This window comes from Thermobia domestica, chromosome 16 (assembly GCF_964235325.1).
Source record: "Thermobia domestica chromosome 16, izTheDome1.hap1.1, whole genome shotgun sequence".
Classification (NCBI taxonomy): Eukaryota; Metazoa; Arthropoda; class Insecta; order Zygentoma; family Lepismatidae; genus Thermobia; species Thermobia domestica.
In genome coordinates, this window is record NC_137469.1 from 88097248 (window position 1) to 88221742 (window position 124495).

At 35.7% G+C, this 124495-nt stretch overlaps 1 protein-coding gene across 2 annotated transcripts; it reads right to left on the reverse strand.

The window, feature by feature from the left end:
* Nucleotides 1-51758: 51758 nt before the first annotated feature.
* On the reverse strand, nt 51759-119659 carry LOC145673228 (tubulin delta chain-like). Of its 2 annotated transcripts, XM_081742722.1 has the most exons (6): nt 119525-119659; nt 74627-74687; nt 72233-72937; nt 66296-66406; nt 58128-58303; nt 51759-52320 (listed from the first exon to the last, which is right to left on the reverse strand). In XM_081742722.1, exons 2-6 carry the CDS (start codon nt 74627-74629, stop codon nt 52245-52247), a joined length of 1071 nt encoding a protein of 356 aa, XP_081598848.1. In that variant the 5' UTR covers nt 74630-74687; nt 119525-119659; the 3' UTR covers nt 51759-52244. The 2 variants fall into 2 exon arrangements, with proteins under 2 accessions (XP_081598848.1, XP_081598847.1); XM_081742721.1 differs by lacking the exons at nt 51759-52320; nt 58128-58303; nt 66296-66406; nt 72233-72937; nt 74627-74687 and adding an exon at nt 90901-92639.
* Between the last annotated feature and the right edge of the window lie 4836 nt (nt 119660-124495).

Here is a 124495-nt window from a genome sequence, read left to right on the forward strand (position 1 = left end):
TGATGAAATCACACTCCTTATACAGAGTGGCACGGTACCCGATTGGGAAGTTGTAAGAGGATTCCCTTGCCACACACAAGCTGTCGAGAGACATGTAAAACTGGTAACAGAAGCAGCTGGCAAAGTATGTGGTGCTCAGTCAAGAGATGGATATATCAAGGCAACTCTGCAATCCAGAGCTATTATGCCACACTTCAGCCAAAAATCTCATTTCGAAGGGAATCCTCATTGCTAAAACAAGTGAAAAAATCCACAAAAATCAAGGATTAATTAAAAATATGTAAAACACATCTGCATTGGATGGTTGGTTATGAAGAGTGTGGGTGGAACTCGAACTGCAGCCTCGTAGTGAGTTCTGGGTCATTCCTGTTTACGAATGGGCGAAGAGCTGCAGTTGAAATTATTTAAATTTTAAGTACAATTTTAAAAAATAAAAAAAGTTGCATGAACGGTTTTACAATGTTCATTTTGCTTTTTGAACCAGTGATTTAACTGAAATAATCCAAACTATGTTATACAAATGAAAAATGTTATTTTTTGGAAAATAATTTTCAGTTTTGTTGTGAATTTAAAAAATACAATAACTATTCTTTATAGTTTAATACAATTTATATTACAAAAATAAATCATGGAATCGATTAACTATTATTTATTTATAAAACAAAAGAAAATAAAAATCACAAGTTTTTCGTCTTTAAAAAACACAAACTTTAACTGCTATGCGCGAACGGAAGATGTTAACCGATTTCAGTTTTTTTCTTAATTTTTCTAATCAGTACCAAAGGCAACTTTTCCTCTCTATAGCGACTTAAAAAAATAAAAAGTTTTTTTCGTCCCACCCTAGTAGGCAACCCAAAAATCTTGGACATTGAGATGGTTGAGTATTAGAAAGGCGTTGAACCAAACCTCAATTTTGTTACAAATATATCAGTGTGGTAAATTGCAAATAAGAGAATAAAATAAATTGTTAAGAATGACGATTTTATTATTGTGAAGGCAATGGATGACATAAAAAGTTACAAAATAATCTTACTTAAGGAGTTCAAAGAAGATGAATGGTAAAAAATACATATCAGAGGAAAGAATTTCTCTCCTTTTTCCAAAAAAAAAATTTCGTTCAAAAAGAAAAAATTCATAAAGTACAGGTTTAATATAAAAGCCTAACCGCACAAAAACAAATATCCACACGAAAAGGAAAGAGAGACAAACACAGAATAAGAGACACGAGTGGCGTAGCAGACTTCCGGGCCTCTCATGCAACATAAAGCGAAAGAACCATAGTTTTAAACACAATTGTTATAATAATAATAATAATTATTATTATTATTATTATTATTATTATTATTATTATTATTATTATTATTATTATTATTATTATTATTCCGTCTCCTTTAGCCTAGCTGGCCTAAACGTGGGAAGTAAAACTTAAAGATTTTATTTATTATTATTGTTATAACAACTGAGTTTACAACTAGGGTTCCCTCTCTTTATCTTGCATGCGAGGCCCTCACTGGTGTCCCTTATTCTGTGTTTGTCTCTTTCCGTTTCGTGCGGATGTTTGTTTTTGTGCTGTTAGGCTTTTTTTAAATTAAACTTTTACATTACGTAGCCTTTTTCTGTTCTTGCGAAGTTATTTTTTGGGGGGAGGAGAGAAACTGCTTTCCTCTTATGTCTATTTCTTACCATTCACCTTGCTTAAACTACTTAAGTACGATCATTTGGTAACTTTTTATGTCATACATTGCACTCACGATAAGAAAACCGTTATTAACAATTTATTTTATTCTCTTATTTGCAGTTTGCCACACTGATATATTTGAACGGAATTCAGGTTTGGTCCGACGCCTTTCTAATTCTCAACCAACACAACGACCAAGTTGTTTGGGTTGCCTACTATTGCAGGAAAGGGAGAATTGCAAGTGGTAATGGACTTTTGGAGTTATCCATGTAATGAAAACTTTTACAATGTTTGTAAGTAAGAAGTCAGAAGGTGTAGTAACTCAAAATATTTTTGTTTCTTCCCTACAGGTTGTCATGTTTACCCATTTTCCCGCTAGAGGGCAGTAAATCCAAGATGGCACTCTCCAAACAGCAACGCAGCTGGTGTGTGTTAGAATTTCACGCAACGAAGAGTGTTGTGTCTGTTCAACGTGCGTTCAGGCACAAATTTGATGTGGAATCACCTTCAAACAAGTCAATTTTGAAGTGGTTCAAGGATTTCGTCCATGAAGATTCTGCAGGACAGAGTCACAGAAGCTGTAAACACAATCACGCCGGATATGCTTTCCAGAATATGGAATGAGCTCGATTATCGCCTAGATGTTTGTCGTATGACAGGTGGGACACATATTGGATCCCTCTAATGAACATACAGCACATGAAACTTTAGTAGTTGTTGCACGTCTACCTAAAAAATGAACACAATATTCCACAAGGTTTGCATTTTATAACCAAATAGCATCGAGGAGTGTTTTGTGGACACACTAAGTAACTTAACAGAATTAACGGGATTGGTTGAGACATGTCCCAACCATCTCTAATAAGTTTGTCCCAACCTACCCCAAACACGCTATATTGCAGATTTCTTTCTCTACAGAAACTACCGTTAACAGGAATCCTTTAATACAAGTAGATGAACATAAGATCATGAAAATTTACTTACGATCCCCAATAAACTATTTTTTATTCCTAGAAAAGTGTTGGATGGTCCAACCGATACGAAACTACACCAACTAGTAGTCTCGACAGCCCTTCTTTAATGGAAACGTTAGGGTTGCCAACATTAAGGAATATAGTTTATTAGCACTGTATCAACCAACCTGCGATTCAATTAGCCCCAGTCTGTCCTATACGTATGTTACTCGCACTAAACTCCACGTTACAATGAGAAACAGTCACAAGAGGGAATCGAAAGGCTGACATGGCAGTCAGGGTAGCTAACATATGCACAAAATATTACTTGTCAGCATACAGGGCTTTTAACCTTACTTTCCAGGTATGCCTTGGCCATCAAAATATTCCTCACTCTTTTGTAACATTAATAACAGAAAGACATATTCGTTTTCTTAAAATGTTAAATATATAGAAATTTTGTATTCTGATTTATATAAATATGATTCATACATGTTTTCTTTGCTATTACTTTATTTTCATTTTTATTATTTAGATAACAACTGTAAAGCTGAAATTCTTTCTACGACAAAAAAAAAGAAAGAAAGAAAGAAAAGAAAAAAGAAAGAAGGATATGACGTCAACATTATAGTTTTAACTGCCTTTTACGGATAACTGAAGACATAACATTTTTATATTGTATTAAATTGAAGTGAATAACGACTTCTATTAAATATTTATTTTTCTTTAACTCTCTTACGGAAGAAATTAAATAAAAGAAGTGTAAAGTTTTAATATTTACTGAAGGCAATGGCAAAGTATATATTATAAAGATTATTTTATTTCCTGTGAATACACTGGTATACGAGGTATGTATGCTAGTATCTAAGCCCATTCTTAAATTGAGAATACACAATTGAAGTGTCGATCAATACAATGTACAGTTTGTTCTATAGTATTGTACAAGGGCCGTTATAACTTAAGGGGTAATTGGCCTTGATACATATAATGGGGGTTATTATTATTTTTGCAAGAGATATTGGAGAATTTGATCTTACGAATAAAAAATATATAATTCATGCTCAACAGAGATTAAACATATAACAAAATTGTTGCATTATAATAATTGCATATATCGGTATATAAAACAAAAGTAAATCCACCGACTGAGTCAGTGGATTTATTCTCCGAAACTATCTGACGTAAGACTTTGAAGTTTTCAATAAATCTTCTCCTTGTTTTTCTAAGCTGTAAATAAGACAAAATGTATCGAAATGATGCTCCCTAAGAAGGGAGAAGAGACTTAAATGTTTTTTAAACCAATTACAAATCTCCAAATCTAGTAGGCGTGGAAACTTGACACCTACTTTTAAAGATAAAAGGACGTTGTCTGTAACATCATAACAAAGGGGAAAGCTAAATCATTTCAAATTGTTTTTCTTTTAATTTTGAATCTTCATTTTTTTTAATTTTTGAACATATCTTGAACTGGATTTTATAAATCATGCCCAGTGCCAGATTTAGATTTCATGGGGCCCTAATCTATTGAAAGGGGCCCTTTATACGTCAAGCTTTCTTTTTCAGCGACAAAATATCGCCTTTTTTAGGTTTGTTTGTATGCTATGTGCTAATTTATGGACCTAACGATATTTAAATGGAAGCAAAGGCCCATTACAAGCAGGACTGGAAAACAGAGGCTCCATTATAAGTAGGGCTGGATAACAGGGGTCTCATTACAAGTGGGCCTGAGAAATGGAGCACTATTATTTGCTTCATAAAAAATTAATACATGACAATACAAAACAGCATTGTTGTATGTGCGTTTTATCTTATTTGATTTTTCTCGTTATTTGGAAATTACATTACAATCAGTTTTTCTTTGATTTTTTGGGGCCCCCAAGCGAGTGGGGCCCTAAGTCATAGCTTGTTTAGCTTTCACGTAAATCCGGCACTGATCATGCCACTTTCATTAAAATGCGTACCTAAAGAGGAGAGGGGGTTTACAATGTACTATGCCAGAAAGACAGTATATCATGAGCCCCTTATGTTATACGCAGATGAAACTTGGTATATAAATTCCTTATTAAACACAGGTGCGAATCTGTCGTAGCTTTTTACAGAAATTCTGGTTTTAAGAGGGAGGGGGAAATTTGCATGATTGTTTTTTTTTTTTTTTTTAATAGTGACAGTTACATTCTGTTTCATCATCAGTTGAAAACTGGCGAACAGTTTGAAATGAATTTTTGAAAATACTCAGGTTGCGTTCTTATCATGCTATTTTAATTAAAACTTAGATGCTAAGAGAAGAAGGATTTAAAATCTACCACAAAAATGGAATATCTCATGAACTTTTTATCTTAGGAAGATAAAACTTGGTAGGGCCTATATAAGCCTCTGATTTAAAGTAAATGGCCACATCCCCTTCCCTCAGCATTTTCGAAAATTTCTCTTTTAGTATGGATGGGAGCTATTTCTATAATAATATAATTCCCACTACGTATTCTTAAAATGAGCAAACCGAGAAAACATTTCAACAATTTAACATGAACTTTTGAACGTAGTTAACATTTGGGTCGATTTGAGCTTTTTTATAACTCATCTTGATTGAAATGTTTAAATTCCTAAAGGGATAAAATGTTTAAATTCACACATTTTTTTGTGAATAATTGAAGACTTTGGGGCATAAAGGAGATAACTTCACAAGGGTTTCTCCTCATCCGATTTTCTACAAATTTGGCACATATATAGTACACCGAAAATAAATCGACACGTATTTTTTGTTTCTTTCGGAAAATAGATTAAGGGGGTAAAAGGCCCCATTTTCAAAAAAAGGGCCCCCTTAATTAAAAGGGCCAATTTAAAGAAACGAAACTCTGCAGATGCAAAGATGACTTCAAAGTAGGAAATACGGGTTTTGTGGTTGTTAAATTTTGTTGAACTTTGTATATACATTGTATGTTTTATTAATGTCAATCAATAGATGACACTATGCTGAACACAGTGGCGTACTTAAGGGAAAATTATCATGTATAGTTTCTGAGAAAATCGAAAAAAAATCATATTTATTGCTCTAAAATATTTGCCGTTCATTACCATTAATAATAATGCTCATTCTAGTTTTGAACCTTTTTTCGTGTAAATTAAAAAATAAGTTAAATAATTCAGTTTAACGTCTCCCATATATGCCCTTTAGGCTAAGGGAGACAGATGATTAAAGTAAGTGAATGATGATAGAAGAATCAGTGGAATCAAAATGTAGGAGGAAACGAGAGTACCCCCCGAGAAAGCCTACGAACACGATGTTCTCCATCACAAATTTACTTAGTCGGAGATTGAATCAGGGAGCCCAAGCATCAGAGGTAAACCTACGAATGAGTCACCGTGCCCTCTTAAAATAAAAATGAAACCTGCGCAGGCCAAAAACTGATGTTGCTAATTCGTGATGTATTTTCTGTAATATGAGGCGGTAACACAGATACATTATCAAGGTCAGATTACTCAGATTTCTATTACAATTTCATTCTGCTGGAATAAATTGTTTGTTTGTTTGTTTGTTTGTTTGTTTGTTTATGGGCTATATATGAAGAGTCACTGTCAAACCATCAGATTGTTTACTTTTACTTAACGATGACTTCCACATACTGCTTGCAATGAAATCTTTCAGTTTAACGTCCAACGATTATGCCCTTTACGATACTCCTTGCAGTGACCCACGTAGTCCAAATAGTGATATACACTCATGTCCAAAATTATTGTCGCGTGTAGGAATATAATTTGATAACGAAACTGCCCGGCATTTCTTATAATGTTAGTATGTGTATAATCGGCACAGACATGTATGTGGCAAATTTCATGTCAAAAGAGCAGTAAATAAAAACAATAAAACGAAAATAGAACTTTCTTGTCCATTTAGCAACATTTTGTTTTATTGATTCTAATTTTCGTATTTATAGTTCTTTTCCTATGAAATTTGCCGCAAATCTACATTTTCCGATTATACAATAGTATCAGTATTAAAAATACCCTGCAAAATCATTATCAAATTATATTCTTACAAGACGACTGTTATAGATATGCAACAGTCATTTTGGACATGAGTGTACGTGTAAAAACAGTCATAACTCTGAGGCATCGAAAATAATTGAAAGTAGCATAAGCGACCTTCTACCATTTAACGGAACATTAATAACTAATAGCATTTCATACTTTTAATAGTTTTACTCAAGCTTTATTCTTAAAACGCTAAATCGATTACAGGAGACCATTCCCCGCTATTTACTATCGTTTTTGTTCTCTATGTAGAGCAATATTGAAATCTGAAGTTCTAGTGAATTTCTATCACTTCCAATTTTATTGTAGAACTAGCATATATTACCCGCTTCGCTGGGTGTAAATGAAACTTTAAATACACAACGCCGTATCTCATGTGTTTAGTACCCGTGAAATATGCTGTTTTCGTTTTCAATGGCATCGATTTAAACAGCAGCGGAAAGATCATTGATCATCTCAATGACCCTGAAAACCATGGATTCGACTCTAATAGTGGCCATTTTTGATCATTTATATATATCCCTCTCCTCCAAGTGGCGAGGCTGATTTGGATTTAAACTGGATCGTAAATGTCACTGTTCATCTGAATGATCCCGAAAATAATGGATTAGACACTAATATTGGCCATTTTCGATTATTATTATTATATATAGCTCACCCTCACCCTCCTTCGTGCTGCGGCACACAGCATCAGAATTTGGGGGCGGGGTGGCTCAGTGGTAGAGCGTTCAGTGGCTCAGTGGTAGAGGGATCCCTGGTTCCATCCCTGCTCGCGCCGTATGGACTTTGTGGTGGACAAACACCGTGCTCGTAGTTTTTCCCGGGGTTCTCCCGCTTCCTTCCACTCTCTTCATTCCATCATTTCTTCATCTCTCATCATCACCGTCTCCTTTAGCCTAACCGGCATAACAGTGGGACGTAAAACTTAAGGATTTCATTTCATTTCATTTCAAGGCATCAAAATTACCACTGTTAATCTCAGCCACTCCTAAAACTATGGATTTGACACTAATATCAGTCACTTTCGATCATTTTTAAATGTTTATCCCCCTCTCCTAAGTTACACCCTCCCCCTCCCCAACAATCAGGGCTGAACTTGGATTGAAACAGCATCAGAGGAGTCACTGTTTCTCTCATCGACCCCGAAAACTATGGATTCAACACTAATAGCGATCATTTTTAATCATTTTTAAATTTCTCTCCCCTCCCCTACGTTGCATCGTCGAAGCTAATAGCCTAAAGTAACCCCTGCCTCCAAACTCATATATGTTGAACATTTGATTGAGATCGGTTGGGTGATTCAGGACTGATGAAGTCACAAAGCAGCCATTTTAATTATTTTTTTTACATATATATCTCCCTCCTCCTCCTTCCCTAGGTTGACTCATCAAAGTGAAACGATAAAAAACACTTAAGGCCCGATCCTCATATATGTTGAAAATTTGATCGAGATTGGTTGAGTGATTCAAAAGTTATTAAGTTTTATTAGTTTTTATTTATACGTCCCCCTCTCCTAGAATCTACCGTTAGAGTGAAACTACAGAAATGTTTCCAGAATCCGAACCTCATGTATATTGAAAATTTGATTGAAATTGGTCGGATAGTTCAAGACTTATTAAGTTATAAAAATAGTTACTTTCCGTCTTATATAAATTGATTTTTATATATCTCCCCCTTCTTCTCTCCCATACGTTGCTCCGTCAAAATTAAATCACAAAAACGATTCCAGGCCTGAACCTCATCTATGTTGAAAATTTGATCAAGATCGATTGAGTGGTTCAGGAGTTATTAAGTTTTATTTATATTTTATACCCCCTCCCCTTCCCCCAAACTCTCAGTTCTACCATCAAAGTGAATAGCCTAAAACCAGCCCAGCCTTGAACCTCATCCATGTTACAAAGTTGATCAAGATCGGTGGGGCGGTTCAGGAGATTTAGGAGTAGCAGCGAAGGGAGAACGGAGTAATGAATTATGAATTGGTCAAACGTGGTCAAACGAAGCTAAAAACAGAAAGCCACATCAGCTGTACCGAATAAAGAAGTATTTGTTCTAAAAATGTTTTATGAAATGAATATAATCTTATTTATTTACTTCTTGTAATAAAAATACCAGCATTTTTCTGGTGGATCATCTGGGCAATTGGGGATGGCAGCTTGCCACTGGAAAATTTGTAGTAATTTCTTTGTTAAAAGAAAACAAAGAAAAGTATACCCATTTAAACTGGCTCGATTTCTTTATATGCAATTTAGTATGGTTTGGTATTTGGATTTCATTTGTTATGTCTGCAGGCATTGTCTACAATAACTAGATGTAAAACTAAAAATGTTTAATAAATCGTCATGTTGTTTTACGATAATCCAGAAGAAATAATAGAGAGTATTTTTAAAAGTTATTTTCTTTGGTATAACTTAAAATCCACCCAATTAGTAGAAATATGTTAACAAGTTCGAACAACTGATAGCAGTATTTGCCAAATGTTGGATACATTGTTCTACAGTACTGAAATTTCACCTGAAATATCCGTTGTGTTAAAAGATTTATAGGTTACAGGAATTTTTCGGCGAAATCACCCGAAATTTTAATAGTGTACATACGGAAATGTTTAGAAGGCATATAGTTACATATGCATATAGCGCAAAAATGCTTAGCTACAGTTACTGAATTATTTTGTTTACTATCCTGTAAGGTCATAGATTTCCTACAAGAGAAATATTGAACAATTTACGAGATAACTTATTCCAAAAGATTTTCACAATATAGGTAGCTATTTAATGTGGAAACTTTTAAAATTCAGTATTATGGCAATAGTTGATAGAAACATACCATTTCTAAGTTTCTCCAATACATACATTTTTCTACTTTCTAATATGTCCTAATGTGCAAAATGAATATAATAGAACATTTCCAGATAGCGTGTCTGGTAATTCGTTATAATGCGAAAGCGTTTAGTGTACATTATCGCCTTTAACGCAAACTGACAACACCGCGCGACTACGAAAGCACAAAGTCCTCTCCAAGACCATATAATTTCTCATTTGAAAAGAGCTTGAGTTTGAAAATTAGGTTTCGACTCATTTGGCCTCCCTACTTAAAAAAGAATTTCAGTACAAATAATAATTTGCGACACTCATATACAAATTATTATGAAGAAATAAATAAAATCCTGTCCAAATGCACTTCATACTGTTAACTAAAGATCTTTCGCACGGGAGACACGGGTTCGATTCCTGACAGGAGCTCATGTGGTTCGGCTCCCACGTAAGCTTGAGATACACATCTCTTATAGCCTCGGTGTTGAAAAGAATGCTGTACTCAAATCCAACCAACCAATCGCCGTACACTGAACCCAAGATATCATTCACCGAAAACATGCGCTGCTTTTTTTTTTTTTTTTTTTTTTTTTTTTTTTTTTACTTTACAAGAGTGGAAAGAATTAATCATTGTTCCAATTCACAAGAAAGGCGACAAAACTGACTGTAATAATTATCGAGGCATTTCTCTTCTGTCAACATCCTATAAAATCCTTTCAAATATTCTATTAGCAAGACTGACCCCATACGCAGATGAAATTATTGGAGATTATCAGTGCGGATTTAGACGGAATCGATCAACTATCGACCAAATACTTACCATTCGCCAAATACTCGAAAAAAAAAAGTGGAAATACAATTCCCCGGTACATAAACGATTTATTGATTTTAGAAAGGCGTACGACTCGGTTAGGAGAGAAACATTATACAACGTTCTTACAGAACTTGGAATATCGAGAAAGCTAATTAATTAATATATGTTTAAATTAATCCCAAAGTAAAGTCCGAGGAGGAAAATTTTTGTCCACAAACTTTCACGTCGAAAATGACCTGAAACAAGGAGATGCGTTGTCGCCATTATTATTTAACTTCGTTCTGGAATACGCTATAAGGAAAATCAAAGATAGCAACCAGGGCTTAGAGTTGAACGGTATTCACCAGGTTATGGCATATGCTGATGATGTAAATTTAATAGGGAATGATAGGAGAACAATAGAAAGAAATGCAGAGATCTTATTAAACGCTTGCAGGGACATGGGTTTAGAAGTAAATGCAGAGAAAACTAAATACATGGAAGTGCGTCGGGACCGGAATACAACAAATTATGGATGCGTTAAAATATTAAATAATACTTTTGATAAAGTGGATAGTTTCAAATATCTAGGATCAATATTAACAGAGGAAAATCATATTCACGGAGAAATTAAATGTCGACTAAAACCAGGGAATTCGTGTTACTATTCGGTTCAAAATCTCTTGTCGTCGGGACTGTCGAGGAATTTGAAGCTTAAAATATACAAAACGATAATCATGCCTGTTGTTTTGTATGGCAGCGAAACATGGTCACTTACTCTGAGGGAAGAACATAGACTGAAAGTATTTGAGAACAAGATCCTCAGACGAATATTCGGACCTAAGACGAACGGGAATGCGGAATGGCGGAAACTTCATAACGAGGAACTACGAGGCTTAGGTGGGCGGGTCATGTAGCCAGAATGGAAGAAAGAAGAAACACTTTCAAAGTCTTGACTGGAAGACCAATCGGAAAACGACCATTAGGAAGACCTAGGCGCAGATGGGAGGACAATATTAAGATGGATCTCGCAGAGATTGGAATACAAAGTAGAAACTGGATGCAGTTAGCTAAGGATAGAAGTCCTTGCAGAGCTTTTGTGAACTCGGCATTGAACCTCCGGGTTCCATAGGCAATAGAGTTATATATATATATATATATATATATATATATATATATATATATATATATATTAACAATTTCCAATTGTTGTGTTTAATTTGCATGGGGATGATGTTATGATGTTAAGATAGTTATGATGATGTTATGATGACCATAACAAGATGGTTATTATACTAGGATCGCTACCAAAACCAGCAAATCTCCACCATAACAATTTCCAATTGTTGTGTTTAATTTGCATGGGGATGACGTTATGATTGATGCTTGGAGATTGTTATTATTTACCATTTAAAATGAGTAGGTTTGAAGTGGGAGCAGAGAAAAACCACATAAATTTTAATTTTTATTTAAATAACTGTATTATTTGAAATATTAAGTGTGAATGTATGTTAGTGTTGAGTGCGGATAACACGTTAGATTATATATTGATAGCATTTAAGAATTTAGTTATGAATAATTTGTATATAGTTGAGATACATATACTTTGTTGATTGATGATTGTTTGGATTGGATGTTGATGTTGTATGATACAGGATTTTTTTATTGCAGATAGTTGGCGAACTGTAGAGTCTGACTAGAACCCAACCATACTTTAAGTTAATGGTTGAATAGGAAATAATAGATTTTTTTAGATTTATATTGCTGAATTGGACTTGCAATTGATTACTTAACTGAGATGAGCTTTTAAGTGGTTTTTTTAAATGATTTTTTACTTTTGATTTAAATTTTTTTTGACTAGAGGTTTTTATTTTTTTTAGATATTTTGGAATTTTTTTGTTGATTTTTTGTTTATTTTAGCTATTGGTAAAACATTGGTTTTACCCGAACTACATTGTGATTAAATTTTTAGACTAATAATTTTTTGTAAGTTTGACGGTTATGTTACAGTTAAAGTGTGTTACTGTTATGTATAGAGTTTTATATTGATGACCTTTTATTATTTTTAAACATAACATTGCAAATTATAATAAACATGTAAACTGATGACTTAGCGTTTAGCTATAACACAATAATTACATTTAATGCATTTATAAATTATTGACATACGTTAACAAATAAACACAAGCACGTGTCTATACTATATAACAACATTTTATTATTATAATTTAGTATTTTGATACAATTTTTAATAATTGTGATTTTTTGTTACCAAAATAATATGACTTAAAACTATATATTTTTACAATATATATATATATTTCGGTGGAACGTCATGAGCAATATCAAGATGGATACTGTCAAAAAATACAGGATTATCGGAACTCATGCGCTTGGTGATATATTTAGTGCGTAAAGACTTTATGTGTTGTAGAATAATAGGAACGGTTATGCGGTGGTAGAGTAGAGCCGTAGGGTAAGGCAGGCGAATACGAAATGCAAGGCGGATGACGTGGCTTTCAATCATTTTGAGGCGTTGATAGAAGGAGACTGGTGCTGATATCCACGAATTGTGTCCAAGGGTGAGAAGGGAGCGTAAGAATATTTTGTACGTAGTAAGAATGGTATTAGAGTGCAATCCACAAGATGTGCCAATTAACTTTCGAATAAGTTTGAGTCTGTGTGTACTTTGTAATTGAAGTTTCCGCTCGTGTGGTTTCCAGGTAAGTTTGCTGTCAAACACTGAGCCTAGATAAGTAACCTGTTTCGAGGAAGGTACGGCAGTACCATCGATGGTAAGGTCGAGACGATTTGGGTTTCGTCTAATACGTGAGCGTCTTTGTGGAGACTGAAAGACAATTGCTTGTGTTTTGTCAGGCTTGACAGTGAGTTTCCGATAAGTGCACCAGTCAAGGAATTAATATATAGCAGGCTGTAGAGTTCGATTGATATGCTGTACGGTAGTTCCCAGGCAAAGAAACGCTGCAGCAAACTGGAAAACTTTTACGTTTGGTGGCAAAGAGGGTATATCTGCTATGTACAGAAGGAATAACAGAAGTGACAGAACGGAGCCCTGAGGTACACCAGAGTTTAGAAAGATTGGATATGATAGAGCACTATTGATAGTAATGTTGACAAGCCTAGAGGTATGAAACGACAGGATGAGTCCTATGTAGCACATTGGAAGACGGAAACGGTGAAGTTTATACAGAAGCCCAATATGCCATACCTTATCGAAAGCATTTTCCAAGTCAAAGAGTAAGAGACATTAGGGGCGAGATGAATTGTAATGATTGCTAATAGTAGTGATGAGCCGAAGAAGTTTATCGAAGAGGCTGATGGCAGGTCTGAAGCCGGCTGGTGAATTGACAATAGGTTATATGTAGTGAGATGGACATGAAGGCGGTTACTAAAGTAAGAAGTAAGTTGAATTGGACGATAGGACGAGAGCGTCTGAGGGGGTTTATTGGGCTTAGAAAACAAGGGTATTTTAGGGACTTTCCATTGAGGAGGGTAAAAGCCGGCACGAAGAATGAAATTACAAATGGAAGCAAGGAAAGTATGGAAGGAAGGAGGTGTAGCTTTGATGAGGCGATGCAGTATTTCGCTCAGATTGGAGTACAGTGACAATGTCGGAAGAAATGATTGGCTGAGTGAGAGGTTGTGCATAGTGATGTCAACCGGCTCGGCACGAGCCCTGAATCACCGGCTCAGCTCGAGCTCCAGCTCAACCTCGGCTCAGTTCAACTGAACCAACAGCTCGAGCCTGCTCGATTACAATGAGCCACCGGTTCGATTCGGCTCAGCTCAAGTGAGCCATCGGCTCAAACCGGTTCGATTGGGGTGAGCCATCGGCTCGGCTCGGTTGAGTGAGTTGTTGATTCTGTTAACTTCTCGGTTCGGCTCGGCTCGGTGGTGACTGTGTTGTGAGCCGAGCCGTTCCTTACCTGTATATATATATATATATATATATATATATATATATATATATATATATATAATGTATGTATGTGTGTGTGTTTCAGTATGAGTCTGGAATACTTGGAGCTATTTTAACCAAATGTCCTACACATATTACAATCTGGAAAAGAGTTCTGTTGAGAAAAATCCCCTTAGCTAGTGATGTCAAAAGGCTCTGCTCAGCTTGTGCTCCGGTTCGGCTCGGCTCGATTGGAATGAGCCATTGGCTCGGTTCGGCTCGGCTCAGGTGAATCATCGGTTCGAGCCGGCTCGCTTGTGCTGAGCCACCAATTCGGTTCGGCTCAGCTCAAGTGAACCATCGGTTCTAGCCCGCACGATTGCGATGAGCCACCGGCTCGGTTCGGTTCGGTTCATGTGATCCATCGGCTCAAGCCGGCTTGATTGAAATGAGCCATAGGCTTGGTTCGGCCCAACTGAGCCAAGGGCTCGAGCCGGCTCTGTTGGGTCAGCAGTTGGCTCGGCTCACTTCTCGGTTCGGCTCGGTGGTGACAGAGCCGTGACCCGAGCTACTCGAGCCGTTGACTACACTAGTTGTGCAGTATCAATGGTATGATCGCAATGAGGGCGTAATTGCTGATGTGTTGGATCTGTTAGGCGTTCAATATGTCGGTAAAGCTGAGTGGCAAAATGATGAGGAGAAGGTGTAAAGATATCCTGAAAATAGTTAGCGAAAGCATGTCCTTTCTCGACATCTGTTTGAAGGGCATGGCCATGCTCGACAATGGGGTAAGTAGTGCGAGCCTTAGTGCCAGTAAGTTGATAGAATTTTTGCTAATAAACGGAAGATTTGGATGTTTCTGCAAGGCTGTTGCACATATTGGCCCAGCGTCGCCGTTTATAGGCTGCTAGATAGTTTCGTACCATTCTATTCCATCGACGATGCTTACGTAGAGCTTCAGGATTTTGAGTGTGTAAATAGTCTAGAAACGCCTGTCGAGATGCACTAGTAATGGAGTGATATTGAGGTGGTACTGGAGGTTTATGGGGATACATGCTTTTTAGAGGGATATTGGCTTGTGCTGCTTGTGTAATGATATCTGAAAGATTATCGGCTACGTGGAGAAGGTCGTCATCCATGTTGGGAGGAGAAACTCCTCTTAGGACGTGCTCGATGTCAGATTGGTATGATTGCCAATTAGATCTCTCATAATCATAATAGCGAATGGGCTCTCGAGAAATTTTTGGTAGTGCCGCACAAGTAACATCGAGAAAAATCGGTGCATGATCGCTACCAAAACGAGGCAGAATTCGTATGTTTGATATAGTAAGACAAAAAGATGCTATGACGATATCTGGTGGTCTTACTAATTGGCCATGTTGCAGAAGGAAGATCTAAGATTTCTGCTGCAATGGATTGATTAATAAAATCTATGAAGCGTTGTTTTTCGCCCAACGATCGACTATGGAGATTGATATCAGCCATGATCAGGTAGTGACGAAAGTTGTTGACAAAAGATTGAAAAAAGTAGTGTGGTATTCTTTGGCCTGATCGTTCATAATTAGTGCAGAATGTGATAGTTCTATTGCGTAAGTAAATTGTAACAACGTTATGTTCAGGAAGACGCATGTGAGGAGGAAGCACATGTGTGCGAATTGGCAGATGGTTGTAAGTACCAATGGCAGTACCAGTGGAGTTGAAGATTGAAAAGAAGTTTTGTAGCAGCTGTAACTTGTGATAAAATGTGAGTGTGCAAGAAGGGACGAATATTTTGAAGAACAGCTGTTGTGAAGCGTAGAAAATCTTCCACCGTGAGAGGTGTACGTAAAGAATTGTTCGGAAGCGTTGAGGAATCTATTGTACGAATGGGAACTGTAAGCCCTGGATTTGCAGGCTGTGGTGCTGGTCTGGCGCGGCACTTATAGCTATAGGTGGGATGATCAACAGAACAGGTAAGGCAGCGTAGAGCTTGGTTGTGATTGCTGCAAGATGTGGAACGTGGTCCAGAACAATAGTCACACTTCGGAGTATTTGGACATTGAGATTTAGGGTGCTGGTTGTAAGTTTGACAGCGCTCACACCTGATGGGCAGAGGAGGAGGTGAGCGAGATGGTTCAACCCTGTGTCGGCAAAGATAGATGTGTATACTATGCTGTAACAGATCGCCAATCGTGTCCTTAGAATCTGTTAGAAGACGAATCATGTAGTTTGGTCTGTTATTGTTTTTAATACGGAGGCACTTCTTAAAGAGTATTCCTAGAGACGTAACTCTGCTTCTATCTCTTCGGTGTATTCTGGCGGAACACCTCGAATTACAACTGAGAGCATTGATGCTCAGCGTGGTGAAGGTTGCGTCTTTTTGGTACTACTGGGCAGCGATTGGAGCTTTGCATTTGGGCCTATTATGTCGTAGGAAGCTTTATTGCGCAAAGTAGTGCCAAACTGGGTATTAGAAGGTTTTATGATTACCCCGTATTTGATCTTGACAATTTGATGGATATTCACCCTTGGAAGATATTTGACTATTTGAAGATAAATATGCTTTTCTGTTTAGAAATGGGTGTCAAACCCAGTAAGCAGAAAGTTATATAACGGAGAACTGACAGTGGTGTGTGTAGTATCTGTACCAGAAGCAGCAGTAGCAGACGCGTTGTTTGTGCCTGGATGTGAAGTGGATGGATCGGCATCAGCAGGGTGGACAACGTCCATAGCACCTGTGTCTATAAGTAAAGCTTCAGCCCACTTAGATGGTGGTGATCGTGAACGGTTACTTTCAGTATCAGAATGATGATGTGCATTTTGGGTGGTAGGGCGTTTCCGCGAAGGAGTAGGAGCTGCAGAGTCTCTTCGTGGAGGTTTGAGATCACCCCCTTTGGCCGGTTGCGATTGCTCTCAGGGCATAGAAACCCTCACACTCTTGTGTACAGCCGATCAGGTAAAGTTAATAGGTAGAAAACACGCCGTCTGGATAGGTGCTTGAGTGAGTAAACACAGCAATACAGAAAGCTAGCATCGTAGGCGTTGTCCTAGCTCAGACCTGTTTACGTTGCGTCGATTCCTTCTCGCCGTGAAAGCAGGAAACCCGAACAAATCGGGGGATCAAGGTAGTTACAAAAGATAGCTGTTTTGACGTGTGGTACATCACAGCTGGTAAGAAAGATGCCGCAGCTGTCGTCGCCTTCCGAGCATATCAGAAGTAACTAGTAATTGTCAGTGAGAATTTTAATTGTATTTTATTGTTTGCAATAAGCAAATCTTTGAGCAGTATATTTGACATTCTTGCCAAGTATTAAATAACGTAACATGTTCTGATGTAATCTGTCACGAAAATAGTTTTGTTAGGCTATGAACTGTCTGACAACAGTTACATGAGTGGCTGTGCTGCTACCTGTTGTTCTTATATCTTAGCAGCGGACGTTACCAAGTTCTCACAATCATTCAGCGGTCATTCCTCGAAAAGTCCCTAAAACACCGCCTGACGAAAAAACGACAACTGTCGTCTAACTTTACGACGACGGCAGCCACTTCGCTTTCGCTTCGGTGGCTTTTCGTTTGGAACCGGACCGATGCCAACAGCCATTTTTCCTTCACGTCAGCGACTATCTGTCAAAAGGCGACAGCGGATCGATGAGAATTGGCGGCAATTTGCACAGGGGTCCGTGATAGAACACTCCCCTCTGGTACGAGGGGTTTCTGATTCTGATTGACTTTCTATGTCCGTGCCAGATATCGTTGGTGTAGCTTGAACTTTCCTCTTTTATTTGCAGCTTGTCCCGTTGTTCTGCGGTAGTTAGCACCAGCATAGGAGTTTTCCAAAATAGAGCCTGATATGGACGTGCGTATAAAACAACGATGTGTGATTGAATTCCCCACTGCTGAAGGAATTTCGCCTATTGAAATCCATCGATGCTTCGTAAAGGTTTATGGAGACCATACAATAGACGTGAGCAGTACATTCATTTTCAAAATGGTAAGAAGGGTGTTCATGACAAGCCACGACCCGGTCGACCCTCCACAGCTGCCATCCATCTCAGTGAGAGCATCTTGATTATCTGAGCGTCTTGATCAACTCATCTGTGCTGATCACCGGATAACGACCAGAGAATTGTGTGCAAAGCTTAATGTCGGCTGTAATGCCTCGGAAAAAAATGCTCGAACCTGAAATCAAAGCTGTAAGGAAGTGGTTAACCTCAGCTGGTTCCGATTTTTACAAGCGCGACATGCAGGCTCTGGTTCATCGTTGGCGAAAGTACATAACGAATGGTTTGAACTATGTGGAAAAATTACAGTCTGTAGCTGAAATAATGCTCTGTTGGCTGTGCTATTGTTATTTATGTACCTCCATTACCTGCCATGAAAAAATTAGAGTCATTACTTTCGGAAGACACTCGTATATGTTATTACCTTCGTAAAGGCATGAATTCTATATCACCCAGTAAACCAGATTTTGATTTAATTTCCCTTTTCCGTCATATTTTATGACTTTTCGTATATGGCAAACACATATTTACTCGGCCGCAGCGTCCAGATAGTCAATATCTCTGCTCCAAATAGTTGTTACTCTATAGCAAAATGAAGGGAAAATATATTTCCCTGTAAGCACAGATCTGAGGGACGTAAGGATCTAGGGTATTTTTTTAACTTAGTTTCTTTTGCCCTCTATGTTTCTATGACCAGAAGTCAGGGCCGTAACTTTTGGGGGGCAGGAAACAAATGCCCCCCTCCCCAAGGGAAGCTCCCCGCCGTTAGAGGCAGCCCACTTTAAGACAAAATTTTCTTACTCCATATACGATACGAACATGAAATTATAAATGAAGCATCATACAAAAGGTAAACAGGATAAGAATGAGTCGTAGGACCATTTCAGTAAAAAATGTCTACTATTAGGGGCCCTAGAAATAATAATTATTCGTATGGCTTTGAGATTTGTCAATATTGTCCCTTGATTAATTTGTCATGTATGGAACGTAACCAGGAGCGTAACTGACAGCTCCGCAGACCTTGCCGTGCGGGAGGGCCCACAGGCTTCGGGGGGCATAAAGAGTAAGAGAAAGATGGAAGAGGGGCCCAAGAATTTGAAAAACTACTTTTTCTAGGGGGCCAAATAGGCGTATTGATCCTTGTCCCTCCTGAAAAAAATTAATTTACGGCGCTGCCAGAAGTGTACAATAAAAGATATGGTTTTACTGCACTAAAATGTCTCACTTCGATTTCTCAATCTAAATTATATTATGCTGCAGTTATAACTGAAATATTAATTTGTGAAATACGAACTAAATTATAAAGTATTCCCACAAAACTTCGTTAGGAAAGAAGTCACCTTCACATGTAAACTACTCTTTGTGTATTTTTTATGAGAAAAGATGAGCCGTTCACATATTATGTAATGTTATTTTTGACCAATTTTTACCCCTTCCACCCGCTTATGTTTTGTAACGCAAGGCCGAACCCCTTTTAAAAACTAATTTTAATGGCAGATTTTTTTATTACAAAATGCTTGTATTCTGAATAAATTTGTCGTGTTTTTTCGCCAATCTATCAAAATAGGAATGGAATAGAAAATGGAAGTACCGTAAAATATTTGAACCCCATAATGTTGTTTAATTAACCAAGTCTTCATTCTTCGAAATTGTATACTGTCGTTTTCCCAATTAGACTGCATCCATTCTTTTAGGTCACCGATGATTGGCAAAAAAGAAAGTACTGTCGGAAGATCCAGGTGAAACAGGATCTAAAGAACTGACATCGACCACTTCTTCTGGGATCTAGGATGCTTCTTGTATTTGAAGTTTCGCCAGTGTCGTCAATGCAAAGAAGTTCTCTTCCTCGTTTACCACAGATTCGAAGTGGCTGCACACGTGGAGGAGCAGGGACATCTCTTTCGTGAACAAGCTTTCGAGCATCTCCTTAGGACTTTGGACTTCAGTTTATTCATTTTCAAATTCTTTCTGTCCTAAATCCCTATCAGAATGTAAATAAACTCGATCTCTCCAGAAAAATTCAAATCCAAAGAAAAAAAATGATTACAAAATGAATATCCGACGAATTCGGTTTTTTAAAATCTTATTTTGATATGTAAATCGTGGATCGTTTTGTCGCGCAAAATATTATTTCATGAAATAGAGTTTCTTCTGTTACACATGTGAAACTCTTTAGAAGAATAGGAGTAATGATTCAAATTAAAGGTTTTGAATCATATTCTTAGAAATAGTGTTAATATGAGTGGGAACGCGAGGGCATTTTTAAGCGGTGGTTACGATCGCTAACAACTAACTTCAGAAAAGCTTCGTGTGCCGTAAATGCAATGAGGCGATAGCCACAAAACGGGAGTTTAATTGTATTGTAATACATGCAGGGTTCGTTACCAGTCATCTTGGCGTCTAGCAGCGTCTTCGAATCCCTTCTGCATGGTTCATTTTATATAAGCTATATGTTCGTAATTTCTCAAATCAATAGAAATATTAGTTATTTATATAAAAAAGCAAGGAACTAAATAAAGTTATTTGTTTAAAAGATTGCATATAAATCTGAAAATAAAAATTAAATTGAATCGGTGAGTGGAAAACAGTACGAGTCCAAAGAGTTGATTTTGAGATATTTGCAAAAAACAGCTTTTGTTTACAAATGTCATATATACAATCGATATTATGATAATGGGAACTTTTTAAGACTGTTATTCTAACCCATAAGAATGTCCGTATTTGCCTGTAAAAGGTCACTGTAAAAGGTTTGGTTTTTACTAGCAGTGATCATGTCTGCATATTCCTGAAGGAAATACATTCAATCCTGTTTCCTTATGTTATTTTTGATAGTTCCAAAATCTCTATCACAAGGTAGGTAGGAATGTCCTCGATCAGGGAAATAATGATATGTATCGTTGAAGTGTTTGCTAGCCTGCAAAGCAGGGGCGATCGGACCGATTACCCCCCCCCCTTTGAAGAGGAAACTTTCTCTTTTTATGTGTAAATAAAACCCATCCCAGAGTTTGAAGCTCTTAAAAGTAGCTCTAAGCAGGAGTATCACAAGCCCCCCCCCCCCACCAGAAGTTCGTCCTGGATCCACTGCTGTTATAAAGCCATTAAAAATAGCACAAGGGTGTGATTTTGTTTTTATCCTGGGCTCGCATCTAAAAATAGTTGTAGTTCTTGGATGGAGTCAGTTGTTTTCGTTGTAAGCTGGATTATATATGAGAGGAACAGCAGTACTAGTCCAGGGCAGATACTGCTTTTCCACTCATTCAGCACCATGACTAGCAGTTATAACGTGCGAGGGCTTGCAAATTGTACTGCTCTTCATTTCAACTTGTAGTTCTGTGCTTTAATGTTACTTTTCGCAGTTATCTCCAAATTCCTGATTTTGGACTAGTACTGTTTTTCTACTCACCGATTCAATTATAGCGAAATAAAACCTGCCCTACGTAACGAACCCCTTCCTCCCTCTTGTCACATTTCGTAACGCAAGGCCGCCTGCCCATTACGTAATTTGTGGCGATCCTTATGCCAGCGTTCCCCAATCTTTCTAATATCGCTGACCTTTGTAACAACAGCTAATTCTCCGCGGGTCTCCATATCAAAAATGCTTTTAAAAATACATTTTACGTGTTATAAAAGTGAAGTAATAAATTACAATTTTACAACACTGAGTGTACAATTTTACACTCTAATGTGGTGAGTGATAATGTTTTCTAAACGTCAGGTCTCGCATGTCGGGATCAAAACTAAATTTCAGACGTAGATCTGACTCCACGTTAAGCATGTTTCTATATTTGTTTTTCATACGAGATAAGAGAGGTATTTAGGATTTGGATTTCTGGGCTTTCGGCATCTAAGGCAATTTAGCCCTTCACGGTTGAGAGATGACGTCCCTCGGCGAATACACTATCCAGGGAAAGGGAAGGAAGGAACCTATTAGTTAAGTACCATCCCGGCGTTTGCCTGGTGTGAATGAGGAAAACCTCATACAGGGTGGCTGGCGAGAGCGTTAGCGACTACGCTACGCGGGACCAATACGAGATAAGAAAATGTCTCACAAAGATATGTAGTGACAAATGGCAGTAAATGTCTTGCAGCCCTTAGGAAACTTTCAGGATAAACAGCTTTAATCTAGAATCAGGCAAAAGCATAATGAAGGAAACAATATTTTGCAATAGTGTTAAGTGCTATGAGACATTGAACCCTTTCAAAGTAAAAGAACATTACTTTTTAGTAAGAATCAATATGCATTTCATGTTGTAGAAAAATATAGAAATAATAGGGTAAGCGATAGCTTGTTTAATAGCAATAGTGGTAGAGCCAAATTTGTAAATAATTTTATTTTTCAAAACGGGGGAAAGAAAAGTTATGCTTTCGTGAAACAGGCTAATAAGTCTCAACGTGGCTGAAACAAATCGGTGAAGCTCGCACTTGGACGTGACGTGCACATATAGTAATATGGGCTTCTCACTCTCTGAAATAACCTGGTAAAGAGACATTTCGAAAAATATTTCAGCAGCAGTAATACATTTTGCGAAATGATACTATTTTAAACACCCATACTCTTCACTTTTCCTTTTATATATTCAATCATATTTCAAGGGTTATATGAATTATTACAAAATAGAAGAAAAACTAACTTCAGGTTTGCTAAAAGTGTTATGGATACTAAATCGTCCATAATCTAGGTTTGGCTTCTGTTTAACTACAATGCAAGAGTGTGTCAACGCTCCAAAAGGCAAAAGAGAATGCAGGAGGTTTTGTAGTCTGTTGTTTTGTTGTTGCTTTTAAAATCGTTTGATGTGTGTACTTGGATGTGTGTGTGTGTTAAGTATGTATTACGCAAATCAATATAGATTCATTGCATCATTTGTTATTAAATGTCATGTCTAAACAGTCATATATAAAAATTCATATCGTTTTAAAAATAGACAATTTATGAGCTTACTCTTTGAATCAAGGATCATGCAAATGCTTCCGATAAGGAATCGTTTATTTCAAATTACTTTTCAGAGGCAAAGCAAGTAGGGTGACTATACATAGGAAGTAAATTATTAATTCAATTTAATGTATTTAGTGTAATATACCAAGATTAGTCAGAATGAATTAATATCGATATATTGGTTTCTTTTAATCGTTAAGGCCTTCGTTGATCCATATGTTACATACAGTAGGGCATCATACACTTACAGTTTAATGTTGGCTCCGAGCAGAGGCATTCAAACTGGGACTAAACTCAGTGCTCCTGAATTGAATTGAGTTCAGCAGCAAGGCTATATGAGACGTGGACTTACAGCTTAACGTGGGATCCAAACCACATAAGCTCCATCCGGGAATTGAACCCGGATATCCCACGCTAAAGGTGCGCACGTTATCCAAATAGCCACAAGGGAGTTCCCCAGCGGTCCTGTACTAAAAGCAAAAATGCTGACATGATTATCCCTGTTGACTAACTGTCACGAAAGAACCCATGGAAATGAAATTATTGCCTTTAAGTCAAGTCTGCTATTGTTAGGACTATCTGTGGCTTACTTTTATGGCATAGGTCATCGACTATCGCATCAAACCTAAGAAGCATTAACACTCATGCCTGTAAAGTAATTTTATGAAATAATGAGTTACGATTTTCGATCTTAATGTGTGTTTTGGAAAGTCTACGTAAGTTCAAAGTCGTAAGTAATGTGCGACGTAAAGAAAGTAAATAGTTCCTGAGAAGAAAGATCGTAGCGTTGAGCAGATATATGTATATAGGATTGTAAACGCTCGCTCACTTCGGAAACGAACTTAGCTCAGCTCAAATTCAGAGTGTAAAAAGTGGGTTAACTCACGCTCAAACTCAAGTTTTTTGAAAGTAGCACGCTCAACTCACGCTCATTTTTTTGAGCTATTCTCAAGATACGAAAAATAGACTCTGATGAAACAATGATGCATATTGCGAACTATCTGGATTACAACTGGAAATATTGGAGTAAAATATATTACTTTACAAACAAAGAATATGTCTAAGGAATTCATTTATACAAACGTCAAATTTGTAACTATAGTAATAAGGTAGAACGGGACCTCCATATTTGTCGCTTTAAGAGAAGTATTCCAACATCTTACGTACTCCGATACCTAATAAGTCTGATGTATTGAAAATTTGTATAACTTTGAATAGTGCTCGTCCCTGCACATTTGACGCCTTTACATTATAGCACTCGCTTGCCTTCGTTCCCTCAGCCCTTACACCTCCCTGGGTGTTAAGTAAATATCCTTGCCCAGCATATTTAGCGAAATCGCAATATGCTAACATAATAAATGTATTTAAAGCATCAATTGATTTGTTTGGCCAAAAATAAACACTATTTTTCAGCCATTTTATGTATGCTGGGCAGTTCTTAATCTGTACGAAAATATTAAATCCATATACGTATAGTATGCAAGGCTTCAAGTACAGAATAAATGCTTTAAAATGGATCAATCTATATGAAGTTCCTTGGCGTCAATAAGGTTTGCTTCACCATTTTAATTTTTAAAGATTTTTTTTAAATACATACACTATTACCATGTACAGTATATTGGGAACACTAAATTCAAAAAAATTAAATTCCAACCACTTCGTGAGTGGTGGCCATTTTTGTTGAGTACTGCGTGACAATAAATGAATCTGTGGGCGTTAGCGTAAACTTGTATATCTTAGAATTGGGCATTTAAAAACGTAAAAAACAATTTTATTCAGCACTTTCACTTCTTTAATTTTGTCTCAGCCTGAAAATCAAGATTGAACTCTAATAGATGAAAATTACTTTAAGTTTAGTACCGAAATTTAACAAATTCTACTTTTTAGAGTTGAGGTTTGTAATGAAAGGGTGAAATATCAAAACTGACTTTTTAGCATAATTTCATATGGTACCAACACTGATACTATTTATGCCTCAATTTTTATGATTTTAAAACTTTGAAATTTTTTACACATCACTAGTTCACTGAAATCGATAAAATCACTCAATGTGTGAAAGGAATGCTATTTTTCTTTCTTTAAACAGTTACATCACAAATTTAACTTTTCCATTGTTGCTTCTATCTTATAGAGTTAGAGGATGTGCCCTAATATAAATGACAGTTTGTACTGTCTCGTCAAGAAATGATTTCATTTAGGAGGGCATATGGTGTGTGGCTAGTCTAGTTTAATAATCCAAATAAATGTTCGACGTATTAATAGCTGAAGTTCTTGATGTTAAGATGTGTTTTACATATATCCTTCAGTCTTGGCTGTTAAATTTATTGTGTCTTGTTTTATTTTATTTATTTATTTATTTATTTATTTATTTATTTTTCTATTATATTCTTCTCAATTGGTTGGAACCTAGATAATGCACATTACAAATAGCTCAGGGGTGAGCAACGTAATGAAATGAAGTATAATGGAAATAAAATGTCCCATGGGCCTTCTTTAAACCTATCACAACCCCCCCTGCCCCCGCCCTGAGGGTCCACGGACCAAAGATTGGGAAACAACGACTCATCTATTATATAAAAGAGAACGCACAAATCCTTTGTTAGCTCATCACGCTAATACGGCTGAACCAATTTCTTTCATTTTTGGGGGGTTATTAGGATTTGGACCCTAGATGGTTTTTATCATATCACTTTAATTTTTAATTACCAGTGTCTTGAGATAATTGACCATTCAAGTGTCCATAACGTACAAATCCTTTGTTAGTTCATCATAGGTATAAAAATAAACGTATTTATATGCAACCCGCATGACCGTGTCACTCGGCGGGTTAACATAAATGACAGGCGCTATAATGTTAACATTTACTGCAATTTGAAAGCGAAAAAGTAAAAATTATCTAAGTAACAAAGTTTATTGCGTTCCGGGGTGACCGCAGCGAAGCGGGGTGAACGCTGCTAGTTCCCTATATTAAAGTTATTAATGAAATGTTTATTTATGAAATAAGAACAAAATTGCCTAAGTAGGTTTTGAGAAATCATCCGACATAAACACTCTCGAGAGTAAATTACCCATTATATGTTTTTTTTTTTTTTTTTTTTTAGATCAATCACTTTTCTGATATTCTCAGGTTATTAATGAAATATTCAGAAAGGAATGAAATATTCAGAAATATTCAGAAAGATTTTTGAGTTGGAGTTAGGCTATAATATTATGCAAATGAATAGCCCTTGGAACATAGAAGCCGAGGAATAAAAGAAACTGAAAATAGGGGGGGGATTTGGGATATTTTTCAATTCAGGTCCTCAGCTGTAAATGGAAAATGAAATCTTTCAGTTTTACGTTTTGTGATTATGTCCTGTAGGCTAAAGAAAACGCAACGGATTTATTGTAAAAGTAATTCATGGATTGAGAATGTGGAAGACAGTGGCGTATTTAGGGGGGATAACGGGCTCAAGCCCCCCTCGAAATATATTAGTTAGTTTTTCACATTCCACGTACATCACCAATTCTTCTTACCATTTCTAAGAATTTCATTCACTTTTCATTTTCTTATGCTCTCCGTTCAGAAATAATGTATTTATCAAATTTCATTCCATGTAAGAACTACGTTTTTTTTTTCGTCCATTCTATTCTTCTGTTTCTTTTTCTTAGCTGTTACTTTCTTTCGTTTCTTCTATCATACTTTTGACCGTCGTTAGTTGTGTTTCAATTCGGCAGTCGTCAGTAACACCAAAACTAAGAGGAGCTGATGAGCGAAACTGGTGTTCCACGCCAACTTGCACGGATATCAACATAACGGGACTTTAGTTATTATAGCAAAAGAATCGTTTAGTTATAAAGAAAGGTAAATGTTTGAACTAAAGAAAATCAAGAAGGGGGAATAAGTAGCCCGAGAAATTAGGTAGACCAAGAGGGTGTTTTCTTTTTCTTCTATGAGTAGAATAAAAGGTTAGATTCACTGCTAAATGTTTATGTGTATCGTATCGCATAAGACTCACCAGTCTGCAATTCTTGTCATTAAAACTGCGATCAGTATATTTCAGCTTCAACTTGTCTCAACATTTTCTTTCAAGTAAAAACGTACACAGATAAAACTAAATATTTCCATTTTCTTTTTCTAAGATGAAATCAGTTAAGTTGAAATAGGGTTACAAATATTCAACGTGTATTTGCAGGACCATCATTTAAGATTTGTGGGAGATAAGATCCTCCAGCGACATACGAGTTTCACGTTTTTTTCTTAGTATATTAGTAGAATTCTCAAACTTAGATGGGCAATTGCCCCCTAGCTTCCCCATGTTGTCCATAGAACCCCCGAAACAAAATCCCTAAATACGCCACTGGTGGGAAGAAACGGGAGAATCTACGAATATGATGTCCACCACAAATTTACATAGTCTGGGATCGAACCAGGGACTTCTTACACTGAAGACGAATGGTCTACAATTAATCCACTAATCGTAGTTAATATCGTCGTATCACAAACCACACACAACTAGATATAGGGCATATACAATATTTTCATGTATGCGTACTTATGTGCAATTTACTGCTTTTATATAGTTATTAAATAAAATTAATTGGAAAACCTATTGTTAGTTCATAAGTATATGTAATAAGAAAAACTGAATTATGCAAGGTATTACTGCATTTTGCATAACACTTTTAAAAAAGAGTAAATACCGAACTATTTCACACAATTTAGTCTCACTTTTGTATTATATACGGTTTATAGAATATAATTGTGGTGCTACTTACCTATATAATGGACAAACCAAAATTGTATCATCCCTAACCTATTTTAGTCGTGTTAAGTGCGATTCTCCAAGTTAAAAACATAAAATATATTATATTGAGTTACACTGGTTCTATGCCGCCACATAACAAACGATTAATAAACGACCTGCTTCCACCTCTCTAGTGAAATGGACTGAGTCGATGTGTTTTTCAACTCAAAAGACGAGAATTCCATACACAGTCAATAAGAAATTTTACAACCTCATAATCAGAAAACAATAAGATTGTTACGCCTAAAAATATACATACATACATATTTATTTATTCTTTTTACATACCTTGAATTTCGAATCTGTGCATGATTTTTTTTAAGTTAGAAATTTCCTTTTTTATTGCTTAAAATCTTGTATTAAAACAAACAATAGTATAAAAGTATGCAAGTAGCTGCGGTAAACACTTAACACCCTAGCAGAGTAATTATAATGATTTCATGTGATGTGTATAGTTGTATACGTGAACACGACGTACACATTCGTTTCCTTATAGACGTTCCATGCCATTCTAGCGTCAAATTCATATGTATGTTTTTTTTTTTTTTTTTTAAGTGTTTAATAACTTTATAAATCACGACAGGCAGTTTAAGCTCTTTGTAAATATTAGATATATTATGTAAACGTTTGTTAGTTGTGCGAGGAAAAAGACATAAGCAACTGTGGTATTTCTGTAAAGAAATATTCTTACAATCCCCAATAATTTCCAATACACTTTTCCGGCAAAATATAGTATAGGTTTAAGAGTTACCATCACAGCGAAATTAAAATACCGCTTATTTTACAGTAATTATGCAATATATTCTAAAAGATGAAAGATAATCGAAAAGTGGAACAAGAGCTCCCTAGACAATATTATTTTACATGAGATATGCTTATCATGACTCACTTATCTGCTTTCGATTTCCAACCATTTAGAAAATCGGCATTTATTTTCGCGTTTCTAAATAACTACAACCGAAAAGCTACTAGATGACTCGTGATAACGGTACATCATGCAAAATAACATTGTCTAGGGAGCTCGTGTTGCACTTTTCGATTATATTTTATCTATTTGAAGAAATCACTTAGTTACTGTAAAAATAGCGGTATTTTAATTTCGCAGTGATTAGGCATCTTAAAGAGTAATATCGGAAATAAAACAAACCACCAGAATTACTAGTGGCACAAAACTATACAAGAAAAATTTGGGTTGATTTTGAGTTTAATGTCCCTTTCAGCAGCTAGGCTATACGAGACGGGACCTACTGATTAACGTGGAATCCGAACCACATGAGCTCCTGCCGGGTCTCTCACACCAAAGGTGCGTGCACTAACCGCTTAGCCACGAAGGATCTTGATACAAGAAAAGAATTTCACGTCTTATACAAAAGACAAATATAAGAATAGTGGACTATAATGTATATAAACAAATATATTTATACAGTAAAACCGCTGTAAACTACACTAAACTCGCTAATCCAGCCATTTCTTGCAAAGAGGGGTGCTGGATTAGCGAGACTGTCGGATTATTGAAAGTGTCTGAAATTGAATTTAACACATACTGTGCTATACTTTATTAAATATAAGGTTATATAGACTATCATACAAAAAAACAGAAACTTAGTACTTGAGATTGTTCACTAAGAAGATTGTACGTAGATTATCACTCACTAAGAAACATGTCCCAAATTTCCAGTTGAAGCACTGAACTCGACAGCTACATGCTTTATCACGCAACCGCTTCACAAGTACAATAAACGGAAGCCACAATAGTAGTGTATGCATTTTTCGGCAACTACAGTATAAACAAATGCAATCGTTGATAAGAGTGTAGCAACGTTATGCAGCAGATGCCAGATGTTGGAATCGGATTATTGAGAAAACGGACTACTGAAAGCTGGATTAGCAGAAGTCTACTATAGATAGAAAAGTTTCAGAATTTTCCAAACTCAGAAAGTGTACAACAAGTTTATCGAAAAGGGTACTTCTGATTTTACGGTTACACTCTAGAAACAATTTAAGAATCTTCATCAACCTAAATGTCGGTCAAGGTTTTTTTAATTATTTTTTAAAAAGAAGTTTCGAGTGACGATAGCAGACAAGAAAGTAATATGATGACCATGAAAACAAATATAGTTCGAAATTTCAACGGATTTACACGTTTCATGGTCCCTATGAGACGGTATATATATATATATATATATATATATATATATATATATATATATATATATATATATATATATATATATATATATATTAGTCCACCAGCGAACGAGTGCGGGCGGCCGATTTTGGAACTAAAATACAAACAACAGTGTTTCTAACCGGATCACTTGTAATTAATCTATCACAGTTGTTTTTTCCCTGTTCATAATAAACCACTTCACGCATATGTTCAAGTTAAGACAAACACAATTTCAGAAGTTATGGAAGTTATTTTCAGAACATTTTAAGGGACTGCAAAAAAAAAGTACATACACCCTCCATATTAATATGACAATAACTTGCGAATAAACTAACCTCAGTGTTGTACAAAGGAACACTGAGAACTTCGTAGCATTAGAGTGTAAGGAATTCCTAATTCATCTGTTAACGAAACCTCGAAGTTCATCTTTGTGAATCAAAGTTATACTTTGGCAACTGCGCTTTCATTGTTTAAAGCAAGTTCTATTGTGTAGTTTTGAGATAAGGCGTCTTCGAAATTGTTACCAATTTGGACCATGTGATCGATCGATTGACAGTACCTTCAGTAACAAATTTGCATTGAGATCATTTTCGGATGTGCTGCAAAAGACTGGTGAGAGAGAAACTGATAATCTAACCGCCTCCGAAGATTTGGATCCGCCCCTAATTAAGAAGGTAGATAAAGATAACTTTCTCTGATATCTAATCTGTCATTATTTATCATGGTTTGGTAATTTAAAAATCCAGTATTTCTACCATATTTTGAAAAAAAAAATATTAAAAAGAAATAAACCCAATGTTACATTGAGGCGGTAGGGGAGCGATTAAAATTTAAAGTGGGGAGCCTGACAATCGATTTCTTATAGCTCGTGAAATTCAGAAAAAATGAATTTCATATTAAAAAAGAAATACAAAATAAATTTTCAGGGTAACTCTTACATTCATTATGTTATTATAAAGTTAATGGTACTTTTGAAATTGATTAAAGTGAATAGATATGTATTTAAGTAACAAAACCTCTTGCGTAAGTTTTTCAAAATATCAAGTTAGAAGAACGAAGTTTGTCTTCCACTGCTATTTCATTGCTCAAAGATACCGGCGATGAAACAATTGGCCGGAAATCTACGTAGCACATTTTAGTACTTACACTTGAAATAAAAATACAGCTGTTTAAAGACGATTGATTACCTTTGTCTTTGAATTTTATATGTGCACACAGGATTTGTTAAACAAGACCGTACATCTGATATGTTTGAACTGTATGCAACTTATGCTCACGGGCTAAACTCAGTCTTCTGAAGTCAATCGACAAATGATTACGTATTACAGACACAAAGACAACACTAGGCTCCCAAGTTTCAAAATTATGTGTATGAAAACAGATAATAGAATTAATTCTTTGTCACAAGAGACCTAGGGTCTGAAAGAAATTCAGAGGGAGTTCAAAGGGAATTTCTATACTCATAAATAAAAGTTGTGAATTTATTGTGTATTGAACCAATGATATTTATGCTTACATTACCCATACGCTGATGTTTTATCGATACTTTTATTTCACATTTACCAAAAGGCTGGATTACGATTATAATCCTAAAAGAAAGATACTGTACATTGTAATCAGGTTTTACAAGGCAATCCCGAAAGACAAGCTATCCAATCCCGTAGCCCTTTAAAAAATTAAGGAAAATTTATTCTTCACTTCCTTTTCCCCCAAAGGGTTCACATTAATCGAAACAATGAAATGAAATTTCTTTAGTTTAACGTCCCATGATTATGCTCTTTATGCTAGAGGAGACAGATGATTAATGAAAATGAAACATTATAAAATTAATTGTTGGGCTCTCACAGAACCACGTACAACAATGACACATGCGCTAGCCAATAGACCAACGGAGAGTGGGAGAGAACTTCCACAGTTCTCGAGTGGAAACGTATCGGAATTATTTCTTGGCTACAACTCAAGAAAATAATTTAGTTGTCAATCAATAGACCTACATTAAAACAAATACAAGCATCGCGAGCCTTAACTTGATTTAACCTTTTCAGGACGAACGGCTCAACCCTTGAGCCAGCAATTCAAATCTCTCTAGCTCAGCTCCTAATTAACCTAGAGATATGATTTTGGTATGTATCTCTTCAGAAAGGATTGAACTTTCTAATCCTGTGTATATCATTCATGTAATGGGTCCCTCCGTGAAGGAGGAGGGGGGCAAAGTTGGGTGTTTATAGTGTTCCCTCTCTCCCTTCAGAATTTGGGGGGAGGTACTCCCCCTGATGGAGCTACAAGGATAAAAAATGGCATCCATAGAGACAAATGAACATACTAACTAGCCATACCCAGTCCATGACTTTTGGGTTTGAGAGGGGTGAATAGGAGGGGTATTGAATTTACCCTTTTTCTTATTGTATATTTTCTTATAAAGACAAAAAAATATATTTCAAATTTGAGGAACTCTGGCAACATTGTTATTCATCGTACGCAAGAAAAAAAAATCTCACATTTACGACAGATATTTGGGACAATGATACACAAAAGTCAAACCCATCGGTTCAATACAAATGGAAAAAGAAATTCAGAACCCCACACCTACGTGACACATCCTGTATATTATTCAATATCCACTGTAATGTACTCTAACGTTGACAGCCCTAGCGACATTCGTAATTATCACAGACACACAAACCATACCTCGTTGAAAACCTTATAGATTAGCCATTCCAACAATGTAACTTTTGTGTGTCTCGGGCCAAACCAGTAAAAGAAGAAGAAGACGAAAATCAAAATTTTGGGTGGAAAATCAAATTTTTCGAAATTTGTCGGACTATGGCAACTCTGTTATTTTTCGTACGCAAGGAAAAAAAATCTCACATTTAGGCCAGACATTGGGAACAACGATATAAAAAAAATGAATGGTGTAAGTGCAATAGGAGTGAAGAAAAAAATTCGGAACCTCGAACCTACGTGAATCATCCTCTATTTTTTTCGATAGATTGTGGTATACGCTAATATCGGCAGGCTTGGCCACGCTCCTAATTGTCACAAACATATCAGCTATACCTCGTTGGAAAGCTTATGGAACAAACATTTGAACAAGGTAACTTTTGTGTGTCTCGGGCCAAACCAGTAAAAGAAGAAGAAGACGAAAGTCAAAATTTTGGGTGAAAAATCAAATTTTTCGAAATTTGTCAGACTTTGGCAACGCTGTTATTTGTCGTACGCAAGGAAAAAAAATCTCACATTTACGCCAGACATTGGGAACAATGATATAAAAAAATGAATGGTGTAGGTGGAATAGGAGTGAAGAAAAAAATTCGGAACCTCGAACATACGTGAATCATCCTGTATTTTTTTCGATAGATTGTGGTATACGCTAATATCGGCAGGCTTGGCCACGCTCCTAATTGTCACAAGCATATCAGCTATACCTCGTTGGAAAGCTTATGGAACAAACATTCCAACAAGGTAACTTTTGTGTGTCTCGGGCCAAACCAGTAAAAGAAGAAGAAGACGAAAGTCAAAATTTTTGGGGGAAATTAAAATTTTTCGAAATTTGTCTTACTATGGCAACACTGTTATTTGTCGTACGCAAGGAAAATAATTCTCACATTTGCGCCAGACATTGGAAACAACGATGTAGAAAAATGAAGGGTTTAGGTGGAATAGGAGTGAAGAAAAAAATTCGGAACGCCGACCCTACGTGAATCATCCTGTATGTTTTCGAGAGATTGTGGTATAAGCTAACATTGGCAGACTTGGCCACGGTCCTAATTGTCAAAAACATATCAGCTATACCTCGTTGGAAAGCTTATAGAACAGCCATTCCAACAAGATAACTTATTGAACAGACATACACACAGAGAGAGAGAGAGAGAGCGAAAGGAAAACAGTTATCACCTCAGAACTAGTGCTCTCAAACGGGTCGGGTTGACCCGACCCGACCCGTGACCCGACCCGACCCGAGTCGGGTCGGGTCAGCTCGGGTCGGGTTACGGATCGGGTCGGGTCAGGTCAACTCGGGTCGGGTTATCGGGTCGGGTCAGTCGGGTCAGCTCGGGTCGGGTTGTCGGGTCAGGCTACTCGGGTCGGGTTATCGGGTCGGGTCAGTCGGGTCAGCTCGGGTCGGGTTGTCGGGTCGGGTTATTCGGGTCGGGTTGTCGGGTCGGGTCAATCGGGTCAGGTCGGGTCGGGTTGTCGGGTCGGGTTATTCGGGTCGGGTTGTCGGGTCGGGTCAATCGGGTCAGGTCGGGTCGGGTTGTCGGGTCGGGTTATTCGGGTCGGGTTGTCGGGTCGGGTCACTCGGGTCGGGTTATCGGGTCGGGTCAATCGGGCCGGGTTGTCGGGTCGGGTTATCGGGTCGGGTTATCGGGTCGGGTTATCGGGTCGGGTTGTCGGGTCGGGTTATCGGGTCGGGTTATCGGGTCGGGTTATTCGGGTCAGTTCACTTTGGTCAACTGAGTTTAGGTTGAGTTTAAACTCGGCTGGAGTCGAAAGCTGCTGTTTTTCACTAGCTGCCTAATTACAAATAGCAATTTTCAATTGATTTTATAGAAACCATAAATCTATTTTGAACACTTGCAGCTAGTGTTTTTATGATAAATGCTTATTTTTCTACTTGTGTGTACTTTAATTTTTAAATGTGGAAGATTGATTTTACCAATCGACTGTAGGCTCTAATATTAATATCTATGCCAATATGGAGTCTGGATTTAGAAGAAAACTAGAAGTTGTTTAAGCAACGCCAAAAGAGATATTGGATATGGACGACCAAGCCCAAGCAGGGCCGCGGTGGCTCAGTGGTAGAGAATTCATCTCTGGTGCATGGTGTTCAGTAGCGTAGCTAGAGTTTTTTCAGGGGGGGGGCAATGAAGGGCCCAAGAGGATTTTGAGAGGGACATCTCCAATATATATATATATATATATATATATATATATATATATGTGTGTGTGTGTGTGTGTGTGTATTCAAGGTGAATGTTTCCATCTTTATTGTTCATGATTTTACTCTTTGGAAATAGTGAAAATATAAGAATTTAGTACCTCAAACAACTAGGATTCATTAATGCAATTGATTTCTAATAGAAGTAAATAGTTATTTAATCATGGCGTTTAAAATATGTGTAGCTAGTTGACTTAAGTGGAAGCAAATACACTTTTACAGGTAAAGAAAATAACTTATAGGTTTATGCCTCTACTTGAAGAGGATCTTTCTATTCGTGTGGGCAGCAGCAAACATATCCACAACTTGTTAAAGATCTAACGATTTAGCAATTTTCTTCTCAAAATAATGTAACACTAAGTTTTTCAATCTATCATGAGTCATTGAATTGCGTATACAAGTCTTCAATCTTTTCAAAGAAGAGAATGACCTTTCACATGTAGCACTAGAAACTGATATAATCACAGAGATGATACCTAGCTTGTAGGTTTCTAGGAATGCGTTTTTGTAGACACAAAGAAGATCAACGAAATTCGTTAAGGAATCAGCTTTCGTTTTCTTCTCGTCTTCATACAACTTAATTGTTAGAGCAACCCACATTATGCTTTATTTCTTGTTTAATTATGCTTTTTTTTAAAATTATGCTTTATTGTTAATTTCAATGATTATTTTACATTAATCGTGTATAATGTATATTTATTATACATTAAATATTCTAAATATCTTGATCTATTTATTGATATTTTTTTTGCAACTAGTTTCTCTCATATTTAATGAACTTTCTACTTAATCCATTGTAAAGAGATGTGCTTTGCTCGAATAATTTTTTTCTATCATTTGTGTGCGCCTTACAGGTACATATATACAGAAAGGGAAAGTAAAAGATGCCACCAAAAAGTACAGAAAGTGCTTAAGTTCAAAAAGTAAACATAACAATACAGTGACGACGCCAGAGGGGGGCAAGAGGGGCGAGCGACTCCTAGTAGCTACTTCTGCCCCCCTGACTGCCACTTAGACTGCCCCTCCAGACTCGTACAATCTTTAAACATTCTTCACGTAGTATTTTATATCAGTATCATAACCAATCTCATTGACAAATTGTAGTCTACTTTCCATGAATTTACTATGTGGCAGATTAATCCTCAAGCTTTCTTCTTTGAGCGTCTGGGTATGCACGCATATTTCTGTTTTCTAATTTAGCCCCTTTTGAGGTAAATTTTAGTTATACTTCTTTCTTATGATTTTTAATAATTGTGCCTAGCGAACAATAGTAGATTTGGTCGACTTGTTTTCTTCTCATTGGATCAACTTCGATTGGAAACAAAAGAAAGGTAAAACCAGTTACGTAACTTGTTTGTATTTATCCAGGTTTGAAGTTTTCAGTTTCATATTTTGTTTTATTTAAAACTTCTTTTTTCTGAAACATTATTCTCGGCTTCCAATATTCAGAGGATGTGCTTATAACAGCTTAGTTTGCAACTACCAGGGCTTAATTTTTTGAAGGAGATAAAAAGAGTTGTGTTTTCCCTTCCTGCAAATGATAATAATAAAATTATGGAAGAAATTGATTCCCAATAAAATGTATTGTCAGAGTGCTGATCTTTAGTTAGTAATTGGTTTATACTAGTGCTCCTTTACTTATTTTGTTTCAAAGTACTGACGTGACGTCTACCATATTGACTAGGAACTGCTGAAAAATTCGTAGCCCAACCCAGAAGGAGTGCACGTGGATTGGTGAAGTTTTACTTCTTCTTCTCTTCCCCCGAGAGTCAATATACTACCTTGTACAGTGCTCCAGCTTTTGCAGAAAAGTTTAAAAAATCTAGATTTCCTCGCACCACTGTTCGTAGCACTACCCCTATCAGATCTAAAATGGCATCTTTCAAGTGTTATTTAAGTTTGGGAAATAAGTACACGTAATAGTTACACGGAGCTAAATCTGCGGAATAAGAATGATGATCTAGACATTGAAATCCTAGATTATGCAATGTCAGTTATGTTCGCAGGGGCTTGATGGACAGGTGTATTCTTCTGAAGGAACAGAATTCCTTTCTTTTCATTTTCCGCAGCGTTGAACTTTGAATTTTTCTTTCAGTTTTGAAAGTAATGTATAGATTCTGGATTAAATATCTGACCATTGAGGAGGTAGTCTACCACTCCATACTTATACCAGAAAAATGTTCCAAACAGTTTCTCAACCTACTTCTGTGTCTTGAACTTTTTGGGGCGATGGAGAAATGAGTGCTACTACTCCATTGACTGTTGTTCCGATTCAGGATCATAGTGGTACAACCATATTTCATCTATGGTTACTATTCGTCAGCGAAATTGATCAGCATTACAGTCAAATTGGAAGAAGACTTCTCTTAATGCCGTTACCCTTTTATTCTCCTGACATATATTTTGGGAACCCATTATGCCGAGAACTTGCACATACCCAAGCCATTCTGAATTATGCTACCGACGAGTACCAAAGAAATGCCCAGAATCTCTGACACAAGTTTTGCTGAAAAGGTAAAAACTGAGAAAGCGGGGTGCAGACCTCAGACTATAATAAATATATCGTGAGTTTACTATACACTTTAAAAACTATATAAATAATAGCTTAAATTATTTTTGTCACACAAAAACTGGGGGTGGCCTAGGATCTCCGGCCCCGGGCTATATCCACCACTGGGTGAAATGCTGCAATTTTCAAGAATAATGTCACAAATTGCATCCATGATTCCAGGAAGAGTCACTGCTTTTAATCATCCTGGATGTAAAGCATAATTTGTTGAGAAATTGCTACGTTTATACTAAGCCACTTACTTCTTCACCACTGTATATAACGGAGGAGAGTCCCGTGATGTTTCACTGATTTCCTAATTAATTTACTTCGGTGACTTTCCTTGGTGGAACAAAAATGTTATAACAGTAAGGATCTGGATGTTCGTGAAATTATCTGTTTGGGCACACATAATCACTTCAGAGGCCTGAGAAACAATAAGAATTTCATTATTAACCTTTTGTCACTCGCGCTGTTGGAAAAAAGCAAACAGGTGAATAGAAACTAATGCTTTTTACGAACGGTCGCATTAGCGGAGTCACCCCCACTGCTATTCCTCAAGTGGTTCCTCCCTCTCTTCTACCTCAAAGCTTGCTGACGTGTTACAATTGTAGCAGCTTCCAGCGTAGGTTGAGGAAATAGTTTCGTCTGTGTTTGCTTTTTTCAAACGCGCGAGTAGTTTCGTAATACAAGTAGCAACCATATATTTTTATGGAGTTTGAAATTTTCCAACGCGCGATCTTTAATGTGATAATTACTGTTTATGAGAGAAGTTTTGTGTTTCTAAGCAATGCCTTGCTTCTTGAATACCAGTGAGATACAGAAGTGTTTAGACAATATTGATGATGAGTCTGATGTTAACTATCGAAAATTATTGGCTGCTGAAAGTGATGCGGATTTAAGTAATGAAAAAGTAAATGAAGATGATATTGATCATGATAGTGTTAGTGAAGCAGATAAGAGCAGTGTAGATGCAGACTCAAATGCAAACGATGTGGATGTGAGTTACAGTTGCAGTGAAAGTAGTGAAGATTGTTACATTAGGAAAGAGAGAAATAAAATGGAACAAGTAACTGGTACCATCCGCAAAGACAAAGTGTAAAAACATTGTGGAAAAGATGCCAGGGCTGAAACTTAGTGCTAAGGGTATCTCTGAAGAAATTGATGCTTTTTTGAAATTTATCGATATAGCCCTGATTGATGAAATTGTAAAATGTACTAACAACAATTTCTACAAATCACCAACAAGTTTCGACAGAGAACGCGACTGTACAGCAACAACAAGAGTGGAATTAATGGCTTTATTTAAACTTCTTTATTTGATTGCCACAAAGAAAGGAGCACATGATGATGTAAGATCACTATGGGCATGTGAAGGAACAAAAATTCCAATCTTAAGAGCAGCCAATGAGTTACACGAGATTTTGATGCCCGACCTCATAGAAGAGAGATTGACAAGCTATAGATATACCACATTGTCTTGACAGCTTGTCAAGTTCTACTATCACCTAGTGGAATTCCACTCCCTTTCGTCAAGACTCTCTCGGATAGCAACAGCTAAACCCTTATTGGCTCAACGCGTGGGTCTGTCGATGGTGTGAGCTTTGGTTCGCATTTTTACCACGGAACAAGACATTTTGGCAGCACTGTAGCAGCAATACGAAATGCCTAAGTAATTTAGTCAACAATGGCATGCATTACTACAAATAAATATTACAAAAAATATATTGTTTGTATCCCAAAATATCAATGTTGGAAAAAAGCAAACGTGCGAGCACTTATGTTACTAAATCTGGCGCGAGTGACAAAAGGTTAATATGAAAATTTATATTTGTACATACAGAGATATGTTTCTCTAAACTACGGTTTCATTTTTCTACCTAGTACCTACACTCCTTCTGGATTGGACTACGACATTTTCAGCAGCTCCTCGTAAATTCTCTCTCTGGCTATATATATATATATATATATATATATATATATATATATATATATATATATAGAGAGAGAGAGAGAGAGAGAGAGAGAGAGAGAGACGTAGCATATAGACGAATGTGTTACTTCTAGCATACGCGAAAGTAATTCAATTTATGTTTAGGCTTCAAAAGTTTCATTGAAAAATATTTCATGTGTAGACGTTACTTATTTGTTAGTTACAAATTTTATTTGAAATAAGTTTAATTTATAATCATATAGATCTAACATAAAAACAGCAACGAAATACACAATGTAATGTAAAATAAGTCAAACGTAATAAATATGTCATTTTTGGTATGGCAAATAGCCCCCCCCCCCCCGAAAATGTATCTGCCTCTCCTTTGCCCACCTAAGAACTTAAAGCTGGCGTCGTCACTGTAACAATATAGTATGGAGTTCTTGCATACTATTCATTGTTGGCAGAAAAATTTCTTCTTTTACTTTTTTCTTTTCTCCACATCAAAGGATTTCACCGAAAAGTTTACAGAAATAAAATTAAGCTTTTCATTGTTTGCATTGTTATGTTCTCAATGATTTTGCATTGTAAATATTGGCTTTAAAGATATTAACACAGTATGTTAAACTTTCAGTTAAAGAGAATTTTCCAAGAATTGTGCTATATATTTTAAATTATGCTTTATGCTTTATTTTCTAAAATTATGCTTTTAAAACTAGTTCCCCAATGTGAGTGCATTTTGGTGTTCACCCAGTGTCGTAACCATAGTGCTCTCAAACGGGTCGGGTTGACCCGACCCGACCAGTGACCCGACCCGACCCGACTCGGATCGGGTCAGTTCGAGTCGGGTTATCGGGTCGGGTCGGGTCGGGTCAACTCGGGTCGGGTTGTCGGGTCGGGTCAGTCGGGTCAACTCGGGTCGGGTTGTCGGGTCGGGTTATTCGGGTCGGGTTGTCGGGTCGGGTCAATCGGGTCAGCTCGGGTCGGGTTGTCGGGTCGGGTTATTCGGGTCGGGTTGTCGGGTCGGGTCAATCGGGTCAGCTCGGATCGGGTTGTCGGGTCGGGTTATTCGGGTCGGGTTGTCGGGTCGGGTCAATCGGGTCAGGTCGGGTCGGGTTATCGGGTCGGGTTATTCGGGTCGGGTTGTCGGGTCGGGTCAACCGGGTCAGCTCGGGTCGGGTTATCGGGTCAGGTCAATCAGATCGGATCACGGTTCGGGTCAGTCGGGTCGGGTCGGGTCATCGGGTCGGGTCAGTCAATTCGGGTCACGGGTCGGGTCGGGTCGGTCTTCAACCCGACCCGACCCGACCCGTTGAGAGCACTACTCAGAACACACCGTTCTATTTTTAGCCTGGTCAGAGTCAGCTGTAGCTATCAGTTGAATCTAAGAGTCGTAAATATGCATTTCTTTCAACTCCCTCCTTTGACAAGTTATTTAGTTTTAGAAAAAAATCTTCCTGACGAAGCAAAAGGAAAGAAGAGCAATGATCTTGCGACGAACAATATTAGGTGAACCAATGCGTGTTTATTCTCTGCTGTTAGTAAGAGTGCATTCCTACTGCACTTACACGGTTTATTTTTTGCACAATTGTTCACAATAACGGGAGTAAATGTGAGAATTATTTTTCTTGCATACGACAAACAACAGTGTTGCCATAGTAAGACAAATTTCGAAAAACTTGATTTTCCACCCAAAATTTTCATTTTTGTCTTCTTTTTCCTTTACTAGTTTGGCCCAACAGACACGAAAGTTATCTTGTTGGAATGTTTGTTCCATAAGCTTTCCAACGAGGTACAGCTGATATGTTTGTGACAATTAGGAGCGTGGCCAAGCCTGCCGATATTAGCGTATACCACAATCTATCGAAAAAAAATATAGGATGATCCACGCAGATTCGGTGCTCCGAATTTTTTCCTCCATTTCTATTACACCTACACCATTCATTTTTTTATATCATTGTCCCCAATGTCTGGCGTAAATGTGAGATTTTTTTTCTTGCGTACGAGAAATAACAGCGTTGCCATAGTACGACAATTTTTTTAAAAATGGATTTTCCAACCAAAATTTTGATTTTCGTCTTCTTCTTCTTTTACTAATTTAGCCCAAGAGACACGAAACTTGCCTTGTTGGAATGTGTGTGTTATACGGATTCCAACGAGGTATAGCTGATATGTTTGTGACAATTAGGAGCGTGGCCAAGCCTGCCAATGTTAGCGTATACCACAATCTCTCGAACAAAATACAGGATGATTCACGTAGGTTCGGGGTTCCGAATTTTTCCCTCCATTCTTATTGTACCTAAACCCTTCATTTTTTAATATCATTGTTCCCAATGTCTGGCGTAAATGTAAGAATTTTTTTCCTTGCGTATGACAGATACCAGTGTTGCCATAGTCGGACAAATTTGGAAAAAATAGATTTTTTCGCAAAATTTTGACTTTCGTCTTCTTCTTCTTTTACTAGTTTGGTCCGAGAGACACGAAAGTTACCCTGTTGAAATGGGTGTCTCATAAGGTTTCCAACGAGGTATAGATGATATGCTTGTGACAATTAGGGGCATCACCAGACTTGCCAATGTTAGCGTATATCACAATCTATCGAAAAAATACAGGATGATTCACGTAGGCTCGGTGTTCAGAATTTTTCCCTCCATTCCTATTGAATCTAAACCCTTCATTTTTTGATATCATTGTTTCCAGTGTCTGGCGTAAATCTGAGATTTTTTTTTGCTTGCGTACGGTATATATCAGCGTTGCCACAGTCTGACAAAATCTGAAGAATTGTATTTTTGAAAAAAAAAATGATTTTCGTCTTCTTCTTCTTTTAGTAATTTGGTCCGAGAGACACGAAAGTTACTTTGCTGAAATGTCTGTTCTATAAGGTTTCCAACGAGGTATGGTTTGTTTATGTGTGACATTTAGGGGCGTCGCCAAGCCTGCCAACGTAAGGGTAGACGAAAATTTATCGGGAAAATAGGAACAGGATGATTCACCTAGATTCTATCTTCCGATTTTTTTTTACCTAGCTATTGTACCTTTGCCCTTCATTTTTTGGTATAATTATTATCAATGTCTGGCCTACAGGTCAGAATATTTTTTCTAGCGTACGACTAGAAACAGTGTTGCCAGACTCTCTCAAATTTCAAAAAAAATATTTTTTTCACTTTTTCTCTTTGTTTCTTCTTCTTCTTCTTCTACGGGTTGGGTACGGTAGCCTCAAAGGTTATCTTACTAGAATCTTTGTTTCATAAGCTTTCCAACAAGGTATAATTCATACCCATGGAAGAATTAGGAGGGGTGCTAGGGCCGCCAAAGTAAAGGTCTACGATTATCTTGAAATCCCTGCCCGTCCTGAAAAGGTTAAACTTACAGTTACAAATATTGCGCAAGTATCTAAGCTACCAACCCATAATTAATATTTTAGTCATTACATCTTATTACTGAGTTTTAGAGGTTTCTACTGTTTTATAATGAAATCAAATAAAACGTAATCATTTTTTATATATATAATCTGCTTAATACACGGTAGAAACTCACTTGTATGCTATCTTGTTCTTAAATTATTAATTTCCATGCATATGCCATTATCCACAATACATCTGCATTACTGCAGGAATAACCATTACTGCATTCAATAACAACTATATAATTTATGGAGTTCTTTATTAAGCGAAACAGATTAGGCTACTTATAACATGTAAACTGCAACTTTTGAAAATCGTTGGATACACTGCAGAGTGACGCTCTCCGTTCCCCTGTCCCACCGCGCTTACCTAGAAACTGATGTAAACACTACACTAGCGCCCTCCACGAAAAACCGCACTAATATCCTGGTCAGGTAATATATATATATATATATATATATATATATATATATATATATATATATATATATATATATATATATTTGGTCTAGGAATTAATTCGTGCGGTTGGTACGCACACATTGAAGCTGTAGTACAAACACAAAATACATAAATACCTTAAGAAAAATATTGTCCATCGCTAGCCACCACTTTCGCCCATCTGTCAGGCAATGTACGGATTCCGTGGCGAAAGAAGTCCTCATCCTTGGAAGCGATCCAGTCAGAGACCCATGTTTCGATATCTTCTGAAGAAGTAAACCGCTGTCCAATCAAATCGTTGTTCATGCAATCGAACAAGTAGTAGTCCGAAGGAGCAACGTCTGGTGAATACGGCGGGTGGGGTAAAACTTCCCATCCGACATTTTCTAAATAGGTTTTGACCGGTTTTGCGACATGTGGGCGAGCGTTATCATGTTGAACAATAAGTTTATCATGTCTGTTCTCCCATTCTGGTCGTGTTCTGGCCAGAGCTTGCTTCAAACGCATTAATTGTCGTCGATAACGTTCTTCATTCATAGTTTCACCCGGTTGCAGCAGCTCATAGTACACCACACCTTTCATATCCCACCATATCCACAGCATAACCTTTGCACAGTGAATATCTCGTTTTGGTTGTGATGGACCTGGTTTACCTGGTTTCACCCAGGCCTTTTTTCGTTTAGGGTTCTCGTAATGGATCCACTTCTCATCACCCGTAATAATTCGATGCAGAAACCCCTTTCTGCTCTGTCGTTGAAGCAGCAATTCGCAAATGGTTTTTCGTCTTTCAACGTCTCTGTCTTTCAATTCATGTGGAACCCAATGTGACATCTTTTGAATCATTCCCATGGCTTTCAAGCGTTTGGAGACTGTTGTTTGATCAACGCCTAATGCTGCTGCAAGTTGTTCCTGCGTTTGACACGAATCCTGCTCGAGCAATGCTGTCAATTCTTCGTCTTGAAATTTTTTTGGCTGTGCAGCTCGCTCTTGGTCTGCCAAGCCGAAATCACCACTTCTAAACCGTGCAAACCACTTCTGACACGTTCGCTCAGCTAGAGCATGGTCACCATACACTTCCACCAAAATACGATGACTTTCAGTCGCACTTTTCTGCATGTTAAAGTAATGCAGCAGGACACCCCGCAAAAACACTTTATCAGGCACAAATTGCGCCATGTTCACTTAACTACAAACTGGTGTTGTTGACGCTTTAATCCACTGCCCTATACTACGAACGATACGCGATGACAGGGGTTTGCATCACATGTGTGGATACACGGAACTGTGGGACGCTCCGTTCGTTGCGCCATCTCTTGTCCACCCGCACGAATTAATTCCTAGACCAAATATATATATATATATATATATATATATATATATATATATATATATATATATATATATATATATATATATATATATATATATGCCTGTTCGTCCGTCCGTCCCAATGCAAATGTGTTCACTTGCCTAGAGGTCGTACCACTTAACGTATCCACACCAAATTTCAAATTTAAGGTTGTTATAAGATTCTTCAGGAGGAAGTTTACGAATTTTCTTCCTATCCCCATAAACAAGGGTAGCTTACTGCAGTGTTTCTTTCAGAAAAAATGTTCCGGGGGCACACTTAGTATTCCGTGGAACACTGATGCTACTATTCTATTTATTATTATTCTATATTATGGACATATTATTTTGGCCTCCTCCGGGGAGGCACTCTTAGAGCTCCGGGGGTCAGTGCCCTCCCCCCAAGAAACATGTCTGGAGAAGCACTGGTTTACTGATGAATAAAATTTTTAAAATGCTATTTTCTCGAAAACGGCTCTAACGATTTTGTTTATGTGTACCGTATTTCCTAAATCAATATTTCATTAACAACCCTATAAGTCAAATCTCTTGAAAAAATCCTGAAAGAGTTGGTGGTGAGATATTTTCGGAAGGTTTTCTCAAAACTGGTTCAGACAATTTTGTTCATATTTCATAAATAAATCTTTAATTACATAATATAAGTTGTTTCTCATTAAACATATATACAAAGAGTAGTTTATCTTAGTGAAGTCACATTTTTTCTGGCGAAGTTTTTTTTTTAAAAAGTATATCTTAGGATTTAGTTCATATTTTACAGATTAATGTTTCAGTAAAAACTGTAGCGTACATATGATTTAGTTTGAGAAATTAGAGCGAGAAAGTTTAGTGCGGTAGCCCTGTACCTTTAATTGTAAATTTTAACTTGAAACAGGTCTAAGAAATTTCACATAATGTGGTAAGTCTAACGTTTGCGAATAATATTCATATTTGATTATTATCTCAGGTGAGATCAGTATTCCTTGAAGAATTTCCATTGAGGTTGGAAACACTGTACAAGTAAAGCAAACACTAACACCAACGAACAAAACAAAATACGAGTTTGCATTCCTTCTCGGCAGGACATGTATCGTGCGTTCCATAATTTGATATTTAAAATTCTCATCTATTGTCGAATAGAAGAGTAGATTATAGATCATTCTCTCAATTGTAGAGTGACAATAATAAGATCTTTATTCAAAAAATTAACTGACAGGTTGATACCAAACACGAAGCTTTCCAAAAAAAATTCTTTAAAAAAATTTTAAAAAGTGATCAATATTGACGTTTCAGTGTCTGACGAACACATGGTTATCAGAAATACATTCAGAATCTCTGATTAGCACGTAGTAGTTGACTAACATGGAACATCCGTAATGAAACTTTGCAGGTAGATACTAGACACAAAATAAAGTGACCCGTATTTTTTCGTTTCTGCGGAAAAACGGTTTGAAGGGGCCTAAGTCCCTCCCGAAGTATTTTCAAAAAAGCTTGAAATCTCCAAAAGAACATGAGCAATTTGCAGAAAAAGGCGTATACACATACTAGATAGAAAATTAAGGAATACGGGTTTTTGTTTTGTGTGAAAAAACGGTTGCAGGGGAAACAGCGACCCCCATTTAAATATCTCCAAAAATAATGACAAAGGCCAAATTCGACAAAAGGGTACAAGCAATTCCGAGGAAACTATGCATGCAGATACTAGACTTAAAAGTAAGAAATACGTATTTTTTCGTTTCTGCGGAGAAAAGGTTTGAAGGGACCTAGGCCCCTCCCGAAATATTTTCAAAAAGCTTGAAATCTCCAAAAGAACATGAGCAATTTGCAAAAAAAGGCGTATACACATACTAGATAGAAAATTAAGGAATACGGGTTTTTCCTTTTGTGTGAAAAAACGGTTGCAGGGGGAACAGCGACCCCCATTTAAATATCTCCAAAAATAATGACAAAGGCCAAATTCGACAAAAGGGCACAAGCGATTGAAGAAAACTACGCATGCAGGTACTAGACTTAAAGTAAGGAGCACGTATTGTTTCGTTTCTGCGGAAAAACGGTATGAAGGGGCCTAAGCCCCTCCCGGAATATTTTTTTTTTAAAAACTCGAAATCTCCAAAAGGACAGGAATAATTTGCAGAAAAATGCGTATGTACATACTAGATATACAAGTAAAATATACGTATTTGCTATTTCCTTCGGAAAAACTGTTGCAAGGAGAGCCACATCCCCACCAAATTCATCCAAATAGTTTACAAAGGTCACAATCCACAAATAATCACAAACAATTCGGATGAAAGTATATAGGCATTTGTCAGACGTGCAAATACATATGAAGAAATACATATTGCAAGTACTATCCACCACTTTATAACACAGACCAACAGTTTTTTTAAGCACAATATCTTACGCAACAAATATGTCACAGTAATGATATTCCACAAAAAAAAAAAATGCTTTAAACAAAGTGATCTCTTACACCAACCACAACGAATCACAGCAACCTGTCCACAAATGTCACATGTCGGGATGTGATTCGTGGAAAAGGATAACTCTGCTGGGGTCTGAAATTGTGCCGGTTTGTCTGTTGTATAGCCAATGTGATACCCGCGTATTTGATGACATCTTTGTATCTTGGAGAGGAGAATTGATTATGTGTCAGAGATTGTAGTTTGATCGTGTTATCCCGTAGATGCAAATTAATATCAGTCTGTTGTAAGATAACAGTGTCCGAAAAGCGGCGCACAAATGTCTTCCACAAGCGAAAAAAGTACACATCTAGTGGTTGCAGCTTCCAAGTTAAACCTTGAGATATTGTAGTATTTTTCTCTTCCGGTTCAATGGAGTGTAGGGTATTTTCACAATGTCCACTCCAAGCGTCCAATACAAGAACTGTTTGATGCTGTGTTGTAGGAAAATAGCCAACGACGATAAAGTTCCTTTGTGAGTTTTCCTGATTTTGAGGCGGCAAGATATACGTTACGGGGGCGAAACACAGTGTTGTGCACGCGTGGGCCGAACTCACCAGTTGGCTCCTTCAGAACAATGAGTAATGGTGCTAGCAAAGCACCATCGGCAGAGATGGTCGGTTGTATTGTATAACTGTGTGTTGTCGCACTCACGGATTGGACAACTGTTTCCACTTTCTTCATTCCCTGAGCAGCCAAGGTTCGACCGCCATGCATTTCTAGTTGAAAACCACTTTGATCGGAGTTGTACACATTACCTGGGCCGAATTGGATAATATGGTGTTTTACATTGTCAATAAAGGCATTTACGGTTCTCAATATGTCCTCTTTAGCTTCAGACGTATGTGTCGTAGATATAAATTTCGTCACCTTTCGCGATACGACTTTGTGTGTTGTTTTAAACTCCCACAGCCAGGTATTTGATGCCTTAAATGATGGAAGGAGAAATCTATTGCTGGCCTGCAGAGCCCATCGTCGTAGATCAACATCGTGTACTAGAAAGTGTGCCTCATGAGCGTCTTGGAATTGCCGAAGAACGTATTGAGATACCTGCGATATCTTATCCTTCCGTGTTCCTCCACCAATGACGCTTTTCCCAGCGTTCTAGTTGCTGCCTTGAGATTACCTTTCAAAATTTTGCTTGTACGGATCGAAGGGATCTTTTAATACCACTTCTCCAGTCGTTGAGTGCCTTTTGTTTGTATGCAAAGGTGATGTCTGCTTGATCATGTATGGTTATGCCGCCATCGCATTCTTCTATGTCGTCATCCACAGGAGAATATTGGGCGGTATTCTCTTCCCTGTCGTCCTTCTCAATTGCTAATGTTAATATTTCTTCTGTGTCCAACGTAACCATATCGTCCATCCAGTATTCCAGCAAGCATTGCAATATGCGTGCTGTATCCCTTTCCTGTGCTGTTATTGGCGACTCTGGCCGATGTATCACTTCAAAAGCAACAAACAGTAAATGCAGGATGTTAGCGGGATTCATGTTGGATTTCTCTTCTTTAACACGCTGATGGAACAACGAATTTATATCATACACATATGAGTATCTGACACAATGTACTTAACTTTTTGATTACTTATTATGTACACAAGGTAGATATTGATATCTCATTTTGCACGTGTGGCTCATTATCTTGAAGTGTTCTTTTGTGGCATTCATGTATCATTATCACAAGTAAACAAGTTATTGCACAAGCCAAGGGCCAGATAAGTATAATTGCACACCGCCTTGTCAATTATCGGTCATATATTTTGCAAACACAGATAAAATTACTATCGCTCGAACTTATCATATGCAGCGATGAGCATGACCACCTCGTAGGCTTGCTACTGCAAGATAACATTATACATATTTCATAATACAGTTTGATATCTTCTGCTGCCCAATTATATGCACTCAACCTTTGAAACCGTTCTTCAGAATACATATATCTCGCATTGTTTGTTCAGTAAATGACACTTTAACAGCTTCCTGTCTATGAGACTAACACGTAAGATATTCGTATGTCGTTTCAGAAGTTATTTCTTTTACGTGTAGTTTCTCCATGAGTGGAACATATACATTGGCTCGTAAGAGAAAAATATACGGACCCCAGAAATATATGTTGGGTATGTGAAATATATGTTGGAAATTTCGGCAAATTGTTTGTGAGGTTTTGGAGATTTAGAGCTTTTTTGGAAAATACTTCGGAAGGGGCTTACTCCCCTTCAAAGAGTTTTTTCCGCACAAAAGAAAAATAAGTATTTCTCACTTTTAAGTCTACTATCTGCATGCATAGTTTCCTCGGAATCGCTTGTACCCTTTTGTCGAATTTGGCCTTTGTCATTATTTTAGGAGATATTTGAATAGAGGCCGTTCCTCCCCCTGCAACCATTTCCTCACACAAAAGAAAAATCCCGTATTCCTTAATTTTCTATCTGGTATGTGTATACGCCTTTTTCTGCAAATTGCTCATGTTCTTTTGGAAATTTCAAGCTTTTTTGAAAATACTTCGGGAAGGGCTTAGGCCCCTTCAAAACGTTTTTTCCGCAGAAACGAAAAATACGGGACACTTTATTTTGTGTCTAGTATCTACCCGCAAAATTTCGTTGAAATCGGCGTGCAACACTTTACGGATGTTCCATGTAAGTTAATCACATGTAACTAATTAATTTAAAGCATATGTTGCCCCTGTTAACGACGGTTTAGCCACAATAAACTTATATTATGAGAATACAAAGGCAATTAATTGCATGTCTTTATTTAATTTCACATCGTCCAGTGAGTTACCTATGAATCAGCTATTAAGCTATGTCCCCTACAATACCACAACTGTTTCTTATGATGAATAGTGAGAGATCCGTAGAAAATTTCCAGTTTTCTAAGGGTTACATACAACTGATTGATAAATTATCTTACAACATAATATTTCTATTGTCGCTAAAATTATTTGGCTTCTGTTTATTCCTGCCATAAATACATCCCTCGGAAATGAATAAGTTAATTAGAATTTCATTTCGTAACTATTTATAAGTTATTGTGATGTAAAACCACAAAGAAAACATTTTCGTTCGTATTTCATATATTTTCATTTTTACAGATTACTCATGCACACATGTAGATTTCCGTAGTTACCAATTTTTCTCACCGATGTATAGGGATTATATTAGTAAATCATGCCCAAATCAACGTATTAGCTGATTCCAAGCAGATTCTGAATACCAAAAAATACATTGTATTTGGTACAGAACTAAGATGGCACTAACTAATCGCGTGACGAACACTTGATTAACACTTCTTTCTGAATACCTCCCTTGATGTTTCGAAAAACTGCTTTAAGGTGATGGAAGAAACCATGCAAGACGTTAAAATATATTGAGATAAGTCATAGTTAGTGCTCGCAGATGTTCTAGTTTAACCTGAAAGTTCCGAATTTAAAACATCCATCCCCCTGGAATTGTTTCGAATTCCAAATTTCCCGGTTTTCCTCTAAAAACATAAGTTAATATCATTCGTGCAATACTTATTAAAATCCTTCTTTTATTTGTCATCAAAACATTCAACTGATAGGAATAATCTACTCTTTTATTAGTCATCAATACTCGACTGATAGGAATAATCTACTCTTTCATTAGCCATCAAACTTAGCTGATAGGTATAATCTACTCTTTTATTAGTCATCAATACTCGACTGATAGGAATAATCTACTCTTTTATTAGTCATCAATAATCGACTGACAGGAATAATCTACTCTTTTATTAGTCATCTAACTCAGCTGATAGGAATAATCTACTCTTTTATTAAATCAATACTTGACTGATAGGAATAATCTACTCTTTTATTAATCAATACTCAACTGATATGAATAATCTACTCTTTTATTAGTCATCAATACTCGACTGATAGGAATAATCTACTCTTTTATTAGCCATCGATAGTCGACTGACAGGAATAATCTACTTTTTTATTAGTCATCCAACTCAGCTGATAGGAATAATCTACTCTTTTATTAAGTCATCAATACTTGACTGATAGAAATAATCTACTCTTTTATTAATCAATACTCAACTGATATGAATAATCTACTCTTTTATTAGTCATCAATACTCGACTGATAGGAATAATCTACTCTTTTATTAGCCATCGATACTCGACTGATAAGAATAATCTACTCTTTTATTAGTCATCGATACTCAACAGATAGGAATAATCTACTATTTTATTAGTCATCAATACTCGACTGATAAGAATAATCTATTCTTTTATTAGTCATCGAAACTCAACTGATTCGGAATAATGTACTCTTTTATTAGTCATCAATACTGGACTGATAGGAATAATCTAGTTTTATTAGTCATCAATACTGGACTCTTAGGAATAATCTACTTTTTATTAGTCATCGATACTCAATTCATAGGAATAATCTTCTCTCTTTTTTTCACTTTATGTGAGTTTTTGGCCAATTATTTACTTCATTCTGATATTTTGGCAAGAAACAAGCGCATAACAATGAACATATTGTAAATTTTCATAGGTTTTCCCAATTTTTTTAAGTCTAGAAATATAGAATCCGTAATAATATTTAATATATGGAAAATGTTTTATGACGAAAAGGTATGTAAAAATTAACGAAATAAATTAGCACATATATAAGCATCTATTTTATTTCTTGAAGAATATATTACGACAATGAACAAATAATATAAAATCATATACCAGGAGTATCCTGCTTTCGAAAATCCATCTATTTTTTTCATCGGCCTCAAAACAATGTGTGTGTGTATGCATATTTCTAAAGTTTGTGCTTTATAGGCCTTTCACAAAATTACAACTTATCAACATGAAAATTATAATTACATGCGCTCATACAATCAAGAAAGCAAAAATAACTCCATTCAAAATAAACAATCAATTTAACGTGTTTTCCTTACTTATTATTTGCTTAGCGTTTTAGTTTTTTTTTTTAATCACTTTTCGTCCTCTAAATATTAAACATGTAACAACTTACTGTTCAGTGAATAACAACTGTTCATCTATTTATAACTGTTTATACTGAACCTTGAATATAAAGAATCAATTATGTAAAAGAAACTGTATTATTATTCTATTTTTCTATTGTTCTAAGAACAATGAATCACATTAACAGCTCTTCTTGTGATTTATCGTTCTGTTTGTTGCCATTTTCATTTGAACCCTCAGCTTCTTGTTTCCTGAAATTAAAAGAGGAATGTTAAATCAGAAAATATAATAGTTTTAATAAAATATACTCTGTTTTTCTCTTAATTGAAAATTACAATAAACACCCAGCTACTTTCTTTTCTTCTTCACTTTCTTTGAAGTAATTGGATCCAGCCACAGACTAAGGATGGCCAATATTTTCCGGAATCCGGATTCCAGAAAGGAAATTTCGCTTTCCGGATTTCGGAAAAATTCCAGAATTTTGAAAAATTCTGGAATTTGAAAATAATCGAAACTTAGAAAATGTCGGAACTCACAAAAATTCCGGAATTTTTCCGAAATCGGAAGTTTTAAATTCCGGATTTTTCCGAATTCCGAATTTTCCAATTTTACTTTCCGGGCCGGATTCCGGAGAGTAAACATTCCGGAATTGGCTATCTCTACTACAGACCTAAATCTATGTCTGCTGTATCGTAATTGGGGCATTCAGAGCACAAGGGAATCAAGTCCAATTACGGAAGTTCTGAGAGAAAAATTCAAAAAGTTTCGGTGTGCTTAAGTACATGGAAAAGTTTTTCTTGACATTGTAAGAGTTATTAACAATATCTGGACACGCGTCTATTAAGCTCTAAAAGGAGTTTCATATAGAGATCTTAAAGATGAATGTGTCCACAATGACCTAAAGTAAGCTTGATTCCCATTGCTCTGAAGACGCCAACTGTTAATTACATTCTTAGTATTGTTCGATGTATCATAAGCTGCAACATAATAATTTGATGACTTTGTAAAATATACAAGATGTTTGAAAACAACAATAAAATAAATTTAGGATGATTTCTCACAAATAAGGTATATATGCAAGGTATACGTGGGTCGTAAGTCACGAAATGATTTCAAAACAGTATAACTCCTCGCGTATGTTAGCAATATGTATTGAAATGGTATATATTGTTTTTGTCATCTATGTGTGAAAAATAATTTCATGTAAATATCCACCATAATGCAAATCGCGCGTATAAGCTCTTGTCACAACATTCGTTATTACATTTCTCAAAGTTCCTGGAGTTATCGCTTTGAATTCCGCGCGAATGTTCTCCTGCAGTTTCTGTATTGTTTGAAATTTATTGGCATATACAGAAGGTTGTTCGTTTTATATCTGATCATTTTTCATGGGTACTCACCTTAAGAGATACCACGCCGCTAAAACCAATCATGTTCTAGTGAACCATCAGAATTATGGAATATCATACGGCATCGCAGTTTTCATTGCAGCAAACTCCGGCGCAAGACAGGCATGGGTATTCTGTCCCACTCCTCCCTGCACGCTTTCCATAGACCATCCAGAATACTCGGACGGCAATGTTGAAGACGTCGTTTCAACAGTTCGAATGAGCAAACATCCATTGGATTGGATCTGGGATTTTCACAGAAATGTCTTTAAATGGAATGACACGAATTTCTAATTCCTCTACCATTTCCTGGTAAAAAAAAACGTAGTGATGGTCTGGTGATATTCCTCGAAGCCTTGTCCAATTGAATCATCACCTGGTTTGCATACCGGTACATTCCATACAATTGTGAGATGTGTCTCCGATAGATAGATATCAGAATGGATTCTTGGAAGTATCTGGCATTCACTTTCACGTTTTTGTCCACCTTGCATATCACCAAATTATCCTCATATCTGAATCTCGTAACAACCAAAGAGCCACGAGGGAAACTATCCTGCACTGACGAACAAATTTGCTATGCCCTTGTCGTCAATGTTACGGTATGTGATCAACCGAATGTGACCACCAGCAGTGAGTTGGACTTATGATTCATCCATTGTAACAAATTTCTGCCATTTTGAACCCGCTAGATATTTTCATAAAGTTTATCTTACGTTCGGCAATGTGATGCGGTAGCAAGTGATGTTCACGGACCTTCCGCGCACACTTCAACCTGAGGCGCTTGTGAATTGTTTTGTTCACAGTTGACGGTACGAGTTGGAATGTGGCCTCTATCACCTTGCGCCGAGGGATTTTCTTGGCACGTTAATCGACAGATCCTCGTTAACACTATGGGTGTCACTTTGCTTTTAGCCCTTTCCCTGGTGGTTTTCGTGGGTGAATGTTTCGCAAGGGGAGCCTGTTGTGTGTAAGGGGGTACAATAGCTTTCGTAGTAACCACCCCGAGTGTTAATCCATTCTCTCGCCACTGTTTCACAATGCATACGTACGAAAACTTATATCATGGAAAAAACCATTACATAGCCATTAAAATACCAGTTGATTTTCGGCGTCATTTCATAACACTCAAGCACCTACAAGGTTAGACACGACACTGCTCCCGCCATCAAACCCATATTTCCAGCATGATACGCCAGGTGGCAACACCGAATCGAGAATGGTCGGATATACAGCGAACAACCTTCTTTACCTGCTCTTTGAGTTGGTCCAAAAGGTAGGAGTGTGGTGCCAACAAATTCTTAGATTTGCTGTGTATATATAAAATTGTACAAGAATATTTCATAAATAGGCGTATAAGAATATTTCATATATTTCATAAAAAATAATTCATCAAATATTTGAACATGAGGTTATGTCATGACATTATTATAATTTTTCTCCTAATTCGAAAAACATAAGTACTTTTTAATTTACTATTTATTACATGCTAATGCTAATACATAGTTTATACAATATAGAACAGACCAAGATATGGCAGTAGTAATTTTAACATTAATGTCTTTTTCTCATAACTTTAATGAAGTGTTATATATTCAGGTACAGATACCTAAGTCACATATTTTGATAATTATCTTGTAATAATATACATTGATATTTTTTATTTTTATTGATATTTATCCAATTTCTCACAGTGCTAACTTCAAAACTCCCACTTTCATAAATCTGAAGACTGTTCTAATATGAGATTTTTTTTCCATTGTATACTGGGTGTATCAAAAGCCCAGAATCATAGGCTCATGATTAAAGATAGAGGAAAACGTTGGAAACAGATGATTTTCAATCTAAAATGATGGAATTCTTCCAATCGCATCAGCCGTTTGGGCTCTACATTGATAAGTTGCCCTACATTAAATGAGAAATCAAGGTTGCCAGTTCAACAGGCTCTTCCCTTGGGCGCTCACCATAGCAATAATACAGCATTGCTGGGAAACGGATTCAAGATGTTCTACGTTCCCTCACAGAGGAATGTGTACGTTTACTGTGCCAGTTTTGCGTGCCTTTGCATTTTGTTGGCTTGGAACAACCTGTTAAACTCGAAATGTTGCCTTACCAGTGTGAATTCCAAGCGTCTGATGTGGTCGAAAAAAATAATCCAACATTTTACGAGATTGAAATCCAACTATTTCCAAGAAGTTTTTTCTCTTTTATTATTATTATTTATTTTATTTTATTTTATTTTATTTATTTTTTTACCCATAACGGAGTGGGCCTATGGCTTTTGACTTTTGAAATATACCTGTTCTATGCATATATATATTTCAGGGTGTTAATGAACTATACCGACAAACTGTAAGAGGTGATTCCTCACATCAAAATAAGAGAAAAAGTTCATATGAACCTACTGCGGGAAGTGCCTAGTTTCAGAGCTAGGGCTGTCTAAAGTCGGAAAAAAGCTAAATTCCAACAGGCCCTATTTCGAATTCCAGAAACTATGGATGGTGGTCCTTATTAGCGTAAAGGAAGTCACGCGTACACAATCCAAAAATGCATATTACATCAATTTTCAATGGGTGTGCAGGCTATTCTGTACAGGGTATAATTCTCAAATATGATCTCAATAGAGCTTTCATATATACCCTGATTTCAAGGAGGGTTCAAAGTAGGCAGGAGGTAAACCTTGACAACAATGGACATCCAGTGCTTCGAAGGGAAGTCGGAAGTGTTAGGTACAGGCAGCCCCATGTTTTTCTTTTTTTTTTTTTTTTTCGGAATAACGTATGATTCGATGTATTTCTTCACGGTATATTTCACGTTTGCTTCACTTATAAGCGTGAAAGAGAACATCGCAGCATGGTTTTTGCCGAGTACGAGAGACCATGCTGTTGACGATCCTTGACACTTCAGGCATAAGTATTCACTGCTGTCAAAGTTTATCGCTTGCCTCTTTGGACCAATCATAAAGTCAGATATCTCAAAATTCTGGGAATTTCATAATGTAGGAAATAGTCGGTACACCTATTGAACATTCATGAGATATGCAGTTTTGGATTATGTATACAAGATTTCCTTTACGCTGATAAGGATCACCACTCCATGCTTTCTCGAATTCGAAATAGTGCCCCTTGAAATTTGGCGCTTTTCTGCGATTTTGGACAGCCCTACCTATGAAACTATGCACTTTTTCCCATAGGTCGATAGGAACTTTTTGACTTATTTTGATGTGACGAATCACCTTTTACAGTTTGTCGGTATATACGGGGTGAAACTGAAAGATGTGCACAAACTCCGGGAGGTGATTCGTGACTCACAAGAAGACAAAAAGCCCTCTTGGATATTATCGAATTCCGTGTCGTGTAACAGTGACAAGGGTGCCAACTTGGAATCGAAAATCGAATCCAGACAATTGGAACGAAATAGAAACATGTGCACAGCGTACACGGCGCAGAATTCGACGACAAGCAAGAGGACTTTTTGTCTTTTTTTGATGTCATGAATCATCTCCTGGATTTTGTGCACATCTTTCAGGTTCACGTTGTGTATTCATTATTTCTTGTTGCAAGAGCCCTCGATAAGGTAAATAATGTTCTTCATACTTAAAATTTGTTTATATTGTGCTATTGTTAAACTTGTTATAGTAAGCATTGCTATAAGGATTACAGTAAAACTCCAGTCATCTCGATTGTCAATATCCGAATCGATATCAGAAATTCCTTTTTTCTAAAAACAAAGTACACTTTAAACTGTATTTATTCATTCATTAAAATATAATTTCCCTGAAATTCCTATTTTTTTAAAACGAACCTTAAAGAACTAATGATCATCCCAGTAATAAAAAATGCCCACGCTTGGATAAAGTTTTAATTACGCTTTTTATATTAACTTGAGGATGCTAAATCCAATAAAACTATTTTTAAGTATATCGCTTCACGAAGTTAAGAGAAAAATTACCTCGAATTTGGGAAATTAATATTTATTTATTTACTAGAAGAATACTCGTTCTTCGCAACGGGGAAAATGAGATTCATTCTGGACATAAATGACTGAATTTGGATTTAAACTGCATCGGAAGTATCACTGTTCATCTCAGCGAGCCCGAAACTTAAGGATTCGACACTAATATCGGTCATTTTCGATCATTTTTATATATCTCCTCCACCCCCTCCCCCAACTTGCGGCATGAATTTGAAGTCGGCATCGGAAGTGTCACTGTTCATCTCAGCGACCCCGAAAACTATTGATTCCGCACTAATATTCGTCATTTTCGATCATTTTAAAATATCTTCCCCCTCCTCCGCCCCTAAGACATACCGTCAAAGTGAAATGACAAAAAACATCCCAGGCCCGAACTTCATCTATGTGGCAAATTTGGTCGAGATCGGTGTCTGGCTCAGTAGTTAAGTTTTATTTATTTTTACATATCTCCCCCTCCCTTACATTGTACCGTCAAAGGAAATGATAAAAAACATTTTAGGCCCGAACCTCATCTATGTTGAAAATTTGATCGAGATCGGTCGGATGGTTCAACAGGTACGAAGTCACAAGATAGATAGATAGATATAGATAAGCTTATACCAAATTTGAGACTTTTCTAGACACCCCATGGACGAATTTGTTTAAAAAATACAGTAAATAACAATAATGATGATGAACATAGAAGTTCTACGTACACTTTTGGCCATCGTTTCTTATTATGATACTGCTTGATATGCTCCCTTTCATGATACGTGATTCTCTTACAGCTGTCTGGGAATTTTGGTTCTTCTTCTTCGTCAGAAAATGGATCGGAATCTTCACAACTCTCCTTCTCCTCCTCCATTGTTATTGTTGGGAACATCGTTAAGAACTATTTAAAATGTAAAGAGAAAAATAACAGAATACTACATATAATAAGTAGCAGAAAAATTAGGAAAAAGGCAGTTTCAGTTGAATAGCTTACTGATCTAGAGATTTTTTTTTTCTATTTTCACCATACAGAACTAACTACTGTACATTAGGGTGGAACGAAAAAACTCGAATATTTAAATTTTATTTCTTGTAATGCGAAAAAGTTACCTTTTGATGTTAAAAACAGAAAAATAAAATTTTAGGGTAAATGAAGTATGTTTTGAGGTGCCTCAAGGACGATAAAGTTTCACAAATATGGCATTTTTATTCCATTTCAACCTCTTTCACTTTTCCTTTATTTGCGCTATAAAACCATTGATTGCACTTGTTATTTCTCATTACTGAAGAAACAAACTTTTTGAGGAGAGAAGGAGGAATAATGAGTAATAATTATCTCTTTGAATACAGTAATTTTTCGTTTAAATAATATATTGCTGCTCGTTTTTGGCTTATGTTTTAACTTCTATAACTTCATCATAAATTTAAATCTCTTCACCTGCCCCACCCCAGAAGTTTGTTCCATCAATAAATAGATATAACAATTACAATAAAGGTTTTTATAGTCCAAATAAAAGAGCGAAAGAAGCTGAAATAGTACAGGAAATTTTAAATTTGTGGAACATTATAGTATTTGCGGCACCTCAAGGTATGCTCCGATTAATCTAAAATTTTATTTTTGTCTTTTCCGCATCAAATGTAACCTTTCAACACTATTAGAAATAAAATTTAAAAATTCGAGTTTTTTCGTTCCACCTTACTATACACCCATGTCCAAATCTAGTGTCGCATATTTGTAACTGTCTTCTTCTAAGAATATAATTTGATAATGACTTTACAGGGCACTTTTAATACTGATACTATGTGTATAATCGGGAAATGTATACTTGTGGTAAATTTCATAGCAAAAGAATTATAAATACGAAAATTCCCCATCAGGAAATCGCGGTCGGCAAGAGAGATTGCCGCCGTCGACGGTGGCAGGCAGCCGGTACCTGTCCGCGACGGCACAACAGTCTACTTGTTCAAAGTTGCCGACCTTTTGCCGAGGCGGCAAGCGGTCTAAAGTCGTAAAAAATGCCCTTTGCCGACTGTTGTCGACCGTCAGAGTCAGCAAAACAGTCGGATCGCACTCTTTCCGACCCTCTGCCGACCCCTTATGCCGGCCTCTTTTCGGCGGCGGCGCCGGCGTATTTATTGCGCCTTTACGGCTGTCTGCCGACTGCTCGGCAAGGCAACTATTCAACGGCGTCGCCGGCGCATTTTATGCACCTTTTCTGCTGTTTGCCGACTGCTCGGAAAGGCTATATTTTAATTGAATTAGATTACTTCGATTACGTTACATTAGGTTAGGGCCATAAAAACTACAGTGCAGAAAACACAAACCAAACTGTGCTAGGTGGCCACTAAAAAGCACGAATGCTATATAAATGAATCAGGGCAGGGCGACGCTGTTGGGCCCTCGCGGTATCGCGGGGGGTGTCCGAAGCGAGCAGGTGCGTCAGCGACGGTGGGTATATGCGTAAGCGAGGGTAGTGAAAACATGTGGGCTTTGGTAATCATACATATTTCAATATCACTTGTTATGGTTTCATAGTAGTAACGCTTCAATTCTAACATAAAATACAGCTTTCGCACACTGTGCAAAAATACATTGCTGTTGAGTTAGAAGCTACTTACCTTCAAAACTAAGGCTTGTAAACTTTCGCAATTTCTAGAAGAAAATCGTGTACTACAGTTTCTTAAATGTCGCTCGTTATTTTTTTTTAATAAAAATGAGATGAAATCTTTAAGTTTTACGTCCCACAGTTATACCGGTTAGGCTAAAGGAGACAGTGAGGATAAGAAATGAATGAAATGATGGAATGAAGAAAGTGGGAGGAAACGGGAGAACTCCCAGAAAACCCACGAGCACGGTGTTTGTCCACCACAAATCCCACATGGCGCAAGGTTGGATCGAACCAGAGATCCCAAGCACCGGAGGTGAACGCTTTACCACTGAGCCACCGCGCCCCCCTATTTTTTTAATAGTTCTATATACCTCACACATGATATGTCATTCCCTCGACATACACGCATCATTTCCACACTGCCTTTCGCGCCACTACATCGTAACAAGTTTACCTCACCGCGAAATAGTCTATCCACCTCCACATACAGTGAAGTTTACATCGAAAACAACCACTTTCTTCACTTTTATTATTCCCATGACCTGACTTTCACTCATTTTTCCTCACAAACTTAAACAAATTCTCCAATTCACCCGGTAAATTTCCTAAAATAGGTCCGTCGATACGGCAATTAACCCAAATTTAGTATCTTGAGTCGTAGTCTTACCAATTATTCTCATTGCCCGTCTTGTTCGGGCGTAGAATCAACAACACTCTTTGTTTGAGGCAGTCCACCCACACTGCATCACCATGTGACAAATGAAGAACGCAAACCGAACATGCTGGCAGCGCGACCAGACGACGATTTCTCCAATCAGGCCCTTCAGCCTCAAAGGTGTTATCATAGCTAGCGGGCCGCCATCGGGAAAGAGCTGCAAAACGACATAAGCAGAAAATGCCCACATCCCGCCTTGACACCGCCTGTGGTGGCGGCCTTGCCGCTAAAGTAGGAGGCGGTCCGCCATCGACGGCAGGAAATTGTCAATGAGGAACGCATATGCGAGCATTAACTGCAGCAATCCTTTCGTCCACTGTCTGCCGACCCTTTTCCGACTCCTTTTAAATGGATCATCAACTTACTGTATTAGCTGTGAAACTTACTTTCCATATACTGTTCCGCTTGCAGGTCATATAGTACAAGAGTTATCTTACTAGTCGGTGAACCGCCAGCGTTTCGGCGCCTGTCCGAGTATCTTTGTCGCGGTCGGTCCGTCCGCTGTTTGCCGACCTTCTTTCGGCTCCTTTACTTGTCGACACGCCGCCAGCGTTTCGGCGTCTTTCCTAGATCATTTTTCGCGGTCGGCCCGTCCGCTATTTGCCGTCTCCTTTCAAAATGTTTGCCAAAGATCCTCTCGTACTTGTAATTTAATTTTAAAAATTTACTTCTCATATACCCTTTGCGCGCAGTCCCTTTACTACATTTATTTTCATACATTTGCCTTTTTTATGGTCAGCACGTCGTCAGCGTTTCGACGTCTTTACAACCATCATTTGCCGAGGTTGTTCCATCCGCTGTATGTCGACTTTCTGCCGACTCCGTTTTCACAAAACATACTTAATGAAATTAGTGTCCATCCACAAGAAAAACCTTCGGACAGTTTGAATTTTTACTGCATCATTAAAGAAGATACAGGCTCTATTCATTTTCCAAAATTCGACTCGTTGCCGCTGGTACGTGATATTGAAATTTTCGCCGACGTCATTTTTCAAGAAATTGCGGGCAGTGTCTTTTTGCAGTCGTCCTCCGATTGTCTGCCGACTGTTTCGAGAAAGCTTTATACAAGAGAAATATAAGCCATAATTCGTATTTTAAAGCAACAAATTACCTTCCCACTCTCTTTGTTTTCTTTCGGTGAACGTCTCTGTTTTTGCTCGTCGCGGTCGAAAATCGCACGGAAAGACGCCGGTATCCGGCGCCGGCAATCCGACCGTGGCATCTGATTGGCTTGGACAAATTGTCCGACTGTAGGCGGCAGGATCCTGATGGGGTTAGAATGAGTAAAATAAAATGTTGCTAAATGGACGAGAAATTGTTTTATTGTTCTTATTTACTGCTCTTTTGACATGAAATTTGCAACATGAAATTTGCTCGTAAATGTCTTTGCCGATTATACACATACTAATATTATAAGAAATACCGGGCGAATTCGTTATCAAATTATATTCCTACAACAATATATTTATAGACATGCGACAATAATTTTGGACATGAGTGTACATAGCACCAAAGAAATGAGAAAAACGTAAAGTAATAAATATATAAATAAATAAATAAAGTTAAACAGATCTGAACCTTGGAACACAAGATGAATGTGCGCTTGTTAGCATTGAGACCAAAATAAATCAGTATGCTAATTATGTGAAGTACACATTTCCTATTAGTTTTCTTACCCTTCAAAACAATTCAACATGCTCTTGTATATACATTACAGTGTGTATGTATACAAGTGTTCTCGAACTATAAGAAGATGTTTCTATAAGATGGAACCAAGACAAAAAGGCCCTATTAGCCCATGCCCGACAATCAGTAGATCGAGAATGATGGGCTTCCGAAATTGGAAAATTAATTTTTTAGTTGAATATTGGCAAATATGTGCAAAATACTATAACAACAACTTCTATACTACTATTATTACTACTACTACTACAACTAATAATAATAATAATAATAATAATAATAATAATAATAATAATAATAATAATAATAATAATAATAATAATAATAATAATAATAGGAAATCAGAATAAACTTTGATAATGAGTTTTGACATATCTATCTTCTGTGTTCTTGCTTTCGTATCTTTGCTTGGAATTTAAGATGAAATATTGGAATATGAACCACACTGAATAGAACATGGACACCCTACACAGAAAATAAAACTAACCAATCATAGATTTAAAAACAAAGCAAATTTTCACATTTCCTTCATTATTATATTAATCTAAGATGTATTCATTAAATGAATTTTCCGTTACTTACAATATAGGGGAGAGAGGGGGACATTGACACGACTTTTACTTACCTGAGATTTTAGAAGATATCGTCACCTTGAGAAACATGATTTTTTTCCTACTTAAACTGTGATTCTTTAGCTACATTTACTATGTACAATATTGTTTCTACTAATGTCCTACCTGGAGTAAATTACATTTTACGAAAGGTCTCCAATCTGTACCAATCTTCCCCATGTGGGGGCAGATTGGTACTGGCTTGGGGCAGATTGGTACGAGAAAAGTCTAATGCTTGCTTGTGTTCTATTCAAAATTTAAAAGTTCCGCAAGCTATTTACAAAGATAAAAACGTAATATAAATGAGGTTCTGTCTCTATAAGGAAAAATAGAAGTAAATAATCCAACGGCTACCTACAGTTTACAAAATTTTGAAATCTTTCATACCACAACTACAAACTAGAAAAGATGTTATACTTTTCTTTCGAGCGTACCCCTTGCCTCCATAGGAAGCGGAGCTTTGTTATTATAAAGGTGACCAAGAAAGTTCTGTCGCTTTTTCACCCACAACCTTCGAACATCGATCTGTCACCTAAGACGTACCTGGAAGATTAAAAATAGCCCATCAGCATCGACGAACTTCTTCCAACGTTCTGGAAGCCCATAGATTCCATCGCGGTAGAACAGATGATAATCGGATGGTGCAATGTCCGGAGAATATGGTGAATGCAGTAGTGTTTCCTATCCAAGGTATAGAATGGTGTCCCTGGTTATCCTAGCCACGTGGGGCTTAGCGTTGTCCTATAACAGGAGGACCGCTTTGCGATTCAGATGTGCTGGCTCCAGAGTTTTGAGTAGTTCTTGAACACGGCTCAACTGCTGACAGTACACAGTTACGTTAATGCTCTGACAAGCTGGTAGCAGTTCCCGATGCACGATACCACGAGCATTCCACCAAATACACAGGAGGATCTTCTTTTGGTGCAGTGCTGGTTTTGGCTGTTTTGGATCCGGTTCACGGGATGTTAACCAATGATGACGGCGCTTGGAGCTTCGTACAGCATCCACTTCTCATTATATGGCAACATCCTGTCCAGAAATGACTCCTTCCTTAGATAAAACAGCAAAGAAACACAGGTATCTGCTCGCGTTGCCTTCTGGCCCGGATCCAATCATGTGGAACCCATCGACCCACTTGTAGTGCTTCCCAAGTTGATGGAGGTGCTGCCGAACGGTTTCTTCACTCACACTAAATTGTAGTCTCAGTTCCTTATATGTCTGGCCACTGTTCGCCTTAATTGCTGCCTGAAGATCATTTTGTACATGTGTTGGTCTTCCGGCACATGGTGCGTCTTCGAGTGTTTTGTCACCGTCTTTAAGCTTGTTAAACTGTCGTTGCACTGTCCGCGTATTCACGACACCCTCACCAAAGGTCTAGCATATCTTCTTTCTTGCTACAGCGGCGTTTGACCTCAGTTTGAACTCGTACACCATACTTGGCCTTAGGGCTCTGTGGAGATCCCATTTTTACTGTCATTAAGCAAGTTCACTGTGTAACTGAACTGCCACAATCAGGTAGTATGTTGTTGTATCCACACCAACAACTGACCTTCGTCTTATCTCCATTGACATTCAACTCACGATGTGAGGGCCAACTGAACACAGACCTCTACAAAAAGCGACAGAACTTTCTTGGTTACCTTTATAATATTCAAGTTTTAAGAACTTCACCTAATAACTTTCAAATAGGTTACTGAAATTCAAATAAATATGATGCTTACTATGCCCTGGCTTTTAGCGTCCATGTACAATCCGCGGCAAAAAACCTGCAACATGAGCATATAAATTTATTGTGAAGTAGCGAAGTCTTTTGCTCCAAAATAAGTGTGCACGGGAGGAGGCCGAGGTTTATACTGGCGTGATCCGTTCCACTTAGACATTATGTTCATTCCCTGTGCTGTTAGGCGTAGTTTCAAAATAAACTCACATCCTCATGTTGCAGGTTTTTTGCCGCGGATTGTACAAATATATATTTGAGGTTGATGTTGTTAGACATGTGCCTATTAAAATAATTCGCATGTTATGACCTGGGGAGAAGAATCTTCACATTTTTGCTATCACAGCTCATAAATGGTTAAACAATTTTCCATTCGAAAGTTTTTGTATATCGGCTATACCTATAGTTCCGGAAGGTCGAAAATATAATAATAGAAAAGTTTTCCGTATTATTTTGGTTAATTTATTTTTATGCTTTGATTATGGAATCAAGCGATCACACAAGAGATAGTCTATATTATTAGTAAGTTTTTCTACTTGATGTTAATCACATTGAAAACTGTGATACATTGGAAATGCACAAAGAGTAGTCTACTCTTACAATTACAAATGGAACGGGTAGGTTGGTACAGAGCAGTGGGGGCACATTGGTCCGTACCAATCCACCCCACATGCGTGTGTACTAATGCCCCAACCGAACTTCAGGATCATTAATTCCTATAACTGAAAAATTACTCCACGCGGGGCAATTGAACATAAATAAAATTATTTGTAAAGAATTACACTTTCATGCAACATACATAAGTTTTCAAAAACCCAGTGCTTATTACAAATATAAGCTTACAAAGACATAAGTGAATACTTACTTTTGGTCTAAGAAATCAAGTTTATTTTTCTGCACAGAGAAAAGAACACTGTGACCATCCATCAACTGTGCCTCACGATGTTCGTTTGTCACCAATGTTGTCAACACCAAACTGTTGTCCATTTACCTTTTTACAGTGGAAAAATCTCTACCTTCTACCTATGTGCCCCGTGTACCAATGTCCCCCCTCTCCCCTACAAGGAGTTATATTTACAAATCATTTACAAATAAATTGTTTATTTCGGAAAATAATGAATGGGTATGTTATCCTAATTTAGTGCAAAGCTTTTGACAGAAAAGCATTGGTCAACAAGTGGAAACAAGAGGAATCTATCAGAAACGTGTTTATTTACGTGTTTATTTCCCTATACATCATTGAAATCATGCATTTAAATGGTTGAAAATCTAAATGTGTGTGAAGAATTGAGGAACTGACTTTATCAAAGTCTTATAAAATATAAAACCAGTATAACGAAGAAAGAAAATTAATTAATAAAACTTTTAATAATAGGTTATTTTCTTTTACGTAATTTTAGATGAAATAGTAGTTAATCTACAAGAAATGTTTACTAAACTACAACACAAACTAAACGCACAAAAGTTACTTTAAAAATTAAATTTGCAAATGTCTACTGAATTAATACAAACTAGAATTTTTTTTTTTATATATTTCAAAATCAAATCGTATCAGTACCTTCTGCACTTCCGATTGTGGTTTCGATAGATACTCCGAGGAAAGATTCAAAGGATTTATTCCTCTTATTGAGAGAAACTCTTTCATTATTCTCATACCATTACTCTCGGTCTGTAAATAGAAACAAAAATACACTTTTACTAAAATTAAACCAAACTAACTCAAGCTTAATTTGATATAATCCAGATCTTCAAGCTTTAGTGAACACTCTTTGTACAAACTATTTCTCAACTGAAAAAAAAAATAGAAAAATTGGATTTTGAATTTATATGATTCCTTAGAATATTTCAGTTATGGTATGAAAGCTATTGAATAATGTATTTTTGTTATGGCTTCTTTCTGATATTCATGTAAAACTTTATTCATTATTACTTTATCTTTATATTCAATAAAGTTGTTTGTGTTCATAATAAATAAATAAACTATTTTCAGTGGAGGTTCTTGAGGGAAGTCACATCAGTAAAAATTAAAATGTTATCGCCACAAACTAAGGGAAAACTTAATTAATGTGACTTCCCTTAGAGCCGTCACTGACTATTTTGAACTTTACGTATATTAACTGTGTTTTGATATATAAAAAAAGTTATAACTAATATGTTTCAACTCACAAGTATAATGCTGATTCAAAGATATCAATGCCAATGGCAATTATCTGTAGGTGTCATGTTACAAAGTAGTTGTATTTAACATATTCTGTAATAAATAAAACCATGGTTCTCCTTTTCATTAGGGCATACCTTATAATATAATTACAAGTTATAGAAATAGTTTCCCTGATAATTCCCTTTCGTTTCTGATACTATATCGTCCCTCTCGAGACAAAAGGGCGTATCTCATTTTCTTAACTTTTCCAGGAGAGAAGTTTAAACCTTTTCTCAGTATTTATTCTGTTATCTTCTTTTAAAATTTCGTTGGCTATCATTCGTGTCAGATATGTAACTTACGAAATCAAAAAGTTAAATTTTGACAGAACAAGATAAAATTAACTTATGATAACATCTTTAAACTTGTATCCTGGAAAAGTTGAAAAAATGAGATACGCCCCTTTGTCTCGAGAGAGACGTTATGATATGTGAATCAGGAGTTTAACGAGAGATCCAAATCACATGATCTCTCGGGAACTTCTCACACTTAAAAGAGAAATGCAAACTAGTTGGCCACTAAGGTGTGCGTTTGGAAAGGAAAGTGTTCAAATTAAAATGTATTCCGTCTTTCCTAAAATAGATCAAGTTGTGATTGTATTTTTTAAAAAAAAAATTAAGAGAAAAAATCATAAAGACCAAACCCTAAGGTATATCTCCTAGAAACTGAACACAGCACTATTATTAATTCTATGTTAATATTCGGAGTTTTATTTCATACTAGCTGAATATACCCATTCTTCGCATGGGAGCTGTATTTGGAACGCCTGTGGAAGTGTCACCTTTCATTTCAGCGACCGCGAAACCTATGGATTTGACACTAATATCGGTCATTTTGGGCTATTTTTACCCCCCCCCCCCACTGACCCGCGGCCTGCATGCAATGGTAGCTGAATTTGCAAGTCATCTCTAATGAAAGTGTCACATTGATCTTAGCGACCGCGAAAACTATGGATTTTACACTAATATTGGTCATTTTGAATTACTTTTGCATGTCTCGGTATCCCCCTTCCCCGGTGACCCCCGGCCCAGAACCGAATAGGGTGAATTTGGAAGTTAATGCGATCGTAGTTTCACTATTGATCTCAGCGACCGCGAAAACTGTGAATTCGACACTACTATCGATCATTTTCTACTACTTTTAGTGTCCCGGTAAACCCCTCCTGAGACCCCCTTGCTTCGAATTTTGATAAAAACACTTCGTGTTGATCTGGGTCCTGGACCGAGGTATCCGTGACCAAAATTTGGTAACTCTCGGTCAACTTGTCTGGTCCCCAGGCCGGTCCCAGTAAACGCCCTTCCTGAGACCCCCTGGTTCGAAATTTTAAAAAAAAAAAAAAACGCTTCGTCTTGATCTGGGGTCTGGACCAAGGTACCCGTGACCAAATGTTGGTAGCTCTCGGTCCATTCGTCTGGTCCCCAGGCCGCACACAGATAGACAGACAAACACACAAACTCTTTATTTTATTTATACTAGATTAGATTCAAAACCATAGTCACATTCAATTTTCTTCTCGTTTTACCCTCGTACTAATACAGCTCAGAGTTTCTCATGATTCTTTAAAGCAGGAATCTGGTTCATCCTCAGGAAGTGAAGGACCGGAACGAAATTCGTACATCACCTCCACGAGTGCTGAAGTCAAGAAAATACGGAGCTTTTACCTTCACACACAGCCTGTGCTTTCATGACTTGTCCGAAAAAGGAGGATGATCTTTATTTTACTTGTATAGCCATATTCAATGCGTTTATTGAATATCAAACAAGAAAACCGTAATACACATGAAGATCATGTATACTCTAATTATAAACTAGTTAAATTTTCAGAAAAGAGGCAAAATAAAAATGGTAACGGCATTTTTGGGAAATTAAATGCAACCATTTTTTAAAAGACTATTGACATGTTTGCATGTGAAAAAAAGGGTTGCCAAATTTTCTGACATGTAGGAACACTTTTACAGTGTTTTTTATGAAGTGAATATTTAATTATTATTCAGTATTATTATTAGAAAATTGTTGTGAAATCGTAGTTGGTTGTTTCTTTCATTAATATATGAGTTATGTTTAAATTGTCAAATGTCAATTTTTGACATGTTCATGATGCTTTATCAGAAGCATCAATGTTGTCAGTCGGTTCTACTATGTACTGTAAAAACTTTTCTACAGTAGATACTTTTTCTTAGTATTATTTCAAACACTTTCCCCTATGAATCTTTGAATTATAACAACTTGCTTTCCAATATATTTTTCAGGTAGTTTTGAAGATCATCATAGTACCTATATTGCCACTGTAAATTATAAATTAGCTATATTGCCATTGTAAATTATAAATAACATAATAGTGCCTGTAGCATCGATAAAACGTAAATTTCCAGATACATATGATCCGGATAAATGTAGATTTTGTCAGGTAACAAATAATAATAAACATGTAAGAGAGGCCAGCGACGATGGAATATTGAAAGTGAAGGAGTGTGCTGTGCGTAGATCAAAGATTCGGGATGCATCAAATGAAAATGTTATTGAACGCATTCAGAACGTAGTTGCAGAAAATACGTATGTTAGTGTTCTATGGTATTATTCTTGTTATTCTGACTTTACTCATAAACAGCAAATTGATCGTATGGAGAGTAGGTTTGATTTGCTTCACTGAGGATCATCAACAAGTTACAAGGGGAGACAACTGGGAAAAAATAATAGTGAAAGTGTGGGTAACAGTTATAGTGCACCTTCATCTTCACGAACGTTAAGAAGTGATGTGCAGCCTTTAGATTTTAGAAAGTGTTTATTTTGCTCGAAAGAAAAGGACAAGCTTATTCAATATTATCACATTTTCAGTTAGTGACAAGGTCCTACAGAAAGCAAAGACTCATAAAACACTGTCAGTTGAGTTAGGAGGAGTAAATGATCTAATTACCACAGAGGGAAAATATCATTCCACTTGCCTTGGCATACTAGAGGGAAGCTCAGAGAACTAATGAAAAATCAGTCATGTGATATACCAATGGTGTGGATTCTTCATAAAATACAATTCCACATAAACAGAGGAGATATTTTGGAACTAAACGATGTATGGGGTCGTTACATTGATTGGCGAAAAACTTTTCAACTTCAATACCCGTTAGCTATATAAACCGACGCTCAACATTTAAAGATCATCTGCAGTCAGAACTTTTGGATACGTACTCTTCATACCCAGAGGAGAAAAACTGGCGTCGAAACAATGTTTATGCTTCTGATTCCATTTCAATATGCTTGTATGTTTTATAATGTATCCAAAGAATTGAACAATGAAGACGAGGGATTCATTCCCACTACTAAACCTGATGATAACTGGTTTCTTCCTCTCATTCATGCAGCCTTGAAAATACCAACAGACATAAAAAAAAAAAAAAAAAAAAAAAAAAAAAAAAAAAAAAACATTGAAAGTCACAGTGTGTTCATGTTAGCCGAGAAAGTGCTTCCGATTTAGTCTCTGAAAGTCTTGTAATGTTTCTCCGAATCATATTTAGAGGAATAGATGTACTGTATCGTGAAAGTGGTAATGATGAGTGTGGCATTTGTGCATGATATTGATCGCATGCTAAACATTGCCCAAAATATTGTTTATTGTGTAAGTAACGAAAGCAACTGACACCAAAGCATATTGGTCTTGCGTCTACTCTTCACCAAGCTACCAGAAATGAAGGGTAAGGGGAAAAAGAAGGAATGTCACAAAATTGCATTTTCGAGTAAACGGCGTTTTAATATTGGAAACAGTGTAAAGAGAATAGGGTTAGTAAAATTTGTTGCCCCTTTTTACATGGATATTTCTACATCTACGTATGCATGGCATATACAATCAAATAGAACCAAGAGTCACCAACAGATAGGACAAAGCACCCGCCAAATCATGCACATGGACATTCCTTGTTTCTTCCCCTTACCCCTCAAATAAGCTCCTAGTGAAGCTTTCCCACAAAGCAGGCCATGTAATCAGCTATTATCAGCTACAAAAGCTGGATATAGCATTAGCAGAAAGGGCACTGCAATCTATGGGTGAAATTATAGGAGCCGTCATACCTTCCAATCTTCAAGCAAAGAAATTTGTTCATTTCACTTTCGATAACATACTGTAGATATCCTAGACGAAACATTACTTTACAGGCGACTCAAATGGCATGTTAGAAGAGGAATGACACTCCAGTACCATTTACAGAGATTTCTCTATGGAAAAATATTTATTGCTTCCGGTGCCCTCAACACAGTAAAGTGAAATTGACTATTCTGATATTCTTAAACCGATCCTAATGACGTTGAATCCAATCTCAGAAGGTTGTTTTGAACTTTATTTATTGTCCATGTAAGAAAGGATGTTTAACAAAGAGATGTAACTATAAAAGTAACACCAATGTATGTACTAGTAACTGTAAATGTGGACGTGCTACTATTAACTGTAACAACAAAGTTCATAGTTAAGTGTGAGCTGTGTGGTTTTAATCCTTCTATTCATTATATTTTCGGTTTCATTATTCTATTTATCAAAACGTGTCACCTTTTACATTTTTACAATTTTCAAAATGTGACAAAAACTTATTAGTAAGGGTATAGAAATTGTAAGCTTATCTAATTATGTATTCAATTCACTTTATGTTCTGCGTTTTAAGATTACTTTTAAATATGGTTCTCTTCTGCAACCACTATTACAAAAATTCACATAAATCATAAGTAATCTTATTTAAAGCTAAAAAGAGTTCAACAGCGTTTAGTGTATAAATTTGTATGGTACAATCCATTATTACGTTATACGTTATTACTTAAATTTCGTGTGCTTTAAGAAGAAATCATTCTACATTTTTGTACTAAATTAATGGATGATACCCAATTTTATATTAAAATACTGAGGACATATATATAAAAAATAGTTCTTGTTTTCAGTTTACAACACTGCCAAGCAAAGTTATTGTACTATATAATAAAATATTATGTTTTAATATAATTAACAGGTGAGGAATTTATATCATTTCATAAGACAATTTGTCATGTTCAAGATCTGGTAATATAGCAGTAGTTGGCACCACTGATAGTTTCAAAACCACGCATTAGAAAATTTGGCAATCATGATTTTTTTTTTCTTTTTCTTCAGAACACTCAACTCCTTCAAGTTGCATAGGTTGCTTTAAATTCCACTTAAATGCCGTAAGGTGTCTTTATTTGAAATTTTGACTAATCTATTATGCGTTCAATTTTCTCATCATTGAATTAATGTCTAGAAACGATTAACAAATTACTACTGATAATGGACTTATTTGTACTCACCTCTTCCTCTGTTTCTTTCTTTCTGCCATAACACCTAACCTCTCCCTTCTTAAGATAATAAATCCTCTGGCATTTATCCAAAAGCTCTGATTCTTTCCTTACTCGCGTAAAATGTGCAAGATCAGCTAATCGTGATATATCTTCCAGCAACATTTTGGAAGTCAGTTTGGACAATCGCTTCGCCGGCTCTCCACATAAGAGAAAATATAAAAATTCGTACAACTCCTTGTAATTCACTCCTCCACAACTTTCCGGATTAGGATGTTTTTCCAGTCTTGAAATTAACAACATAGTTTTGGCAAGGAGTCCTGACATATCAGAGGATTCTGTAATATTCGCTGTCTTTCGAGCGCGTTCCATTTTCAGAAGCCATGAATCAATTGGTGCTACATAGTGGTCCTGATGTCGCTTAAAGCTACTCCCACTAGACAAAACTGTATTCCTATGCCTGCGCCTTTGCCTTTGCATGTAGCTCGCATAAACATTATTACGTGCAGATTTCATTCTCATATCAATGAAAACCCTAATTTGTTCTTTTGTTTTGGTAGGTATAGTCTCTGATAATTTGTTTATATCACGATAACCATACCGCTTCAAAGCATACAGGAGAACCCTTTTCTCATAATCGCTCCAATCCGACTTGGGAATCCTCTTCATTCTGACTTGGTACAAGCCATCTGTACGTCGAGTTTTGATCATCTTACCCTGAACAAAATGGCAAAAACACTTTTCAGTTATAGAGCAAGATCTTTTAACTTCGGTCCCGCTTAATAAATATATTTGTAAAAATAGTTATATACATACTGACGTTACTTTTTATAGGGCTCCTTCGTGGTTAAGCGGTTTAGCATATGCGCCTTTGGCGTGGAAGACCCGGGTTCGATTTCCGGCTGGAGCTTATGTGGTTCGGATCCCACGTTAATCAGTAGGTCCCGTCTCATATAGCCTCGCTGCTGCAAGGGACGTTAAACTGATAATCAACTCAACTCAACTCATTACTTTTTATAAATAAAAGTGAATTTATGCTAATTAAATGACAATATAGAAAGAAGTTTCTTCTACTAAGTAGTAAACATATACACATTGCTATTGCTTTGTTATTTTGGAAATGCATATACATTGTCTCATGGTATGCACTTAATTATAAACTACACTAAATATTTAGAGGAGAGAAACATTTCTTACTTGGCATCCTGAAAATAATAGAACCATAACAGACTGTTTCAAGGCTGCACTGCTCCTTTTTTCAGTGTATCTTGTTTTGCTATATTCCTTGTCTTTCCTTGCCTTTTCATGTGATGCAATTTTTACTTCTTTCATCAACATATTTTGAAAGTTGGATTGAAATTACTTATTTTCTCACTGCAAAGGTCTTCTATTTAAGCATGGGTTTCAACGGAGGGAAAGAACCCATCACCATGCCTTAGTTGGTAGCATGGAGGAAGAGGCCAATGAAGCCTTGAAACTGTCTGTTATGATATTGTTATTTTCGGGCTAAGATATGTTTCTTTCTTCTCTAGATATTCAATATCTATCCTAAGGCTTCAGTAAGTAAATACAGTAAATAATCTTCAAGTTTTTGGTACAGAGAAAAGAAGTCTATTTCATTTCCACAATTTTATAATTAAGGAATGGAAATTCTTCTTTAGCTACGTCTTTTTTTTTTCAGTGAATTATATGTTTGAAGTTTTCTTCAACAATAACCCAATCTTTTAAATGTGGCTATGTAGCATATAGCACTACTTTCACACTGTACTTACAAACATTAATATTACAAGTATATAAATAATCATCTATTCATAATTATTATAATCTACTATAGTCACATACATAAATTTTATTTCTGAAACGAAGCAGAAATGCATACTTTGCGAGATAAAATTTTGTCAGAAGTAAACGAGATTTGTTTAGTTTAAAACCTTTTTAATTATTTGATAGGATCTTCATAATAAAGACACTTAATCTCTAGATAGAATCAGAGATAAAAGCATGCTGAAATATCAGTACAGATTTTTTATTAGTAAATAAGAAGGAATATACGTACATTTCTTGTAAACACTGTATAATTGATTAGTTTACACTGAGCAGACAAATTAAATACTTGTGACTCCTGTGATTATTGTATGAAATAATTTTGGGGAATTTTTAACAGGAAAGGCTCTTAAAATATGAATTTTCTTAATTTAAAAGTATTATTAAATGTTTGCATAGTTTGCATATTGATGCTGTAAGTTACGATTCTAATGTAAGTTTCAGTGTGGTCAATAAAGATTTTGATAAATCATCATCTTATATTCCAAGTGGAAGTCAGGAGTTGAATTGTAAGCATATATTTTAAGTATTTAGTTTTAAAAAAAGCAACTTACATATGAATTTATCATTATTGAAACTTACCATCTCGAATGAAATAGCTCTTTTTGTGTAGATATGTATAAAGGAAGTTTGTGTTTAATACCTGGAAATAAGAAAAAAAATTAGTTATCACTGTAATACGAGCGGTGATAATATTCAGAAAAACTGTAAGCAAAAGGCTAATACTCACCACGGAAAACAAACCATTCCTCTAGGAAGTACTTTCGGAGAACATTATCTCCATCTTCAGCCTGGACACAATTTGAAAAGGATTTAAAACATGAGGAGAAAATGTGGATGGGCAAAAATGGTTTAAAAGGATTTGAAATACGCGCGAAGCATAAATCTTCTTGTCAGAAATAAAAAAATATTAATATTATGTCAGACAAGAAGATTTATGCATTGCGTATTTTAAATTCTTTTAAACCATTTTTGCCCATCCACATATCTCCTCATGTTTTAAATCCTTTTCAAATTGTGTCCAGGCTGAAGATGGAGATAATGTTCTCCGAAAGTACTTCCTAGAGGAGTGGTTTGTTTCTTACGCTAACTATTAGCCTTTTGCTTACATTAAAAAAAAAAAAAAAAAAAAAAAAAAAATTAGCTTTCCAATTAAGAAACATTTTTCTCTCATATTGTGAACAAATAGAACATTTCATTCTATTCTCAATATCTTCTAGGAGAATAGTAAGCACTGAATAATAAAAATTTGCAAAGTAAATCTGAATAATTGTTTCTTACTCATATTCAGATTCTAGTAACTAATTCCCTCAGTGCAGAAAGTACAAAAGACTATTTTAATTTAATAGTCAAGATAATATATTAACATATTCCATAAGCTTCCTTCTACTACTAATACTTACTCTAACAAATAAGGATGTTGAATTCGAGGTCCAGCTGGAAGTCAAATTATGAATTTACTTTCAATTTATATAATAGAATATTAGTAAAAAGTTTTCCGTATATACAGATTTTTTAATCTACATAAGATATTTCTCTTATTTCTTGATCAATCGAAACTCTATCTTAAGAAACATCTTGTTACTTGAAAAATTATAGAGTAAGTTACGGATTAATAGGATGTTTAAATACATTTGCTTTGAAAGTGCATCAAAGTAGTTTGCATGTTCGAAGAATAAATAAATAAATCTAAATGTTGATTCTTATTTAGTACTCTTACTGTCGAACCAGTTTATATTGAGTGATGCCATCAGGCCAACATCAATAGTACAACTCATTTTCAGCGTAGCAATAATCATATTTTTCCCCCAAGCAGCATGAATGTTTCATGGAAAGGCCATTCTTACTAGGATCTACCCTCAACTTTATTGAATTCATGTGCACTGGCTGACAGATCATGCAGCTCAGAAGAATAATAGGTGTACACTACGAGTGGTACATGCGGCTCTCACATACAAGTTTGGCGAATTCACTGGTAGTAAACGCGACAGTGAAAGTGTCAATCATATGACCATACAAGCATTAAGTTATATTTTCTATAATGTTTACTATTTTTGCCCATATTATTTTGGAAGCATAATTGTTTATAATAGTTGTAACATGGAATATTTCAACATTTCATTACCGAATAATCAAATAATTACTGATTAACTATACCAGAAAATATTAAATAGCAAATTAAACTATTTAGTTCTTCCTCCAAATCTACCTTTACGTTATTTATAAGAGGTTAAGATGTTAAGTATTCCCTTCACAAAAATATGTAGAGAAACACTTAGACCAAAAATATAAAATATTTTAAATGTTACTAGTTTGTTCATTAAAAAAAAAAAAAAAAAAAAAAAAAAAAAAAAAAAAAAACAATGGTAACAATTATATAAACTGAGGTAATGAAAGTATAGTATTATTCCAGTTTGTTGTTAATTAGAATTAAAAAATCTAAATATTAAACCTACATCATAACAAAAGTTTGTATTTGAAGTATGAGCAAAATTTCACCCTTGTAGCATTACCGTCACAAAAGGGGAAAAATTTTAAATTTTAAAAATAATACTTTGAAATACTTAAATTTCGATAATTCAATAATCGTACATATTTTGATCGTGCAACTTCACAGTACTTTTTGAGTTAAAATCAAGCAAGTTATGAAACAGAAAGAAAGATGATAAAATAGTACTCTTGTCAATAGAAGTGCCATAATCGTCGTATCTCAAATGCTGGAATGGATTATTTTCAAGTATTTTTATTTGTGCGTACATTCTTATTGCATTTTATAAAGCTGTTTATTATGAAACTATATAATTTGAACAGATCACTTTGACTTTTGAGTAATTTTTTTATCATATAGAATGATTCAAATATATTCTTATCTGTAACACTTTTAAATTTATGCAAAATTTTATGTCTATTGAAAATATGCTCTTATGTCGGTGCTCTTCACTTATTATTAAAAAAGGAAAGTGTTATTATTCCTATTGTTGAAACTTTGGACATATTAACCGACAGAAAGCAAGATCGGATCAAAATAGCTCACTCACTCAGAAATGTTATTATTTATTTTATTTATTTTTTATTTTTTTATTTTTATTTTTATTATTTTGCGTCTTAGCTATTAAACGCATGTCAGATCTTTCAAGCATTCGTCGATGTAATCATGTTGTATTGTCTAAAACGTTTGTGTTGTAATGGTGTATTTGATAAACAACTTTATTTTTTTTACGATCCGATCGTAGTAACCCGGCATATTAATATTGATTTTATTGTTTATTTTATGTGTACTTTCTAAATGACGTATTATATTGTAGTGAGAATGTATACATAATAATTGTGTAACCTGTAAATAACTTTCCCTTCTCTAATTTTAAACCGTTTCCCTCACTTAGATTAATTTAAATTATATCTAGTGTTCAGTAAGTAAGACTTTTGATATTTTATCTGAATTTAATATTGTTAGAATTAAAGTCATTAACAAAGCCACAGATGAATATAAAAGATTTTTAAGGAGAGCACTGGAAATAACGATAATAATAATCAAAAATGGAAAATTATAATCATTTTACTTACGTGAAGTTGTGATGTCTGAAAATATAATTTCTAGTTTTCGGCCCTTGCCTACAGTCTTGTTCACGGAGGAAAAAAGAGGGGGAAAACCAATAAAAACACCGGGAAAAATTAAAAACGAAAGGAGTTACCGGGGTAGAACAGTGCGCAAAATACTCTGTCTTAGCTGCTAGACACCCATCGAATGGTGGCACACATACTGTAGAATGACAGGTTCAATTTGTCTATTCTTTCGTTCATGTAGTGAAGGTTGCCAACTCATGCTGATGTTTTTGCTTTGGTGTCAATGTTGTATGTACTTTTTAACTGCTTTCTCCCATTTATGTTAACCTTTGGATTTTTTAAGAAAATAAAGACATTTTCAAAGACAAACCTTTCTAATTCATTCTTAGCTCCAAATAAAATTTTTCAAGAAACAATGTTATCTTCTTTTTAAAAAAAATCCGTATGAGATGGGGATTCAAATTAACAAAAAATTGGTTACTTACCAATATATCTTCCCGTGTGAAAGCTAAATATTCTCCAGATGTATCAGAACAACAAACTAGTTCCGTCTTTAGTGGTAAAGTAACAAAAAATAAAAACGGATCAGGAAAATATGGCATGGGAACAGGAATATATACCACCAAATGAACGTAACGTAAAAAATGGGTACTAAAAAAAACGATCAGAGCACAGTGAAAGAGTTGAGTTTGAAAGAAGCGTAGTGTCTATGTTTCATCACTGTTACCAGAATTAAAATACACATCAAAGGTAGTTAGCCAGACTTTATCAATGTTACCAGAATCCAGAGTTAAGTTCGGTTTACGTTTGTAAATAAAGAATGACCCTTTAATCTCTCGTTGCTTTCTTGTTTTTTTCTGAATCCTTTACATTAACCTATTTTATATTATGTATATGTAGGTGAAGTGACAATCCCGACATACCCACTTCTCATGACTTTTTTGATTGTCTAATGTGTTCTTTAATTCAGGTGTTAATATTGCGCTTGGTTTCATCTATATATTAAGAATCACATTCACACTGAGCACGATAAATACTTGACTTATTTAGAGGATCAACGAAGTAACTTCTAAAGCTGGTGGGATGCTTTTCTAAATTTGGGGGGAGGGGATACTGAAAGCAGATATGCTTTACAAGATTACGTTGAATTCTTGTCGATGATTTTGCAAAGTAAGGAACTTCTATCCAAGTTTTTACTTCTTTGGGAATAGCTCTTTGAAGAACTTGCAGTGATCCACTTGTTTGATTAAATAATTTTGGAAATTACGTAACTTAAACCGGTTTTTTTTTTTTTTTTTTTTTTTTTTTTTGGTCCTATTTGATATAAAAACTGTATTTCATCATTGAGATCACTTGGATAATCACAACTTAGTAATACAATACGAAAAAAATTTTTCCAAATATTGGCCTTGTACAGTGGTAGAGGGGCTGATTGTTGATGTATGTAAGTAGCGTCTCCAGTGAATTTTCGAGATGCACTTGTTATAAATTTCTTATACGATCGGGTAGTCAGTAAATCTAAAAATGGAAGACAGTTATCAGATTCACAGCCAAAAATGATCTTATCTGATAATAAGTTAGGTGGCTACTTACTTAGTATCCAAGTGCCTATACAAAAACTTAATGATTACAACAGTGGTTTCAAATACGTTGTAAAAAATAGGCGTGACGTCAAACAACTTTAAACAAAAGTTGTCATTTGTAATGCTAATGCTATTTTGCTTGCATCCATAGATGTTGTCGATATGTAACCGTTCATACCGTTGAAACTTACCATCAATAGACACGATCTCGATTATTACAAAATGGTGCATTTGCCTATGAAACTCATTACAACTGCTTGAAGTCTGTTTAACAACCAATGTATTTCAATTTGAAAATCATTACTTTTCCCAGAATGACAGTCTGGCCATGGGTAATACATTATCTCCGATACTGTCAAATGTTGTTTCAAATCAGATAGAAACGTCTGTTTTACAACAGGATACATTTAAGTATATTAGATTTTACCGTTATGTCGATGACGATTTATTACTTGTGCGTGATGAAAATAACTCTTTCATAAATATTTGAACGGCTCAATAATCAGCATCCTAGATTTAAGTTTACTCTTTGGCGTGAATCTGATAACTGTCTTCCTTTTTTTTAGATTTACTGACTACGCGATCGCTAGAGACGAAACTTTTTCGCAACAATTTTGATATTTTGTAGCTTTAATTATCACAATTTTCACATTTATGTCGCATTTATTTTTTTTAATATAACACAAATTTCCTTAAAAAAATTATGCAACTTATAAACAGTATATTTTTTGGAAGTAAGATGCATATTTAACACAAAAATGAGGATAAACCTTGATTCGGTGCATATTCTAACTAATGTATTCACTGAAAAATAGAAATGAATGCAAAAAATTAAACGCTTCCTCTAACGTCATCCTTAGTTAAAGGATAACACGCAGCAAGACATTACCAATCTTCTTTTAAGTTTGTTTTCCTGCCAGTAATAATCATATTATACTTGAAAAAGAATCTCTCGGCATTAACACTCGAGACTGGCAACCACATTGAACGTAATGAGCTGACAGCAAAAGACCTGTGGTTAACTTTTAAACTGTTTAACAATGATACAGTGTCAACTTCCTTATCCTCACTGTTGAGAAGTTCAATAATCTTAGTTTTAAATTCATGGTAAGCAACCAAAGATCATGAACATTTTCACCACAAAAAACAGTCAAGGATTTAAACAACAGTTCAGTTTTGTTAATGCCTACATCTTTATGAAGTGAAACAGTTTCTGGATCAAATAACTCACAGAGCTTTTTCGTAAATGCAACGTTTTTCAAGTTAAATAACATTGGAAATGCGCTTTTTAGTTATTATTAGCAATAATTAACAAGAATTCCACGTTTTTGCTTTTATTCGCATTTATCGCAAGTAATGCCGAATTTTGCAAAAATTCGCGATAATATAAACGTAATTTCTGGCTCTGAAACAAAAATTTTGATACTTCCTGAAGCATATACGCATTTTTTTTTTTTTTTTTTTTTTAACGTTTTGCACATATCACATTAACCAAAACGTTTTCTCTCTACCGATCGCATAAGAAATTTATAACAAAAGCATATCGAAAATCCACTGCAGACGCTACTTACAAATATCAACATTCAGCCCATCCACCACTGTACAAGGCCAATATTTGGAAGAATTTCTTTAGTAGGGTATTACTAATTTGTGATTGTCCAAGTGAGTATACCAACTAAGGCATAGCACCATGAATTTATATTTTATTTTCATTTTTACTTTCTCACCTAAAATACAGAGACAGTACATGTTAAAATTTATTAAATATTTCGTAGTTCAATACTATTTTTAAATACATATATTTACCTTCTGCTCCTATATTCTTCTGTATTGTTATTGATTATTTATTTTGTAATTATTTTAAATCAATTGCAATATTATTCTTAAGATGATTTGTGCAATAATATGATATTCTTTATGACGACGATAATAAACTTATTTACTTTCACATGAAATAAACCATCTATTTTGTTTATTTTCTTTCAGGACATACTCTTATATTTTTATGTTTGAAAATCACAATAAATGTATAGATGTGTTCTAATATTACGTTGCATTTATACAATATTATTGCTAGTGTATGTCCATTTTTAGAGGGAATTGTTGTTTCACATGTCTAGACAGATAAAAAAATAAATCACGTATTATAAGATGTCGATTTATATTTAAGGCGTTGAGAATGTTTTATGATTATATTTGCCTATTGCTCTATAAAAAAGCATAAAATTATTTTAAACTCTTTTACTTGCGGAGGCAGTCAAATATAGTTTGTGTAAGAACAACCCGTTTTTGTGTAATTAAATATATCAATTAGAACTGCGTAGTATTTAATTTGTTCAGACACACAAATGAAATTCAAAACTGCATTTCTTTTTTCACTTCCAAACTCAGTTTATCTTACAGGATTTTCATCTCTGTTTTATATTCGTTTCTCTGTGATTCCGGAAAAATATTAAAGTTTTACTCATTGGAGCTGTTAAAACTAATTAAATTATTCAAACAACATGTTGTTAACATCAAGAAAAAGTGTTTTCGTTGATATCTACTTCTTATTATTTACATATTGTACTTACTTGAAATTTTGATTTCTTGAAAATATTGACCTGAGTAGAACAGTACTTGTACAAAATAAGAAAATGAAAAGGAATAATCGTTTTATTGACCTAAAATCAACCTCGCTACAAGAGGACGAATATATTCAATTATTGTGTACTTGCTATTTTTCTCATTCATCTTTTCTTAAGAAAACAAAAGAGAGACAATAATACAAGTTTAATATTATGCCGTAATTACTCATCTGGTAACACATAATTTCATCATCTCCCGTTCTAGATTCTACTTCAAGAAAATGAACGATAAAGTAAGCTCTTTTTTCAATAAACCTGATATGTTTTGGGAGGCAATACATGCTTTTCTAAGTCAACTATTATGTCACGAACACCGGCTAAGTCAACTATTATGTCACGAACACCGGCTAAGGGATAGAGTTCCGAATATATTCTACTTCGATAGAAGATTCAAAGAAGAAGAACTGAGGCCACGACCAGGGTTGGACTTCAATTGGAAATCAATCGATATCAAATCGTAGTTAAAGCGATAGGAAATTGACATCTTTCAGTTGGTGAACTGAGAACTCGAATTTGGTTCTGTGGACTGCCGTATTTCTGCAAAGTGTATGGTAAATTTTCTAAGAACTAAGCATGAATGCTAAAATGAATTAAATCTAATCAAGTACGAAAACCACGAGTTTCGAGTGCTAACTACTCATTGTTATCAAGGACTATTAAATGTGAACAATTTTATCAAAATTTGGACTCAAGTAAAGTGACAGTGTTCTCATTGAATGTTAGCTTAGTGGATATAGAACTGTTTTCAGTGATAATGTGAACTTTCTCCAGGTAGGTATCATCTCGAACAACCTAATGGATCTTGAATAAGAGATCTTGAATCAAGTAAAATTTCTGCAGTACTGTTGCAATATGTCTTAGGGCAAGTCTATTGGTGCTCATATTTGCCTTGCGTAATATTAGGTTTGTTGTCTCATAAAAATGCGTTTCCTTGTTTCTTTTACCATTGCTGTTTACAGCTCTATCGTTTTATTTACCTCTCTAGTCGATGAGAATAGAAAATAGAATCATAATCATATTAGTTTGACAGATAATAGATGTCAGCTGTGCATGAAAGTCCTGTCAATCATAGAGAACTACAAACCTATCACAGTATCTTGAATTTTCAAACTTCCGGCTCTCCTCTCGAACTTTGTTAATGGAACATAAAAATAGGAGAGAAAGTAATAAAACCATCAAGGAAACGAAAAGAAATGGAAGCTAGGACAAAAAGTAGAATAGTGCAAAAAAATACCTTGCCGATAGCTGCCTTTCACACGACATATAAGACCAAATGATAAGTATATATTTAAAATTTACTAAACTTCCATAAACAAGGCACCAGGGGTGTTCCGAAAGGTTTAAAATGTAAGATATTTTCAGAAATTACAATTTCAACTAAGTAAAATGATTGTTACTAAACTATGTAAAGTTCACGAAACTATGAAATACAGTATGACTTAATAATTTTGAATATATGGTGTCTCTGTATCTTTTATTTTCTTAATGCATTTATTACTTTCTCTCATATTTTTATCCTGTGTGAACAAGACTCCAGTAGTGACCCGAAGCTTGAGAATGTAAGATATTTTCATAAATTAATATTTCAAGTAAGTAAAAAGATTTTTACTAAACTATGAAAAGTTTACTAAGATATTAAATATAACCTAATTATTTTAAATAAATGCTGTCCCTGTATCTTTTATTTTCTTGAATATTTCAAAAATTTTCTCCTACTTTTATCTTCCGTGAATAAAGCTCCAGGAGAGAGCCGAAAGCTTAAAAATGTAAGAGATTTTTTTAGAAATTAGAATTTCTGTTAAGTATAATGATCGTTATTATATTATGAACATGTTATTATATTATCTGAAGTTGCACAATTTGATTAACTTTAATAGCTCCAGTGACAAGATTTTTCTTTTTCTTTTTCTTTTTTTCTTAACGTCAGCAAAGTGGATAAAACAACAAAGCAAAATACTGATGAAAATGAAGACTTTAGTCTTTTCCAACGAACTAAACTAATTTGACTTCTAACAGAATCTCTGAAATTATATAATTTTTGTACAATATTTGGTTTTAATTCGGAAACATTAAGAAACGTTCTAGTACTTTCAAATTTAATTTTAATATTAGAATTTCAAAAATAGAAAATCGTTGAATTCTTTCAAATTTCTCTTACTTATAACAAAATTCACATTCATTTTTACAATTTATATAAAATTTGCAATAAATGATCATATTACACGTTTTCAAAAACGCATAGTTATATATTTCGTACATACCAAGTATGATAATCAAATTCATTCTAGTGTTACATTAATAACAAAAACTTTACTGTTTTTTTTTTTTAAATAGGACATTTAAAATTTTAATTTTTTTTAAATAAATTAGCACAAATATCATTTAGTTTCTCATAATAATCTGTAACAATGATTTGCAATTTCAATTTATTTCATTGCACTCAAGACTGTGATAAATAAAGATTAGACAAATGAAGCATATATTCAGAATTAATTCCATACTTATTGTCTTATAAGAAACTTGAGAAGATATAAGCATCAACAGAGAAAGCAATTATATTTATATTGTGTTATTTCGAAATGTGTGATGTGTTAAGAACATGTAACTACTGCAATGCTTACACTGTCTATACAGAATGGACTATTTATCGTGATTCGTCCTTGTAACTTTCAAGCTAATAAACAAAAAACTGCTGAAATTTTGTACAATACAAACATCAGTAAGGGAACACTGTTTGGCATATTTTGTGATGCCACCAAGTTAACAATGTTGCCAACCCAACATAGAGTTATATTTTTTCAAATGGCACTACGTCAGATTATTACATGTTTCAAATTTACATGTTAAATAAAAATTTAAATTATCACATTTGTTATTCAGTGTTGTAAACTAAGAACGTTACAAAATCGCAAACATACAAACATACAAATTCTACAGCAGTAATAACTCAAGTGAGATGGACAGGGCAATGCATATCCAAAGAAATACTTTAGTATCTGATACTATGATTATGATATGGTGAACTTAAGAATGAATAGGAAGAAAAGTTACGAGGATAGAAAGTTTGATTCTTCAAAACCTTTATTTCGAAAAACTGTTTGGATAAGTACCTCACTCAAATGCATAGATGGTTTTCAATAGATGTGAAGATCATAATGCCGTTTACATCAGTTCAATACCTCAAACCGTTCTGGAGATATAGTACACACTATTAAAGATTGCAACACTACTTAAAAATTATGCATTAATTTCGAGAACTTGTAATTACACCTACCATAGAGAATGATTATAAAGTTATTGAAGCAAAGTAAACAAAAAGTTGCTTTCAAAAGTTCCCACAAATACGTCATTTTAAGCAATACATCAAATTTTACGATTTCTTCCATATCTCCAGATGCTTTACGATGTCAAATTGCCGTAGATGGCATTGTGATCTTTATATCTATTGAAAACTATTTACATAATTGGATGCGGTACTTATTTAAGCATTTTTTAAAAAACAAAATCCTTTTCGGAAAACAAATAATTTTCAATTCCTTGTAAATTTGTTTCTACTTGTTCGAAATGCACTATATGATGACCATGGTATTTGACACTGAAGTTCTTTGGATGCCCATTACCTCGCTGTTACTACTGTGTAGAACTACTGTAGTTCTACTTCTGTTGTAGAACTCTCCAAAATGTATTTATTTTCCATATTTGTGATACTATAACGTCCTTAGTTTCCAACACTGCATAACAAGTGTGGTATTCTAAGTTTCGTTTTACACGCAGATTCAATATATATAATAATCTGAAGTAGCACTATTAGAAAAAATATAACTATGTTAGGTTAGCAACACTGTTAACCTTATGGTATCACAGAGTGTGCCAAACAATATTTCCCTGCTGATAGTTGCATGGTACGAAGTTTCAGCTTTATGCATCAATTAGATTAAAAGTTACAAGGGGGTATCAAGATAAATGGTCCACCCTGCTTATACGTTTACCAACTAAACGAAACACAATCATGTACATTTCGGGTTTCACTCAAGTAGATACGAGTATGTGGCATGAAATATGTGAATCGGACTACTTCGAAAAAAATACTTTGAACCAACCTATATATTTACAAAATTTTAATACATTTACAATGACTTATTAGTTTGATTATTGTTTAAAAGTAGTTGATGATTCAAACTTATTGATGTATTGAGTTCATTTTGCTTTAATAAACAAACAAACGGAGGTATTGTTTGTTCTTCTAAATAGGAAGGTCTGTATTCCGTTATTATTATCTATTGTGTTAAGTACAAAATAGATATGCTATAGCAGTATGTACTTTTTTTGTTTAAAGTATAGGAGATGATACCATGTTCAAAATTATCAGTTTTGTAGAAAAATCTATATAATTGTTGTTCCTTTTGCATGTGGGAAAGCAAGAATAAGTCCATTATGATTTGTTTGAAGAGTTACACCTATAGTTAAAAAGAAGATAAAAATCCAGGTGCATGATATTGCTTTTAAGAGAAACGAAACATGTCCTTGTTATGTCTTTGTCTAAAAGCAAATTAATGAAATGAGAAGTGATTACTTGTACCAAATGTAGCAGCGGTTCAAGTTCTAATAAGATGGGTCAAACTATACCATATACTCACCACATAATCACACAATGAATGAAGATATGAAAAATCATTGATAAACGGATCTCACTATTTTTAAGTCGCTTCTGTAAGACAAAAAATATTCAGCCATTCCTGGAATCGTAATGGAAACAAGCAACTTCTAAATTTTTAATAGCAAAAGTGCTGAGTAATATCATGAGTATATTGTTTTAAAGGCCATGATAAAAGAACTATTTTACTGCAACTTACAGAGAATCGATATGTTGTTTGTATCCAAAATGTTAATCAATATCAAAACAGTTTTATTTTATGAATATTTCTCAAAATACCCTTATTACTTAAAAATCTAAAAATCACTAGCTTTAAACAAGCTTCTAGGGGATTCAGTAATTTTTTCAGTTCGTAAAGTTGTTCCCTTACAATACTGAGATAGATATCTCAGTGATTCTCATATTATTAATAATTACTGAAATTCTGGGGTTGGTATAAGCTTTATGGATACTGTTTTCTAGTGAGAATTTTTTATTTCGTTTGCTTATTCATTCTTATTAGAATGTTTTCTGCTTCATTTGGTATATGAAATCGCCTTACAAAATGTGTTTCTGTCTTTCTTGTATGAAGATTGTATTCACTGTACATATAGTAGGAGAAAATATATTCATGGTACATGCACAAAATATTGTGACTTTATATTATCTATTATCAAAGAGCCTAATTATTTTTTCCTCAAAAATTCATTGAATACGGAAGTAACAGCAAACATATGATGACTGGAAGTCTCACTAGTTACGCAAAACTGTAATGGACTATTAATATAAATGAAGATACGCGAGTTTTAGTTACCCAGTAAAAGAAGTTAATAAACATGTCTAACTGACTATACTGTTCCATAATATCAACCTGTCTGAAGTACATAATATCTTGAATATCTTAAACAATTAAAACAAACACTTTTCAAACATTTTTGTGGTCTAATACTACTCTTTAACATTCACTTTGATAATACAATATAGATTACATTGTATACAAAAGAAAATTACTACAATTTGTAATTTTTGCCCAGTCTCATGTCCGCACAAGTATATAGAAAAAATGTTCATGCGAACTTAAATTTTTAACATTCTTTAAACAGAACATGCGAACTCAAAATTCACTAACATTTTTTAAACAGAGCATGCTAATAGTGAACTACTGCATTGAAAGAGCGTGTTTCTGAGTAACTACATAGTTATTATATTGCATATGAATGGTCTTTCATAATGAGCATTTACTGTTCTCATATTTCTGAAATATACGATATTTCGAACCTACAGGGTATTTATTTGGGGTTTTAGAAAGTGTAATAAAGAAATTAAAAGAAAAGTATACATAGATCCATCCCACGTGTAGGTAATTCTGCCCAAGTAAATTTCTTCGAACATTTTGTATTCACATTCTCCTATAGTATCGCAATATCTTGGTGGCGTCTATGAATATAAGAGATTGTGAATACGAATTCTCCCGCAAAATTATTTGAATGGAATTTCCTACATGTGAAATGGATCTATGCGGGATTTTCCGAGACTTTAAATTTCGATTTTAAATATCAATCCCTTTTACTTCCTTATTCCTTCTAAACCCCGAAGATGAACCACGTGTAGGTTCTAAACGTTATTTTCTCGGAATCATACGAGTGTTACGTGCATGGATAATTGTATATTTGACTACACGGTTGTTAATTTCCATTTACATTCAGTTTAGTAAAGTAGATCCCACTGAAAATAAATCATTCTACTGCAGTAGCCGTCCAAGGTTTGTAAATTATGACTTGTAGCATTGGATTCAATGAACTGCCATCAAGTACGAGGGTCATTCGGAAAGTAAAGAACGTTTTTGTATAAACACTGATATACAAAGGCGAAATTTGTGTTACATACTATGTGATACTTAAGTTACTTTTCGACATAGTCGCCGTGTAAATTTAAACACTTGTCATACCGTGGTACAAGTTTTTCTATGCCTTCGGCATACACAGTTGCCGCCAAACTGTTGAACCAATCACTAACAGCTTCCCTAAGTTCATAATCACTGCCGTAGTGGCTTCCACCCAAAAAGTCTTTCAACTTTGGGAATAGGTGGAAGTCACTGGGGGCTAAGTCTGGACTATAGGGTGGATGCTCCCAAACTTCCCACTTAAACTGCTGAAGCAAGTCCCTCGTCAATGCCGCGGAGTGAGGACGGGCATTGTCGTGGAAGAGGATGACGCCGCTGGTCAGCAATCCGCGCCTTTTGTTTTGAATCGCGCGGCGAAGTCGACGTAACGTCTAACAGTAGGCAGCTGCATTTATGGTCTCACCTCTCTGCATGTAGTCAACGAGCAAAACTCCCTTACGATCCCAAAAGACCGTAGCTATAACCTTTCTGGTGCTCAAAATTTGTTTGGCTTTTTTCGGCTTTTTCGGAGAATTTGAATGGTGCCATTCCATGGATTGGCGCTTTGTTTCTGGAGTGATGTGCGAAATCCACGTCTCATCTCAAGTAACAATACGATTTAAAAGTTCATCGCCATCCTTATGGTAACGGCTGAGAAAAGTCAATGCGGCTCCCATTCGCTTGGTTTTGTGTTCCTCCGATAACAGTCGAGGCACCCACCTTGCACTAATTTTTTTGTAACCAAGTTCACCACTGACAATTTCGTACAACAAAGTTCTTGAAATTTCAGGAAAGAATTCGTGCAGCAACCTCAATAGTGAATCGCCTATCCTCTTGAATTTTCCGCTCAATTCTTCCTTTGAGTTCGTCAGTCACAACAGAAGGCCGGCCCGAGCGTTCCTCATCGTGCACATTCGTCTGTCCGTCATTAAACATAATGCACCACTTACGAACTGATGCTTCATTCATTACATTTCCATACACCTCAGTGATTTGTCTATAAATTTCTATCGGACGCACTTTTCTTGCATTCAAAAATCTTATCACACTACGAACCTCACACTTGGCGGGATCAGTAATTGTATCGCACATTTTACAGTCGCACAGCGAAGCAATAACGGACCGTAGCGGATCGCAGCTGGTGCCAGACTGAGGCTAAAGCATGCCCAGGTCAATAACCCAGCGGCAACGGGGGTGGGGGAACACGCGCACGCGCTAGCGCAAAACGTTCTTTACTTTCCGAATGACCCTCGTACTATTTTTTAGTTAGTAAGAAGATCATGCATATACAGATATTTGACATGGAGCAAGCTAACTTTGCACTTTGAAACTGTCACTTTCTGAGTGAATCAGACGAAAAAGAGAGAAGACCGTTTTGAATACTACGCATGCGCAAGAAATGTTGCCAACCGCGATTATCCAAACTTGTCAGTAGTAAGTCTTTTATATGCCTGCTGTCGAAAGAACAAAAAATTTCGTGTGTTCAGTTTCTCTTTCGAAGTTCGTGGCTAGTGATGCCACGTTGGTTTTGAATAGGCGAAATAAACGGTTCATTTCATTCTTCTCAACAGAGAGAGAGAGAGAGAAGGAAAAGTACTCCGTAATTACAAAGATGCTATCGCAAACAATATGAATTAAGGTCAGCTTCCTCTTTTTTTTTTTTTTTTTTTTTTTTATCATCATGGACATTACCATTATCATTTCAGTATGAACAAAATATTTTATCTGCCGTAGTCACAGTTTTAATTTCAAAGTACAAGAGAATTTGAAATCTATTTTTAAAATAAATAAATAACTAAATGTATCACATATGTGAACATGACAGCATTAAAAAAGTAAAGAAGTATTCATACAAATATCTTCGCACCATCCCAGACATTTACAAATAAACTAATAGATACACATGAAATTTTAAAATAATTTTACAGAACACATAAGATTCAGTATTATATTTACCACCAATACAACGTTAAACAATATTGAATGGGAAACATTCTTTCACCTTTTTAATTTTTGACTTTTTTTAAAGAAGAAGGAATCCTCCCACACATCTCTTGGTCAACAGAAAACATAGTACATTTTGGCAATTCCTGCTATTCTTATGGTAAAAGAATTCGCATAAAACAGATATGTGACCCACTCACCCCTCAAAATAAGATATTTGCGATGCTTGCCGAGATTTGTTCTTTGACCTGGTATCGTATAATGTATCGGTAGATTGAAAATTAGGTGTTTATTTTTACACTCTACATATACATGGATGGAAATATACAATAACCGAATTATGAATGATACTGAACATTTCAAATTCATAACTAATATTTATTTAAGTTGGTAACGCTAAGGAGTTCACTTCCTTGCCTGTAAAATCTTAGTAACGTGGCAGCCAAATCATAAAGGACATTACGTCACCCAAGTGCAAAGTTGTGGTGCGCTATGTCTACTTGAAAAGACTATGCATCATCACGCTTTCGACTTTTGACATGAAAAATGGAATTTATAATAATAAATTCAAAAATTATATTCAAAAATTTATATAATGAAGAAGACTAATAAATTAAGCAGGAGTAATTTCTATTTAATAAGAAATACAATGCAATACATTATTCATGCAATACATTATTCATCATTTGTACTACTGATAGTTTAATTAATGGAAACAAACTAGCGCATCAAATGCATTTATACATAACCATTCTCAAATGAAAGTTCTGAAAATTTTTAATTCATGATGGCGTACCCATTTTATGCTGTGTGGCTACAAGGAGAGAAATACGTATTATCATTCATATAACATAAAGAATAAAAGTCTAGGTATTACCCTCTCTTGTAATGTGGAAAACAAGAGCTAATTTTGCCTTGAATCTTTTTTCAAATAGAACTTAAACTTCAGTAATTTTAAGTCTTCAAGTGCATTCTTATAGGCCTAATCTAGAATCTCACTAAGGTTTAAGTTCTTTATAACTTTTAACGATATTTTCAACAACTGCAAAGGATTCCACGAATTCCTCTTCGGATACATCATATTTTTTATACTGATGCAAATACGCTTTATTTACAAACATTCCCCAACCTTTCTTGACTATTCTTTCTAAAGGAAGATACAAATTATGATTATTTGATGCCAAACCAACAAATTTCTCGTGACCCAACAACTTTCTACTTTGATGAAAATTTACGAATCGATAGTATTTAGGAACGAAAGAAGGGTATAATTTACTATCAGCCAAGAATGAAAAGTCTGCATCTTTGTCTAAATTTGATCCTCTTGTAATAAGTAAATTTGACATACATGTCGCATATTGCAATACTGGATGTTTTGATATTGTTTGTATTGGTCTGAATTGCGAATGACACACGTCTTCGGAACTGGAAGTAATCCGCAACAAGCGTTTCAAATAATTAAATAATGGCATCCATTTTGATACGATCTCAAAATTTTGTGCTGCTGAACTTGTATGAGGAGCAGTCAGGATGTTTACTAACTTGAAATTGGGATCAGGTGTCAAATGATTCACTATATCTGTCACATCTATTGGTATGTTATTTGTTATTTCTACTGGTTGAAGGATACACATCAACTTCTTAGCAATAATGCAATTCAAGTCAGCCATTGTCACAGCTTTTATTTTCAGAAAATTACTGCATACACTGTTCAAGTAATCATTTTCAAATAGGAAAAATGTATCAGAAACGTCATACAACTTTGCAAGTGTCAGGACTGAGTTGTAATTCTGTGTTATGATTTCACCTGAATCATATGGAAGAACTATAGCATTCACGATAGCTTTGGTTGGATATTCATAATGCAGCTTCTCAATCACGTAACTTCCAACACCTGCACCGGTTCCGCCAGCAATACTTAAAATGTTTAGGAAACTTGTCACGTGATCACTTTTTTCAACCAGTCTCCTAATAGTTCCTAAAATTTCCTCCCGCATCAATTTGGCTTTCACCTGATAACCAAATCCCCAGTTGTTTGCTGCGCCACCTTTAGAGTAGACAACATTTCGTGGATCATACTGGTACGCACTTCCACAAGGTATGTTATGCAGACTTTCCACAACTTTGTTTTCGGTATCAATAAGCACAGCACGTGGAACATGTTCGCCATTTCTTCCTGTAGCATTATGAGCAAAAAATCTGAACAAACTGTCTTGCACATAGCAGTCACTTTGACTGTCTGATATTCCTTGATTACTGTAACTGATATCATCTGTCAACAATTTGAAGAAATCTCTTCCAACTTGGTTTCCACATTGACCAAATTGAATAGTTATTATTGTCATCTTGAACCAGGGAATAGCTGAAAAAAGATTTTTTAAGTGTCTCCTTATAGTACATTTTCAAAGCAATAAAACAAATGTAAACATATGTTAAAATTTAGGAAGTAATTGAATGTAGTTAAAGTATTCATGATTTAAGGACATTGTACAAACATTAACACTTCTTTATTATAAATAAATGTTAAATTAAGCATTACGGTTTCAATACGTACTGTAAGCACGGATTTGGATATATGAAGTTTTGATGCAACTATGTGTAACTTTTTACTTGAGTTTTAGATCTTATATGAGGTGCGGCCAGAAACTAAGCTTTCCTAGGGCGGCAAATATAAAGAGTGCATGTTGATCTTGTGACTTTTTTTTTTTTTTTTTTTTTTTGCTACAGATACAACACACACGACACTAGTTTCTAACATATTCGCCACTGTAATTCAGACAGTTGTCATATCAAGGGATTACGTTTTGTATTCTGATGTCGTAAAACTCAACAGCCTGGAAGTGAACGCAGTATATAACTGCTGTATTCAATTGCTCACTATCAAATTGCTTACCTGACAGGAATTTCTTGAAGTATAAGAAGATATGAAAATTGCACGGAGCAAGATCTGGGCTATACGGCAAGTGACAACGTGTTTGACCACCTTTGCTTTGAGCGATTTACATGTCTTGTTGCCGTTTAAGAAATTTCTGTCCGGTAAGCACTTTGATGGCGACTAATACTTACAGACAGTTGTCATACACTGGTTCCACTTCCCGGCAACTGACGTTTTCGACATCGAAATACAAAAGTTGATCCCACAGTATGGTAAGTGTCTGAATTCCTATAGCGAATATGTAGAAAAGTATTGTCACATGTGATGTATCTGCAGTAATAAAGTTTCAAGATCATTGTGTCTATTTTAAGTTTACTACCCTAAGGAAACATAATTTCTGGACGCACCTCGTTATTTCTTATTTGGAGTTTATAGTCCCATTTCAACACCGCGGCTATATGAAATGTGGATCTACAGTTTAACGTGGGACCGAAACCTTATAAGCTCGCGCCGGGAATCGAATCCTAGTCTATTACACAGAAGTCAATGAGAACGTTAACTTTGGTTTTACGTCTTAAACAGTCATTGTGCAATCGACCATTGGGAGTCCTACGAGTCAGTGGTAAGAGTTGATTAGGAAGATACCGTACTATGAAAATAGTCACGTTTAAACTCACCTCTCTTATCGAAGGTTTGTACCTTTGTTTATGGGTAGAATTACAGCAAACAAAAGACATATGTTTTACGTCCCTCCGAGCTTTTTCTTCCAAGCCTACGTTAATATAAGTTACCTCGTAGTAAAGTCGTCGGCAAGGAGTTAATCAGCTCTAACCCTCGTAATCTGGTTACTATCACCTTCATGAAAATATAACTACAGGAAGTCCATGAAATTTTGCAGCAAATTAAAACTCTGCAGCTTGAAATTGCAGCAAATTGAAACTGTAACTTGAAAAATTAAGTTTATTTACACTAATATGTGTATGTTCTTAGAGTATGGTTCAAGAATTTTCCTACTTGTTAAGGTTCATCACCAAATCTCCAGGTCTATCATTCATGTCCAAACACTGTTGGAGTTTTTTTCTAAAACCGAAAATTTCGTGTTGATGGTGCTCGTTCGGGAAATTCAGTATCACATTACTTATCTTGTCTTTCAAGTTGTCCAGATTAATTGGTTTCTATGCATACACCTCGATCTTTACAACAAAGTTACGAAGGGGCTGTTGTGACTCTTGGGGTTCCTGGTTTGATCACAGCTCGTACCAAGTGAATTTTGTGGTAGCCAAACACCGTGTGCGAGGTTTTCCTTGGGTACTTCTGTTTCTTCCCACGCTATTCATTCAATATTATCATCCATCTTATTAGCACCGTCTTCCTAACCCTTGGTGCATAATCGTGAGACGTTAAGCTAAAAGAAAAGAAACTTAAAAAGTTGGTTCTCTTGCAGACCAAGGTGGGGTTCCTCTTCGACCAACTCACCTCCTCTGAAATTGTTTTCAATAAACTGCCAAACCTCAAGGGCAAAGTATGATATGTCCTATCTTATTGTACGTTGATCTCATTCATAAGGAGTAACTTCTTAAATTCTGATGTCAGGCATGCCTGTAGCATACTCAGATACTTGTCACTACTCATCATGTCTTCCTTGAAGAAAAATGGACCGATAATGTTCATTGAAACTTCGCTCACACATTGACTTTCTTACTTTTATGCGTATGCACATTAAACTCATGTGAATTTTCAAACCCCCAAATTCGGTAGTTGTGCATATTCACTCTTCTCGATAGATGAAACGTGGCCTTATCTGAGAACACAATCCAATTCAAAAGGTATCGTCATCTTGTAAACGGGTAAACATGGATTCACAAAAGTCCATTCTCATATCAGCAACTCCTTCCCAACAACTGAGGCACGATTCATATACTCGTAGTCTTGGTGATGAATGGAACACTGAATTATATATTGCAAAGAGAGCTTTGCAATATGGAAAATGTAAGTTGCGTAATGAGTAATGCAAGTGTTGTACTGCTTTCCAACCACGCTTCAGTATCCACCGAAAGCTTCCGCACCCCGTAACGTGGGGTCCGTAAGGTATAAGTTATGCAAATGTCACACTCTTCGTCTATCAGGTTGTGTACAAATTTTAACGTGTAGGGGCGGGCCTTCACTTTCTTACGTACGGTCATGTGTAACGTTGACCTTGGTATTCCAGTTAGTGGGGATTTTAGGAGGTTGTCTGGGGGTAGAATCCCCTCCTTCCGAGCTTCGTAATTTTCCCCGGAACATCTCTCCGATCATGCTCTACGTGAGTTACTAGTACTTTCCCAATATTACTTTCACCCCTGTGCGTTGGAAACCACTCCCAGCGGAAATCTGAAATCATCATTGTTCGCAGCTCCAAAGTTTTAAGCGATTTCATTGGACTCCTTTCCATGCTCTCCTCACTGAATCACATTATCGCTTGTTTCTGGCCTTCCGCTAAAGTCAAATCTAAACATTTCACGTTCCCTTGAACTTTTTTTACTTTTATTACACGTACTTTATACAGATTTATTACTTGATATTTGTCGCACTGATGGTATCCCATCTCTGTTCTAACTTTTTTTGTACATCGAAAGCAAGATTTAAACTTCGCAAACTGCAGCACACATTGTGCCTCTTCTTTTATGGATGCCATTTTGAGTTACGTAATTACCAGTGCAAGTCTGTTTTCTCTTTCTTCATAGATTTTCAAGGTTCCATTGATTCTACACAAACACCTCCACCTGTAGAGGCCTATTGGAGCTAACGACGTAAGAAAGTTTTTTTCGAAAATCTGTCTATGTTTCTTTCAAGTGAGAGAAGTGTTCATTTATAAAAGTAGTTTTGAACTGTATAGTGTAGAGTAAACTAGCTTATTTGTCGCTTCAACTGACAAACGTTTACACAGAGATCGAAAAGGATTTATGCTGTTGTGATGTATAACGAGCTGAAAAATAGTTAATATATGTGTAAGAAGAAAACGACCGAGAACTATTTTTCGATATATCATATCGTTTAGGGCGATTCTCAGCGTTACGCACGGGACATTTGTACACAAAACTGCTTTTTTTTTAAAAAACAAAAATGTATTTTCCAATAAAATAAAAAGTATGTCGAAATTAGGGTAAAAATTATTAGTGCATAGTTAAATAAAATGAAACACCCAAAACAATTGCAAATTTGAGTTATAAGCCAAAATTAAGCGTTACACACGGGACTCAGACAAAAAGCTCATTTGACAACCTCAATTTCGTTGGACATTCTCTGCGATTTATGGCAGCATTTTCATTTTGTGTGCCATTACTTATGTTCTACATTCATTCTCCTTACTGTGCATTATATTTTTAAATTAGAAAGTAGAATTTAATTAGCTTCACATTATGTTTTCTTTTTCGATTCACCGTTACGCACGGGACAGAAAAGTAACTATCCATTTTTTTGGTTGTTCTAAGACTGTTATTATGCAATATCCTTACTAAAGGGATTGATATTTTAAGATTAACATTTGGACATTAACAAGCACAAAAAAATTGCATCCATAATTTAATTTAAATGAATTAAATTACATTCCAAAGTATCAAAGTCGAACTTTGCTAGGCAACTCGGTTAGTGTTATTACCATGTCTTTGGGGTATTTGTCTGAGTGCTGATTGATGGCAATCAAACCACATAATGTTGTACAGCGGTGGACACTTCTAAATGGTACACCTTAGCCGTAAATCTCCATATGGCTGTACCATTTAGAAGTGTCCGCCGCTGTACAACTGTTGAACTGCTCGATCCTCTGTGCTACCTGCCAAACGCTGAGTCGTTTGAACGCTGCCATTGGCACGTGAAATGCGGGAAAGTAAATTGAAGGGAAACAGTTGGTTTTTGGTTATTTGGTATTATTGATTGTTATTTAACAGTGAAGATTTGTTTTAGTGAGAGTTTTTTAAGTAAGTAATATGGATTCACGAGCAAGTAACTCTGTTCCAAGTAATATTGTCAGGGATGAACTGAATCGATCAACAAAAAGCAATGAGTGGCTCTGAAAGGGCTAGAAAATATAGACTTAAACATAGGAACCAAGGCGAGACTGGAAAATAAAGCGAGGATGCAGCTTTATAGGTAAGTTAAAGGATTAACTCTTTTCTTCTCACGTTCCTTTTGTGAAACTCATTCCGCATTGTTTCGTTGTTGGCCATTTAGAAGAGGAAAACACTAACATGTGAAGAAGAACAAGGTAATCCAAGTTAGACTGGTTCAAGGAAAACGAAAAGAGTGCCAGCGTACAGAATGATATATTCATCAAGTGATGAGAGCAACATTAATTCAGAATACAACTTTGAAGACGGTGTTCATAATGATATTCCAACTCTCCAACTGTCGAGCCCAGAATAGGCAATATTAGAGCAGGTGTATTTCTCCTAGTGATATTTGATTGTAGTTCTTCCAAAACTAAGATTAAATATCGGTATGTATATGTGTCTGAAAGTGGTGTAGAAGAAAATAGTGACATTATAGAGTAACAAACCTGAAATGCACGGACAACAGTTGTATATACAAAGTTTTGTTTTGATGAAAAGCACAGATCTTATGCCTCATTCGATCAAGTTTTAAATATACTTCAAACACCTAATTTGCTGATAAAGGGTGAAAGAATATACTATAAAGTTCCAGAACCAATAGCCGTTTTTGTAAAGAACTAAAGAGTTTTGAAGCGAATCCATACGCCCCCTACAAGATTGTCAAAGCAACTTAGATACCTACCTTTCTAATGAAGTGTGATTTATCATGATAATTTGTTTTTAAGCCTCGTGGTAAATGTTTCTATGTAACTTAACGTAGACGTTTTTGGTAGTTATTTTTTTGGTTTAATTTCTCTCAGCAAATTCATGTTTCTTTGAGTTAATATAAAAGTATATTGTTCATTGCTTAACCTCAATAACAATAAATACGTATTGAAATCTTAATAACTTAATTTTATTCACTTCCTTGCATAAATCTGTAAATGTCCCGTGCGTAATGTTACGCACGGGACAACTTTCTATACCTTATGAAATGAATAAGGAGGATAATAAACAAATTTAATAAGTACCACTAACAGGCTAATAATAATTCTACTTTGGAGCAAAAGTTTCAATACTTTATCTTCTACAATTACAAAGGAAACACGAAAAACGCAAGTTTTCCGTTACGCACGGGACAGCAAAACATGACATGAGAAAACTACGATTTTTGCCTACCAGAATAAAACATTAATTAAAATGAAATTGTCAGATTTTTGCCAAAGGTCTACTTCATATTTTTTGCTATTGTTCATATAATTTCAGATTTAGAATTTAGTTTGAAAATTATTTGAAAATTGGGATATGCGAAAAACATTGAGCATGGTGTAGAACATGTAAAGTTTATGTGGTCAAAACCTAGTAAATATATTTTACAAAAAGATTTTAAATGTCTCAGCATATAGTTACACTTTTTCTTAATAGAAAAACATAAACATCATAGTTTCAAATTAATTTTGAAAATTTACTGACAATGGACCACTTGCCAGAGAATCGCCCTTTATGGTCTATGAACATCAATATTGAAACCGGAAATATTAGTAAATTTCTACTAGTTCCGGTTTTCAATAGAGAGATAGGGTTGGAGATGGTACATTTTCTAGAGACGTTGAATCAATTCCCTAAAACCGCTTGTCGCTAGGTAATATAGTTTTTCATTTATGGCTCGTAAGTGGTCCATCTCTATTACTTCCGATTTATATAGAAGATTGACGGCGGAGATGGAACCTATTCTTAGGACGCTAAATCGATTCCAGAAAACCCTTCTCGATATCTCTTGCCGCTTTTGGTGTGATACCTGTTAACAGACAAACGGGCATAGCCGTTCTATTAGTCTTTCGAAACCTTTACATAGAATAGTTTGGAAGTTTAGTAAACTCAGGTAGAAGAAATAGTATTCATCAAATCTATTTTCATGCAGATTAAAAATATGGGAATTTCAAAGATTCTTTTACATAAGTTATTATGCCCTAAAGAATAACGGGGACCGCGGTGGCTCAGTGGCAGAGTGCTCACCTCTGGTGTGTGTGTGCTCCCGGTTCGATCCCAGATCACACTAAGTGGTCTTCGTGGTGGATAAACATCATGTTCGTGAGTTTTCTCATTTTCTTCTCCACCATTTCATTCATTCTCATCATCACCGTCTCCTTTAGCCTAGTCGGCATAATCGTGGGACGTAAAACACAAAGATTTCACTTCATTTCTAAATAACCTAATGCATTCTACAGTGTTCTGTTCTTGGCTAATGCCCCAATAATAGCACCAGATTGATGAAACACATGCAGATTGATATGCCACAAAATCGATTATTATTCATGTCAAAAAATGTTGCACCAATATCTACCAGGTAATCACTACAAGCAAGAATCTATTTCGTTCAAATAGTGGTCCCCATGAGTTGAGATGAAAAGTAAGGTTTTCTCGTCTCGTCTCGTAAATTTAATAGGTTTCGTCACGTCCCGATCCTCGAAGACTTCTTTCGCTCTTGTCTCGACATTTTATTGTTCTGTTTTGGTAATTTACCCTTTTTTAAAAAAAAAAATATGCCCTATTTTTTTCTTAATTTCATCTGGAAGTATCACAACCGTTCCTCGTCACGGTTGGTCCACCAATAATGTGGTATAATAACATTTAAATCATACCTGTTATTGGTCTAAATTGTGAAACGACTTGCGTATTTTAAACGTAGATAAATGCTCTTTCTTGCTTTCGTATCATCATTTTACCAATTTGTAGGTTTTTTACATATGAACCATGTAACACTAAAACAGTGTTTGAGATCAAAACTTGGGAGAATCAGTGCTGCCCACGGGACTCGAGAAATTTCTCGTCTCGAAAACGAGACGATAATTGTTATATTTCTTGCGCCGTCTCGAATTTAAAAAGATACTTCTCGTGTGGTTCTCGAGATTATAATCCAGCGTTTCCCAACCGGTGTGCCGCGGCACACTGGTGTGCCGCGAATGGACCGCTATTGTGCCGCGAGGAAATCGAAACAAAATTATTAATTCTATAGCAACCAAATTGTAAGACAATAAAAAATGTATATTTTTGTATTTCACATTACTATGAATTTCTACCATGGAAAAAATTACTGTAATTGTAATATAGTATTCTACATGTATTACTGTGCAGCAGACAGTATTTCGTCTCGTACACATTTCCACGGTTAGCTGCTATGTTACGCTTCAATTGAGAGTCATACTAACACCGAGAAATGGAAGCACTTGTACGGTACGCGTCAAGTGAACGTTCGTAGAACACTCATTCGCACGTGAATGACAGAACAACACTTTGTTCAACAGGTGTGTTTTTAATTCGACGCATCGCAAGGTGTGTGATTGCAATAATATGCACCGGTTTTGGTTAAAACAGCAAAGTTAAAAGTACAAGACATTTGTTCGTTCGTTATTTAATGATCTTCGTTCTTAGTGAAAGGTTGAATACAGTTTTCGAAAAAGAAAGCGTATTTTTAAAAACCTGAGTCCTATATTTCATTGTAATTGTTTTCTATCTTAAAATTAGAATAAAAAATAAGCATAATGAACTAGCATAGGGGAAAACCAGTGATCGAGCTTTCATCTCTGTGGGAAGATCAGTAATCACACACACACACACACACACACACACATATATATATATATATATATATATATATATATATATATATATATATATATATATATATATATATATATATATATATATATATATATATATATACCATGGTATTTCATATTTGAAAATAATAATAATAATATCTATGAGTGTGCCGCGAGAATTCAAGTTACACCCGTAGTGTGCCGCAAGTTGAAAAAGGTTGGGAAACGCTGTTATAATCGATGAATTTCTGGTCTCGTGGCCAACAAACGTCCAGAACTGGTGGACTTGCGCGGGGGTGCGTCTGTAGGGAGCAGGTGCGTTAGCAACGGTGGGTATGCGCGTAAACTAGAAGTTTATCCAATCATTATGTGAATAGAAATAAAAAAAAAATACATACGTTTCGAATTGCTAAACTTTAAATACATCACAAATATCGACCAATATACAGTTTTTGTTTTTCTTATGCCATAGTGAAATATTAACCAGTATAAACTGCCAAAGCGCTTGTAGAGATGTACTTATAATATCGATCCAAATGTTATCATAACCAGTGGCGAATTTAGGATCTTGTTTCGGAGGGGGAGGCTTGAGAACCAGTAAGAAGCATTTGTGTTGTACGTATAATGTGAAAAAAATAACAATGAAATTATTCCGGGGAGCTCTTGAGCCCGATAGCCTCCTAAATGCGCCACTAACCAAAACATATTTGTTATCATTATTAGAGCATAAATGTAAATTATCCTTCATAATATTACTAATGGAGCAAACTTTTCAGTGCTGTATCTCAGGTACATAAGTTACACGTTATCCAGGTATTCGCCAGGCGAAATTGTAGGCCGCGAGATTTTGATTGAGATGTTTCACCTGCAAATCATCATCTTCTGATGGATGGTCAACTACAAATTAGAAGTAGACCAATGCGCGAATGTAGATATATGGACTAATATAGCTTTCTGTGGATATACTTTTATTGATTCAGTGCGATTTGTGATCATTCCAATTTGCGGCAAGGTTCATGTGTCGGCCAAATTTGATTGAAAATTCGATATTCCTCAGCTGAAAATAATAATTCTAGTTTGCGACCAACCGGTACTTCGTTCTTTAAATGATTCAGAAGAGTAGAAATAATACACGTTGCCAGATATTTTTCCCCTAAAATTATGAAGTGTTATGAACTACATAAGGGAAACAACGATAAACATCTCTTTGTTCAAAAGTGACGTAATTGTAAACTCATAAGATGTAACGTAACTTTAATCAGGAAACTGAGTCCAAATATACTATATAACACAACACACACACACACACGTAATATATATATAATTCTGTAAATCAAGTTTTCTGTCAAAATCAAGTGAAAAATATTTCACTTGCTTATCTTTGGAATACCACTATCGGATTCAAATGATCTAGATCCTAAGAAATAATGTAATATTTATTTATTTATTTATTTATTTATTTATTTATTTATTTATTTTGTATATCTCTATTAGTGTTATGCACACGCATGAAATGCCATGATTTGTTCTTTCATCTTCCCAGATATTTCTTTTAAAGTTTTATTTTTTAAAGTTATATTCCTTATTTTGGAAAGCAAAATATTGATATTAATGCTTTTAGTTTTGCGATTCCTCTGACGTGTCTCCTTTCTTCACCGCGCAAGAATCAAGATTTAGGATCAAAAATAGTTGAAATAGGAAAATAGGGAAAGCGCACGCTGTTTGACAAGAAGGCTTGTTACAAAATACAACTAAAAAAATATATAGATAGATAAGATTGTCTCATTTCTGACAGCAGCCAGTCTTGCCTCCTGCAACCTTTTGTTCTTCCGACCATATGGTCAGGTTGTCAACTAATATAACTTCGAACATATGCACTCTCCGCATTTTTAGATAAACGATCTTATTTCATTTCGTAACTTGTTTCCCTCCCCTACCAACTTTTTGAAGATCACTGAAGAACAATGGTGTGAATGGATCAGGTATCTGCACCTCCACGGACAGGAAAAGAAATCCTGCGTATATGCTTTCCAACGCTGCCATATTTATTTGCAAAAAGTAATATTAATGAACTATAAGAGCTAGGTTAAAAATAAAAAAGTGAACATGTAGTATTGGGGTAGGCTAACATCTGGAGAAATTTTGAATTGCATAAGACAAATATTTTTCATAATATTTTGGAAAGAAGTTCACCATGTTATTATATAGGGATTGATGGTCTCAGCTCAAAATGTTAGGCACGGCCTTAATCATATCCTGGATCCGCGGCTATATATATATCGCAGATATATGTATCCTAGAAGGAAACAAAAAGAACTTGGGAAAAGTATGGGGATATAATTTTTATAGTTAAATAGTCATATATCGAAATTCGTTGAGGTTAAAGACATGAAATTTGGTATTTAGACCTTTCATTTAAAGTAACTAAAGACGTATTTCAGGTGTTTCTTGATATTTCCTCTACAAAGGAAAGGAAATAAAGTGATACAAGAAAAAAGTCGGGGTTGCAATTATTAAAATAAGATGGCCATATCTCGAAATCCCGTAAGGTTAGAGGTCTCAAAATTGGTATTTAGGCTTTTACTTTAAAATAATTAACGACGTGTTTCAGCGTGTTTTTTTAAAAAAAATGTTTCTATTAGAAGGTAGGAAAAAGGTTGGAAGAAATAGGGTGATACTTGCAATTGTTAAAAAAAGCATGGCCATGTCTTGAAATACCTTGAAAGTAGAAACACGTTGATTTAAGATGTGTTTCAGCGTTTTTTGATATTTCCCTTAGATGGGAATAAAAATACGGGAAGAAAAGGGCTGGTAATCGCAATTGTTATAATAAAATGGCTATATCTCGAAGTCCCTTAAGGTTAGAGATACGAGGACTTAGGCCGATAAATACGAGGGCCTGGGAATGAAGGTAGCAGCTAGCCGAAGGCTAGTAAGTAGTATCTGGGCGGCTCTGTTCACGACTCGTCAGCGAACTGTGCTCTTTCGGTTGCAGACAGATATTTTCTCATATATTACATGTTTCAGGTTTCATACACGTATCTATACATAGATCCCCTGTCGATGACCTGCCCCAATTTCAAACAGTAACTTCATTCACTTATATTGTGGGTCCAGGTTAATGGCAACGTTGCATTTTCATTTAACATTGGTCGCATAAACAGCGTACAGCTCAAACGTCTCGTTCGATTTTTTTTAATTCATCCACTTTAGATTGAAAGCATCATATTTGAATATGTTTTTTTCTCTTACATTTTGTTGTAACTCTGATAATAACAGAGTTACCCTTGTCAGGAGACTTTTAAGACACCCTGTATTTTGTCTCACTTTATCATATAGTGAAGAGTGGCATAGGCTTCTTAATGCTCCATATGAACTTTCTGAAAATATGCCACTCCTTCCAAATAAAAATTAAACTTTATGTACAGTTTTACCGTAGATGTCTGATACCAGATTTCTGCGATTTACCAATATTCATGAACCATAGATTAAGAATCGCCGCTCTGTCATTTGAATTAATTGATTAAAGAAGATATATTATACGAATAAAAATAAGCCAAAGATACAAATGCCTTAAAATTTAAGTTATGTACAGCACATTCATTTCTATTCAATAATAGGAAGTTCAATACACAAAACGACAGATTTATTGTTCTACTACGTGTAATGACACTTTCTGAAAGTATACGGAATTATCGGGAATTCAGTTGATACTGTCAGCATAAGTGACGACTAACGAAAAAAAATACTTGACATTACAACACACCAGTATCGGTTCGTGGTCTGCAGAAGCAGCGGTTGTAATATTAAAGATATGTGCGCACGCGCGAGTGATACCCTTCCCTGGTGTTCTTATCTAAATAAAGTTCAGGAAATATGAAAAGGAAAGTTCCTTCAAGCTCTATTTTTATATTTATTGATTTAAGGTTATTCAGAACGTCCAAACAGTTTGTGTCTAAAACGATAGATGGCGCCACCGTCACCAATGTTAACATATACAACTAATAAAATTAAAACAATCAAGTATAAAATAAACAGTTCAAAAATTAAGCAAAAACGGACATAATCTGGTTAATGGACGTTACAAAATCTAGGGAATGGTACGTGTCGATTTCAGATATTGTTATTAGTTTCATTGTTAGAGGCCACCATTGTTAAGTAAACAATCAACTTTATCTGCCGTACTTTCTACCAGAAACTGACCAAACTTTGCACACCCATTTAAGATTGAAATATCTAGGGAATGGTACGTGTCGATTTCAGATATTGTTATTAGTTTCATTGTTAGAGGCCACCATTGTTAAGTAAACAATCAACTTTATCTGCCGTACTTTCTACCAGAAACTGACCAAACTTTGCACACCCATTTAAGATTGAAATATCTAGGGAATGGTACGTGTGGATTCCACATATTGTTGTTAGTTTCATTGTTAGAGGCCACCATTGTTAAATAAACAATCAACTTTATCTGCCACACTTTCTACCACAAACTGACCAAACTTGGCATACCCATCGGATTACAACTGAGATATCTACTGAATGGTACCAGTCGATTTCACATATTGTTGTTAGTTTCATTGTTCGAGGCCGCCATTGTTAAATAAACAATCGTTGGATTTCTCCATTGTTAGATAAACAATCAACTTTATCTGCCATACTTTCTATCAGAAACTAACCAAGCTTGGCACACTCATTTACGATTGAGATATCAATGGAGTGGTACGTGTCGATTTCACCTATTGTTGTTACTTTCATTGTTAGAGGCCGCCATTGTTAAATGAACAATCAACTTTATCTGCCATACTTCCTACCAGAAACTGGCCAAACCTTGCACACACATTTAAGATTAAAATATCTAGGGAAAGATATGTGTCGTTTTCTCATATTGTTGTTAGTTTCATTGTTGAAGATCACCATTGTTAAATAAACATTCGTTGGATTTCTCTATTGTTAAATAAACGATTAACTTTATCTGTCATAATTTCTACCACAAACTAAGCAAACTTTGCACACCTATTTAAGATTGAAATATCTAGGGAATGGTATGTGTCGATTTCACATATTGTTGTTAGTTTCATTGTTGAAGGCCACCATTGTTAAAGAAACAATCAAGTTTTTCTGCCACACTTTCTACAACAACCTAAACAAAATTTGCAGACTCATTTAAGATTAAGATATCTATGGAACGATATGGGTCGATTTCACATATTGCTGATAGTTTCATTGTTAGAGGCCACCATTGTTAAATAAACAATCAACTTTAACGGCCATACGTTCTACCACAAACTGACCAAACTTTGCACACCCATTTAAAGTTGAAATATCTAGGGAATGCTATGTGTCGATTTCACATATTGTTGTTAGTTTCATTATTGAAGGCCACCATTGTTATATAAACAATGGTTGGATTTCTCCATTATTAAATATACAGTCAACTTTATCTGTAATATTTTCTACCACAAACTAACCAAACTTGGCACACTCATTTACGATTGAGATATCTATGGAATGGTGCGTGTTGATTTCACTTATTGTTGTTACTTTCATTGTTAGAGGCCACCATTGTTAAATGAACAATCAACTTTATCTGCCATACTTTCTACCACAAACTGGCCAAACTTGGCACACCCATTTAAGATTGAAATATCTAGGCAATGGTACGTGTGGATTCCACATATTGTTGTTAGTTTCATTGTTGAAGACCACCATTGTTAAATACACAATCGTTGGATTTCTCCATTATTAAATATACAGTCAACTTTATCTGTCATATTTTCTGCCACAAACTAACCAAACTTGGCACACTCATTTACGATTGAGATATCAATGGAATGGTTCGTGCCGATTTCACACATTGTTGTTAGTTTCATTGTTAGAGGCCACCGTTGTTAAGTAAACAATCAACTTTATCTGCCGTACTTTCTACCAGGAAGTGAAGAAACTTTGCACACCCATTTAAGATTGAGATATCTAGGGAATGGTACGTGTGGATTCCACATAGTGTTGTTAGTTTCATTGTTGAAGGCCACTATTGTTAAATATACAATCAACTTTATCTGCCACACTTTCTACCACCAACTGACAAAACTTGGCATACCCATCGGATTACAACTGAGATATCTAGGGAATGGTGCTTGCCGATTTCACAAATTGTTGTTAGTTTCATTGTTATAGGCTACCATTGTTAAATAAACAATCAACTTTGTCATACGTTCTACCAGAAACTGACGAAATTTTGCACACAAGTTTAAGTTTTAAATATCTAGGGAATGCTACGTGTCGATTTCATGTATTGTTGTTAGTTTCGTTGCTGAAAACCACCATTGTTAAATACACAATCGATGGATTTCTAAATTGTTAAATAAACAATCAACTTTATCTTACATACTTTCTACCACAAACTAACCAAACTTTGCACACCCATTTAAGATTGAAATATCTAGGAAATAGTACGTGTTGATTCCAGTTAGTTGTTGTTAGTTGTTAGTTTCATTGTTGAAGGCCACCATCGTTAAACAAAGAATCAACTTTGCTATATTTTGTACCAGAAACTGACCAAACTTGGCACACCCATCGGATTACCACTGAGTTATCTATGAAATGGTACTTGTCGATTTCAGTTGTTGTTGTTAGTTTCATTGTTAGAGGCCACCATTGTTAAATAAACAATCAACTTTATCTGTCATACTTTCTACCAGAAACTAACGAAACTTTGCTTACCTATTTACGATTGAAATGTCTATGGAATGGTACATGCCGATTATCAAGGGCTAACAAGGCCGAGCCAAATTGTGTGTAATACGTCATTATGCTTGGGATCAAACGATAATTATTCGTGATCAAACGAGCTGGCCAAATTCCGATTGAATTTGTTTTCATGGTGGCTGTGGTGGAGGGGCTAACAAGTCATCGGTAAATGTTATTGTTCGGAAAATGGAATAGTGCAAAAAAATAAACATATTTCATTCAGAACTTTGTTGTGCCTGCTTTGTAACCAGTGTGAATTAGTTGTGTGCCGCCAGATTTCTTTTCATTCTTTTTTTTTTTTTTTTTTTGTCTCAGGTGGAGCGGGATGGCCCCCTACAGCGTTCCTAGAATTACACTCTAAAAGCCCACAGTGTTCCTAGAGCTGCACTCTAAAATCCCCTCCCATATAACTGACCTTTGTTTCACAGCAGACACCTCACATTTGAACTCTGTTGAGATTCTGTGTAAGTTTGTCGGTTGTACGCACAAATTGAGAGTATAAACATGTATTAGGGAATGAGAAGTTCTCGAAATAAATTTGCAAGCTGAATATTTTTTCGCGACATAAGTGAAGAGTAATTGTATATCCTTGAAGAGTACCCTGGAGAGTAAGAAAACTCTAAGCAAAATAATCATTGAATAAATAGCAATGTAATCACAGTAATGTACATATGGCATGTTGTATTTCTACCAGATTGTCAGAGCACTAATTCTCTCATTTTTTGATGTGAGCGGTCTCGCTATCGAATCTCCAGAAGAACATTAAAAAAAAGATGTATTTAGGTCTATTCCATTTTAAACAAACGAAATACGTTGCGTAAAAGAACTTTCCATGTTAAAATATTTGATGGGTAGAGTAGTTTGTGTGGGATTTGATTGTTATTGCATGTATCTATTGCATGCTGATTGGGTAGCTGGGAAGGCAGCCAAGATATTCATTCTGACGGTTGCAAGCCCGTGAAAATACAGAGCAACAGTTACTCCAAGGGAGTAGATAATAGATAAAAAAAAAAAAAAACTACCGTGAGGGAGAGAGCCGAAAAGAGTTTATAGTATGAAATTTTGTCCGAGGAACGCAGGATCACCTGTATATGGCTCTCATTGTTGAGACACTAAAATTTTTCAATTAATCGTATACGGAAGATAAACATTAATAAACTATTTTTATTTATTTACTTATTCCTCGGGGGGTAGTCTATCTCAGAAGATTACGATTAGCATAATTCTATGTTTCAGGGGTGCGCTTCCAATCCGCCTCCCAGAGGCGGTTTTTGGGTGGGCGAACCGGACCTTGCCCTTAGATCCACACATTAATTAAAGTATATGTAACACACATGTACGTATGTGTGTGTGTGTGCGTATGATATGTGTATATGTATGTATGCTAAATGTAAAATATTTTTGAACCAATGTTTCCAATCCAAATAATAGAGCCCCACGACTCCAACTCGCCAAAAACAAATTCCGCCTGTGTCACCTTCTACACATCAGCGGCTATGCCCATAGTATATTCTATGATAACAATTGACTGAATGTGCTTTTCAAGTTTCTAGCTCATTTTCTTGGAAAGATAATGCGTAAGACTCTCTTAGTGTTGCAACGAGACGAGACAGGACTCTTTGAAGCGAGACACGATACAATACGAAACGTTTCGTAAAACGTCTTGTCTCGTGTCTCGAAAAATACAAACACAGTTTCTGAATTTGCTTAAAAATTTATTAACTCGGAATAAATTATTTGCCTTCGAAATGTATACCATCTTTTATTATTTCAAATGATCCAAATGATTCAACGTTTCAAACCCTACAAAGAACAGGGAATACCTAAAGCACTTTTTAAAAATGATTCTTACAAACAGCTTTCACTTCCATTTTTCAATCGATTCAAGTTTAATTATTTTGTGATAGTGCTCCAGATTCAAATACAATGTAAAGCGTTCATTGAGATCAGTGTTTCAGAAGATTTTATTCCGGGGGCTGGTGGAGATATCTACGTATAAAAATCCTTTAATAGAAGTACAAGTATGCGTAGAAGTGGCAATTTTATCAGTAACTAACTATTGTTTCATGGTCTTTCTCGTTCCGAACCAAGACAGAAACGTGTCAGCCTTTCTCGACACTGAGTTTCGAAAAAGATTCTGATTTGACAATAAAATTTATCTTTTTTATCTTTTTATGCTGTTATTCGAAGATAAACCATTTTTTAAATGGGAAAGTTACATAGGCCTCCTTATTTGTTGAAGTGGCGCCAGGGGTTCTGAAAAAATGATATCAGAATAAATGGGGAAATCTTGCCTTTCGTCTGTACTGACGGTATTGACAAATGTTCCTATCGAAGTAATTACGGGTTCAGTCGAAACTAAGCAGTCGTTGCTGGACGATTGCAGTCGTGTTTTGTGTTGTGCTCTGTTAACCAAACTAGGTTAAAAGTTATAATTTTAACCACTTGGTTTAACAGCTCTTTTGTGGGCCTCAGCCTTTCTGGTGTTGCCACGAGACGAGACAGAACCATTCGATACGAGACGAGACGGACACATCTTTTCTAGACGAGACGACACAGGCAGAAGTCTCGTCTTGTCTCGTTTCGTCTCGTGGCAACACTAGACTCTCTAGATATATCAGTGCAAGGTATGACAACGTTCCTCACGGAGCACATGTTAGCTCTCAGCCTCTTTCTTTCACTGATGTTTGTTTACGTAGTAGATGAATATATAGAGAGTAACAAAAGGATGAGATATGCAGATTCTCCTGAAACCACATTAAAATTGTAGCAGTATTTGGAGCTTGTTATAAATGGATTTACCGGGGAACTAAAATAATTCTGGGAACTGATCATACAGTATTGATATAAATAAACATGGAAACAAGTAAATACAAAGAACTGAAATCGTGATTTGTTTTCAAAATACAGAAATCTCGAAGGAATATCTGTTTAGGCGGCTTTAATTGTAAAGGAATTTTGAATAAATTTGCATCCCCTGAATTCTTATACATAAAAAATAGAAATCTTTCTTTTAGCGTACGAATGAGATGCTTTAGGAAATTAGGTTAAGATAATTAAAATGATACTGTCCTTTGCAAAATTTAAGAGGAATACCATGATCGAAAAAGCATGAGTCAAACTATAAAGGTCAGTGGTAGCTTTTGCCATTTCTTACGACCACTATACGCACCTTATTGCGAAAAATTTATTCGTATTATAAAACCGATATCATTCAATAAATGTCAAATTTAACAGATCTTGAGAGATGAAATGACAAAAATTGTCATTACCTCTGTCGCATAAGATATTCTAGCTTTGTGACCCATGTTATTATATGACTTTCACGATAAGTGACAAGGAGAATATAAATCCCAAGTTCAAAACGTAAGGAAAGAAACCGGCTGTTCGCGCTTCAAATTATGAAAAATGTACCAAAATGGTTGGAATTATGATTTTGTATTTCTTTACGAGAAAGAAGAATAAAAATAAAAATTGGAGCAATTCTAATCATGTATGTATAAGTCCACTATCTTCTTCAAGTTACTAAACTAACTTCAAGTGTTTCAACCATTTTTGACACATAACTCGAAAACTTTTAGAGATATTAGAGGCAAGAATACGTGGTTGATAATGAGCTTTTTAATTATGTCACAATACTTTTGAACTTTACCTTATGAGAAATGGCATATTCCAAAATTAATTCAGCACCACCCTAACCTGAATTTTACCAAATGATTAGCGAAAGTGATACGGTGTGCATCGTCCAGGGATTAATTCCCGGTGTGGCACTCAAACATTTCTGTGTTGACCAAATATCGAGAGAAAAGTTGGGAAACTAAAAGATAGCGGACTTCAATCTAGACAGCCGGCGACGTTGGGTGTGGTTGTGCTTACTACTAACATAAGCCCGCTGCAGGCTCAGATCACAAGGGACTGTTGCGCCAGGATTATCTATCTATCTATCTATCTATCTATCTATCTATATATATATATATATATATATATATATATATATATATATATATATATATATATATATATTGGTGTTATTATTTTACCTTACATTCTCTCAGTAGCGTAAGTAAGGACGAATGGGCCTCCCCGCAAAAATGTTAAACGGACCCCCTCTTTCCACATTCATGAGTCACGTAAAATTTACAGAGAACAGTTTTGACTTTCTATGTTCTATCTAGTGAGTCACAACTTGCTCATATGCAAAAAAATGCACATTATTATTATTATTATTATTATTATTATTATTATTATTATTATATTGTGCTATAGTTTTCGTCTATTCTGCTATACCAAATTCGAGAGTCTACGACATCCGACATTTTTAATGAGGTGTGGTCGTCCCACTTTTTGTTGTTTGGTTCGATGCTGGTTTCACTGTTCTTTTCCCATCTTTGAAATACATAAGCACGGCAGATCGCGAAAACTCGACAAGTCGCGTTGTTTCCGAAATGAAGCTCCCAGCCACTTAGCCACCCTGATATATCGTCGTCCTTCCCCATTCAAGACACAAGCATCACACTGACTAATCGAGTGAGATTCTTGTCGTGTTTGGCGCGCGGTTGTGTTATGCCTTGTAGCTCTTATCTCAGCCCGACGATTTCGTTCAAAAAGTAGCGAGTGGTCATAATGTTTTCGCTGGTCAGTAAAAGTTTTGTTGGCATTTAATTTACTAAATAATCGCTCAGGTGTTACCGTCTTCATAGGTAAAAATGAGATATAGTTGGAACATCACATAATTTTTAACATCTTAACATTATAAAGTTTAACTTCGAAACTGAAATGGGCCTCTCAATGTTGCGGGCCCTGCAGGCCCTTTAGTTGCGCCACATCATTCTCTCTACTCAGAAGGATAGGGACAAATAGAAAAGTCAAAATTCATTTTGTCCATTTTTCATGCATCATACACTTCAGAAAAAAAAAATCATATAATACTGATATGTAAGAAAATATTAGTACTGTTTGTCTGTTTTCTGTATACAAAGAACCATTTAGGTTCTTTTTATCTCATATTCTGGTAATAATCAAAAAAAGAAAAGAGTTTCTATGTGATAAACGTACGAAAGATAATTTGTCAACGCGATGTGAATGACGTTCTCTGCAACCTAATTCCCGTTTTTCGTACAAAACTCTATTCCTACCTGCAAAAAGAAAAGATTTATGTTACTCATCAATGGTTGAGGTTTTGCCCTGCGGCTGAACAACACGGCTTGTATAAATAGACTCTGACTGACTGCAGGTGCACGAAAAAACAAAAAACTTTTGGATTCCTCTCCCCGCCCACTTCAAGTGTGGATATCCTGGACACATTCAAACTGAGCGGTACGATCTTTCAGTTCTTCCCAGTAGAGGTACCAGCAGTGATTGCTAAATGAAAAAGTGAGCATCTGGTGGCGAAAAGGCGAAGTGCTCGGACAAGGGGGAATTCACAGGAACCTTAAGTGCATTTGCTAATATTGATTTCATAGGTAACTTTCTTTTTCTTTTTAAACAAAATAAACAATCATTGCCAATGCACGTTATACGTGTTTTATACACAAAAGTCCTATACTAATGTCATTGAACAAGATATAGATAGTGTGGGAGACCCAAGTTCGATTCCCGGCGGGAGCTCATGTGGTTCGGATTCCCCATTAATCAGTAGGTCCGTCTCATATAGCCTCGGAGCTGAAAGAGGCGTTAAACCCAAAATCAACTCAAGAGATAAATAGAATAACATGTGCTGTAAGACATAAATAAGGGTGTTCCTTATTTCAGTTCTTAAATGTATAGACTTCTATAGACAGTAAGATTAATTATTAAAATCCCCAGTATCATTCTTTCACTGTCACAAATTATTTCCTAGATTAAAAGTTACTTGAAACCCCTGGTTCTATCCAAGCTCGCGTCAAATTTGCTTTGTAGTGGACAAACACTGTGTGCATGAGTATTCTCGGGATTCCCCTATTTCCTTCCTTTTTTCCCACCATTTCATTCCTTTTCGTCTTCACGTACAGGGTATAACCACGACACGTAAAACTGATATTTTTTTTCCTACCACCCAAGCTTCCTTGCAGAAAAGTTTGTCCCAGGGGCAGAATGAAAATGTCAGAGGACTGAACTAGATAGTTAGCTTCAGAAGGCGATTGTTTAACTCCGGAAGGGCAAAGCCCCTAAGAATATGTCTAGATCAAAGACTACTTCCACCAGACGCATATTAGTCTTTGCAACTTTGGCATTCACCAGTTTTTGGCACATAGCATGGAACTAATCATCGATACCAAGCTATACTAGAGATACCAGCTAAGTCCAGTACTTGGAAATGATAAATACAAACTCTAGCCTACTAAGATCAAGAAATCAGAACAGATGTAGGGGTGCCTGTAAACAGAACCACATCACTTTCACTATTATCATTAAAATGGACCAAAAAGTAACCCTCATAGATGTAGCAGTACCATTGACTCATAATTAGACTTCGGATTTTAGGGCAAATGCCTATTTTTTCCTTTCACAGTACGGCAATAAAACTTTGGACCTTTACGAATTATGAAAATTTAGGCCTATTGAAACTATGTTTTAGTGACCTAAAATGTACTAAAAGAGGTGTTAGCGCCTATTTTTGCCTTTTTTGCCCTTTAAAAGCCTAAAATAACTTAAAACAAGAAAATTAGCACTTTTTTACGTATTTTCTTAACAATTAATAAATAAACATTTTAATAAAAGTTTGCAACTCTTATATCTCGGTGGTGTAGATGATTCCAAAGTTCTCTTTCTCTGTACCGATGCTGCCTCCTACATAACTGCTGCCTCTAAACATCTGGAAACCTTCTACCCCAGCTTAATTCATGTTACTAAAGATATACCACATTGACTTGATCCCTAGTCTTCCGTAGCAAGCGCTGCTATCGGCTGAAGGAATTCCAATCCCTTTCTCTCGCTTAGCAACAGCTGAACCCTAATTGGCTCAACGCGTGGGTGTGTGAGGGTGTGAGCTTTAGTTCGCATTTTTTCCACGGCTCAAGACATTTTGGCAGCACAATAGTATGGCACATGCTTTTTCACAGGAATTCTGAAACCATTAGAAGTGATTTCTCTGAAGTAAATAACTTCATTTCAAACATGTAGAAAACAAAACCTTCTGTAGAGCTCCATCCAGAATTAGGCCCTACCTTTTTCAGGGAAAAACTTCCCGACATGCCTCTTCCTCCACAACCTGTTTCAACACACTGGGGAACACGGATTGAAGCAGCTCTGTACAACGCTGAAAACTTGGATGCTATTGCGCCTGTTGTTGAAGAACTTCCTGGGAAGGGTAGTAGTGCGTCTCTCACAGTTTTGAAGGAGCTTGTGAAGGATGCAGTAGTAGAGAGATGTTGTGTACATAAAGGCATTTTTTTTATTTTTGCATGTAACAATTGCCATATTGGAAGGTAAGGAAAGAAAACTTGGTGAGTAGGTGACAGTGGTAAAGGAGGGAGAAAGAAAACTTCAAAGTACTACGGGAAAGTTGGGGGAAAAGTGAAGTGTAAATGGGAAACTATGATTAAGAAAAACCGAAGATTTGATGTGTTGAATCGCACGGCATGAGTATTGACGGGGAAAAACGAGATGCCTCCGGAAGAAGTAAAATTATCAAATGCAAGCAAATTCAAATATGCACCTATAACAGCGTTTCCCAACCGGTGTGCCGCGGCACACTGGTGTGCCGCGAATGGGCCGCTGGTGTGCCGCGAGAAAATCGAAACAAATTATTAATTCTATACGAACCAAATTGCAAGACATAGGGGCAAATGTATATTTGTATTTCACATTACTATGAACATCTACTATAAATCTACAATTTTAAGTTTCATACTGTGTTACTTTTCTGTACATTCTGTAATGTTGAAAAACGCATTTATCATTGTCATGACCATTATTACTTCTTTATTGTTGCAGACTATTTCGTAACTTGAAATTTTAACATATCATTCAATAAATTCAACAGAGCAAACATGCATACAAATTACCTACATTTGTGTTTTAAAAGTATAGGAGATTTGTTTATTTGTTAGTTATTTAGTGATCTTCCCTTTTAGTTAGAGGTTAGATACAGTTTTCGAAAGAGAAAGTGGATTTTTAAAAACCCAAGTCCTATATTTCATTGCTATTGTTTTCTATTTTAAAATTAGAATGAAAAATAAGTATAATGATTTAGCACGGGGGAAAATCAGTGATCGAGCTTTCTTCTCTGTAAGAAGGAGATCAGTAATCACATTAAAATACCACGGTATTTTATATTTACAAATAATAATAGTAAATATATATATATATATATATATATATATATGGGTGTGCCGCGAGAATTCAAGTTACACCTGTAGTGTGCCGCAAGTTGAAAATGGTTGGGGAACGCTGACCTATAACATCGGTTTCAGTTGAGAGATCATTCTCTACAGTAAATCGTTTTAACAGAAAAAAAGACACAAATTGACTGTAGAAAATTTGGGAAGACTTTTTTGGTGATGTACTGTTCTGTGAACTATGAATAAAATCTTACTTTGTGATATGTGTATGTATTGTTGAAAGACACAACTAATGATGTTTGGAAAATTTAGTTGAAATTTTAGGGTCTATTCTTTAATTTTTAGCGCCCATTTTCCTATTTTTAGGGCCTATTTTGGGCACTTAAACGTACTTTGTCGTGCCTAAAACTCTGAAGTCTACTCATAACATAGGCCTACGTGCAACATTCAGTACAAAAATAAGCAAATAGGAAGACCTGGCTGACGAAATCAAAAAAGTTATGGAAATGTCAGAAAGTTACAGTAAGACCAATCATTATTTCAATTACAGCAATTGTCCCAAAAAGTACTGTGACACAACTTGAACAAATAAACCCAAAACATCTCATAACAAATCTGCCGAAATCAGTAATACTAGACACCTGTCATATAATCAGGAAATTCTTTGTTGAAGAAGAATTGTTCAAATAATCTGCACTTGCCAGAGGTAGACGTCACATTACTAAACGGAAACCGGTTTAAACCGAGATATAATAATAATAATAAATAATAATAATAATAATATGAAGAACTATCATTTTCTTCTACAATGATCGTCGACACTAGTAGTAAAACAAACATCAAGATTTCATGAAGTATCCAGAAAATGACTACAAAGTTGATCAATCTTAAAACCCAAAAAAGTACTTTTTCTTTAATGATTTGTCATCGTTTCCGTTACAGCTTGTGAGATTCGATAGCCTAGGTCTCAATCAGCATATTGCAAATGTCTCACTTCTTCCTTCTATTATTATTATTATTATTATTATTATTATTATTATTATTATTATTATTATTATTATTATTATTATTATTATTATTATTATTAAGTAGCTGTAATGCTTAATACTATTTTATAAAGCGCAAGACGAAGTTTAGTACGACGATTTAGCTGAACAAGTTTAGCACGACAATTAGTACTGAAGTGAATCTGACAACCAGTTCAGTGCATTCTGCTTTCCAAGTGTTTCGTTCAAGGGATCAGTAAATTTTTGGTCGCAAAATATAGTATGTTGTTATGGCTGACAAATCGAATCTACTTATTATTCAGAGTTGACTGCTAAACGGATGAAAATTGAAATGGTCGCAAACTAGATTGATCGTATAGTTGAATATATCTTTTTCTATGAGACTTTCCCACAATCCCACTGGCGCAAATCCCCGGGGGATGAGAGGGACATGTCCCCTCCAATTTTGGAACTGAGGGGGACTGTCCCCCAAAAAATCCGATTTGCAATGTGTTTTGGGGGGAGAAATTTGATTATTTTTGTCTGATTGCCACAAAAGAACTTGAGATAAAATTGATGTTTCCCAGAATAAGCCTCAAATCTGCCCACCTTCCAAAGTTGAAGACTTCTCTGCTCCTCTGATCCTGCACAACATTGTTTTTCAATTTCATAAAGATTTTGGACATCGCGAAAAGGAAAGAAAAAAGAAAGATTATGCGAACGGTCTTACCCCTCCCCTCCCATGTTGAAGAGAGATTTGTGCCGCTGCACAATCCCCAATGCTTGGGATTAAAATCAGTCAAAAATGAACGGTGAATTACCCCTTCCGCTCCCCAGATTTAACTAATATGTTCCACGATAACTTTCGTTTAAAAAATATGTTAGATTTTGATACAATATGGCGAATATTTTTTTAAGACTTAATATTACATGGATTTACAATCAGCCTAGAATGAGAGTGTGAACTTACAGCCCCCACTTCCTTTATTTAAAATTTAAAAAATCTATTTTGGTGGAATATGACGTATTTTTTTTCTGAGGATTCCCCAGTGGCGGAACTAGGCCAGGGCCGGGGGGCCTAGGCCCCCAGTTTTTTGAGTGACAAAAATATTAATTTAAGCTATAATTTATATATTTTCAAAAGTTTATAGTAAACTCATGATATACCTATCATAGTCTGGATTCTGGCTACCGCTCCCCCCAGTTTTTACCTTCTAGACCCGCCACTGGGATTCTCAGTCATCTTTACAGGTTGGAGTTGAAATGGCTGAAGGAATATTGAGTAGGCCTACACTAAACCCCATCTTCCGATTTGAAATGAAGTAAAAATTTCGTTGAAATTTTACAAACATATTCTTATTTCTATAAAACATTGTTCAACATTAGAGGTTTACCCCTATAGTTTGAAATTGAAATTAACGAGATCTTTTTCTAAATTACGGTACTATAAGATACTTTTCTTAAAGGAATTCCAACCACTACTCTATACACCCCCTTTAGGTTGGTTGGTTGACTTAGGATTCTGCTTCCCGTTCAGCAGCGAGGCTGTATGAGATATGGACCTACAACTTAAAGTAGGATCCGAACCACATGAGCTCCCACTGGGAATCTACCCTCCCTGTGCATTTCCCGTGCAAACGACGACACACTAATTCACTGTTATTAATAATATTATTGTCATTAGTAATAGTAAGAATAATTGGCCCGTATATGTTAATACAAATAAACAAATTATTTGAAATTAGTGCTTTCTAAGTCAGTCTATTTTATTTTGTTATGTGTAGCATTCGCAGAATTTCGTCAAGGGGGTGGAAGTTGAAACTCCTAGATTCATATCATTTCAGATATTTTAAGATGGTAAATGTTTATTTTTGCATAATATTTTGCTCACCTCAAGGTAGTTTAAAACCAAGAAATTCTTCTCTGACAAACACTTTATTTTATACTCAATATGTCTATGTCCATTAATCAACAATAGTGCAACACTTTCTTTTAGAGAACAAAATTATGCCTTAAAAGTGTTAAAATAGCAACATGAGAATATGATGAAGCATAACATTAAATAAATGATCAGAAATATGCTGTTTGTTGTTTACTATGGAATTTGAACACTTTTGATTAATGAGCAGTTTCGAATCGGGAGGAAAGTTCTTCAATAAAAACAAACCACATTCCCATAATCCTATTTGATCTCATGCATTCTTTTCTTCCTATAGTAAATAAAGGAAGCTTCAATATTCTGTTATAAAGCAAGAATTCTGACTTAATACATATTATCAAATATCCAAATTCATTCGTAGGAAATTTTTTATAGCGTTCTAAATCTTCAATTCACCCTCTCATTTTAATTAATGAATTCTTCAAATTCTCTGTGGAATTCCAGATTTTCCTAATCCGACATCTTAAATTTCAGCCAATTCTGTTCACTTATTTATTAATTATCCTAATAATTTTATTATCAATGGTCATGTAAATAATTTAGGTATGATGCGAATGTGTAGGCATTTGATAGTACATTTTATATACATTAAAGTACATATGTGAAAAAAATGTTATCAGTATCCAAGGAGCATTTACATAATCACAGATTTATTGAATGATAAACAATTATGGCTGATGATCTGCAATGTACTCAATAGGAAGATACACTATTGTTATCTATATGCCGAAAGCCATTGAGAACTACAGAATTAGAACTAATTAACTTACCGATATAAAGTTTATACTTTCTTTGGCGTTTCTTAACTTCAATTATTCTTTACAGTTAGATAAGTAATTCTTCATCCTCTAAGAAGACGCACACTTTAATATTGTTTAGTAACTATTGACGGTTACTATACACAGATTACAGATTAAATCTGATACAACAATAATCAAATTAAAGATGTGATAAAATCAGTGTTTGCATACATATTCACATTTTGATAAAGTTTGCTGATGCATCTGTCTGTCATTCTGTCCCTTTTCATAGTTTTTCCTTGTAACGAATAAATGTACATTATCGCAAATAATATTCACAATCTGTTTAACACCTGGGGCATAGCTATTTCTTTAGTTTAGAATGAAATTGTTTTATTGTAATAAAATAACTTACTTGTCAATGTCCATAAATGTTCGATTTAACATCAAAGCAAGCCTGATATCTTGACCACTAATGACTCAGTTTTCCCTTTCCAGTTTAAGCGCAACAAAGACATTTTATTCTTGATATTTTGCTAGTCTTTGGTTGTTTCGAGAGTAATATCCTCTTCCCAAGCTATGTGTCATGTCTAGCATGCAGGAGTACGCGAAAAATTTGGGAAGCGTCACTAAAATGACAGCCTTGGAAATGTCGCCAGTAAGACAGCAATTGTTTGGATTTTTTCACATCGACAGTTTGTCAAATGTTTTATGTGGAGAATTATTCGTATATTTAAAATATGTTTAATTGTTTTATGTATCTATACATCTATACCATTTATGCACGTACGTCTTAGGTCTATCTAGGCTCTAACTTCGAGAATCCTCGAATCAAAGGTATTATTTCAAGTTTTGTTTGGGAGGACAAGACCCCCCGCCGACATAGGCAGTTCCACGTTTTTCATATATAGGCCTATGTCAAACTCGTTGGGGAAAGTCAAGTGTTTCCTGGCTCCCCCTAAATGACGCGCCTGCCCTGAAAAATTATGAAAAGTAAAGCGTCCTTCCCCTCCCCACCGAGAAATCATAAAACAATTGGTAAAGAAGATATCGGTTTATTATGTACGTCATTTGGTGACCTAAGACCAAGATCCTGCAGATGACGTTATCGCAATGCTAGTAAAAAATTCGGATGAGCAGCTTATTCTGTGACTGGCAAGTATAGAGATTGGAACAAGCAATCCTCAGTAGTATTGTTGGACACTGACAAGATTGAAATGCGTTTTTCATTAAAAAAAACGGCCTGGCTTTCTGACATCTGGAGTTCTTCATTTGGACAATGCAAGACCACACCTGGCGGCAGAAATGGAAAATCATCTTGCCACCCACGGTTGGGAGCACATTGCTCATCTGCTGTACAATCTCAACCTCGCACCCGTGACCTATTCCTTTCTAGCATTGAAGAAGGCTTTCAGCGGAAGATACTTTGGAATCAATGACAAGGTATAAACAATCGAGGAGTTTTTCCGTATGCAAGACACGCATTTTCTCATTTTTTTAAAAAAGCAACCATTAAAGCAGTATGACAAATGCACAAACGTCATTGTTCACTGCTCGGGTCAAGGATTGTTTCAGACTGTCGACAGATGGATGCCCTTTATGGCAGACCTTTGCCTGAAGGACTGCCCAAAGTTTGTTGTCCAACAGGTTTAGGTCCGGGCTGCTAGAAGGCCAATCAGCGGTAGAAACTCCTCGATTGTTTTCGATTTGTGGCCTGGAGCGGAATCCTGCTGGAAAGTCCACCTTTCTCCAGGGAACATGGTAGCGGTTTCACCATAGGTGTTAGCACTGTGTCCTGTACACCTTGGCAGATGTTTTAACACCTTGTTCGCAAAAATGCAGCTGGCTTGTGCCTGAGTAGCTCACTCCCCACCAAACCATCACTGAGGCAGGATGATGTGCCCTCTGAATCCTTGGAGCTGCCTCAGCAGCTGCAGTAAATGACGTGGCATGCACACGGTCATTTTGGGCGTTGTAGACCTGCTCAATTGTGAACACCTTTTCGTCAGTGAATAGAATCTTTCTGTGCAGATTGTTGGCGTAACGCCGCAACAGTCTCTTTGATTTAAGGACCCTCTGCGACATTAATGTTTGGGTCACAAAGTGACCAGTCCGCCTCTTATACGCCCGTAGATGTAGGTCACTCCTGAGCACACGAGACATGGAATTTCTGCTTATGTTCATCTCAGCAGCCATCACACTTTGTTTTCGAACAGGATTTTTTCGAATTCTTGCTGCGACTGCTTTCTGGATCTGCGAAGTTCGTACCGTTCCTGGTCTGCCACTCCTTGCGCGGTCAGCTGCCTTTCCAGTCTCGGTATCTCTTTCTGATTTGTAGGGGTTTCAGGAGGTTGGAAATTTCACCTGCATTGTATGCTAATACAGTAATAAAAAACGTGAACCCTACTTATGTCAATGGAGAACCCTATACCCTGTTCCCCATCCTCCGAAAACAAAATCTGAAATGACGCTGTCGGATCGTACCCAGATTTCCCACAAAAAGGCAGAAATGTTTGTCTTTAGTCTCAAGATTTTCCGAAATAATTAACTCACATATATTAAGTGTAAATATTGGTATATAACAGCAACATTTTTAATCAAGGCCGAAAACAGGAAAGAGTATTGGACGAAATTTAAAATTAAAAGCTCCTTTTTTTTTTTTTTTTTTAGGGGGGAGATGGCATGTCAGGAAAGAATTTGAGGGAAAAGCAGCATAAATCGGTGCAGCGAGACCATTGATAAATCTTGTTATGTAGTTACTTAAAGCAAGATTTGAGAATATCTTGCGTTAATAACTTAAAATACGTACATGAATATCTATTCTGTTGATCTCTCGACATTTGAAATACGAAACAAATGATCTCATTGTTTAAATATTTATGCAACGTTCATCATGAATAAATTTAATATACAATAGTTTAATATCCTGTCAGTATTTCTCAAACATTTTTCGAGTGAGGATTACTTAATTATTATTAGTCAGAAGTTTTATGGACCACAGTACTGTTGAAATTATTATTCAACAGTAAATCATCTTCCATTTTTTAACTATACATACACACATACACACCCCTGTTTGTCTACCCTACAAAAGGCGTATGCGAGCTGGGCCATAGGAAAACCGAGTATGCATTCATATCTAATTTAGTATTGATGCTACTTTCCTGATACGTTTCCAAAAGTTGCGTCGAAGATAGAGCTACATTCCCAGAGGCATTAGAATGCAATATCTCGACCTTGACGCGTAGAAGTGAGTACCCAAACCAACTGGGCATTTGCAAACCGAGTAATTTTAACAAACGAAGATACTAACAAACAAACAAGAATATTGTGTGTAAAATGTGTATAATGCGAGTTCAGTGAGTAAATGTGAGCAGTGCGATTAGAGCAATTGCTTTAAACACTAGTTAACTTTGTAGCAAATGAAACATATGGATTAATGCTGTTGACTTTCTTGGGTCCTCAAATTTCCTTTCCACCAATTATTTCATAATCATTCACTCTCATTAATCACACGTCTATTATAAGCTATAGAGTATAACCATGGGGTGTAAAACTAGAAATTTCATTTGATTTCGAATGGAATAGCGCATTAATTCAATCCCCGGAGAAGCTAGTTTGTGGTGGACAACATCGTTTCCATGGGTTCTCTCGGAGTACTCCCATTTCCTTCCACATTCTCATTCCACTAATTCCTCCATCGTCACTCACTTGCCTTAATCATCGACTCCCTTAACGTAACGACACAATCGTGGGACGTTAACTGTAAGATTTCATTTCATTTTGAAATGGAATGGCGAGACTAAAGTAGGGTTATATCTGTTTGTTTGTTCGATGAAGGTTAGTGTTTCTTTTCAGCACCAAGGCTGTATGAGACAGAGACTTATATGTTAAGGTGGAATCCGAACCACTATAATAGTTTAGATTTTATTAATACTTCCATCAGACCATGTGACCAAAGAAGCACGTGCTCGCTACAAGACCAGCGGGAGAACAATATTATATGACTACAAGAAACACGAAACAAGATACATTATTCATACCAGGTGGGATACCCGCGTTCTATTCCCGGTGGGAGTTCATGCGGTTAGTATCCCATGTTAATTAGTAGGTCCCGTCTCATATAGCCTCGCTGCTGAAAGGGACGTTAACTCAATTATTCGTACCATCGAATTTAATATTTTTGTTATAACGTCGAAAATGAGGTACTAAATGGCAAGAATATTGGAAAACAAGATAGAAGATAAAACGAAAGAGGCAGTAAGTTTAAAATTGACAAGGAAGGGATTTTAAAAGGTTAAGACGTTATCAAGTTACTTGCATTAACACTTAGCAACAACACACAAATATACTATTAAACTATTGAATTAGTATACTATTAGTTCATTACTATAACTATTATACTATTGAACGTCGTAATCTTGTATCACTTAAAATTTATGATTCTCTGAAATATTATATTATATTTGTCTAACCGAATCAACAATATCTATTTTATTATTTTAGGCGTAGTAACTATGAAACAAACCATAGCTTATGCTAATATGCAATGTTTTCAATTTTAATGCGAATGGTTAGCAATAACTGTGCCTTCACTTTTTTGATAACTTTTTTTTTATGTTTGTCTTCACATATTTACAGTACTTTTAAATAATTTTTTACTTCTCCATACAATTGCTCCCAAAGGATTCGACTAAAAATTTAATGAGAGAATAGGGAGACCATTGGAATCCAAAATTAGTCACCAACAAAACTTGATCCGTGGCTTCTGCATGTGCAGCATTGTTTTCTCGATTTTCTGTCTTACCGGCATGCTTCAAAGACTCACTGCCTTTACGAAGTATTGCGAAACTCAAATGCTACACAGTGCTTCATATAGGCATTATATAGGCATTATATAACTACCCATGAGAATTTGTAGTTGACTTTCTCAACTTCAGGTAACAAAACCTAAATGTAACATTCTATTCAATATTAATATTATTATTATTATTAACAATA

Coding starts and splice junctions, on each gene's coding strand:
- LOC145673228 (XM_081742721.1), bottom strand. CDS start 92,622: ATGACAATAATAACTATTCAATTTGGTCAATGTGGAAACCAAGTTGGA.